Source organism: Corvus moneduloides, chromosome 1, assembly GCF_009650955.1.
Source record: "Corvus moneduloides isolate bCorMon1 chromosome 1, bCorMon1.pri, whole genome shotgun sequence".
Classification (NCBI taxonomy): Eukaryota; Metazoa; Chordata; class Aves; order Passeriformes; family Corvidae; genus Corvus; species Corvus moneduloides.
This window is the reverse complement of record NC_045476.1, coordinates 156,372,031-156,516,209: the sequence shown is the minus strand read 5'-3', so window position 1 is coordinate 156,516,209 and position 144,179 is coordinate 156,372,031. Positions and strand designations below refer to the sequence as shown.

Sequence of the window (144,179 nt, the reverse complement as noted above, 5' to 3'; positions counted from 1 at the left end):
GAAAGAAGTGGACACTGGTGTCACATCCCCTTTTACACAGTGGGGATGTTGCTATGAAGGTTATTTAACCTCAGAAGAGGGTGCAGGGGTTGCAGGGACTGAGTAGTGAGTCGTGAGTTGCAGGGACACTCAGTGGGGATATGCTCCTGGCCATTTGCTGTTGGTGACTCTTAGCAGCACCCTGTCTACACTTCCACACATTCTTCCCTGGCTTCCTGAGATAATCCTTTCTCTCTATTGACAGTCTAAAGAATATAAGCACCTGGCTGAGGTGTTGGGGATGATTGTGCTGGGATTCATCATCTATGTTTTAGGTGCTGCTGTTCTTGACCTCAAAACAAGAAGCAGAAATGTTGTTGTAACTGTTGCAACTTAGAATACTATACACAGAGGAAATGTGTAATAAAAGAGAAGGCCCATATTCAATATTAAAACACTCCACACTAGTCCATTTCATAGATCTAATCCCTTTTTTAGGAATCGGTATTATGAGGAACCCTATCATTCTTTTAAACAAAAAATACATCAGTGAATAACTTTAAACATACTAAAAGCTATTCTTAAATAATCTGTAAACAAAACCAGTTCATGAGATAAATATTATGACAGTGGTCTTTTTAAAAAGCCTCATTAAGCAGTTGTACTTGGTGAGTCAATTGTTTCCTTGCTCACAAACATCACCCACTACTATGCATTGTACATGAAATCTATTTCTCTTGCAGCGACCTGACATAAAACTCTGTATTTTTTGGTTCATGGTAAATTTTTTCACTGTTACAACTGAGGGAATATTTGGGGTTATTTAATATTTGTTTTGAAAATTTCTGACAATTTAGGTTTGAATCACCATAAAAAAAATTACAAGGAATAACTTTGTAAAACAAATTCAGTTCCTTTGTGTGAACTCAATGCAGAACATTTTGTTTCACCACAGTTTGAAACTGCTCGATATTACTAAGTTTATTATTATCAAAATTTTGTTTAAATTAAGTAAGCAAAGCACTGCAATTTTGAAATCAAATCACTTATTTTCAATACACAGGTTTTATTTTTGAGTTTTGAACCAAAACAGTTCCCTAAAATCTATGTACATTTTTCCTGTGTTTTAGCAAGCTAGTCCTCCACTTTTAATGATGAAATTTTACTCACTTGATTTTAACCAAGCTTTATTTAAGCTGCAATGCAGAATCCCTTCACCACAAATCGAGGCAGATTGAAGTCAAGACAATGCTAAAGAGAAAAATATAGACAGATATGTGTACCTGATTGCCTGTTTCAGTTTGTCAATCAGATTACTCAGCAACATGCCATTATTCCACATCATATATCAGAGATGTCAAAGATCGTGCTGGGTCTATTCTGGCATTCCTAAAACTGATATACTGTAAAGAGCCAGCATGGTATGGAGTTATAAATTAATACCTTTCAGGAACTACTGCTAGCAAAAATGTTCAATATTCATCAAAACTGTAAAATATTCACCTGGAATTCATTGAAGGTCAAATACAAAACTCAACTTCTATTCCCTAAACAAGGAACCCTATTCAAGCTACACTGAAATTATAGCCAGTTTGGCATCATACAGACAAACTGTTTTTACAAAAAAAATCAGTATCAGCTTCTTTGATCAGTTTGCACACTCAGAATTGTTTCATGGGGCTTTGTTTGGCCAACACATGAAAGGATAAGGGTGGAACATTTAAAAAGGATTGAAATGTCTGATCTATCTAGCAAACTACCATACAAAATAAATGTAAACTTAAAAGATTTTCTGTAATTTTGGCTCTCAAAGAGATTGGACATTGATTGATTGAAAGTGAGTTGTAAGTTTAGGCTTCCAAAATTCTCTTTTCCTCATTTAGTAGGAATTAAACCATTAGTAGGTCTTTGGCTGTACATCTACAATTTTGACCATTGTGATGACTCCAGGGACCTGTTTATGCTCTGTATTTAAGGGCTGCTGCACATCCCTTTTGAATAAGAGTGAAAACCTGAAGATTGAAAAGTGAGCACTGTGTCCTCCAAAACAAAGAGAGGAAAACTGCAGTCCATACCACTTATTCCAATTGTCCATGGAAGGAAGAGTGGATCTAAAACTCAAGCCACTAAGAATAATTTTTCACTTATTGTAAATGTGTCCATCTTAGAAATTATGTGGAGCTTTAGCAACTCAGAAGACACTTGTGTTAGAAAGACACGGAAGAAACAAGGAGAATTCCTCTTGTTTTTAAGCAATGTTGATAATCCTTTGTCATTATCTTTTGGCTTCCTATGGAAAGAACAGATCCAGATATGATGCTACAGAAACAATTTGTGTTGTGATGAAAGAGAGTGATGACAGAGACTGGTTTGAGTAAGAACACACAGAAACTATTTATACAAAGAATGCAATTCCAACCAGGAATTTCTTGTAGAGAGAAAAATTGGGTCCAAAGAAGCCTTTGTAGAGTCACCTTAAGAGAAACTGGTATTGAACAAATTCAGAAAAAAAATAGTGGATACTTTTGGACAGTACTAGTGCTGAAAAAATATAGTGCCTTAACCACGAAGCAATGATTTCTTCCTGACTCAAAGTTTTCAAATAAAGGGCTCCCCTTCTGAAATACCTGCTTTTATGTAGGGAGATGTAAAGGAAATTAAACAGTACAAAGAAATCAGATTACTAGATCAATAGTCTTATCTCCTGATAGACTTGTAGAGGAGTCAGTGGCCAGATTTTTGATAACATTACATGGGGAATGTATTTTTTGTGTTATTTGGTTTAAAACTAGATATCTAGAGTTTCACCAGCTATGAACCTCTTTAATGCATAGCTTTTATAAACCTTTTCTCCAGGAAGTATACTTCTGGATCTCAGTAGAGGCCTTGTAGGAATCCTGTGCTGTGGACTATTTCTTTGCTTGACTGAACTCAGGAAAGGGCCACTGTGGATCTATAGAGTACTATGTGGGAAACCAAGAACATGGTTTGAAAAACCCTAAATGGCATTTTTGTGATCTTATTGTTATCACACTTGCAGAGTAGATAAACAGTTTGATCTGATAACTGGGTTTGAATTTGCAGTAACACCATGCAAACTTCTCCTGTGTATGTAGCACTAAATATTAAAGAAAAAAAGACATAACAATAGATCAAATTTTGGTGTTCTAAGGTTCCAAGTAAGACTTGTTTTCACTTGCATTTTAAAAAAGTTTTTCAGTTCTTTTGATACCAAACCTCAAAGCAAGAGACTGGTGCACTAATCTGCTGGGATCCATGTGCTTTTTTATTTGTAAATGTCACCATTCATTTCTTTAGAAGTCCCACAAACAGCTACAAGACATCAGGATCAACAGTGGCCTGTGTGGGACCTTTCAGTGCTCAGGTAGAATGTAGATAGTCAATGCTTATACTTATAAGCACTCAGAATAATGAGTGCTAGAAATCCTTGAACCTAAGGAGTTTGCAGTGACTTAATTATAATTTAAATGCATTGTTGATATTAATAACTTGAAGTTAAAAAAAATTAGAAATCTTCATTTACTCTTTCTGGGGGAACAAAAAAATTAAGATTTAAGCATATATCAATATTGGGTAAAAATCTGTAGTTCTTAATCTGCACAGATTTTCTTAGTTCTTGTAATCCTGGTCTTCCAATTCCTGTAGCCATGAATCCCTGTAGCCACAAAACCTCATGGAAAGGAAGGGCCTGAGCTTTTGTGAATTCCATTTTTTACTCTTAGCCAATCAATCATTTCCATGTCCAGCTTTGACACAGTAGGGGCTGAAAACATGTGGTTTATACTTATCAAAATTACCCCCAATCCTTTCTTTATAATCTTCTTTTGCCATACCTATGGTTCTGGGTGCAATGCAGCTCACATCAGAAAATTATACAATTACTCACTTGACCTAGAAGCTGGGAGGTTGCAGAGACTCGGTGTATTTGCTCTTTTCTTACTTTCTTCAATAGTTCCTTGCATGGACATTGCTACCAGGAGGTCACTGCGCTAGATGGACACTGGGTATGACCTAGAGCAGATGCAGAATCATAGAATAATTTAGCTTGTAAAAGACCTCTAAGAACATTAGTAACCCCCGAAACTGAATTACACACAATCCTGCAAAGAGCTGTGAGCCAATTCATTTCACATTTGAGGGAAGAGAGGTGTGAATCGCAAAATTCTGAATATGCCAGGGTCATTCTTTGCAAAGTTATAAGACCAGAATAAGTCACACAGATAGAGAGAATGCAAAACACAGCAATTTAGAAACTCTTGTGGTCATGAAAGACCACCATTGTATTTGTGCATGACCTACAAGCTCCAGGGGCCATGTGTGAAGCGAAACACGCAAGATGTTACTTTAAAAAGAATATTTACTGCAGGTTTGGCAGCTCCTGCTGAATGCTAGAATATGTGGCCTCCTGATAATTCGTAGTACAATTTTTCAAAGAAAGCAGGAAATGGAGGCTTACTGCAGAAAAAAAAAAGGAAAAAGAAAGAAAAACTGACTCTTACTTGAAAGCAGTCTCTATATGTAATGTTGCAGAAAACCTTAACTGAACCACTTACTTTAATCATATTTGTTGTTAATTTAATTATGACGTAGAGTCTTTTGAAAGAGAGAAACATGGAAATAAATACAGGGCTGGAAGACAAAACCTCTGTGCTCTCATTCTAACTCATTCTTCATGTAAGCCTAGTTTTACAATGATGCTGAGGAAGTAATTTAAGAATTCCTACTTCCCTGTCTGTAAACTGGGCATAAAAATATTTTCCTTTTCTACTCACAGTGGTGCTTTGAGGCTTCAGGATCTCCTTAGAAAAACTTTACTGGTGCTAGTGTGATTCCATGGGAAGAAATTGTTCAAGTGTAGAGCAGAAGCATTAAGAAATTTAAATGTATGGTTGGTTACCTGTGTTGGAAGTCAGAAGCCATGGAAAACAGGCCCTGCACTGCAGTGCTGGTGAGAGCAGGACAAGCTGCTAAACAGAAAAATAGGTGGAAACTTTAGCAGTCCCCACCCTCCCCACACCCTGCCCTTCCTGGAATGAACTTGTCTTGCACTGTCCAGCCCAGAAATATAAGGAAATAAAAGGCAGCTGTGGGGTCTTCACATTCAGACTCTAGTTAACAGTGACGTGACATCCTATTGCTGTTTCTTCCAAGAGATGAGTTATAGGTAAGGAGAGAACTACTTGACATCCATGTAGATGTCTACCTTTGAATTAAGCCAGTCTCTGTTGATTGGGACAGGATTATACTTATTTATACTAGAATATTTGGCTTTCATTATAGCCTTCTTTTCTTTTTTTTTTATTTCCACTTTAGCACTGCCAGTTAAAATCAAAACCAAACAGATCTCTGCTAAAATGGGTCACAAGTCTTTGTGCAAAGCCAGGAAGTTGGCCCTTGGCAGCATGTTCCCATTGTGTCCAATTCTACCACAACATTCTGCTCCCTGCTGCACCCACTCTACAGCCTTCACTGACACTGGGATGTCTTTCCTGCAGGACACAGCAATTAGCTGTTTTAAGAACTGCTCATGCCAGCATTTGCTATGTTACTGTGATCCACTGATGAGTACCTCAAGATGAGAGATATATTAAAATGATACTTAGAAGTTATTAAATTCTGTTAATTCTGACTTAGCACCTAAAGCAAGGATGAGCCAATCTGCAAGGTTAGAGCTTTCCCATCTATTCTTAGAAGCTGTGGGAATGAAGCATTCCTGCAGGCACACTCATCAGGTTGCTAGTACAGTGGTCCTATGACTACTTGCAGAGATTTTGGTACACCTCACTGAGACGCCTGCAAATGTCTTGCTCAGTCTTTACTCTCTGCTGTTGCAGGTGTTAGTTTAAAGAGTTGTGCTAAGAACAGCAGTCTGTGGTGTAAAACAAGTACAAGGGGTGGAGTCCAAGTTTCACCGGTGGATAAATCATAGCAGATAGGTTGGGACTGCCTTTTTCACTCCTTTCCACTGCACCATACTGACCACTAGAGTTTGCTGTATTAACGTTCGAGTGAACAAACCCAAAAGATCTGAAACAGCCCTACAAGCAATTACCAAAGAAAGCATGAATTCCCTCACCACAAGCTGTAGAAACTACAATGCCCTTTTCCAGCTGTTGGGATGAACTCAACTAGAAATGTAGGAGAAGCTGCAGGAAGTGTATGATTAAATAAATGGCACTATATTCTCTCTGTTGGTACAGTGCCAATGTTCTAGCAGTATGCTAAGGGACACTGTGCTATTTTCAGATTAAGTGAGAAATCAAGGTCCTGACTACCGGTCATTTTAGCTAATTAAAGATCCCTTGGCATTTATTTGCAGAAGGAGGGATATTAGCTTTGATAAGCTGGCAAAACTCCAGCTAAGAGAAGCAAATGTTTCAGACCAGGTTTTCCTTGAAGTTCTGAAGAGTGGAGAGCCCATTTTCTTCTTCCACTTTTAAGAGAGTAGCATATAAAATTTAAAATGATGGCACAAATTAATTTGGGGATTTTGATTGAAAGTGGACACTGATTTTGGCAAGTAGATTGATTTCTGGACGAATCTTCAATGCAGCTGCAATGTTCTCATGTTTGAGACTTCCTAATGAGATTCATCTCTTCCTCCTGACAGAGGTACTGGACAGTGTGTTCTCACCTCCACTCATACCCTCGGTTCAGCTGGACATAGGTCTAGTGGTGGCATCAGCAGAGGGAACTCTAACAGAAGAGACAATCAATCTTTTTGAATTTTCCATGACTACTGCCACCATGGTCCCAGAGAACAAGATACAAGGAAGACCGGTTCCAAAGAAGTCTTGCTCCACCTTGCAGCTCTGGTAATGGGTGTCCTTGTTCCCAGTTGGGATGAGGCCTGTTCTGTCAATACAGGGAACTGATTCCTCTGATCTTAAACAATGTCTCAGTTTGTGGAAAGCTATTATTTTCAGACACACATGATTTGGCCGTGTTTTTACAAAGACAGCAAAAGACTCTGCATAGCAAGCCCATCCTTTGCCAAATTTCTATTCCCTGCTTCAAAGCCAGTAAGGGCCAAAGCCTCTATCAAAATGGCTTCCCAGCAAAAAAATTCTAGGGTGAAGGAAAAAGTATTACCCCTATCCTTCTTCTTCAATTATCCCCCTTCTCCACATCATAGTTTCAAAGAATCCAAAAGGAAGTAAAAACAGACAGAAATATCCACAAAGAACCTGAAACAGATTAAACAATTTTAGTCCGAGTAACTACACATTAACAAAGTGATAAGAGAGTGAAAAGCACACCAAGCCAACTTATCTCCTATTAGTTATTTGAAACTAATAATATTTACCAGGCTGATGATACAGGAACAAAAGCAGACCCTGAGATAATAGTCATATACAATTATAATATTCCCTCTTTTAACATCCTGTCCATCTGTTTCAATTACTCACTGCTGGTGTCCCCACTGAGGTCATAACCCAGTTCACTCATGGTGAGGTAAACAGAGTTTAATGGGACTACTTGTAATGAGTAGGTTACAAGATGCCTTTTACTGAATCACAGTCAGGAGTAAAATTCCAAATATTCATAAGTTCATTTTCCAAGCCTGAGATCTCAAGTCAAAGGTCTCCTGCTATTCTTGATTTTCATAGAAAATCAGCTTTCTAAGTGCCTAATTATTTTTGGAATAGAGCCAAAGTCATCTAGCAATAGTGTTTTGAAATTGTGACTTTCTGTCTAGTTATCTGTGCAGAGCCATGCACTTGGAGAATTCATAAACAATAAAATCCAGTCTTTGTTTTTCCTGAACTGAGCCCCGACCCAACAGATGCAGCTATTAAGAAATTAGTTAAACTAGAAACAAACACTTTAGGAACTGCCCAAACAAGCTAAAAATAAGAGCACGTGGCATGCTGCAGAAGTAAAATATTCTGCCTCAAAACTTGAACAACAATGATCAAAGGCAGCTTGAGAATTCTAGAGCAAGCCAAAGAAACAACAGATTTTTCAGGACACAATTCATCTTAATCAACTGGTCTCAACTGGGACCCTATGGAAATACACAAGGCTGGCTGAAGAGGCCATGGGGAGAATTAACTAGGTGGTATATTGGGAAAATGAGGAAATGACCAAATGCATTTATCAAAGCAGTTTAGGTGACTGGGAGGATGCAGGAGGATGCTCTGTTATTTCTCCTGGTGTTCCTGAGGCAGCAGAGGAACTCAACTGCTCAGTTATTTTCATCAGCATCACTCTAAGACTTTGCCCAGATATTTGGAATTGTTCTGAGTTTGTAGTCCCTTGCCTTCCCATCCCCACATGCAAATATAGTTTCTTTAACACCTATCTCTTCTAAATTATAACGTTGTAAAGCCAATTAACTTTTAAATATTAGCCTCTTTTTTACCCAGTAAGCAAATTTTAGGTGTGTCCTTTAAAGTCAACAAGCAGTAAGACAATGTCCTTATGTCCAAATTTTGGCAAACATCCTTGAACACTTCCTAAATTCTAAAGCACTTGACATTTTATGTGCAGCTTTAAGGGAAAGACCAAATCAGACAGTGCTCTGCTTTAGAGTTGAGGCCACAGCCTTCCCCAGCTGATGACTACTGCTGTTCCAAATAACAAAACACTCAGTGTTTGCAGATGGCTTTCCTTGGTCTAACTACTCTGCAGAAGTGGTACACTCCTTTAGGGACAGCGATCTTTCTGCTCTTCTCCAGCTCTCACTTGCAGACTGGAAGCAGCACTTTGGTAATTTCCGCATACAAGCTCTTGGACCAATGAGTGATTTGTGTTTGCTGGTGTCAAAGTATAACCCTTAAAAGGAGAGTTTCACTACATTTCAAGATAACACAGATCTCTTCTTTCTAATAAGTCTGCCTGAGCACTTATGTGATGCTTCTGAAATTGCTGCTTCTGCATGCTTTTTAGTTGGAAGTTTCACCTCATATGAAACCCTTCAAGAAAAGTAACTGTTCAGGCTGCTTACACAGATGTCATGGGAATTATTGTAACAATAGGCACAAACAGAAAGGTATTTTAAAGAAATTGTGGCAAGAGGTATGCACAGGTGCCAAATTATGTAGCCAAGAAGGACTGAAAGTATTATTTTAAAAGTTTAGAGTGAAAAGCCTAAATTAGAAATTCTTTTCAGCTGTTTTCCTGTGTTGATTTACAATAAATGACATGCAGACCTCAGCTACAACTTTAAAAGAAGAAGCTTTGCTTTCCAGACACAGTGCACAGATCTTAGATAAATAACCACAGACTGCTAAGTTTCTAAGAAAAATAGCCTATTTATGGACACAGTGTCTCGTGTGATCCCCTAAAGCCATGGCAGCCTGTCTTGCTCAGAGTTTTAACACTATTCTTGTGTGCATTGCATGCACAGTCTTCAATGAGTAAGGCAGAGGCTGTTGAATGACTGGTTTAGGCTACAACTTTTTAGGGGTTTATGGGTAAGCAGCAGCAATAACACTATGACAGCATTTCCGAATCACTTAACCCAGAGCCTAGTGCAGGGGAAGGCACAGAGTGGGAGTTAAATGGCCACTAGTCCATACTACATTTACACCAAAGCCATTTTAAATGGATCCCAAAAGCCATCCTATTGAGTACTCTGAGCACGGGACTGTAGCTGGTGTAAAACTGGTATTTCCTGTGCTTGGGATATATGTCATGAGTTGCAGCCTGTCTCTTGGAGCAGCTTGAGCTGGAAGAGGACCAGGATTTTCCACTGGCACTGCTGCAGGCTCACATTTTCCTGTAGGTAAAAGGCAGTGTAGTCACAACAGAGCAGTACAAGTCCTTCACTGAACTATGAATTAGGGCATAGATGTTTTCCCTGGCAACCAATGGATTATGATGCTTTACAGTGGGTACCAGATCAAAGAAATGGAGGAGTGTGGATCTCACAGCTTTAAATGGGCCACAAACTGACCTGAGTGTAAAGGGCAGTGAGATGATCACACCAATCTACAAAAACAAGCATTGTCTTTTCCTACTCATCATCACATTTTTTGTCTCTCACATAGGTCATAGTCACTTCCCTACAGACTGCACATTGTAGCCATGACTATATCACCTACATATCAAACACCTCCTACAGGAGTATTAAATATTACAGTGGAGGAATAAGATAGGACAGTATCTGTGGATGAGTTCATCTGTCTGTGCTAATATCTGACCTTTATAAACGAATCATTTTCATTTTTTCCAAGAATTTATTGTTAAACACTAGTGACTGTTTCACTTCTGGAACATCAGAGAACAGAAATCTGAGAAAACTCAGAAATATTATTCCTAGTCTTGCCCTGCTAGGCTCAGGAGATGTACGTGCAATTTGCTATATGTAAACATGCATGCATGCATGGATATGTGTGTACCAGGATGTGCTTTAAAATCCTATTCTGGCGTGTGATAGAGACACATAAAATAATTTCCATTTTTTCTGGAGAGTCTTGAGAAATATTTTTCACTGATTACCCTCAAGTTTGGGGAGATATAGTTCTCAATTTGTTCTGCAAAATACCTTTTTCCTTTTTACAAGCTTCTTGGTGGCTGTGGACCCACAGATATATGGTCTAGACCAGTAAATTCCATGGCTGGGTGCAGTTGGCATAGAGGTGCTTTCATTCTTAAGATTCCCAAGCACATCATAAACTGTTCAGAGAGCTCACACCCAGACTATCATTGAAATATAGCCATGGCTTCAGTGGAATTCAGCAGCTGCATAATGGTTCATAGATCACTCTTGTTCCCAATTAGGCCAGTAGCAATCTTTCTGCTGCTTTCAATGAGAAGGTTCTTGTGCGCTAAGCCAGGCATGTGCTTAAGTACCTTGTTAAATCACAGTCCAAAGGCTTAAACTTTCTCATATAACATTCACACTGGCTTCACTGGATGCAAATCTGAGCCTTCAGGGAGGAAATAAGTAGGAAGATCAAATGAAAAGACAGGGTGAATTTTAGGTAGAAGGAAAATAGGGTGAAAGTGGAGTGCACATGACTAGTAAAGCAGATGATCCAGATGTTCCCTGTCTGCCCTAGCTGGGCACTTGAGACATCAAAAAGGGGCCAGTTTCATTCCTAGAGCAGTTGCCAGTCTCATAGAGGGGAATGCTTAGAGAGGTAAATAAAGAATGACTATTAAATATGAGCTAATGAAAGCACCTTGAAAACTCCCTCTAAACTGATGTGAATGTCCATGTCCATTGCAGTAAGAAACATTTCCTAATTTTCTAGTGAAAAGTGTCCCTGCCCATGACAGGGGGTTGGAACAAGATGATTTTTAAGGTCCCTTCCAACCCAAACCATTCCATGATTCCATGATTCTATAGCCTAGTTATCATGGTTTCATGCAATAGCAACTCTCAGTGTCCTCGGTACCAGGCATGAGCACACAGGGAAGTAAGCCTCAGTTACCTTTATAAGCAAGTTTTAGGTATGTTTTCACCTATACAATCTTTCCCTGTTTGATCAGCTGCACACTGTATTTCCTTCTCCCTTATTTGCTGACAGAGAGAGGATACAATTGCAAAGTAGCCATTTATTTCAGCATAATGGAGGCCTTTGATATCTAACTGCCACAGGAAAACCCACAATTTCTAATTTCCTCTGTATTTTCCCCCTCCTCCTCAATGCCTATTTAATTTTTTAAAATTATTTTTAGTGAATGAATTGAGAAGATAGACTGCAGAATCTCACTGATATAGCACTCAGTTCAATAGAGTTTAAAAATACAGGGGATATTTTTGTTCCTGTATGACCACAGAAATTTTTGTAATACCTATCACACAAAATGTACAAGTTCCTGTCAACTGTGAAAAAACAGCTGCTTTTCAAAATAGTTTGATTATTCATCTTTCTCAAAAGCTTTTGCCACATGAATATCTTAAACCAATAATCACAATTAATTGATGTGAAATTAGGATGTTACAGTATAAACTAGTGATTCATACAAACTAATGGGAAATTTACTCATGCTCATCACCAACAGAATATGCCTCAAATTAAAAACTATCTAGTAAGAGACGGGCATTCATTGTAGTTTTTATGTCATCTAGAAGAGGTCTTAAGCTGGTTGCAGACCTTTATATGCAGCTAAAAATAACAAAGTTTAATCAGAAAAGATTGGAAACACTTGTAGATGTTTAATTTATGACCACATCACTGTGAAATTATAAATGTGAAAGCAAAAAACAAAGAAATTGCCTTAGTTAGGAAGTTCACAGTACTTTAAATGAGAGAAATCGTTTGAGTAATATGTTGAAAGTTTTAAGACAAATTATTTTCGTCTGGAAAATTTCTAAAGGATGATTTAAGAAATTATTAACTTCAGATACTGGAGAAGCTGTTAACTTTTGCTGCAATATGATGTAATCTTATTAAACTTGCCCTTCAGAAAAGGACTCAGTTGAAGAAAATACCTCATATTGAGGTGTGTGCATGGCAGATAGGGATGAAATGTATTACAGCTACTGAAGACTTAGGATTTTATTCAATTACTTAATCCAGTTTCCTAGTAAAGTATCCAGTCTGATTTCCAGTTACCACTTTGGAGTCCTGTGCCATCTCAAGAAGGTCATGAACCTGCTTCGGTGGGTCCAGAGGAGGACCATGAAGATGATGAGAGGGCACCTCCTTTGAGCACAGGCTGAGAGAGCTGGGGTCATGCACGCTGCAGAAGTGAAGGTTCCAGAGACCTTATAGTGGCCATCCAGTACTAGGAGGAGGCCTACAAGAAAGATGGGAAGGGACTTTTTATCAGGGAGTGTGGTGGTAGAACTAGGGGTAAGAGTTTTATATTGAAATAGCATAGACAGTAGATTTAGATGAGCTATTAGGAAGAAATTCTTTACTATGAGAGTGGCAAGGCACTAGAGCAGGTTGCCCAGAGAAGTGGTGGATACACCATCCCTGGAGGAGTTTATGGCCAGGTTGGATGGGGCTCTGAGCAGCCTGGTCTAGTGGAAGGTGCCTCTGCTCATGGTTGGAACTAGCTGATCTTTAAGGTTCCTTCCAACACAAACCACTCTACAATTCTCTGTTAGGTTTCCAGTGGCATCAGGGAGGCTGTGTTTTCAGCCACATTGCACTGTACTTAACTGCTATGCAAAGTCTTCCTGCATAACGTTTCCAAAGTGCTGCTCTTACACTTTTCCCTGTGAAAGGGGGTATCCCTGGGGAATGGCAAACATTGCACTTACGAGGAGGACACGGTGAGTCAGATCAGATCAGTCACGAAAGATTTCCAACTGTTCAGTACGAACTCCCTGAACATCACTGATCCTCGTGAATATTTTAAAATAGCATGCAAAGAATAAGTTAAGCAAATGCTTTTAAAATTTAAGAAAGACTAGCAGAAATCTCTAAGATACATTGTCTTTTTCTCATATGTATCAGTCCATTCCAAGCCCTGATTACTTTGAAACATCATTTGTCATCACAAGTCAGATAGGAAATTTACAGCTCTGCCCCATTATTGTGGATATCTTCATTCTTTCTCTCTTGCTCTATCCCTGCCCAGCTACATCGCATGGTCAGGAAGAGCAGGAACAAAAAATTAAGAAATGTATTGACAAACTCGAGAAGATATTTTCCCTGTGTACTGCCAGCAGAATTTTTGAAATTATCTGTAACTTTGGGGAGAAGGAGAAAACATCACAACCAAAGAACAAGTCTCTCTCCTGACTTCATGCTAACAATGTTTGATTTTTATTTTTTTACAAACTTCTGAATCTTAAATTTTCACATGCCTCTTAAAGTTGAAAAAGATAATCTAAAAAGACAGGATGATATGTACTTTAGTAGATATTTTACTATTACCCAAGAAGTGTACATTCACTGTTCTTTCCTGAAATAAACATTCTGCCCACACAGACACAGTCATTCGTCATGAGACTTTTGAGGTGCCTGAACAAGGTGGGAGAAAAAGTCTGCCTGGACAATAGGCCAGTGATCCTAAATTTAGTAGAAACTTCTCACATTACTTATACTATGATAAAGTCAGGCATTATATTCAGCATTACTACCTTAACCAGTTTCATTTTATTCACACCTTCTTTCTTTCTTCTTATAGTATCTCCTGGGTTTCAGATATTTCAGCATTTCAATTCTTTGCCTGTGAAGGTGTGGAAAGACCAGAGGAGGGCAGGCAGAGTCTGGAAAGGAAAAAAACAGAAGCTAGAAAGAGATGCTTAAAATATGTCAAAGAAATCAATAATCCAACTGAAGGAAGAGAGCTTTTGTAGTGAATCAGGGAATTCACCTTTGCTTTCCACACAGAAAGAACCCTTAAGCTGAATGCTGCCTCTTCTTACAGTTGTGTTCAATTAACAAACATGAGGCAAGGTGACAGCCAAGTTCTTCACTTCTCCACTTAATCTTCCTCCTCCTTGGACTCTTATTCTAGAAATATCTAAAAGTTGCTTCTGCGGATTGATTTCTCATCTTAAGGACACAAAGTTTATGGTTATTTATTACACTGCTGTGGCAGATACTTCAAAGAATGAATCAGGCACAGACAGCCCTACTTTCTCATTTTACATATGACAAGAAAAGTAGTGGACAAAGAGATCTCTGCGGAAAAGTAAGTGGGAAGTATCGTTAGGAAACTATGACTGTAAATGCTTCTGGTTTTTGCATAACTTCAAGGAAAACAGGGAGAAGAAATCCTTCTCTCTTTGCTGGCATAATTTGAACAGCCCAGGACAACCAGGGAGAATGCCTTTCTCCTGAGGAACAAAGAGATATTTCTCAGGGTGTGTTTCAGAGGTCACATAGTGAGAGGGGAGAAGAGACGCCTGTTTATCAGCCTCTGGACTTAGAGCTTGCTTAATTGAGATGTAAGGAAGGCAGTCACAGGTCTTTTGTGCTCTGGAGAATGAAAGATGGGTCATAGACTGCAGGAAATTTGGAGGTTGAATCACAAAGACTCTCTCAAGAGGTAGTGCCACTCTTCTTTCTGTCTAAAGGTGCCATAATCCTTCAAAATACAGCTAAACCCAGAGGTCCCAGCTAGGGATCATGACTTTCTTGTGGTAGAAGCTCCTCTGCTATTCAATATTGGGAGAAAATCTAAAAGTGACAATGGAAAGAATAAAAAGTGACTCCTGGGATATAAGGCTGGTATCAACAAGGGAACAGATGCTTAGTCTTTTGATATTCAAAGCCAGAATAGGTTACAGAGGGAGTTGGAAAAGAAGACAAGCTGTAGCATTTCTTGTGTGGTGAGAGCAAAAATGCTTATGATTCTTTACTGTTGACAGGAATTAATGTGTAGAATTAGTTTCCAAAGACTGGAAACAAGCAAAAATAAAGGTCATAGATCAGAATGAGAAGGAATACTCACATATTTACTGTGCTTTGGTTGCTTCACGTGAATATTAAGAAAACAATCAAAGTAGCATTTTACTCTAAAAGGCACACTTTTTACTCACATGTCTTCTCCATATCACTTTCTTTTTCTGGCTGAAGCCACAGATAAAGTCTACAAGCAAGATTTGACAATTTTGTAGAGCTGTGTTAATGTTCGTAGGCAAGTCAGGAATGCCTTGTGATAAAAAGCATAAAATGCTAAAGAGAAGACTCAGAACCAGGGTTCACCTGTATCCTACATAGTTGGAGACCAAGTGTTTATTTTTACATCTGTTCAGAATTTGCTCTTAAGCCAGGATGAAATAAACCTGAGCTACTAATAATTGATGAAATCACTGAGAAGACAACAAAACATTCATGTCTATGTAAGCTTCGTCCCTGCAGGAAGAGGGACAATTATTACAGCCTGAGTCTCATCTCCATTAGGTGTAGCCATCTTGTGTGCCTGGTGTGCACAAATCATTTAGATCGTTCTCTCGGTACATCAAGAGGGAAAAACAAGCAGCTGCACAGGGTGGGTTAATCCTTCCGTGATATAAACCTGTCCCCTGTGGGGACAAGACACCCTCTCCACAGATGGGGAACTGGGTTGGCCTACATGCATTGCTTTTAACCCTACAGGTGAAAGAAATCCCACCGTTTTTCTTAATTAACAGGAGGTACTAAACTTGAATATTATTAGTCATCCTCCAGATACAACAGGAAAATACTGCCCATATACTGCCCAGTTTCTAGACCACCTGGCATGTACAAAAGATCAAACATTGTCTTTAAATCTGGATCGTCCACTTTCCCCTTAAGCCACCTGAATTACATCCTTTTAAAAGAAAGCATAAGCATTCAGCTAGAAGCGGTTGAGTTTATTCCTTCAGAAATGAGAGATTAGCAGCATCAGACTAATAACTATGCACAAAACCAATCATCTGAAAGATGCCATGGCAGAAAACTGTGACAGGAGCTGGATTATGCAGTCATAAAAACTTGAGAGATTTGTCACGGGAATGTATAAACCCAGAGTTGTTCCTATTTCTGTTCAATTTAATTTCTTAAGTATGCCTGTTTTTCTTTCTAACGTATGATTCTGTCTCATTAAAGAAATAGGGAAAGAACCATTTTATTTTCTCTCTTTCTCCATATGCATATTAATAGACCAACACTCTAATACATGAGTCTCATTTTCTGTAGCTAGCTGTTGAATTTTCACATATACTGTTAATAGAGGTGGCAACACTGCCTAAATTTGAAGTTTCCCAACACTCCTAATAAATGTTTATTTTCAGTGGCTTAACATTCTGTCAAACAGTAACCACTCAGGCTAAAATTTTCCAGACTTGTTATCTGTCTTAGACTGAATTTTTAAAGACACTGTCACTCAAAATACCTCACCCATTTCTCAGAAAGACACTCAGGTAACACTCAGTGATCACCCATTTCAAACAAACAAAAATAAAACCTTACACCTGTTTGTTGGGGTAACACTGAATATATTATTTTGTGTGGTAGAGACTCAGAATGTAACAGGTGGAAAGTGAAATATGGACTAAGGATATGTTGCATGCCATTTCTGTCTCTAAGTTGTAGCCTTTCAAAAGGCCCCTGAGTTTGTCCATGCTCAGACAAGAGCTGAGGCAGTTGGCAGCTGCATGCTTAGAAATTCCTTCCGCACTGGTTGTGTTTTCCTGCCTGCTGCCAGTTCTCGAGGCCAGGAAGTGCCTCTTTCTTTCTTTCTCTCTCTTTGTGTGAACTCAGTGTTTCTCCTGCTGATTGCTAAGCTCAGGTTCTCTGAAGGAGGATACAGTCCAGCGTGTACCGGAGAAAATTCAGCTCAGCAAGAGTCTGGAAGTCAGATGTGGCGTCATATACTAGGACAAGTAGCATTTAGAGAAAATGGAACAGATGTATGGAACAGCTTCACAGTTCCTAAATCCCACTTTTACCAGTAAGCATTTTGTGCAACTCCACTGGGAAAAAGTGCATTTTGGTATCTGCTAGTGCCTCTCGGCAGAAAGCATAAGAACATCACCCAGGAGTCACAAAAGCAACTCAAGAGACAAGAGGTTTCTGCAGTGGATGCAAAGGTTGCTATGCCTGAAAGGGTACCTGTGCACGCCATTCAGTTGCTACCTAATGGAACTTATGTCTTGTTTTTCTCATTTTTTCTTTATTAAAAACCTAGGAAATTAGCCTCTTTCTCCTTCATGCACAGACACCCTTTTGAAAGAACCCTGACATTTCAAAGTCATGCACTCAAAACTTAGAAAATAGCAAGTGAGAAATGCAGTGAAGTGCATATCATAAAGCAGGGTTTTAATGTAAAATTTTAACTATCTTGCTTCAAAATAAACATGTTGCAAGGCATGTGCACATATACAATGGACAAGTTAGACTCTTAACTAAGTCTGTCTTAAGTTTATTTTGAATGGTTTCAGGCTCTTCCTTTTCCATGTCCTGCTCAACACCAAAGTTTGGCAAAATGTTTTTCTTCAATCCTGTAGACATGCTTACAGTGAAAATCCTACCTTCTTGCAAAGTGAGCCCAAACTGTGGACAGATTTACAAGAGAGGATAAGCATATTTTGCTATTGTTTGGCTAAAAGCATCCAACAGAATCTCACATAGTGCATAGCACTGGAGAGTTCTTGTTGTATGATATCAATTTCCCCCAGCACCAAAACTGCTGACTTTATCTATTTTGATGGTCCTTTTCCCCATAGCTCAGCCAAGAAGATCCACACCAGTAAATATGGAATGTATTTTAGTCATTATCATGGTCTTAATAAAGTTTCTTCTAACTACTGTACCATACTTTAGCGGAGTTTTGCTGAGGGCATAACAGTGCTTCAGTAACTATTTCCCTTCTTCAGGGCCTTAGGATGGATTATGGGTTGTGTTTCTAAAAAATATACACCATTTTAACTATGACACAAGGCATTGAGATGAACCAAGTCAAAGAAGTAGGTGTGGGGATTGAATCATCTCCTACCTTGCAAATAAATTCTTGGAAGTTAGCTCTGGGGTGAGAAAATTGTCCTAGAGCAGGGCTGGAACCCGTGCAAGAAGCAGCCTTTCTAAAGGAGGGGAAGAAAATGTTGCCTCAATGGAATCAGTGTTTGTTGGTGCAGACTTGAAGACTTCGAAATCATTTATGTTCATGAGAACAATATTTTTCCAGACATTATACACTATAATCCAATAAAAGGCATCACATTCTCTACTTGGTTTTTTTTTCTGCAAGCTTTGGAGAGTGGACACAGCAACACAAAAAATTGTTATTTATATAAATAAAAGGTGGGAATAATCCTTTCAACATGCTGAAAGCGATCTAGCCCAAGTCTACACGATGAACTGCCCATAATACCTGTCTCCAGCCCAGAGAACACACTAAGAATTTGTGGTTCTTCAAGCTGAACAATGTTGAGACATTGGGTATAAACACATACATTATCTCTTGGACATGTTCTTCACTTGATGTCTAATGGGAACACTCTGGCACGCAATTCACAAATAAGGGACTGCAAGGACTGTTTTTCTGTGAGAGAAATATTTTCATAAAATTTTCAAAATTAAATACGACTGCTGTAGACAAGAGACTACTGTAGCTTGTTTGCGTATGTTGCCCTAGACACTGATGCCACAGTTAGTAGATCAAGATCTCATGAGGAAACACAGGCTAAAAAAACCCCCAAAGGTCTATCTATTATTAGCAAAACACACTTATTTCCTCAGAAGCACAATAAAATGGCCAAAGCAAGGCACAGATACAAGAAATTGTATGGACATTTTTTTTACTGGTTTAAAACTCTAATTGGTTCCTCCAAATCTACCCTTTTCTATGAGAATGCCACCTTCCCTTGGCACATCTTCCAAATAAATTATATTATCCTGTTCTACCAGGATCTATCCCACTGTTTCTTGCACACATTGCAGTTTGTTAAAGCATGCAAAACAGTGCTGACATATTTCTACCATTACCTCTATTTTTTTCTCCTTAGTTTTAATTGTTTGTTTATTGCATCTAATAGAGCTGTAGAGATCAATCCTAAAGAAGGTCAGTAATACTTTTGTTGTGTTTTTAACAAATAAAACTAACCAGCACTACTTCATAACAGCATGTTTTTAACCACAGCCTTAAGCATCATTAGAACCAATGTGACTTTAGTTCATCTATTTGCATTTTGCTTTATGCTGTATGCAGATCAGGTGCCTCAGTATTTCAATACCAGAGATCCTTTCTGGTGTTAAAGGGTGTGTTTAACTTCACTTACATTTTCTTCCTTTTCCAGTTAGAGACTATTAATCATCAATTGATAGGAAAATCATTCACCTTGAAAAAGAATTAAATAGATGTGTGTGTCATGGAAGTCAAGGGATAAAATATGCATTTAAGTTACCCAAAAGTTTACAATCTGCAGATCCACCCTCTCCAAGTGCATATCCTCTTGCCTCCTAGTAATGACTGGGACACACAATAAGGGAACTGTGAGTGTACCCACCAGTGATACACATCTAGTATTAGAGAAGTTCTTACTGGCTTGTGGAGTGGTTGGGTTTTATTTTTCTTTTTTCTTTTTCTTTTGTGTTTTGTTTTGTTCAGATGTTTCTTCTAAATGATTTTCCTCTAACCCATTTCACAGGGAAGAATAATAATGCCCTTTTCCTTGGCTAAGCATATCTACTTAGCACTTCATTTGTCACTGTGCTATACACACATCCCAGCAGGAATGGGAACACAACTCACTTCTTGAAATTGGGCTGTGGGACGTTCTGCACTGACTTTTTCACTGTGAGGGGAACATCTTTCTCAGCCTCATACATTCTCACTCCTTTTCTCTCAAGAGAAGTAAAGGCACAACCCAATGATATTAGAAGTATGGAAAGCAGTAAACACGAACAAAATAATGGAATTGCCTTGGCTCTGGTTCTTATACAGATAAAGGTTCTGAACCTGCAAATGCTTCAATGACTCCTGGCACTAGCTGTGATGAAAGCCCAGAGAAGGGTCATTTGGGATTCAGGCAGAAGTAATAGGGATTTTTAGAGAGGTAACAAAAATTATGAATAGTCAGCAACATAGAGGAACTTTTACTTAACTTTTCATAACAAGCATTAAATATCCTGAGAAAAATTTCCAACATTATCTATTTTTTGCCTTCAACTGTCAGGTTTAAAGCCTACCTACGGGATAACTGCTTTTCTCTGCCATATGAACATCTTCCTGCACAACCATCATGGTGTCAATGTCCCTTTGCAACCACCACCACCCTTATTAGTAACCATGTCCTTTTTTTTTTTGGTTGTTGTTATCATTCTACGTGGTCCTAATCATAAAACAGAAATTCAGGAGGGCTTCATCTGCTTAAACATGGATATTTGAAATTTAGGTATCAACATCTGGCTAAACATACTTTGGTCTGTGCCTTTGGTTTTTCAGTACAAATGTGAAACTTGCAAAATCTTTTTGTTGTGATAAAGCTATAAATTCTGTTATTGCTTTCATAAAGTTCCTAAAATTATAATTCAAATGGTGTGTTACTGTAGCAAACAGCACACAAAGAAGGAAAAACGGGACTAATAGGAAAAAACATGTTACAGGATACTGCCTGGAATATATTCTGCCCTCACAACATCCACATTATCTCCCAATAACAGTAATGAAAATTTTGCATACACATGAAGACATAATATATAGCTAAGCCTTTGACTGTTTTGATATATATTTATGAATGTAGCTATACATTTATTCCTTCAGCCAATTTAAATGCCTGTGATTCAGAGTTTAAATTTATTCATTAATACCTGCAAATAGAGAAAACCAGTATGGAGACAACATTAATTTAAAGAAAATCTGATTATACAGTGAAATATGTCAGGCATAAAGAAATAAATTAAGGTTAATATTTTTTATCGCATTGGGATCAATTGTTTGGGAAAAAATTTGCATAATAAAAATTTATGGTTCAATTATAGATATTTTTTGTAAGAAAGGGTACATGTTGTTTTTGCATAAACATTAATAGACATAGATATGTAGAATATAGAATTTTATAGCTACATGTCTGCAGATGTGAAGAGTTTTGATTGAGACACATTATATAAACAAAGCACAAGCAAAAGTATGGACATATCTTTTCATTTATGTGATTGAATCCATTTGGACTAGTTTTCCTAATTGATTTGATATCATGTTGTGAATTGTTGTGAAATTAATATGTTGGAGAATTAGAATACTTTAGATTAATAAACCAATTGAAAATTAAAGGCAGGCTGTAGATCATGCACCCAACTAGCTTCTCTTAAAACTGCAGGTAAAAATTGCTGCATTCCAATATAGTAACTATTATTTTGCTTTTTTTTGAGTATAAATAGACTTCTACCTATGGCCACCAATTTAGAAATAAATAAGAATATAGTAAAAATTGCAGATGGATATCCAAAACAAATCAGAAAGATTCAACATTCAGATGTTGTGGACTTTTTTTAAGTCTTACATCTGTAACTCTGTGTTTGGAATTTTTTTTAGATTTGAGGAATTGCAATATACCTTCTCTGAAGACATAATATTTAAACACAAATGTGAAGCCTTCACTTACAAATGTGATTTTTTTTTTTTTTTAAAGAAGAAGAATTCTTTTCCTGGTATGAACAACCAGTGCAGCCTCCAAAACTCTCTCCCTAGATTAAAACGGCAAGTATTAAGATGTGAATGCTTTGCTTCCCAATCAGAGTTTCTAGAAGGTTAAATGTCATTAGGCCTGGTTCTTTTATTGCAGTGTTAATGATATATCCTCATGTTATGGGCATGCCAAAATGCTGAAACACTCCAAAATCGATCAACTCTGCTATCGTCAAAGAACTCAAATGTGTGTTTTTACTGTCAGGAAATGATATAATCTCTCTTACAGCTCTCTCATGACAAACTGACCCAATTTGAATGTAATAGTAATGTCCCTGAACTTTGAATGAGTTCTGTTGAAAGGGAATTTCCAGATTTGATAGCTCAGATACTGTTTATGCTGGGCTCAATAGCCCTGCCTAGTTCACAGTCCTCCAAATTGCAACAAATCTAAAAATTGCCAAAGCATGACATTGGAACCTGTTCCAAAATATAAATCCCGACTTCCTCAAACGTGAAATGAGATGGTTATTACATCACAAAACTGAATATATTTATTATAAAGATCAGTCTGATTAGACAAGATTTGTCTTAAATCTTTTTCAGGGCCTTGTTTCTTTTAATTCAATGCAAGTTTTATGCATATATCCACTGTGACTTTTCTTCCAGTTCACCTCTGTTTTTTGCCTTCTCATTCCAGTTTGAGTGTGAATAAAACCTCAGGCTGCATCACTTTGTTTCATCTGGTTTCATAATGAAAGGAAATTTTTCACAGAAGTTAATACAATTTTCCAATCAGACTGATTAACCTAAAATAAAAACCAAGCTCATGAAATATTTTTTCAAAAGAAGCTGAAGAAACTTGAAAAAAGAAAAAGCATTGAAAAAAAATGCTTTGAAACAAAAGTTTGGAAGGAATTGAAAAAAAGATCGTTTTGGGTATTTCTTTGCCCAGAAAAAACAATCCCATTCCTAAATAATTTTAAGTTAAAAGAGAGAAACATACTTTTAAACCTGAAATATACAGCCTATGAGGGTTTTGTTGTTAAAATAGGTCAATTTTAAAATGAAGTGTTACAATAAAAATCAGTTTTGTCTTAAAAGTGAGAAATGTTTTGTTTTATTTAGCTTTTTTTTTTTAATTGAAAGCGATGAACTCAGAAAAAATTTGCAAGTCTTGTACCTGATTGGTATTCCTCTGTAAATACATAAATAACTGAAAAATTTCTGTGTAGCACATGGATGGCTTTGAAACATGAACAGAAGTAAATTAGCCAGTTTCAAAAAAGCCCTTAAGTGTAATGTAATTTTTGATATAATCATATATCTCACCTTCACTTCATGATGCTGTGCTAGTTTAAAAACAATCTAGTTTTTGGTGGGCAGGAGCAAGTGGCTCGAAGTTTCTCCAATGTCTGGCACAGAGCCAGTCGCTGAAGGCTCTGACAATGGGCAGGTTACTAGCCCAATTAGACAAGCTGGTAAGGCCTCTGTGATGACATATTTCAGAAAGAAAAAAAAAGCTGGAAGCTCTTTTTTACTTCGCCCGAGGGGTGGTGAGGTGGCTGCCGGGGCCCATCCTGTTGGGGGCCACCAGGGGCCGGACAGCCGAGGCCGTCCCGAGGCCAGAGCCGCCTGTGCGGTGCCAGCAAGGACCACGCGGTCGGGGCCGGCCTTGCGGGGCCGGCAGGGACCACATGGCAGCAGCGAGAGACATGGCGAGCAATTCCCCAATGCGGAGCCCGGACGAGATCAACCTCTCAATTACAACTTACAGACACCGACTTTCTTCCAAGTCAGAGAAAAAGGAAAAGTGAGGACACGTGAGGAGAACCATCATGCTGTCACCAAGGTCAGTGAAAAAAAGGAGAGGGAGGAGGTGCTCCAAGCGTCAGAGCTGAGGTTCTCATGCAAGCCGTGGTGAGGACTGTAATACAACAAACTGTTTCCCTATAATTCGTGAGGTGCATGGGGGGGTGCAGAGATACACACGCAGCCGTGAAGGAGAATACTTACGCTGGAGTACCTGGATACTGAAAAGCTGTTGTCTAGCGAGGAACTCGAACAGAGGGATGACCCTTGCTTTTAGAGATAGAGGAAGAGAGCCTTAGCTTCCAAACTAGAACAGCTCAGCCTTAAAAGACTGAACCCCATGAACTAAAGTGGCCCACGCTGGGCTGTTGTGGGAAGACTGCTTGGCCTGTGGGAGGGATTTCACATTGCAGCAGGTTCAGGTGGGACTGTTGCTTGTGGAAGTTAAAACCACACTAGAAAAGTTCGCAAAGAACTATCTCCCCTGGGAAGGATCCCACAGCACAGCAGAAGAAACTCTTTTCCTTAAGCATACTGTAGAAAAATTTTTAAGAAGTGGCAGACTGACCAAAACCCCATGTTTTGTGTCCTTGCATGGTCGGTGGAAAGAGGAAGGGACTGAGAAATGTGTTCTGGAAGTTTGCTTTGATTCTCATAACCCTTTTTACTTTTAATTCTGTTAATAATATATCTTCTTTATACTGTTTAGGTTTTGAACCTCTTTTGCCTTAAAGTGTGGGGTTTTTTCCAATAATCCTTATCTCAACTCATGAAAATGAAGTTTTCAATTCCCTCTCCTCTGCTCAGCTATAGCAAAGGAAAATAAGTGGATGGTTTTTTTCGTGGGTGCCTGGCACTTAGCCAGTGTCAAACCTCGACAGATAGGGATTCAGATGTAATGTTAGAATAACTAAAATCTAGTCATCAGTCCTTTCTATTTCAACTGGAGAAAGGAGCTTCTCATCAGCAGACTGTTGAAACATAGATTTTTTTGTTTCGTTGACCTGTACCAAAGATGATGGCTTCATTGTTACTCAGTTTCTGTGAAGTGTAACTGACTGCAAAAATCAAAGCACTAAAACATAGTGTTTAACAGTGGTGCTCTCTTGCTGTGCCCCCCACGTATAATGACAATTGCAGAATACACCACTGCCAAAATTGATTAAATACACACTGAACATTTAACTCTGCTTCAGGCAAAATCAACGAGAAAAATACGGGTCTTTTCCTCTACTCCTGAGGTGACCAAAATCAGGTGAGATATCTCAGTCTGCCTCCAGGTCTCCCTGTACAGATTAGACAACAGCTAGGTTACTTGTATGGGACAGCAGCGGAAAATGGTCATCAATGGAAAACTTGGTTTAGGGTTCTTTGCAGACTAACATCTGCAGGATTAATTGTGTAATCTTTTAAGTATGAAATACTACATTGACTTTCTCTACACAAAGTAAAACCTAGTCAGAAGATACATGACAAGATATCAGTTGAAACACCACTAAAATAAAACACTCTCTGTGTGCACAAGACTTTCCTCCTTGTGACTTTCTAAGGAAGAACATAGAACTCCACACACCAGAAGAAAAGGATGCTAAGCCAGATACACATAAGAGAATCGGAATGTCTAAGCTTTTTCCACTGCTAAATATGAGAATTTCTACCAGGAAAGACCTGTAGGATAAAGTATAGAGCATAGGGTCTTTACTCAAAAAGCAAAGAGCATGTAGAGATTTTAACTTGAATGGAGATTCATAATAAATTTCTCAATATATTTTCCCTGAAGGAAGAGATACAATGCAAATGGAAAACTTATTGGTTTCCACTACATTTCCATCAGCAGGGTCGGACAACGGTTCACTTCATGCAAGCTAGTATACTGTTTCTTTTCTGGGGGCTTCTAAGCAATCTTAAAGACAATAACTTCAGTTAACAAGGCCAAATATTTCTTCTTCTTCAGACATCCAGACCCTCCCTTGAAAGTAATGAATTTGGTTAAAAGCTTATAGATTCAGTCTAAAGATTAATAAGAAAGAATAGTGACAAATACTAGCTTTTCAAGCCTAAATTCAAGCTGGGTCCCCAGACTGTTTAGCACCTGAAACTATTTTGTCTGAGTGGTCTTAGTACATTCAGTGACAGTAAGAATAAATTTCTTTTCCTCTTAAAGCTTTAAATTATTTGTATTCCCTCCTTTTCTTATAGTTTTCTTTCACATTCACACTAATGTAATTACTTCAACAGCTGACATGCCCGAGTAGCAAAGATTTGAGTCGGTACTGTGTATAATTAGAAGAGGAATGAGTTTGACCTTGCTGACATAAAGAAAAAGCCGGGAGAGCTATGGGTAGATACATATAAGAGAATAGATAGACAGGTTGAATATAATTCTGTAGTAGAGTAGTAGTTAAAAAATGGAGGTATGTGCTGCTGAATGACATGGCACAGGTCAAGATCAGCCAAAGAACATGAAACTGCAAAAGAAACAGGCGTCAAAATGTCAAGTCAAATTAGTCACTGGAATCAGTTCTGCAGTATGGCTGGCTGTGACAACCAAGCACTTAAAAATGTAAATAGAAAGAAAACTTTCTCCTCTGTAGGTCTTAAGGGCTTAAAACACCTGTTCACCAAGCTTACAAAAGACAAATTACAGCTAATAGGCAAGTTTTAAAATAATTTATAAAGAATTATTCAGAGAAACAAGATGCTTTTGTCCTAGAAATCAGCACTTCTACTGATTCAAGGAATTTGCATGCAAAGCCAGTCTTCTCCATGACTTGCTGCCATGCTTCATTTGTTCTGTTGTGAACTATGAGGTCCTGGTTTGTATTCTCCCAAATCCACTTGCAGAAGTGCAAACATGTTATTGCGCATGCTAAATGGGCAGTTACAAGTGCAATCACTTGTTGGCACAAAATTGGTCACATTGAGCACAAAACAAATCACAGTTCCTGTGTAATTACTTTGAAGCACTCATAAGCACACATATGGCATGCAAAAATTAATTCTAAAAAACTTGAGTATCTTTTCTCTATAGATGTACAAAATGCACTATTAGAGTACATGATGCCTGTTCCCCATCAGTTTCCTGAATAGTTGCATAGGAAAGTTGAGGTCATATTAAGAAATTCATACAGTTCCCGAATAAATCTCTTCTGCTAGACCAGGAGCTTTGCCATGGAGTTTGTCTGGCACGGTTGTGGTAGAGAGAGGTTGCAGAGGTGCCTTCTGCGAGGAACTGGCAGAAGCTTCCCTCACATTTCACAGAGCCAGTGCAGAGCAGGTAGGCACCTAAAGGAGACACTAATCCCATGGGAAGCCAATGCTGGAGCAGGCTCCTTGCAGGACCTCTGGCCCTATGGAGAGAGGAGCCCATGCTGGAGCAGGTTTGCTGGCAGGACCTGTGACCCTGTGGGAGACCCTGGCTGGAACAGTTCTTGAATAACCGCAGCCCATGGGAAGGATACTCATGTTGGAGAAGTTTGTGATGGTCTCCCACAGGAAGGATCCCACACTGGAGCAGGTGTGAGAACCCCTACCCTGAGGAGGAAGGAGTGGCAGACAACGAGTGATGAACTGACCATTGTCCCCATAACCCATTTCTCTGCACCCTTAGAGAGGAGGAGGGAGAGAAAATGGGTAGTGAAGGTGAGCCCAGGAAGAAGGGAGGGATGAGGGGAAGCTGTTTTAAAATTTGTTTTAATTTCTCATTATCCTACTCTGATTCCATTGGTAGTAAATTTGTGTCTCTTTTGCCTGTGGCAGTAACTGATGAATGATTTTCCCCTGTTCGACCCATGAGCTTTCTTTTATATTTTCTCTCCCCCATCCAGCTGTGGAGGGGAGCGATAGAGCAGCTTTGGTGGGCACTTGGTGTCCAGCCTGGGTCAACCCACCACAGCAATGTATCCAAAAGCTGAGAAAAAGTGAAGGTGTTAATGATTTTGAGTTAGAAATAAATCTTTTAGTAAATAGCCTGCAGTAAACAAGGAAATGCAGAAAGGGTAAAATCTTGTTCTCCAACACAGAGGCTAGAAAATATACAACACAATATAAAACAGTTTACTTTCCAAGAAATAATGTGAATATTATCTTGATTTGAAGATTCAAGCAGTTGAAACACTCACTGAGTTCCACTTGAAGAACTGAACTTTCCAATTGAAACTCAGTCAAAACTGACAGTTTATCTGTGGTCTCTCTTCAGGCTACTGTTACAAAATAACCAGCTGCACCCCAAAAATGGATAGCTGAGTAAGTATTTCCAGAAATTATGTTTAAGTGTCTCAATTCTTTGTTACTCAAGCCAAGTGCTAATAAGATCTTAACATCTATTACAAATTTTTATCACTCCTACAATGATGTGTGTACAAAGAGAAAAATTAAAGTAAATACACATAAAATAGGAAACTAATTATAAAGACAGGAAGGAAGCATTTTAGTGGTTCAATCAACATCATAGACAGAATATTTTTTACTGGAAAAGAGAGGGAGAAATAAAGAACAATCTATCAGGGCTTCCTTACATTTCAATTTTTACTTGGCCAGGGTCATGAGCTGCATATTTAAGATTGCATATGCAGCAAGTTACATTCAGAGCTCTTCCCCTTTCTTTCTCCCAAAAGATGTTGAGACACATATTGTCATACATGACCTAGCAGAGCAGTGGTCTGAAAAAGAGGAATAATTAAAATTGGAGAAAGCAAATAATCTCATTCTGACTTTTCTGTATGAGTCAATGCACAACAGAAGTCTCTGTAATGCTGAAGATTGTGGAGCCTCATAGAAAATCTTAATAGAAAAACCTTTGTCCCCAGGCAAGCTTATTTGCAGATGTTACAATCATATGCTCCCACAGAGAAGTGAATAATGTCATGAAAACCCAGATCCTTCTGTTTCTGATGCCACAAGATCATGCAAAGAATTGACTCTAATGGGCAGGAAGAGTCTATGTAAAAATGAGCATGTTTGGCAATGTTGGTAAAGCTGTGTATACAAATAAATCATAGCAGCCACTCAAACACCATTTTTACCACAGCCACATGAACATGTGGATTTGAGAAAAAACAGGAAGAGGACATCATGTGCTCCAATATAGGGGCCCTTCCCTCCTTTCCTGCTGGTTCAAGCAATTAAAACCAGCATTTATCTGACCTTGCTATGTTTGCTTTGAAGGAGCTGAAACTCCCACCTGAATTTGGTCTGATTCTTCTGCCTTGTACATAGAGAAAGCCCATAATTAAAGCTCATCACCTTCTCTTCATCAGTCTTTTAAACTTTCATAGTTTTAGTGCTGGATTTTTGTATGAGCCATGTTTTTCTTTTCCCTCATAATCCCCTTAAGCCACAACCCCAGGAGCCTATTCATTGCCAGCACCATGCAGGACAATGGAAAAAGGAAGCCTTAGTTTTAACCAAATGCTGGTCCATGGAACCAAATGGGGAGTGAAGCCAGCTATGTGACCCCATGCAGGCTCCTATTGTTGGCTCTAACCCTTTGCAAGTTGTCCTGATCCTTTTTCAGTACACCACACCAGCTAACAGAAGAGGTGAAACCTGGTCCAGTTATGCTCATGGTCTCAGATAACCCGAGTATCAGGTGTGTGTCCTGGTTCTCTGACCATCCCTGCCTGTTTCATAAATTTCATAATTTCTATTTATTTTTGGAATTTATTTTGCTGTAAAGAAATGAGTTCCCTTCAGAACAAAGCCTGGGTGTGCCTGTGGCTCTAGACAGTTCGCAGGCGGGACTCTGCTGGAATGGCTCTGAACAAGTGTAGCTTTTTCTTCCCCATGCAGTCCTCCAAATTGTCCCAGAGAACGTTGTGTGCTCATTTCTGCCCTTATGAAGTACCTCAGAGCTATTTCAGTAGTATTTCATAAATACTAGTCAACTCCAGGAACCAGTTAAAATGTTCCTCACAATTTGAATGGAAAATCATCACAAAATATTGTGAGAATATTACAACAAAAGAAAATCCCTACTAGTCATAACAACCTAGTTCAGCATTTTCTCTCTTTCAGGGGCATTAGGAGATGCAATACCAGGAGCACACTTGGACCCTGTGGCTCACTCACCCTGTGCTTCCTCAGTTTCTGCAGCAACCAGTTAGGAATATTAGAGGGCACAGTCTTGATGGTTTCTGTCTGTTAATTGACCTGCTGTCCATGAATTTGCCTAACCTCTTTCGAAGGCTGCCAGTGCTGTCTGTCTCCAGAAGGTCACTACACTATGTAAAATGTACTTTCTTTAACCTGTTTTAAATCAATCGTGCTTATTTTCATGAATTACTCCATAGTCCTAGTATTGTGGAGGGTGGTGAAAAAAGATTCTATATTTACATTATCCAGACCTTCACAATTCCCTCTCCACAGCCTTCTTCTTTCAAACTAAAACATGCCAACCCTTCCAGTCTCACTTTCTAAAGCAGCTGCTCCATCCATTGGTTATTTTAGTTGCCAACACAACTTATCCATAATACTTATCCTGCTAATCGAGACTCAGTGCTGGAACAGATGCACTTAGCAGTGTTGAATTTAACTACTAATTCTATGGCTTTCCATTATCTCATTAAAAGCTCATGTTTTGGCACTAATGCAGCCTATACAATGAAGCACCTGAGCAGGGGTGGCCAGTGTCAGAGAACAGGATGAGAGAATCCTCACGGTTAACATGGATATGAAGAAATACTAAGCAAATGGCCAGGCTGAAATGTATTTGAATACCTCTGAATTCCTTGAAAGACAACCAAAAGCACCTCATCAAACTCTGATCTCATATCACTTTCACTGTTGTGAAACTGTGTTGACTTTGCTGGCTTGATCTTCAAATGTATGCCTGTATAAATAAGAGAAGATTCTGGCCCAGGGATTTTTGCTCCCTGTGGCTTGACAAAATTACTAGAGAGATACTGGAAATGAAGGCCTGAGGAACACTATACCCAGGCTGCATCCTTCTTACTGTCAGGCTCTGCAAGGGACAGAAAAACTCTGAGATTTACAGGAGATATTATAAAAGCAGTAGACCTCAAAAAAACACTTATATTTCCCCTGTACTTTTCTCCTGCATCACTTATCAACAGAAAGTGCTAGACAGGAGCACTACTGTGGTGGAGATTTGCAAGACAACTTCCTGGAAACCCCCAAATAAACTACTAAAATATAAGTGACAGGGCAAAATTGCATACAGGTAAAATCATGTGACCTCATTGAAGGTACAGGCTTTTGTGGGGCGACAGAGGCATACCCAGGGAGTCAATGAGCTGTGATGACTGTAAGCAGAGGAGATGGATATGACAAACACAGCTTTGAGAGAAACACAAAGCTTTTGGAAGCCTTTGGGTGGGATTGGACCTAATCATCCTATAAATCTGATTTCACCTGCGTCTCCTAATATTTTAGTGTTCTTTATTCTGGAGTAATAATTAGAAAAGTACATATACACATAGCCATGTTTTAAAATTACATGTATGGAATTTTAAAACTGTCAGAGAAGGGAAAAAGAAAACCTTACTCTTTCTTCAACTCCTAGAGAAAAGATACAGGATTTTGCTTCAGGTGCTACTCAACCACCACAGAGCCTGGCATTCAGAGAAGTCTTTCTGACTTTGCAATTTTTTGCTTTGACCCACCATAACAACCCTTATCATTGTCTCCACCAGAACAAGAAGTTATGCCATTTTATGTAACCATAGCAGCAGCCACAGGAGTAGGCAATTGAATTTTCAGGATGAAATGTATCCATCATCAGGCACTGCTAAGTGCAAAAATGTTACTGTAAAGAAAAACTTGGGAAAGGAGGACAGATTTAGATTTTTAATGGCTGTCATGTCTTAGCGAGAGGCATCTCTGTCTTCCAAAACCACAGTAATGCAGATAGAAACAATGTACAAGTCTGGTTAACTTTTTACTACCTTGGCCACCTGAGAAGCACGTAAAAATAAGTTTGCTAGATATTTCAGATCAAAAAAGCATCAGGAGTGCTGAGTTCTTAAAGTTTTTGTGGATTTCATTTCAGAATCATATTTTATATTCTTTTTCCCTATCTTTCTGCTATTTAATTGCCTGTAAAACTTAGTTTTACCAAAGATTAAATGTTTTTTTTTTTTATCACAGTGAAGATCTCTTAGTGACTGGTTATAAGAATAGATGCATTCAGCTGAAATATTGCTAAAAATAAGAAATCAAATAGTAATGATCAGCTGGTCACTTTTTTAATGATGTTTTGTTTTCCAGGCAGTGCTTTAAGTAGCCACCTAAGATAAAATGTATATACATTCAACATCTTCTCACAGGTGACCTAAAATATTCACTAATTTTTAAAATTAATTTGTTTAGCATTCTTACCAGCAGTCTATCAACTTCCTCAAGAAATGAGTTATGCAAGGCTTCTCTAAATAGGCAAAAATGATATTATCAAATCACTTTGAAAAAATGTTGTCGATAAAGAAAGTAACAAAAGATTAACCATTTCAATAACCATTAACCAGGATCATAATTTATTAGTCAATATGGCTCTTGTATTGCACTGATAGGCCTTTCTGGAGACACAGAAGGTACATTCCTCTTTAGTCACGCTATACTTACATCAGCAGATCTATCTGAGTAATCTTTTTTTTCCACACCTTTTATATAATTAATATCTCCCCACAGATACAGACATGCAGTCCTTGTTGAATGCAGTTCTTGTATTTTATCATCATGATTTCCCAGAGGCTTTTTAAGTGGCCACAAACCACCTGCTATTAGAGTCATTGCTTTGGTGCAGACCATCAGTGCATACAGACATTGTGTTTCTGTGAGATGAGGAGGAATATCTGAACGAGGAAAGTAAATAGCAACAATACTCACAGAGCAGGTGCATAAAAATGACAGCTAGAGACACATTCTGATTTGGCCTCCAGAACTTCCCACCAGATCTGGCCTACTGTGGATGGTGTACTCAAGGCAGAGGCACAGTTTTGTCCCTGGTTTATGTACTACTAAAAATATATGTAACTGGTTCAGTTAAGACCATTCACAGAATAAAGTCATTCATTTTGAAAATATTTTTGACACTGTCATACTGAATATCCAGAACCCACTTCATAGTGGAACAGAACCATCTTTTCCCAAAACACCATTTTGTAGTTCTCAGAAAGAGGTGGTTTTGACTTTACCCAGCCTTGTTTGCATTTACAGCCTGTGGTCATGTTTCAAATTGAAAACATGTGACACAGCTATACCATGGCTGAGAATACTTGTTTACATTATGTCCCATTCTTCAAAGTTCAAATATTATCTCACAGCTATTCTGACAATCTTTCCACTGTAACAGAGGCATCATTTTATCTACACAGCTCTTCCTGTTCCAACTTGTAAAATGTTGCTATTTACATATGTAAAGCCAAACCTCAGTGCTGAGATTAAAGTTATCTCATAGGCATTAACAAATGAGTAGGACTTCATGTAAATAATAACTGAATTCAGTCTCAAGGAACAGATATTCATCTCAGTCTGGTAAAAGTGCTGACAATCTCCTCCCAAAGTAACTTGGTTAAACCCATGATGGCAAAAGAATACAGAAGATGGGGGGAGAAGGTAGCACTGACCAGCAGATGGTTGACATAGTGTCCTTCTCTGGTCCTCTTCAAATGATGGTAGACTACACTAAAAGCCCAGCTGTCCTTTTGACGAAAGGCTCATCAGACCGAGCAGAATGTTCTTTGGCTTTCTTTTGCCTCTGCTACTGCTGCCCTTTGGAAAAGGAGCTGTCCAGCAAGACCTTGGAATGGCTATAAAATCAGCCAAAAAAAGATCAAAAGCAACCAGGGAAAGCTTTAAGCTACCTGCAGACACTATCAAGAGAAGACAAGTGAACATAAGATTCTTGTTTTTCTAGGTGAGGCACCTGTATCATGCTAAAGGTAGACTGAAGCAATCTGTCTTCTCAGACAGATAGACTGAAAAAGAGAGACTCAAAAAACTCAAATAAGTAATTTCTTTTCACATTCACAACAGATATACAGGAAAAATTTAAGTCATGTCCAGTGTTATTTGCTGTCTGAATTACGATGCAAGGTTAGTGACTCACTGTGGCATATCTGTGGATACAAAACAACAATTATGTTACCCAAAGGATTCTAAGTTCTTCTTCATTGTCTTAAAAAAAGAAATGGAAGACCAGGAACCCCAATATATATGGATATTAAAGGACTGATTGACATTCCATTAAAGTCAGAAGGGAGGAGATATATCTCACTACAGTGTGGACTTCTATATATAAACTTCTGGCCATGAGCTTTCTTCATAATCAATAGAGGAGAAAGATCAGTAAACTCAGAAAACTTTGGTCAGATCAATCACACTCTCAACCCTGCTGTCTCTATTGGATTTGACTACAATAGGATAACTATCTCAGACACAACTTTATAGTGTGGATATCAAAAGATAAATAAGGTAATTTCCACCAGGGGATTTCATGTCATCTACAGTGTGCACTGTCAGAAACTTTGCTTGGGAAAAAGATGGCAAAAAAAGATGAAGGAATGAGTCAAAGCAGAAGAAATATTAAGATAAGAAGCAAGTATCTTAATTGTTATCTGCTGTTGAATTTATTCTTTTATTTGGATTGTCTTCTATTTTACCATCCCTTCTTTGACAAAGCTAAGACTGTGTTCTAAGAGGTAAATCTTATGTCAGGGGAATATTTCTAAGACATGGGATGAAAGGCACAGCGATCCAAGTCATAGAGACCAGTCTGCAAGATCCTAAAGGTTTCCAGAGCATGTTAACACAGCTAAAACAGTACAGGCACTACTAAAAATAAACACTACTATAACCTCCTGTTGCTGGTTGATTTTCTTAATCTTTTTTTTTTCTTAGCATTGGTACTATAATCATTCTCTTCTCTTCATTTGATTAATCACAAAGGGCAATATTTTCATGCCTGGAACCAGGTCATATTTTTAATGTATGTTTTTATGATATTTACACAGCAGTTGGAATTAGAGAAGATTGTCATTAGACCTCCACTCCTGCATTCCATCAGATAAACAAAAAATTATCTGGGTTGATGGTTGATTAGGTTCACCTTGACAAAGAGGTCAGTGTCTGAGGCTTCATCTGACAAATTCATAACCACAGACTTCAAGGGGAATTTTTGCTAGTAATTAACTTGAACTAGCTTCTGGAATAGGAATTTAAGGGCTTTGCTTTGGTATTGTTTATCAGATCAGACATCTAAATTTCACTGACTTCTCAAAGAGGTGAGCATGCAGAATGCACAATGTTACTGCAGTGTATTCCTTGGGATATGAACTGTGGGTTTGTGACTGCTGAACAATCAGCTATATGGATTCCTCGAACCACTCTCACGATCAGTCTGAAATAATACTGACCCACTATTACTGGCAAAAACATAAACAGTCATGAAATTAAAAACATGTATTCATCCATAACATGAAAAAAGTTGGATAATTTCCCTGAATCTTCTTACATTAATTTAACCAGATAGTAACAGAATTTACTCATAGTTTACCAGATGTGAATATGTCAAAAAAATTAGTTAGGTTCCACTTTCACTGGAGAGGCAGAAAGAAAATTCACATACTTAAGCATTTGTATACATATACACCCACTCTTACATACCCTTTTTTCCCCCAGAAGATATTTTGTTTAGACAGAGAGTGAGCATCTGAGCCATCATATGAGAGCATCATCAGCTATTTCCAAGTTCCTGTGAAGGGTCACAATATTTTCTGATTGTCTGCACTAGAGGGAAGATCTATCCTTGGGAGTGAAAGGAAACCAGGAAACAGTTTTGGGGATGGATTAGTCTTAAATTCCAAGCTGCTATAAAAGTGTGTTGGTTATAAAATTGCATAAGCCTGTATGTGTTCTGAGACCAACAAACCTGACTTCCTTTCTGTGCTGATTTTTCAGCCCACAAGCTATTTCCTTAGCAAAACCAGTCTATGACAGAACTCTGTTGTAAATGTCTCTCAGAACAGACCGTGGGACAGCTTTACACTCGGAGCCATCATGTTACCGTACACTGGCAGCTGATGGCTCTCACCTCCTGCATTCAGCACCTTCCCAGACTGGGTTGGTAACAGTTGAGTTTCTGTGTGAGATTCTGATAATCATTTTAAAAAATCAGAAAAAGTGAATATACTTTTTATTATTATTTAAGCTGGAGCCTAGCTGATTTTAAGGCATTTTTATACCTGCCTTCATTGCTGGCCTGAAACTGGTTAAGAAACTCAAGTGAAATGACCAAAATTGGAGGATCATTGGATCAGACAGGATTAGAAAGGCTAGGACCCATTTGACTTTCATTATTGCCTAGTACCTTGACCCACATAGTGTGCCTAGAGGATGGTTTCAAAGCTTTGTAAAAATATGGCTTCTTTATCATTCCTGGATTGTTTCCAGCAACAAATATTAGCAGCTCACCATGATCTTCCCTCTTGGCAATATTCAGCTAAATGAGTGTCTGCTCTCAGCTCTACTGACATAAATCCAAGGTAATGTCACTAAACCAGAGAGGGATATTTAGTTCTGTTCCTTCAACTCCATTGACTTCAGCGATTTGTATCAGTAACTCAGGGCATAGACCAAACACTCCGCCCTCTTTTCAGGTTTACTCTAGGACCACTGAATTCAAATTTGACCCACAGTCATTCATCACTTGAAAAGCCTCCTAGCTGTAGAAACTAGATCAGGTTGTTGGTATTGTTTCAAATAATTGTCCTTTCTTGAGAAATCTTTTCTTCATACTAGTGACAGTAGCATCCTTCTAATGTGTGGGCTGCTGAAGATATTAAATCAAAAGTCAATATAGAGTGCAATTTTGGATAAAATATAAAAAATTGAAAAATAGAAAGTTCTGGGAACAAAAACTGGAAGATGGTTTAATGTAGGTGACATCTAAATAAGTGCATAAGCAAGTGTCTTGTTCAGTCATGATCGCTACATGGAAAACAGTGGCCATAGTGATTTAAATATGTACAGGAGACACACAGAGAAATGTTGGGCAAGGTAACCTGTAGACACTGCATCTGAAAGGAAAATCGGTGTTGAATTATTAGTGTCTCTAATTTTAGTGCCAGATTTCCCACAGACTTCAGGGCAAGCTAGCCTTCTGTCCTATCCTTGATGATCACAGATTGTCCCAAACTTAATTTTTCATTATGTCATCCAACCTGGTAATTACAATATCTAAAAGTTTTTAAAGTTCTTCTTTAAGGCTGCACAAGCAAATAACAACTTGATGGAGTTTGAAGGAGTAACAGTTTTACCACATTCAGGTAACTTTCTTCTGTCACACAGGGAAGTGTCACAAATCAGTTTCTGTATTACAAGTGAGTGAATATGTACACCACACAAGGAGGAAGGCCACGGTATTATTCCCTTTGCTTTGCTCTGAGTGAGCCTCAGGAAGCTATTGACTCTGCTGTAAAGGTTATTGTGAGAACCACACCACTCATCACATCAGAGGGTGCAATGGGTTTTGTTCCTGCAGTTTATCTGCCTGCATGTTTGATCTGCTACTCTGTTTAATTTTCCTGGAATGGTCTTGCCAGGAGTGTACTCACACTTTTCAGAAATTCATTTCTCCTGGCCTTTCAGAAACACGACTCGTTTCCTTTCCACAGTAACATCTCTTGTCAGAAGTATCAGCAGAAATAAAGCAGTTATCTTGGATCATCAGTGATTTGCATATCTCTGTTAATCATTTAACCCTGAAAATCTAGGCAAAATATTCAAAATATTAATCAGCTTCAGTGGGATTTGTTGCTCTTTGTTGCACAACAATGTTTCAATATCTTTGAAAATCAGGCCAATCTGGGGAACTGAACTTCAGACACAAGAGCCCATGTTTGGGTTTCAGTTCTTCAAGTTCTGGCCTTCATTAATTTTAACAGGGAAAAAAAAAACAGGAAACAAAACGTGCATTTTGCCCAGGAACTATTGCAGTATCAGTTCAGTAATGAGAGACATTGTCAGCAGGACGCTAAGCTGATCTAGTACAATTTCAGCTTAGTTGATCGGCATTTAATAGCTTTGATGATAATTTGCTGAAAGTTTGCCATGTTATCTGTGTGCCATGCTATCCTGTACCCAAGGTGCACAAATGTTTCTCAGGCTCACCTTCCAAGAAGGAAAAAAAAAAAGAATCTACAGATTTTCTGTGAGAAGTTTAGTGCAATAAACGCAATCTGTGATACTCTGGTCTCATACTCTGGTACAAGAGGACACAGACCCAATCTGTACCAGAGGAGGTTCAGGCTGGACATCAGGAGGAATTTCTTCATGGGAGGAGATGTTAGGTAATGGAACGGGCTGCCCAGGGAGGTGGTGGAGTCACCATCCCTAGAGGTGTTCAAGAAATAACAGTGCTGTTGATGCCTTAAGAAGCCTCCTAGAAACAGAGACTAGACAGGAGTAAGGGAATAAAAGTAGGTATTTATTTGAAAGGCCTTCAAAGGTACCCCCTGGGGAGCCAGAGGCTACTGCAAAAATGGACCCCAAGATGGACAACAGGTCACAGGTTCTTCACACTTTTATAGGTTTGGTTCATTTGCATAGCAGGGTTAATTCTCCAATTAAAGCTTCAGTTTAATGATGTAATTTCCCCTCAGCCTTCCCCCGTTTCAAAGGCTTTTGGTTTACACATTTTGGGCCTAGGACAGTCTGAGCGTCCTTGAAGAGCAGGCCCAGAGAGGCTTTGTTATGTCTACCTAGCATGAGAGAGCAGAAGTTAACAGGCTACAAGAAACTTCAGAGTTACACACTAGGCAGCACAGGATTTGAAAAATATAAAAGTTAAAACCTAAGGCATCACTGTGGTCTGGTTGACAAGACAGTGATTGGTCAAAGGTTGGCCTCAGTGATCTTTTCTAACCTAAATGGTTCTGTGATTCTGTGGTGTGGCAGCAATGCTGCTGTTAATATCCTGATCAAGAAGTCTTCATGAAATCCTTTAATATCCAAAATTTCTATTATTCTCAAGACCATAATATTTCTTCCAAGCATAAGAAAATCCAGGGAGAAATAAAGTCATGCAAAAACTCTTTGGGCTATTTTTTTCCTATGCACATGAAAGTGGAATGAGTATGGATATCATTGGAGCTGGGCAAGAAAAATACAGACCCAGGGATGCTCCACACCATATATTCCCGTCATATAAGACTTTGATCTGACTACTCTTCATTTGTGTCTACATCACTCTCCACATGCACAGGCAGGTCAGCTTACCTCTCTCTCACTGTGTTCCTGGTAGCTGAGCTGACACGTATGATCTGAGTCTTCCCCAAAGGGACAGAGGAAGGAGTAAAGCTGATCAGAGCTGTGCTCCCTGACTTTGTTTTATTCACAGCTAATGCATGATGCAGCTTTGTGGGACTCTCCTTGTTCTCTCCATCTTTTCCCCTGGAGTCCTTTGGTCATGCCAATCATTTCAAGAGAGGATAAAGGCAGATACATAAAGGCACAGTTAGGAAGGGGTAGTGTGCCCTCCAGCTACTTTGCCCAGACATATTTTCCCCACACAGTTTTGCTCCTCTAGGCATGGTGGAATATGCTTCGATTTCCCATCCTTTCTGAGCTCATTATCGTCTGAAGTCAGTGACATTGGTGCAAATTAACACTTCGTATCCATTTCTAATGAAGAAAAAATATACCAGGTGGACATTTAGAAAAATCAATTCCCATGACAAAGCCAAGGATATTAAAAAGAGAAAGAGAAAGAAACACAAAGATTACCGAGTACAGCTCTCCTACAGCAGCAGACAGAGTGGCAGCCAGCCATTGTTCCAAAAGGCAGCATCAGCACCAAGAATCAGATGACTAAGCTCCTGATGAATGAAATATTTTTACTATGCTGAAAAAATTCTGGCACTGCAGGAAGACTCAGGATAAAGGGAAGCAATTTTGAAGAGCCTTTCTGAAGGACACCATCAGATAACCTTCTGGTACAAGAAATTCAATACCCTGAAGAGAAATGATGGTTCTGGCTTCAGCAGGAATAAAAGGATATAGGCTTAAATTAGGTGGACTTGATGAGAAACACATAAATAGTATTCTCTACTAAATGTGACCAGTATTGCTGTGAGAGACATGATGCAGTGCTGGTCAGGGTTTCAAGCTGGCTCTGAAAAAGCCAGAGAGCCTGGATATCCCTGAGTCTTGCAAGCAAAGAAAATGCTGCAGTATCTTAAATTGTTACTGCTTGCTCAGCTGCTCATTGTTACCCCTCTGCTGAAGGCTGAGGAGCCTGTGCAGAGCTGAGAGGCAACACAGTGCCTACAGCTCAGCTGCTGTCATTCATAGCTCAGCACAAACCCCCTTCATCACAGAGCTGGAGTGGTAAAATCTTAAAAGCAGTTTCACCAGGGCTCATATCCTCACTTATCTGACTATCGCAGCTGCCTTCTGATACCCCATCCAGACATAATGTGGGTATCTGCCTTGCCCTGATGTGTCATGGATGTACCCTTTTTGGGTACCCAATGCATCTCATTGCTGACAGTGGGACCCCATGTCCAGCAAAAAGAAGACAGGGACCAGATGAAGACTGTTGAGGGAGACATTCATAAGCCAATGTCATTCATAAGTCTGATAGTGTCAGCACCATTTGATTAAACTGGAATTATGGAAAGATGCTTCAGCTCACCCTTACAAAAACGAAAGACAGAAACAAAAAGAAATTAAGTTTTTGATGCTCATATATAGTCATACATACATATATATGTCTATGTAATAAAGTTAAGGCTATGTATACACTATGATAAGAAAATGCTAGCAAGGAAGAAGGTTTAATAGTGTGAGCTGAGCTTTAAAATGTTTTGTGGTTTTTTGGTGGTTTTTTTCACTTCTGGAAAATAGCTTCTGACCTAAAGCCCCTTCATTGAAATATACAAAATTTTCCTTTTAATCTTACATATTGCAATTTGTGAGCTAAAGAGTTTGCAATGTTACTGAAAAAAGAGTGCTTTTAAAGCTTACTGTGCAGCATCCTCTGAGAAGAGTTATCAGAAATGTTTTGAAAACAAACCTTCCCTTCAATACAGCCTAACATGTGGATGGGTTAGGTATCAACTTGGTTCTGGAGGAAAAAGCATATTTAGGGCTGAGGACACCGTATAATTCCAACACAGAGGCCTAATTCCATTAGAAAATCAAACTTAGTCACAACCTTGACTCCAACCCAAGGTTTGCTCTCATACCTGAAAACCAGGATATCTGCTCTACTGATTTAATCATTTAATCAACTGATTAAGTTGTAGCATAATAGAATCACAGAATGGTTTGGGTTGGAAGGGAACTTGAAGATCATATAGCTCCGACCCCCCTGCCATGGGCAGGGACACCTTCCACTAGACTAGGCCTTGAACACTGCCAGGGATGGGGCATCCACAGCTTCTCTGGGCAGCCTGTTCAGGGTCTCACCACTCTCACAATAATTTCTTCCTAACCTCCAATCTAAACCTACCCTCTCTTTCAGTCTGAAGTAATTTTAAGTGGTGTAAACAAAGTTGGGAACAGATCTGGAGGTGTAAATTTGTGCTCATTTCCTGGCAATTCTATTCTTTTTTATGAAAACTGGGTAAGTCAAAGCAGCGTTAGATTTCTTGCACTAAATAGCAAACCCAGAATCCAAGGCTTCGGTTGGATCCACGGCATCTACAAAGCCTTCATTAACAGTGCTGTGAAGCTTTGAAGCTCCGCTGTGCAACTATTAACTGATCTTGTTTAACAAACAGTGCTCCAGGCCTGTGTGTTTTTTGTGGCTGAACAGGTGATGATTTTCTCTTTGCTGCCACCAGTCAAGGACTTTCCACTACCAGGACCCAGGCTCTGGTTCTGGGATCAGAGGTCCAGGCTGTAGCAGGGGAAAGGAGAAATGTTATCTCCATTGATTTCTAGTTCAAAGAAAGCTTTTTGCTTTCACACTTTGAAAAACACAGATTATCAGATCATCCCACAGCCAGGTTAATAGTGGGGGGGTTTTATTTCATGGTGAACATGATTTTTAGGTTTTCTGCTTGTAGGAATAGAAACTGTTCAAACGGCAGTTGCCTCTCTGTATATTCTAAATTCCTTTCCAAGTCTGTAGGCTGCTCATACTGATGGGATTGTTTTCACTGTTTCACAGACTTAAAACCAAACTCTGAGGTCCAGTTTTTCCTTAGAAGATGTCATAGGTAAGCTCAGGAAGTGTGTGTTGGGTGAGTGGACAGTGAGGTGGATGGAGAACTGGCACAATGGCAGAGCTCAGAGGGTTGTGATCAGTGGTGCGGAGCCTACTTGGAGGCCTCTAGCTGGAGGTGTCTCCAGGGGTCAGAACTGGGTCCAGTCTCATTCATCTCATTCATCAGTGGCTGGATGAAGTGACAGAGTGGACTGTCAGCAAATCTGCTCTGGTGATGATAGAAAACTGGGAAGAATGGCCTGGAGTGAGACCTGGATAGACTGGAGAGTTGGGCAGAGAGGAACGTAAGAAAGGTCAACAGAGACAAGCACAGAGTCCTGTACCTGGAGAGGAACAATCCCAGGCAAGTAGCACAGGCTGGAAAGCAAGCTCTGTGGAGAAGGACCTGGGGGTCTTGATGGACAACAAGCTGTCCATGAGCCAACAGTGCCCTTTTGGTACTCAGTGGATCCTGGTGTGCATTAGGAGGAGCACTGTCAGCAGGTCAGGGAGGTGATCCTACCCCTCTGCTCAGCCCTGGTGAGGCCTCGAGTGCTGTGTCCAGTTCTGGACTCCATAATTTCAAGGAAAGACAAGACAAGGAACTATTGAAGAGGACCAGTAGAGGACTACAAAGAAAATTAGAGGACTGCAGCACAGTTAGTGGAGTGTAGCACTGTTCTTACCAAAAAGAAAGGCTGAATGAGCTTGGCCTGTTTAGCCTGGAGGGGGACAACTGAGAGGGAACGTCATCCATGCATACAAATATCTTAGGACTGGGTGTCAGGAGGATGGGGCCAGACTCTCCTCAGTGATGCTCAGTGGCAGAAAAAAGAGAGACAGGCTCAAACTGAAACACAGGAAACTCCATCTGACTATGATGAAAAACCTTACTATGAGGGTGACAGAGCACTGGAACAGACCACACAGAGAGGTTATGAATCTTCTCTGGAGATATTCAAAACATACCTGAATGAGATCCTCCTGAACTTGCTCAGGTGAACCTGCTTTAGCATGGAAGGTGCTAAAGGATCCAGAGATCCCTTCCAGCTCCAGCCATTCTGTGATTCTGTATGTTGTATTTTAGAGATCAGCTCTAATGCACCAAATAACACGTGCATCCTTGTTTGGGTCATGAAACTCCATCTTATGGTGATGGTCTTTTGATGAGCAGATGGTAAGAGGTATGTATTCGTGCACAGATAAGGTCAGGTGCCAGGATGTACTAAGCATGGCACTGGTACTGCAGGTACAATTAGTCTCAAGTATGCCTGAAAATGACTTTCCAGAAAGGGCAACAGGAAGACAAACAGGATACAAGCTAGGAAAGGTTAAGGATTATTACTCTGATCATAAGCACTGGATTACTTAAAGCTAGTGTAGTATCTGGTCTAACCTAAAAGAATCCTAAAAGGAACACAAATAATGGCTAGGATACGTCACCACATTGAGAAACTGTTTGGAAAGAGACATGTTTTCTGACTGCTCTGTAAATGGTCCCAAGACTTGCATAAAAGCACTAACTAGCATGACTAACAAACCTTTACTGGCAAAGGCAAACAAGATAAGGATTTTCTGTTCTGCTGCCATTGAGTCTTCAAAGCAGTCATAGTCTTGACAAACCAAGTTTTGCTTAACCTCCTATTACAGATAAAATAAATGTGTCTAGAAGGAGAATAGATAAAGTTACTATATTTTAACTATAGGAGGAAAAACAAAGTAAGAAAAAAACATCACATACAACTCAAAAGGGTTTGTATTTTTCAGAGTCTATCGTCTGGCAGCTTCTTTCAGAGATTATAACTACTGCAAGGAAACAACTGATTTGTCTCGGAAAGGTAAGAAAGTGTAAGAAGCAAATGGGCAATACTTTAAAGTGAATCCAGGCCTTTGGCATTCACGTCAGTGAACTACCAAGTAATACACACCTCTGAAACCATGCCAGCCTGCATTGTAGCTGCTTATCTAGCTGAACTAGAGCACCGTTATTGTGCTTTTTCTCATGGAAAGAATACCTTTTTATACCTAGATGGCACCTCTTAAATTAACCAGGCAGCAAATGTAACAATGCACTGAATGGATTGAAAAGGGATTTGGCAGATACATAAAAGGGAGATCCAGTGTGGGTCATTAAAGATGATTATTGGGAGAGAGATCCCAAGATGCTGACTGTCAAGGAAGGGTCACCTTGCCTAGTAACCAAATTCCTTACATCCTTTCCTAAAATATTCTCTGGTGGTCAACATAAGAGTCACGACACTGAGCTAGTTAAAGTCTGTCTCATGTGCTTCAGCAGTTTTGCTGCTGCCTCATCTGCTGTATCTCTTGCAGTCCATGAAGATGATTTTGAAATGCTATGTTTCAGTTCAGGGCCTGCCTCTTACTCTGCTCCTGAAATATTTTCTAGTTTTGTTTCTGTTGGGATTTTTGTATTTTGCCTAAAGAGGACTGGTTATAGCATAGAACCACACATTTATAGGGGACAAAAACACCTTCAAGCTGGCATTCAACATATGCCTGACAGTAAAGCAGAAGACAGATGGTTTTGACATAGATATGAGGCCAATGAAAAGAAATTACCGAACTCCCAGTTTAGTTTATCTGCAATTGAACTCTCTTCCAGCATGGAGGAAAAGAAAATCCTTATTTTAATAAATATCATAAAACCAGGCAAATACCTGAGGCTGGAACTTGCAGTTTCTAGTTAGCATTTCAGCAGACTCATCTCCTAGGATAGATGGGAATAATAAAAGAGTTCCACCCTTGTGTTTTGCTGCCCTAAAACCAGGTGAAGGTTGGATTTCACCTCCACAGTGAAACTACCTGCAATAGGGGGACCAATCCACATCACTTCATGCTGTGACTTTCTCCCACAGGATCAATCTCAAGTCACCAACTCCTACAAAGGATTTTGTTCAGGACCTCTCTAAGGGGAAAAAACGGCCTCTTTTTTCTTATTCATCTGTTTTTAAAAAAGATAATCCACTACCACTTCCATATTTACACTTTTACAGTTTCAGAGTAAGCCTTGTTTGTTTATGAGTCAGAAGCTAATAAATATCCTGCTTTTTATGTACTCATAAACTTCCTCAGGACCTCCGCATGGCAAAGCTGACAATCTGCTCGTTCAGGGTTGAACTGGGAAGGGAATTAAGCAAGCTGGAATCCTTTCTCAAAAATCCACTGCATCAGGGAAGTGCAAATAAATGATTGCAACCTTATATTTGCTACCAAATATAGAGAAAATTTGCGATACTTTGCATCCTTTTAATGGAGATAGGTAGTCACAGAGGAAACAAACTGGAGCTTTTAGTTCAAGATGCACAGGATCCAAGTTAAATCATAGTACCTGAATTTTTTCCCTGTGCCTTGATCCCAGGTTAAATGGGGATGGCTGTTGAAATGCTTGTTTTATGCCTTAGTCTTGAACTCGAGTTAAATTATATCGCTGTGCAGCAAAAGTCCTTAGTATAAGGCAAAGAGTGTCTCAGCACCAGAGACTTCGTGGCTCTCCTTCATGTTTCCAGATGTGAAATCCCTTCAGCTGGGTCCAAAAGGAATGGGGAAACGGAAGAAATAGAGAAATTGTCCTTATCTTCTTTCTCATTCTCCAGGGGAACAGCTCATCTTGGGCTTTTCTAAGAGCCATTACTCTTCTGAAAGAATAGAAAAGGAGAGTAAAAACTTCCCTTTCCCTCACTGTGAGCTTACCGAGTTTTCTTTTCTCCCTCATGCGAAAAGAACATGGAAATATTAATCCTGAAAGCAACATAACTTCCACTCTTTTTACTACACATTTTCCATTCTACTGTTCACTTTGGGGCTTAGATTAATCCTAGTATCAGAATTATCTTGAGTCTGTGACATAAAAGCTTGAAAAATGTGACGTCATGCTGTATTTGACAAATATTTGTGTCACTGACTTGGTTACCTGCCTTACACGTTTAGGTTTTTTTAATGCTTTTGTGAAGTGGCAACAGCGACTTGGGCAGCTTGACTCAAGTCTCATCTGCTCTGCCTTTCTGTCATCATCTCCCATATATTTTCCCCATTCTGGTGATCTAAAATTCTCTGTGATATGGGATAGCTGACAGCAAGGAAGCACATGCTTAGAAATAATGTGCATTAATGGAACCATAATCTCTTGGTTATATACCTCCATCTTCCTTTTTAGTGATTATCATTCCTTTTCTGAGTCACTTCGTCCATTTTTCCTACATTTCCAATTCCCATTGCTGTGTGGGCTTAGGTCTTTCAGTTTTTCTGCCTGAATATTCTGCCATTCTTATTTCCCTTATATTCTTCACCTGTCGATTCTTTCTGCAGGGGTCCTTGGGCAGAAGATTGATACTCTCAGTTAATTACCACACACACTTGCATACTTGCTCACAGTGCTGTCTCTGATCCATGTCCAAAGCACCTCTTCATACTTCTCCATAGTCTGTCCTCTGCATTATCTCCACTAATCTTTGTCCCTGCAAATTTTTCTTCATAGTTACTATTCTGTTTATTTCTCCTCAGACATTTTCTGGAGGTAACTGTGTGATAGGAATGAGGTGCTTTCATTTCACCCTGTATATTTCTTAGTAAGATGAGTAGAAGTTGTCCCTGACTGAACAGCTCCTATTCTCATAGCTGGATGAGCCACTGTTCACTTCACCTCCTGAGGACTTCAGGCCAAGCTCATCCCTGAGATGCAGGAGAGTGAATTGGGGCTTTGCTTATAGAATCCAAAGCTCCAGATGTGGCTTAGGCAGCTGCTATAACCTACTTGCTGTTAGGAAGTTATTCCTGCTGGGGACTGGAAGCAGGTTAGGTAGGCAGTGAATTTGCTGTTGATGTCAGAGCTCTGATACCTTTATATAATTTCAGAGCTCTCCTCCACTGAGGAGATTCTCCATGTGGGTCTTGCAATCAATTGACAGCTTTGCTTCCTAAAGAAGCAGCTCCAGGTGAGAATCTCCCCTTATAATTATTCTATCCCTGGTCATTTCCCAAATCTAAAATAATTAGGCTAGGCTAATATAAATGCTTTATGCTGCACACGAGGAAATACCATGTCCCACTTCTCCTTCCCTGAAGGTGTTTACCCCACTTCCTCACTCCTCTCCTGCTTTGACCACTTTCCTTTGCATCTAGTCCTGAGATATAGGATCCACTGCTTATTTTGCAGCATCCTGATTTTCTGCCAAAATCTTGGTTTGTATTTTAATTGATCCTACTGTGCCATGGTAAGTTTTTCTTCAGCAGCAGTTTGTGAGCAATGAACCCTTTTTTGCCAAGTGTAGAGTTCATACTTTTGCTTGATTTGCTGGCAGTAAAATATTGTCTGATCAGATGTCTTAGCACAATGCCATTTTATATAAGGATGACATTTTTACCTTTCAAAGAAAAACAGAGCTTCACTTGAAGATAAAAAGGTAGAGAGCTGAAGAATGTAAACAGAGTCTAGATTCTCTTATCACAGTTAAAGAAGAAAAAAATACCCCAAACTATTTAAACAGAGGCCCTATATAAGGAAGTCTGCAAAACCACTTCCCATTTCATAGGACAGGATATGCCAAAGAAATGATACGGCTTGGCACAAATAACAAAGATAATTTCAACTTTATTTAAATACTACAAGGACGTTTAAAGACATCTCAGGGCATAAATCCCATTTTGATTACATTCTTCAGCTTTGCTTTAATGTTCATCATTTTTTCTGGGTAGAAGGGGAAACTAGAAGGATAGTCAAAACTTGTGGTTTGTAAAAATTATGAGCATCCTGTAAGCAGGTCTGGAAATTAAAACCTTAAATTTCTTCCCTCTGCAAGTCTGGAGAAGGAAGCCAGCATGTAATCTTCTCCCCTTTGCTTTACTGGAACTTTTCTATCGCTCATGGCTGACCTGGAAGATGAGAGGTAATTTAAACTCTAATTGTCTCAAAAAGAGCCAAGAAAAGAAAACAAAACTATATTAAAACAAACAGTCTGCAGCCACTGAATCTATCCTCTGTCAGACTTATCACCCTGGGGACACTGAGGGATGGGTCAGAATTCAAATATTGTAGGCAGGGATTGCTGATGAGAACAGCCCATGCTGGCTGCTGAACAGATGGACACTCTCAAACCTCCACATATCCCCAGCTGATGGAAATCAGAACTTCTCTGCAGGAGTCAATAAAGACATATCAATATTATACAGCCAGGAATACAGCCTATATGATTTTCATTTTGGGTTAAGCTCAGGATTCACAAGTGTTGAGGAGAGAGATGCATGAGAGATCCTTCATTTGCCATTTGTAAGTGCCAGTAAAAACCACACAGGGGTCAAGTAAACCTGCACCAATGCAAACCCTCCTCGAAAGGTTCACGAGAGAAAAGACAATTTGAGAGAGCTGTAAGAATTTAATTAGGAGTCCAATCCTATAGGCATCTTCTTCTTCAAGCACTTAGGCTAGACAGATGAGTAATGATATTAAAAGCCAGTAGCTTGTGTCCCACAGGGAACAAAGTGGGAATTCTGTATTGTTGGGGAAAAAAAACCCTTTCTGCTTTCCATTAGGGAATAGTTCTTCAGTGTGCCACAAAGAACCGTGCTTGGTTTAGTTCATCCTTCTATACTGGCTTTAATTCTACTCCTACAATGAAACTCTTTAAAAATAATTGTGTTAAGGGAGTAAGGGGAAGGAGCAACAGAAAACTCAAGGCAAAAAGAATGTATACACAAATCACAGGTTCTGAATAAATCTTATGTTCCCAGTCCACACAGTGGGGAGAATGATTCAAGTCAAGGGAAAAACCCAATTAGGCCTACAGCATACCTGATATATTTTGTTTAAATAAACCAAGGTGCCTCTTCATTTTTCTTCAATGCCAAAACACAAACTGAATGTAAAGCAGAGAATCAATCTTCCATGTTCTAGAAGATGAAAGTAGAAGTTTAGTCAAGCTTTGCCAGCTTCTGAAAGTCAGAGTGGATGGCATCTATCTGGAGAGCCTTCAGACTTCATACAGAACGTTGAGAAATTAAGTCAATTCCAGAAGTTGGAGTTGACATTTTAAACTATTATGCCTTGTTAATATACATATAGAGAGAATTGTTAATATAGATATATAGAATGTAGATGTAATAAATCTCCCAAATATTCCAAAATCTTCCAAAATAATCCACAGAAATATTTGTAAGGCTCAGACAGAGGGAAGCCTTCACTCATTCATCCCTGCTCTCTGGTGTCACTGCACTTTAAAACGGTCCAGTGACTTCCTCCCGAGTGTGCACTGCAACATCTTCAGGGCACAACATGTGCACCATGGCTCATGCAGTGCAGATTCTCGTGACATTTTCAAAGGTATCTAACATGTGAGTTGGAGTTCAGAATCCAGATCCTCTGGGTAAATCACCCGTCTCCAGGTGTGAGATTATTCCAGACTGTGCCCAAGGGCACAAAGGAGGAAAAGCTGCTTGAAAAATATCTTCTCCCACCTTGTGTGTGAGCCTGGGCACAATCTTCTTCCAAATTATCTGAGGAGAGAAAAGATATTTGCCAGAGAAATATTTTCAGGACGTGGTTATACAATAGCAACTAGAAAGGTCACGGTAGGGCACTGTCTGTGTTTGTTCCTGTGCTTTCACTGAGCAAGCTTAAAAAAAGCTTGGTTTCATATAAGTAATAACTCTGCCAATTAAAAAAAGAAAACTGAGAAGAGCCCTGTACACTGCCACCTTATAATGTGAGGGAACTGATGCAGAGATCTTATTGCAGTTGAGTGATAGCATCTATCCTCCTTATGACGCCAGCCAGATAGTAGAAACAACTGCCAAAAGAAAGTCCTGTGTCTCCAGGCAAGGACACAACCCTAACTGGGACAGTGGGGGCAGGCTGGAGTGTCTGAAAAGTGAAAGGAAGAGAGCAATAATCAAAACAAGTTTGTTTTGTTCTCAGCCTGGGTGTGTCCTCATTTTGAGTGAGGAAGTAACTTGGTTTAACATCCCGATCAGCTGAAAAACTTCAGCTGTACCGTAACTGAAGTTCAGTTTTTCACATCCCCTTGCTCTTCCCTTACACCCTGTTGCATTTTCATAATTGACCAGTAGTATCACTTCAGTGCTGTTTAAAGTGGTTCATTTGATGACCAAGGCCACCTTCCTTGTGAAACAACAGCTGAAAAAAAGCTGTTTCTGCACTTGTGCTCACTGTGCCTGTACGCGTCGCCTTCCCGTTACTCCTCAAACACCAAATGTGGACAAACATGAAGTAGAAGCTCTCTGAGGATTTTGAGGCACAAAAGAGCCTTGTAAAGCAAGCCAGGAAAAAGTATTATTACAGAGGACAAGAAAAGAAAAGGTTGCCCAGTCCTCTGTCCTTGTTCCCAGAGCTTTACTATTCAGTCCAAGAACCACTGCACAGGGGACACCAGCACTCTCACAGATGCTATGCTGACCTTTCTTCAAATACTTCTCAACTCATAGACATCAACCCTTCTGCTTTGAATCTGTCAAAAGAAGTTCAGCTCCAGATACACAAGTGTTGATGGAGGCCATGATGGTGATGATTCACCAGAGTCTGTCTAGAATAATAGGAAAGCTGAAGTAAAATGTTTTTTACCCAGTTTTTTCTTCTCAAGGATTTTTTGAAACTGAGTATCAGCATGTAAAAGAAAGAGATAAAATATCATCATGTCACGACAATGTGAAGCTTTGCTCTGTCAGTCTCAGCTCAAGAACAGGAGGGGCAGACTAGAGGAAGATGTTACTTGCTTGCTAATGTAAAGAAAAGATGAGAAATCACCCATGTGAAATTGATAGAGCCAACTCTTGACAAATTAATTTGGCATGTGGGACCTTGTAGAGCCTGCCATTTAATCTGTTGAAAATTTGATTAAATTAAAACTGTCCAAGGGAAACTTCTGGGCACTGTTTAATTGTGGGACCCTGGAGAGTTTTGTGACCAGTCAAAAAAATTGTTTTCTTGGGGCAATGGAAAGTGTATGGAAAATGTATCTAGCAGCTGTAGTTTTCATCTTCTACAGTGCTACAGTGTCTCCTCAGCTTTCAACTATCAACAGCTGCCATAAGGGAGGTGGCATATTATGAAGTTGTACCTAGAGCTACTAAGCTTTTATTTCCCTCTACTTTCCTAGAAGGAAAATCAGACACTGTACTGGGATGTGATGCCTTTGGATGTCCAATGCTCAACTGGGGATACAGAAAGGGCTGCTCCTCAAAACAGGAACACATCATGCAACAACTGTACACGCAACACCAAGGGCAGTACCAAACCCAGAAACCCAACAGATTTGAAGCACCTGACACACAGATACCTGAGGCTTTGCTCACTTCTAGATGCTTTTTTAGGCAACAACCAAGGCACTGCAGGTGGCAGAAGTAATAGCAGTAATAGGTTAATCAGAGTTATCTGGTTAAAAATAACACCACCTATTTTGTACAGGTGCTCTGTCTTAGAACAGGATGTGGGATAAGCTGCAAACATCATCATAAAAGGCTCTTTTTTTGGGTGGAGCCAAGAATATTGACACTTAAGCAACTTTTCTATTAAACCTGTGTGGTTTCCTGAAGCCTGTGCTTTTCTGTGACTTCTGAGAATAGTGTGCAGGTCATAGGATAGTTTGTTGATGAACATTGAGGATTGTCCCCTCTTTAAACTGCACAGATAATGATCAGGGGCTAAACCACATCAAGGCAGAGTCCTTCTCCAATTGCTGTTTCCAGAACTGAGTAGCTTATTTTTCTTGACAGTGGTGCTGATCTGAAGGCTGGATACGCTTCCAAATCCAGTCACCTTTTCTCTCTCAGTTAGGGTTTCAAACTTAAGTTCCTATTTTTTCACTGTGAATTTTGTATTAAACCTAATCTTCCTCCTCCTCCCCACAATTCATGCACTGAAAAATCTCTAACAAGATTGTAGTAGTAATGTAAATGAAAATCCATGATGACCGTTATATTTACAGGGTCGTCCACTGTTACCAGGAAGGAGCAGTCTCTAAACAACAAAGTTTATTATTTTAGTTTACTAGTGGTTTTGGTTTAAAATTATTTGACTGTTGTGCAGCAATCACTGCCATAAAAACACAAGCCACTGAGCTTTTGATAGTCTACAGCAGGAAATGAAGCCAAACATATCAGCCTTGAGCTGCCTCCTTTTCTGTCCTTAACGTGAGCTCAGTGGAACAATGATGTCCCTTCTAGAACATCTGAGCCATCGTGTCTCTGACCTGAAAGGAATACTCAGTAGCAACCTTTATACTGCTTTTACTGAGAACAGATAGACAAGTGGCTAAAAGGGCTATGAAAATTCATCCTTTGTCCCTTCATGCTATCCACCTCCTTTTATATATTCTCTAGAAGATAGAATGAAGATAACTGATACCTGAAACATTTATCAGATTGTATAATGTGATGTTTTTCCCATTCATGTTGGCTAGACATCTCAATTTCTTCACATGCACAGATACAGGAGATACCTACTAAAGATTGTATTGTTACTTCTTATCTTGCCCACATTTTACTCTAATCCCTGGAGCAAATAGGACATATAGTAAGATACGTATTTTTGGTAGCTGAGATTCTCTGGGATGCTCAGGTCTCAATATTTTGCAGTTATGAATAACTGGATAACAATGTTGATTGCATAAGAAGCAGCTTTCTGCCCACGCATGTAAAGGGTGTGGTGCTCAGCAGCTTCTGGGCCATCGATGCAGAAAAAATGCCTGTCTCATTTTTGATCATCACAACCCTGTAATACTATTCACACACAAAAACAAGGAGTTTGTAAACTACTTTACAAACAACCTGGTGTTTGTAACAGCCAAGTGGGTCCCAGAGAATTGTTTCTTTTGTTGTTTGCCCTCAAGGTAAATAGTATTGCTAATAGCAATGCTATGAAAATTCAATACATTGACAGAACAATTTTCCCTGTGAAGTACTTTATGACCTAGAAATTTGGCTGTGGAGGGTCTGATATGTCATTACCCAGGTTTCTACAAGGAGTGTGGGATGTGGCTGGTCTGAAGGGAAAAGTTTCTCTCAGCAACTAATAAGGAGACTTCAGAGCAGCAAGTTTCGTATGTTGCCCAGAGACGTTTCCAGACAGCAGAAATGCCAGATTTTTCTTGCAAACAGTGTTGAGGTACTATTAATGATCATAGCTGTGAAGGCCTTAGGCTTCTATTTCACAGAAGGCACAACACCTTCAAACCAACCCCTCTCTGTGTCCAGATGAGGCCCTGGGTCTGAGGAAGGATGAGATGTGCTTTACTACTGACATTGCTTCCAGCGACACTTGCACACCCTCCACTCCTCGCTGTCACCCAGAAGTGACCTCTGAGTTCAAATGTAGTGCAGTGTCTTGAAGAAGGGCACCAGTTCAGGCAAGGAAGTGTGTGATTTTATGAAAGTTTGCATGAAGAACAGTTAAAGACTGACTCACAATTTGCAGAAATTGTCTTGAAATGTTGTCAGGAATGTTGTCTACCTTGACTTCGCCAAGGCTTTTGACTGTCTCCATAACATGCTTGTATATAAGCTCAGGAAATGTGGATTAGATGAATGGACAGTGAGGTGGATGAAGAACTGGCTGAATGGCAGAGCTCAGAGAGTCCTGATCAGCAGAGTAGAATCCAGCTGGCATCCAGTGGCATTCCCCAGGGATCAATACTGGGTCCTGCACTCAGGGAGGAACAACCCCAAGTATCAGCATAGGCTGGAGACTGACTTACTAGAGAGCAGCTCTGCAAAGAAGGACCTGGCAGCCTTGGTGGGTGACAAGTTGACTATGAGCTGGCAGTGTGCCCTTGCAGGCAGGAGGGCCAATGGTATCCTGGGGTGCATCAGGAAGAGCATGGCCAGCAGGTCAAGGGAGGTGATCCTGCCCCTCTACTCGGCCCTAGTGAAGCCATATGTGGAATGCTGTGTCTTACAATGAGAGACAGTGGGAGCTGGGACCGGTGTTTTGGAGAAGACTGAGAGGGGATCTTGTTAATGCATATAAATATCTCAAAGGCAGGTGCCAAGAGGGTGGTGGCAGATTTTTTTTAGTGGTCCCCAGGGACAGGATGAGGAGCAATAATCATAAACTAAAACACAAGAAGTTCCATCTCAACATGAGAAAGAACTTCTTTACATTGAGGGTGGCAGAGTCCTGGAACAGGCTGCTCACAGAAGTCAAGGAGTCTCCCTCTCTGGAGACATTCAAAACTGACCTGGAGGCATTTCTGTGTAACCTGCTCTAGGTGACCCTGCCTGGGCAGAGGGGTTGGACTGGGTGATCTCCAGAGGTCCCTTCCAACCCTATTGATTCCCTGATTCTGTGAAATCAATGGAGATCTCAGTGGGACCGGACTGAGCCATAAGCAAGGAGAGGCCCTTCATATTGTGGATTTTCTTGACTCTTATTGGCTAGAACTCATTAGGTTTTGAATGGCAATGCCTCTCAACACTTGACTATTTGCACAGCTCTTGTATCAACAAATATTTTCCCCAAAGTGTTGCAGTAATTAACATATAAATAAACCATGTCTTTTCAAAGCTGGTGACATATGTTAGCAAGTGTTTGCCAACACAAAGCTTAGCATAGCAAATACAGGGAGATTCCATTTCTTCATCTTTGCAGGCAGACTGTTGCTAAGACAGTTCATTAGCAAGTTGTAGAACCTCCAGTTGTGATCCATATGGCAGGAACTAGTAGCTATCAGCCACATCCATCCCACCAGCCTAACCAGTGCATTGGCAAGGATTTTCAGGAATGCAGGTTACAAGGTACAAGAAAGCAATACAGAGATGCTTCCACAGCTGATGTAATTTGACATGGCTAAAATCACAGAATCACAGAACCACAGAATCATTTAGGCTGGGAAAAACCCTTAGTGTCATTGAGTCAAACATTTAACCCAGCACTGCCACTGAACCATGTCCCCTAGCGCCACATCTACACGTCTTTTAAACACCTGCAGGCATGGTGTTTCCACCACTTCCCTGGGCAGCCTGTTCCAATTCTTGAAAACCCTTTCCATGAACAAATTTTCCCTAATATAAACCTCTCCTGGTGCAGTTTGAGGCCATTTCCTTTTGTCCTATCACTCATTCCTTGGGAAAAGTGACCAACCCCCACCTGGCTATCTCCTGGCTATACTGACTACCTCCTTGCAGGTAGTTGTAGAAAGCAATAAGGTCTCCCCTGGGCCTTTTTTTCAGACTCTGTTCTTGATATTGATTCTCTGCTTCTCTCCAGTTTTACTGCAGAGGATTTAGTTCTCAATTTTAGCATTGTAACTCTGAAGATCTACATCTGTGTCATGATGGATTAATGCAGATCATGTCACTGAGCTGAGAGCTAGAGGTGTCCTATCTGTCAAACCTAAGCCATTTTTGTAAAGAACTGCTCCATTGTATAAAATATTGCAGACTTCATCCCTTTGCACGGGAAAATATTTGATAAAATAACCTAAGATAGTAGAGTAGCAGCTTACAGTAGATGGATGGATTTCTGCAGTCCTTCTGTGGTAACAGACAAGGGTAGTGAGCTTGATTTCCAGATCTTCTAATGGAGCTATGGACAAAACTAGAGTGGACTTAAATAATTAATTAGTTTTTGGTGGATGCAATTTTCATTGGTAGATAACTGTGGATTTTCCTTTTATCTTAGAGGTCCAGTGCACAACAACTTGTAAACCTCTGGAGTAGCAAAGAAACCTCCCTGAAAGAAAAGTCCTTCATTTTTGCTGCGTTGACCTGACTGAAACCCAACTCAAGTTAATGGAAAGGTATCAGGAGATTTCACAAAAGCAGAGAGTGGGTTGGAGAATGTGACTGCACAAGAAACACTTGCTCTGACTGTTTTTCCCAGTATCCTTCCCAAGCTGATGAGTACTTTGCATCCACCAGTGGCACCCCTGCCTCTCCCAGTATCAAAAATTCCCACCAGTGAAATCCTTAACATTTTTCACATTTAAAAAAAAAAAAAAAAAAGAAGAACCAGCCTTAATTCAGATACAAGCTATAGCTAATTTATTCACCTCATTGTAAACAGAACTGCAGCCAGACTACCTGGTGTGCTCTGCATCTAGATTAGCTTGAAACAAGCCAAGTGATAGCAGAGCATAAGAAAGCTGGGCTGGGTCCTCTCATACTGACCATATCCCATCAGGCATCTAAAATCATTAAATTCTAAAGATCTCACATGGGAATGATAATTTTGGGACCTATCTACAGCCTTTCATCTTGTGTGCCTGATTGACTGCACTCTGTGTCTTGACAGATATCACTATCCTGATCTGTCACAGCTGCTTGCAGAAGCAATAGCTGAATGTACCAGATTATCAGACATTGAAATAAGAATAAGGAACCTAAAGTACATTGTAAATACAATTAGGGTGCTGACACCATAAAACCCTGGCTGATCACTTCTTTGCCTGAGGCATCATGGAATAATATGTTTTTGTCAGTATAACACTTAGGATACCCTCAAATTCTTCTGTCTTGCTCTGGCTGGGTGCTCTATTGCAAGTATAAGTTTTGTTTGTATTCAGGAACTGAGAGGTAATGGGGTCACTAATGAGGCAGGGCTGTTTAGACATATTGAGAAACAGGTGTCTAGACCAAAATATGAGCTTTGATTTTAGAACTACTTGTTTAAAAAAACCAAAACCAATCAGTCCTCCCACCCCAAAAACAAACAAAACCAGAAATAATAGTGAAAAGCACATTTTATGCTTTAGCAGTTAAAAACCCCTTAAGGAAAGGGAGATAATTCAGTTCTGTTTATGAATCGTGTCAAACATCTCTTCCTACACAGCACTTGAGATGTTTAACAACACAGACCAGAATGCACCATTTTTGCCCAACACAAAGCACTCATCTCTAAGTCACAGCGATAGCCTCTGTCATTCTCTCTTTGCTTCTGGCTCTTTGAATCTTGCCCTTTTTTTCTGCACACTGCTACTTTTGCAAGGATGGTGAGTAGGAATATCCTGGTGCTCAGGACCTGACCCTAAAAATGTCAGGCTGAAGTGAGCTGAATGCAGATCTCCCTGTGTCTGAGTACTGAACAATGTAGAAGACAGCCATGACCTCTTCTTCCCCCTATAGGGCAGCTGCTTTTCAAAAGGGGAAAGTGATTCATTTCCTTGGTACTCAGCCTGGTCACTTAATACTGCATGTTTAGGAAACAGCTTTGGACTGTGAATCACAAAGTATTAGAGGTGGAAAGTCTGAGCTGCAAAGGTAACATTTCAGACTCCACTCTCAAACATGTCCTATAGAAACAATTAATTTAGGTGCCCCTCTGCCCTGGGCTGGGATTTCTGCCTTTACAAACACAAATATCCCAGACTGCTGCACACAGGATGGAGACTGGGACTATCTGAGGACCTTCTGGTCATTTTAAAAGTGAAACTTTAATGTCAGTACGAAGCACTGCAGAGGATATACATCCGTTTAGGGTTTGGAAAAAGGGACTCAGAGGAGCATTGTGGCACAGCCAACTGCAAGGAGGAATAAGTGTTACTGACTGACACACTTGTCACGCAGCCAGGTATAATAAGGTTCTAGCTCCATGTGGAAATAATGGCTTGTGAATGTTTATTTACCTTCCATTACTTTCAATTTTGATATTCTAACAATGTTTTGGATGACAAAATGCTTTAGAGTACAGTCTTCCCTGAATAATAGAACGGATTCAATTGACAGAACAAATAAACTTGAATACTGAGAGCAAAAGAAAACATAAATAGGCAAGACAGAAAAGTGGTGGGAGGCAGAACAGAGAGACAAGGGAGGGAAATTGCATGCCAAGGTCACAGAGCAAGACAGTAGCTAAGACAGAAATAGAATTCAAAAGACTGGCTTGCCTAGGTATTTTTTTAAGGCTTAACAAGTTACATCCTGTTTATTAAGCTTAAACAGATTTTTTATTTGTTCAGCTGACTGCAGTAGCAATTGTAAATATGAGTCAGGTTTCTTTTCAGATCCTGAATGTTTCTCTGTGCCAGCTTATTCTAAATTATCAGCTTATTCTAAATATTCCCACTTATAGTGGAAGTATAATAGAAGCTATGCTTCTACAACCAGAAAGCAGCCAGTAAAAAGTCCCATTCTGCTGCCTCTGAGCCATCAAAATGCCCTGGTAGCATGTAGAGATCCACTGACTCCATGGTCTGTAGCATACAGCCTGGTCTGGGAGATGGGGCCTCTGCATCTTCCTGAACTAATTGGGCAAAACCTCTAAAACTTTGGGCTGGGAGCTGGAGCAGCTCCACTCTGTGTTGATCCAACTCCCTTGCAAAGCTCCAGATGGAGCCAGGGCTCCAGGAGCATTCTGAAGGGCCCAAGTCTGGGATACTACTAGGCAGGAATGCTGGAGTCCAGTGAGAAAGCAAAAGACAAATGTCTTCATTTGAGACACATTGGGAGGAACTTTACCCCAGGACAACAAAATAGCAATTAGTTCAAAAATAGTTTATTTCAAACTTTACTTTGATTTCAGATGGTCTGAGTAACACTGTGGTCCATCAGCCAGGTATCTCTCTCACTTGAGCAGGGAACCAGAGCAAAAGAAGGAAGTTGCATCTGTGCATACATCTGATAGAGAGGAAGATGGAGTTCCTAAAGCCTGTTTCTTCAGAGAACAGGATTAAATCTGACTTTGAGAGGGTTGTGTATTACTCATTTAAGGAAATTTATTCTATGTGAAAATAAATAGGCAAAAACTGCTCATCAGTCTTCACTGAAGCTTTTAAAAATACTTCTTAGGTATTACATATGGAGTGAGACCAGAACCTATCCAGTTAATTACTTCTGCTATAAAATATGACAATATGTGACTCACTTTACCGTGCTCACCAGTGTAATTTTTGATTCTTCTTGTAGCAGCTGGTTTGGGTTCATGCTTTGCCTGATAGTACCTGCTGGCTTCACAGTTTTGGCTTTGCCTTTATTATTTTGGGTGTTGCTTTTCTTTTTAAATATCTTCAACTGAAAAAATAAATCCAAATAACCATGAATCATGGGCATATTTGGATTTAGAGCTGAACTTAATGCCATAGGAGCAGCCACTGAAAATGGGCACATAGACTAGCCTTCCTGCACCCCAAAAATCCTTGCAGTTTTCTAAGTATTGTGACACCAAGGTCTCAAAAAATAAATTTTTTGTTTCAGTGGAACATACAGGATTTTCAGTACATGTGAAAAATATCATATTGCTTCCCTTTAATTGCTGAACCATGAATTTTGTGGGTCCAATTTCACATACTCCTACATTAGAAAATTCACTCTATAATCTCTCTTCATCTCAGCTTCTCCATCAATCAACTGGGAATAATAGCAGCTGATTTAGGAGTACTATGGACTTTAATTAATGTGGGTACAGTTTGTTGAGATCCCTGAAGAATAAGATGCTTTAGAACATCAAAGAATAAACAATGGCAATCTTTGTCTTATGTCCTGGAGTCAAGATACTTTAACATTAAGCTTCAGACCTATAAGGGATTCAGAGGGAATCCCTTTGCAGCACTAAGCAAAATCAAAATGTGCAGCTGCCAACAACTTCATATAAAATAAATTCACAAGCACTTATTTCCTATATTCTCAGTCTGAGAAAATATTTCTGCATGTTTTCCCACTCCTTGTCCCATCTGTAATCTTTCTATTGCTGAAATGTTCAGCTCCAGGCTACAGCAGGTGATCCTCCTTAGCTCCCTGATGTTAAGGAGTGATGCTTGAGGTTCTCACATTAACATCACCAACACAGGCAATACCCATCTGATAAATTTCAGCTGATCTCTGGGTGTCCATGAGGCCTGCCCATAGTCAGAATGGGCAGAATATGGTACACAATATACCCTTATAGCAGAGCCAGTGCACCCAGCTTTGGAGCTGAGTGGTCACACTGCAGTGCCCTCCCCAATTACAAGGTAGTCTGTAGTGCTGACCTCCATTCTTGCCCTGCTGGTCCCTCATACAGCAGTGAACTCTTTGCTAGTGGAGCCAAAGTATGGCTTATGACCCTGCTGAAGGTTTGTGAAGGCTTTGGAAGACCCTAAGAATTTTTGATTACTGTATCCTTACTACAAAGTGAAGGAGTAACCCTCTTGGAATTACAGGTAGCCTGAAGTCATGACTTTCTTCTTCCACCCACCCATCCCCAACTCTCTAAAGAGAAGTATAAGATAAAATGTCATTTAACTCTGGAGAACATTTTTTCTTTGAGAAACAGGAGGCAGGCAGAAAGCCCAAGTGAGAATCCCTATTATTTCTGCAATTTAAGTAAAGCCATAGATGAGGTACCATATGCAGAAACAACAACAGAGTGTGTATCTATATATGTTATATAGTTTGTATCTGTATATGCTGCATCCATAGACACAAAGTGCCAGAGTGTTCCAGAACTGTGTATTTCTCCTGTACAAATTCTCAGCTATGGGCACTTAGTGATCATTTAAATTAAGTTAATTTTATTCAGGGGCCAAAGACTCAGAACCTCAAAGTTTTTCCTTGCATCTGCATCATTTATGAACACCATATAATGATAAATATTATTCCTTATTCATAAACAAAACTACATTTCCCAAATCCTGTGAATAATAACTAAGATGCCTTGTAATTTTCAATGCTTCCAGAACTTAATTCAGTCTTTACAACTTTCCAAATGCTTAATAGAAATCACATGTTTTATGATCACTAAAAGTGTCATTACCCTTTGAAGTCTATAGCTGAGACAGCAAGTTTCTGAATTTTATTTTTTTTCTACAGGCATAGGCTTTTCAGTCATACTTCTCCTTAGTTTAGTTTTCCCATCTTTTTGCCTCTTTATTTAGTGCCTGCAGAGGCAGGGAAAGGCATCCACAAAGCCAAAGAGAACACTGGAGGTCACACAGGATTAGCACAGGGCACTTTTGAGTCTCAGGCTAGACTCTGGGCTGGTGCAAGTCAGCAAAGCTTGACTAGCTAAGGATATGCAGCTGGAGTTTGCAAGGCAGAAAAACTCTCCAAACAGAGTACAAAAGTACACCTGGTACCTACATGATGGTATTCTTCAGGGGAATAGATCTTGTCTGTCTGGAGCTGGAATTTCTGAAGAGGGAGGGAAATGCTTTCAGTGTTACACTGGGAGGTTCAGTCACTCACAGGAGATAAAAAAATGCAGAATAACATACAGCAGAGTTAGTTTTCCAATTTTTCACCCAAAGGAGGGATTACAAGTCTGTAGCTTTCCCTTTCCCTTCCCTCCCTCTTTTCACTGCACTGTTGGCTCTTTCCACTCCCAAGTCCTAAAGTGAGTCATCACTTTGCCCTGCCTAGGATGCTGCATTCAGACAGGGCTGTGCTTCTTCCCCATCCCTAAACTGTCTCTCTCACAGTCCCCTTCAGACATATCTTGATTCCATTGGAACATATGAAAACATTAGAGGGAGAGGAGAGCTCCTCTCATTTTCCTGGCTGTAACAATTTGGAATGTGTCGATTTCCAACACTGGGATTGCAACCAGCTGTTATCTGCCCTCTGGCTGTGCCTCCCTGGTGTAAAATCTGCCTCCTGGTGACTGCAGGAAAGGTCTAGGACAGGGCTTGTCCTTGCAGTGAAGATGGAGGACACTAGAGCCTGAGGGCCCTGAGAAGAGTCTGTGGATTAGTCAGATGTCATGACTGAAGGGAAAAAGGAAGGAACAAGACTCTTCTCTAGGCCATCACACACACATGATGACAAAAAATTAATCTAGATTAATCTGTGGCTTTTACTAGCTTTAATCCATATTGTCCTCCAAAACATCTGGGTGCTACCAGTCATAGCGTGAGCACTGGAAGATATGGCCATTGCAGATAATTCTGTCCTGCTGCTCTGTGTAGAAACAGTTCTCTCATATACAAGATATTTTGCTGTATGTGAAGCTGAGGGACAGTCTGATATTGAAGTTTTGCTGGAAGACTTTTAGGACAATTGAATAAAATAGAAGAGACAAGACTCTGGGTCTTGACAGCATTCATTCACTCATTCATTCATTCATGAGTTTTCAGGAATTCCGTTATGAAATTGCTGAGCAGCAGTATCTTTCATTTTGCATAAATAAGCTTTGTTGTCAAAGCTAGAAAAGATAGGAAATGTGACAGTCACCTTTAAAGGGGGTTCAGGGATAAATTTTGTCAGGATTCACAGTCAAATCAGTAGAAACAAGAAGAGTTGAATTAGTAGATGTGGGTTGGACAGAGCCACCAAGCCCATAGTGGAAAAGAGGCTTCAGCTAAAATAATGAAATTTATTTTAGAAAAGCTTTTCATGAGGCCCTTCAGTACAGTCTCAGAAAAAAAGGAAATTTTCACAGGACAAAGGAACAAATCATCATCACAACTTGAATCAACTTAGAAGATGGAAAGGAAAAGTTAGGGATAAATGTTGAATTTATACAACTGAAGGAAGCTCACAGTGGAAATCCACATGCTCTTAAAGAACATAAAAAACAGTAGAAAAAGGGGGTGAAGAGCTATGTGGTAAAGACTGCAAATGAAGTAATGTAATGAAACCTAGAAGCAACTGGGAAGTTACAGGAAAGTCTCGTAAGACTGAATTAGAAGAAAAAACTGGCAAATCCAATACATATGCCAAACAGTATAGATAGAAATCATATATGCACAGCCAAGGATTATACTTCAGCTTTACTCACTCACAGTAAAGATCTGGGAAATGCTGAGTGCAATGCCCAATAAAACATCCCTCCAGTGCTCAAGGGCAGTCAAAATTTAAGCAGAGAGCTACCAGAAGGGTACAGGCAAACATAAAGCATCTATATGCTCTATATAAATTCACGAGATATGAATTGATGAAAAGCCTTTACATCTAGTGTCTAGTCCCGATGACCCCATTCTTTTCTTATTTACAGTCATTGTGAGCAATGGGTTATTAAGGTAAATGGACTTTTGTTTTGACCCTGAGGGGTGGCTCTTGTGTTAAGTAACATGACTAACAGCTGTTAGACATTTGTTTGAAGTCCATATCCCGAGAAAAATTACACTTAAGACAACAATTGGATATTGACAGGCAGGCATGATGACATAAGTTTTGCAGAATGAGTGATTTTTGAGTATTTACAGTAACCTGGTGTACAAAGGGTAGATTTTTCACTGATACTGTAAATTAGACCCCCTATCAGGTCCCTCAGGCTGGACAAGCACGGACACTGACTTTCTGAGCACTTCACTCACTAGATACATTATTACTGACAACGCAATCTTATAAATTGTTTTACAGACCCTTTAATTTTAGGATATTCAGTTTTCTTCCCTATTGCTAAAAGACATTTCTAATCAATATCCAGGTTTGTTGAATTCTTTCCCCGCTCCCATGCTGATTTACTGGCAGCACTTAGAAAATGCAGCTCTTTTCTTCCAATGATTTACACGTATAGGGACCATTCTCACCATTTTGAAAGCAGCTCACTGGCATTCCTAAAATGTAAGTAATTTAGTTTCCATTTTATAATAAGGAAAAGATGGCCCCAGGCTCAGAGTTAACATTTTCTTGAAAGGATGCTGGATGTCAAGCCTGCCTGGGAACTTGGAGAGACATAATACACTGCTGGACCACAGGCCCTCCAAGTGGGAAAATCAGGAGTGACAAGGAGCACAGCATGGGTACATGGACTCTGAAGGCCTTTTATCTTCCCTGTGGGGTGGACACAAAATCCCATACAGACTGAGCTCTGCCTGTTCTTAAACCTCTTCCCCCTCTCTGGCAGGAAGGCACCTGGGTATGGTTGAATTAGGGTCATGGCTGAGGGCTGTGAGAGATGTGATGGAGCTATGCGCAGCAGAGAGTGGAGCCCACATCTCCAGGGTTTAGGTGACATGAAGGACAACTGACAGCAAAGGCAGTGCAGATGCAGGGCAACAAGGATCATGTTAGAGGCAGGGGATGGATGCTCAGGGGCACAGACCTGCTCACGTTGTCATGGCTGCTGAGCTCAGGGCTGCTGTGCCTGCCTTTGGCCAGAGGAGTCTACAGGTCACTTGGGTCAGGTAAGCATGTGTGGATGGACAGCAAGCTGAGCCTCTGGGAGTCTCCCTTCCTGTTTTCCTCCAGGGGAAGCATGGCCATTGAATGACTGTTTCGTGGGAGTCAGACTAAACCCTTTAAGATCTGCCCTCACTTTTTGAAGAACAAAATACTGCTGCTGTTACGGTGAAAAGAGCAGAGACAGCTTGGCTGCTGTTTTTACACAGACTGCAAACAGCAATTCTGCTGTGCAGAGCACTCAGCTCAGCGCATCTTCTTCTGAACACCTTTCCCCTGGGGCTCATTGGCAGGCGTCAGCTCCCTGCCTCCCTGACTGATGCTTAAGACTCCCTGGCATGGTCTGGAGTGCTCTAACTAAAAGGGCAGCTCCTCTTGGCTGTGTCAGCCACAGCCCCCTCACCTCTGGAGCTGAAATTATTTTATAAAAATGCCACTGCAGTAGCTATGGGCAGACAGCTCTGCCCCTCCCTTGTCAGTCACAGCTATCTGCCGGCTGCCTCTGCGCTTTTCATCTCCCTTGCAAGTTGGAGGAAAAGAAATAATACATAGCTCAGCTGTTTCTGTCTGGAGGCATTTAAGCTGGTAAGGCTCAGCTGTATAAATCTTCCCAGCTGTGAGAACCTCAGTGCTTTTATTCCCATGATAAAGCCTTTGGCTCTAAATGTGTTTCAGGGATATTCAAAGTGGAAATCTTTCTCTCCATCTGGGGAATTGCTTGGTGTCGACTGACAAGGAAATGGAAGGTCAGTAGCATTAAAAAAAAAAAAAAGCACCCTGGGTTATAGAATTAACTTTATACTAAACCTCAGTGTGTGTTTTAGGAAGAGAGGAGTGGGAAGGAGGCATGGGGGATGGGAGGTTTGACTTGCACAGAGCCCTTCATTGGAAAACTAATGCAGCCATCCTCAAGGCACTGTGCTGCTAAGATCTGGCATTTTCCTGCTCCAATGGAAAAGGAAGACCGATACTTTCCCTTATAGTAACCTTTGCTGATTAATCAGTGTAGTGACATTGAAGTCAGTTCCAGTGGGAAATAATTGCTGTCGCTCTCAGACACAATATGGAAATAAGATGCCATGGTGACAGCAACTGTTTTGAAGGGCTGGCAAGGAAATACCGATCAAAGATCAATGTCTGGCAGGCAAAGTGTTCAATTAAAGTCAAGGAGAGAATAGTTTGGGTGGAGAGGTTTCTCTTGAAACTGACAGGGTTTGGACAGGGAATGGGCAAACTCAAATAAAAACCTGGATACAAGGAAATTGTAGTGCTGCAGACTGAAACCCAGGGCTCAGACTTGCAGCTGGGCATGAGCAACTCCCAATCTGAAGGGTATTTCAAAGGTCAGCTGCTCACATGGGTAAGGCAGTACCCTTGCTATGGTGCTAGGATTTGACTTCCACTCTGGGTTCTGCTGAACCTCTCCTGTTGGTGACCGTGAACATGATCCCAGTTGCTTTTTCTGCCTCTGTTTTTCACCTACAAAAAGAGCAAAGAGCCCTTTCCTTTCTCCAAGGGTGTTGTTAAGGTATCTAAATACTCCTTACTCAGACACTAAGGTAATGAGCTGAGATGGACTTGTGTGGTGATGCGATACTTTTACTGTATTTGCGTATGTTCTCTGTACCCCGATGGTTCATCCCTACCTTCCCCACTTCTATTCCCAGTTGGTTTGCCCCAGACCCAAGCCGCTCCCCCGGTGTTCCCTATATGGTTCTTTCTTTCCCCTTGTTCTAGACAGTTCCCCATCAATCACCCAAACCCCTCCTGTTGTTCCCGAAAGTTCAATGTCTATCACCTGAGCCCTCCCTAATTACCCTTATATGGTCTCCGTCGATCCCCCAAGATCCTGCCCCCTCAGATACCTCCCCTCTTGGAAATCCCCTAAACCTCAATGCCCCATTGGGGCATGTGACCCCTTTCCCTCCACCCCTCGAGGCTATTGGCCTATGTGAATGTCTATCCCTGTCCATATCCCTCCCCTAAAGATCCCTATTGGTCCCCTGTCACGCCATCCCCGGTGTAACGCCTCCCTTTATAAATTGTTGTTCGGTTGTGTTCTGGGCTTGTTCTCTGTGAATACCTTCCTGTAATGGTGGAGTGCCTGCCGTGGCAAGCCTCCTCGCTCCTTTTTGTCCTCTCCCTCGTCTGGGCTGCTGGCAGCCACTGTGCCTGGAGCTTCAGCCCCCCTGGACAGAGCTGAACTCCAGAGGAGCAGCTTTAAAGCCGAGAGCCTCCGGCTGCTCCCCACTCCTGCTGCACACCACAGGGGCTAGCCGAGCAGAAGAGCAAGCGGTCAGTGCGACAGACTTGAGGTGTTTTTGTTGCTCAAACTTAGGCGATTAAATATGTGCTGTTGGTATATAATTAAAATTTTCTTTCGAATAAGTCACAAAGAGCTCTGTTTGTGGAGCTGATACATACCGGTTTATACCTGGAAGAAATTATGGTCCATCCAGCTAGGTTTTATTCTTGGGTCCCTGAAAACAGTCAATTTTCTACTTCTTCACCACCCCAGTAAGATCATACGCAACAGATGATCCTGGTGTGATCCATGTCCTCAGCAGACAACTGTATGGGCAAGCTAAAGGAGTCTCTGCTTCAGAGATAGGAAGTGCACAACAATATTAACCGACTGACAAATTCAATTTTAAACAAGTAAGAGAGTTTCCCAAGCGTATAACATTCCAAAGGACTGGCTTCTTAAATAATAATAAATAAATAAATCACCTAACTCTAAGGAGCGATATATTGTCAGTATTAGCAATACCTTAATGATATTTCTCCAATGGGAATAAATACATGGATTTGAATAATACACAGAGCTATCAACAAAGCAGAAGCAAATACAGCCCCTACCATTTCCCCTGACTCTCATATTTCTAGGAGGTAAATGAAAGCAAACCAAAGCAAATCACTGTGATCATGAAAACATATGGCATCAAAAGCAAGGGACTGTTCCACATGGCTTACATGGGAAACAGAATCTGACTTCCATCAGCATAATGAGAATTTGTTTCCGTGCTGTTCAGATAAAGCAGGCCTCAGCTAGAAGGATAAATATGTTGGTGTCTAGGGATAAATTTAATTATTTTACATTTTTCATTGGTTCTATATGACCAAGGAATGCAACTTCTTGCCTGCCATTAGCAGGACTTGGATGGCTCATTGCTGCCTGTAGTAAATGACTCCAGATAAGCAAAATCCCACGGGAATGAGCTGAAAGAAGCAACCTATGAGAATCAGCATGCAGTGTGTTGGCAGTAACAGCCTGCAGTAGTACCCTTGGTACTGACAAGTCCCCAGATCCAAGGAAGGATGAACTGAGAAAAAGAGATGAATTTCTCTGGTGTAGTGGCCGGAAGGACTTCTCCCAGGATGCATTGTTCTGTTACGTTAATCGGTCCCAGTTTGAATTCCCTGGTTGGCTGTCAGCCTCTACCCCTCATCACTCCCCCAGAACTTCCCCATTGGTCTCCATTCCCTACTCCCACCTTTTCCCACCCCCAGATAAAACTGTGAGCTTTGGGATCATGTTCATATTTGCCTCTGCACCCTTTGACAGTGTAGCAGCAATAAATGCTCCTGGTGGAGCGCACACAAATGCCCTTCTCGACTCTTTGCTACCGACTGCAACACTGAACCCACCCATGCATCTGTGGGGGCACGCAGGACCCCATGGAGCCGGGCAGGGACAGTATTAGTCTGGGTAGGAAATGGTAACTAATACCTTGACTCAGAGTTTAAGCTTCACCACTGATGTCTCATTCCTAAGACATTTAGAAGGAAAGAGGTGTCTCACGAACTTGTGAGGTGTCCTCTTACAATGCTGGTGTTGTGTCACATGTAGTGCATGGACCTTAAGTCTTGGTGCAAAGTCCAGCCAGGCAGATCAGCTGGGAACCTTAGAGAGGTAATTTTACTCACCAAAGGGATGGCCTGAGAGTCCAGTAAAGATAAGTCTATTTCCCTGTCTCCAAAGGAAAAAAAAAAAGATGTAATTCTGTAGTAGGACTTGGAGAGCTGTTGGCTCTAGCCCAGGAGTTACCTCTGTGAGGAACAAACCAGTCCACTTCTCAGGGCTGCCCACCCAGCCCTTTGCCTGCCTTGATCTTTTAGATCTTTTGCATGGCCCAAATTCTCAAAGTTACCAGTACACATCGCACCTACAGAAGTGATTTTTGAAAATTGATTTTAGTGGGAAATGGCATCCAAATTCTGATGATGATGAAAGCTAAGCTCTTTTTGAGACAAAATATGGTAGTGTAGAACATCTGCCACAATGAGGCTTTGCTGAGGGTTAATGCAATACTGAAGGATAATCCTTTCACTATGATTTTAATTGTCTTTCACTCAGGAATTCCTATAGCATTTCCTATGTCCACATCCTTTTTTTTCTCACCTGTTATGTCAGATGAAAGATGACCATCAATCAATATGAATCATGTGCCAGAGCTTGTTTTTGCCAGCTCTGAAAAGCCTGTGCATTAAAATGGGCAGGAAGAAAATTAATGACCTACCAGGCACAAATCACAATTGCAGCATTTCAGAAGTTGTACAGAGAAAAACTAATTAAACTGACTGCCACGAACCCAGGACAAGAAACTGGGAAATGTGCCAAAACAGCTCCCAAAATAGCTCCTTTCAAAAATGCAAACCTTTTTTTTCTCTTCTTTCTTCAGTTCCCTCCCCTTTATGGCCACCCTGACATTTATTTCTACATAGAACATCCAGACCACACCTTTCTTCCATCTAGTCTCAAAAAAATTCCACAAATTAGGGTTAGTGTTCTATGCACTATGCACAGCTATTCCTTATTAAATCCATCATTTCATAAAAGACCATAGTACATCTGATCCTATTAAAGAGCCTCTCCTCTACCAGCATTCCCAGTGGATGGACCTCAACCTTGTCCCAGTATGGCCATCCTTATGCTCTTGTTAAAGAAATAGGCAGAAAGATGGAGTGTTCCAGAAACAGATGATGAAAAAGGAGATGAGAGAGTCAAAATACATCTACTGAAAATTGGTTGGAGAGAAATGACGCACAAAAGAAATTCCCAAGGAGAAGGACTCTCCCTGAGATTGGGTGCCAGTGTTAGACAGAAGACCTGCATGCGGTGCGTGTCTCTCTCCCAGATTTTTTGTTGGTGACACTGGAAGACTCACATTTTCTGTATGTCACTTCACCATTAAGAAAATTATGTTTTCCTTTCCAGTTAGGCCCTATAGCTCTTCAGGATAAGAAAATATCTCTTATTACCCATATGCCAAACACCATAGACTCTTTAGGAAAATAAATGGTACATTGTCCTTTTCTGGCTCCACTTTTTCTTTATTTGCATTTAAAACCAAAGTATCATGGAAAGAACCATCTTTGGTGCACATTAGAGAAATAGACACATAAAGCCTTCTAAACATGACATAAGTGCTTTTGGTTAATTACAACCCAGAACTAGAGCACAGACAAGCAATGAATGGGAAATTCAGAAGTTACTCTTACATCCCAGCTGTCAGAATGTACCTCATTTCCAAGCTCATGTAGATAGGAATTCCATCTCTAAAAACAACGTAGTATGCTAGTGTGTTAATTTGTTATTTTATGAGATTAATATGGAATAGTAGGAGGCTGCATCCCTTTATCTTCAGCAGTCTTAGCTGATTTATGCTAAAGAAGTCCTACAGAGAGGGAGAGAGATAAAATGCATGTTACACTGTAATCAAGATTTAAAGGAATAAAGTACGTTTGTTTCTGCTATCTAGTTTGGCCAGTGATAAAATATTTTTCAGGAGAGCTTACAGTCCCATACTGCTTTTTCCCAGAGACTGATGATTCTGACATTGGGGAGAAACTTCATTCACCCAAGTGCTGCATCATTCTCATAAAGGCACAATACAGAATTCCCCCATGCACAACCAGAAGTTCCTTGAGTATCATCAAGTTAAGCTGAAAGTGCCAGGTTGGAAGTGAGCAGAAAAGAGATATTGATCACAGAGACAAATTTTCCAATAGCAATTTTAAACCGATCTTGCCAGAGGGCAGCTGGATTCCAGAGATTTTGACACCAGCTACTCCATCCTTCTGTTTATCTTCAGTCAGTTTCAGGCAAAGCTGTACCTGGGTTGCCTAAACCCTCCCCTTGTATAGCTGCTGTGTAACTCATGCTAGCAGATTTGGGGGTCCTTGGTGCAAGTTTTCTATTCACCAGCCAGAAGAGGTGCAGCTCTTTTTTTTCCCTTGTTGAATCAATCTGTCAGTTCTTTTGGTTTTTATGGAAAAAAATATAGTTTAAGTCTGAAACTCTGCCCACTTAAGGATATATGTGCAGACTGACAATTTAGATTAAACTCTGATGTTGTTCATCAGTTCTCAGATAAAATCTTCAGAAGCGACTAAGTGACTTAGGATCCTGCTTCTCAGTTGTAATTAAAATATTTAAGAATTTATATCACAGTGGAAGTGTGAGCCAAACATGAACCTAGACGGCCATTGGGAGGTAATTTGATTCAGGTCTCAGGGTCACCTAGGCTTTTTTTTTTATTTATTTATTTGAATATAACTCTAGTTATTTTTTAATTGGATGAGATCCTGAGAATAGGCTAAGGGAGGACTGAGTAGTACTCCATGCATCTATAGTCTGTGCTAAATATTGTACAATTTGGTCATTTCTCCAGAAAGTAATAAATTTGTTAGACCAAGATAAACTCACCAGTGTTAAAAAAGTTTGCTTATGGGTGAAGAGCAGTAGCAGTTGGGTGGATAAAATCCCTAATCCTTTATGTAATAGATCCAGGGCACACTGAACTAAATGCCATTTCTCCAGGCTTTAAGCATATATGCACTTAAACCATCCTTCTGGGATATAGGAGTGTCTGTGCTGGAAGTTCGCCTGAAGTTTAAAGCACTAAAATAGCATTTCAGCCATAGCAGAAGTCAACTGATTTTAGAGAAATTGTGACCATAGGATTAACTGTTGCCCTCCCAAATTTGCAGCAGCACAGTGTTCTCTTCTCTTTGTCAGAGACGGGAGTGCTGTTAGGGTTGAGGTGTGGTCAAAACAGCATGGTCAAGATAGCAGTGAATTTGAGCTCTGTCCTTTTGCATCCTAGTTTTCAGCATTAAGGAACAACTGCATCAGCAGCTGGGATCAGTAGGAGGCAGGGATGAAAATGTACACCTAATACACATCATGGCCTGCATCTTTAGAGATCTGGCATATACTTGCACAGACTCTTGCATCCCTATTTCCTTCTATCCTCCTCGTATGTGCTGGTTTGGATGGCAGTGGGGGAAACCTCCATTAAGTACAGACCTGCAGGGAGACACTGGGCTGTTGCTGACTGTGATCTGCTAATAGCACGTGCCTAGGAACTGGAATTACTATGGCATGCTTGTCTGCCTACATTTTTGTTCTATTCCTGGACCAGCCTAAAATCCAGAGGGTTGTAAAGTGACTTATAGCTCAGGTCCATTGCTGTCTTGGCTGTATGTTGCTCGGTGCATGTAGTTACTTTCTAACTGATCAATCTTGTCAACAAGAAATTAGCAAGTATTTAGTTTCTCATTTCTCTGGATATAATGATAGATTCATAGACATTAAATGGCTGGTACTTACAGCACCTCATATTAGTCTTAGGCTGTGGCTAAATTCTAGTTGTGGGGCATAGGCTTCAACCTCATAGCTCCAACTGTCATGCCCAACTCAGGTACCTATCTCAAGGGATAAAGACAAAATTAAAACAAATTCTCTTCCTAATATTGTGAAATCTGATTAGTGCAGAAAGGGCAACTCTGAGCTGGTATTTGATATGTTGATGATCACATTTAACCCCATTAGTCATTCCTGATTTGCTTAGCATGTGCATCATGCTGGACAAAAAAATATTCAGAGACCAAATCAATATGTTTCTTTTAACACTGGGTGTGCCCTTGGTTCTTTCAGTACACAATGACCTCAAATGCTGACATCCAGATTTGATCCAAGCTTTTATTCTACTTTACAAAGATAAGCAGAATGGAGAACTCCTGATTCCAGCACTAAGGGAAGCAGGAGTTACAACCACTCTGGCAATATAATAAAAGTTATTTTGTGCATCACAGTGTATCCAGCGGCACCATTAATTGTTCACTGATCCCCTGTACCTAAAAGGTTGCAGCAGGGTTGTTTGCCAGCATCAGTTAAGCAGAACAATGGTTGTGATTGGAAAAATATTGAACACTTTCTACGCTGATGTTATGCCTTGTCACAGTTCTTTTTCTGCTGGGTTACTCTGTTCTGACCTGTCGTGAAACACCTGTTCTTCAAGCAGTGTCTTTGCATGTTTTCTCTGTTAGTCTCTTTTTCTCTCTCTTTCCTCTTTGTGAAAACATAGTTCTGACAGTGACTTTGGAAAACCTCACAGCTGTTTTTCTTATTCTGAAGTCACTCCACCACCCACAAAGAAACCCACTTGGCTTTTCTTTATGACACTGCCATTGTGTGGGTCCGTAAAACACTCTGCTTCTTCAAAACTCTGCAGCCAGACACTGTTGTGTTATTTTGTCTCTTCGTAGCTTTGGTTTTGGGTAAAACTGGATTTCTTCTCTAGGACAATGATGCAGGGGGAGGAAGGGAGCAAAATTTAAGAAAGAGAAAAGCCTGATGGTCAGTAAATAATGAAAAACACTGATGTAGCTGAAAAGACTTCATGAATCAATGAGTCATCTGGACAAAGGCATGTTGTAGAGCTCGGAGTCAGGGAAACATCTAGACATTTGGCAAATCTAATGAGCTCAAATAACAGATATATTTAGCAATGCTGTGTGACATGAAGGATGAATCTCATAGTCAGGTTAACCCTTCAACAATGGCAGGCGTAGTGCCAGTCATCTGAGCACTGACTGAGATACTGGGCAGGAAAAGTCCTGTCTTCCCACGGGGAGAGACTGATGTAGATAGGTGCATAAATAGTCATTTTTCTATTCCACCCTTGTTTTTGTGAGAGTGACATCCACATGAAAAGCTGTGGTAAACTACTCAGTACAAGGTTATCCAACTAGGCTCAGGAAAAAAAAAAGTATTTGTTCTAAGAATGATGATGAGGTTTTTACACCTCTCTGCAGAGCAGATGCAAGGAGCTCCTTTTCTAATGTCATACAGAAAGCCCAATCCCAGACCCGACAGTATGTGTCATGGAAGCAGGCCAGGATCAGTAACTATCTGTGCCACTCAAAGGTGTAGAAGGGCAGACCAGAATTGTCAAAATCAGGCTTTATCATCTCCACAAATGGTGGGGACAGTACAGTTCCAGGGCAGGTCTATCAGGGAGAGTCACTGCAGACAGAAAAGTGAACTGTACTGATGCAGGAGTCAGGAGATTGAGATTAAACCTACCAGTAGCACACCAGAGAGGTGGGAGATTGTATTCAAATATTTTATCTACTTTAAGAGACTTATCTGTGCCTCTTCCACAGTGAAAAAACCTGCTCTCTGAGGTTAGCTGTTAGTAGGGCAGGTACTACTCATTGATGGTATTTCTCAGGTTGGTACCTGGTAACTAGCAGTGTCTGGGTTAGAACAAGGGATTTTTTCAGAATTTAATTTCAGGGAATAGCTTTGGTTTCCACTCAGTTTCAGAAAGAATTAAGAAAATGAGTAAGAAAAATGCCCTTTTTTTTTTTCTATCTGAAAACATTTCTCTGTTTCACCTCTAATTGATATGGCCAGTGTGCCTCAAAGGTCCTCAGAGGGTCACTGAGAATATATCTAACTATACAGCAGCCCCAGACAGTCTGGGGGAGGTGACTCTCTTTTAGGGAGATTAACACAGTGCCATTTTACCACAGAAAAGAGGTTAACTCTGATATTGATACTTGTGCTAACTGCTCAATTATTTTCACCCCAGGATAGGAAAAGTCTATGACACACTACAGAAAGGAGAAAATAGAAAGATTAGGGAACATAAAACTGAATGGCAGCAAAAGCTGGCTCAGTCTCACCAGTATTAATTGAAAGGATATTTCCAATAACCTTTGTTTAAGTTAAAGGAGAGCACAGTTTTCTGATATTGGATTAGAATTCAAGGTTAAGTCCAGCCCTTATCATGACTTTGTTGTAGTCTTGACCACTCGGTCATTGTGCAGTTTGGGTCTTTTTCAGAAAAATGGGGCTCACATTGCTTTCTCAGTGATTATATAGTTTCCCACAAGGCAGAACCCATTGTGGTTCCCTCTCTCCCCAGAGTGTGTAGATGAGCTCCAAGCTGAAATCACCAAGTGTTGCCACCGTGTTGTCTCTACTTGTGAGTGGTCTGTTAGCATAGGATAACCAGGATCCATGGGCTGGTCCAAAAACTCTGACAGTAACATTAATATTGCATTTCAAATAGAGACTTGCTTTTGACTGCTGCAGCTGGCCATCCTATAGCTGTCAGAAAAAACACCTCACGGGTAAGTTGGTAACCAGTCTGTCTAAAATTTCAAGTGTTTGCAGGGCATTATTTGTGAACACTCTTCAGAGTGAGAATGATGCAATTCATTAGAAAATGTGTTTTCAGACAAATCTAAAGAGGAGAAAGAACTGACATCTCTTGAAGAAATCCCTGCAAATGATTTATGCGGTTTAAGTCAAAATTGACTATGAAAGGTGTTCATCCCACGGCTTGTGGAGCAATTTATGGCTGATAAAAATGGTAGCATTCAGGCAGCCAATCTCTATCAAAACCAAACAAATTTATTACAGTGTCTCAAAGCTTAATACTTCCTTCACAGAGCAAAACCACAAAATATGTGTAAGTTATGTTAGTGGCATGTGTCAATGGCCAAAAGAGAGAGGTTTTGAGATGGAAGAAATTCCATACAACATACCTTCTGTGCATTTAGTGAACATCAAAAATCAGCATATTCTAACTGCAGTGTTTCTTGTTGCAGTTTTATGGAACGACAGTTTATCCTGAAATGTCAGCACACAGAAAGATGGAGGTAGGAGTACAGGACTATCCCACCAGTCTCTTTTCATCCCAGTTTTATAATCCAAACAGCTAAGTAAAGCAGATTTGTGAAGGAAAACAGAAACCTTACTGTTAGTATTTGGAAGTGCCAGGCTTTGAAAAGAAATCAAAATACAAGTCACAGCTGAGTTATCAAGTCCCTAACCTTGCCCTGATGATCTATGTATTTTATTAAAAATCTATGAACCCAAAAGTGCAAGTCTTAAAGGCTTGCAAAGTCTCCAGCAGATGGGGTTTTGTTTGTGCATCACTACTGGGCCACATTTGCTCAGCCTGGCATCAATTTACTCCTCTACCCCAAAATATTATTATTATAATTTGTATATCTAAGTGCCAGATTTTCTGGTTTGTCTGAGCTGGTCTCATCACTAGAACAGGCAAAACTGGCTTTAAGCCACTTATATCTTCCCCTGGAGTCTGGAGACAGCCAGATGTCAGTCCAGTACCTTGCATAAATTAGAGCAGCCTCAGGAATGCTCTGCCTGGTTATCCACATACACAAAGGGCTACTCTGGTGCCCAAGAACAATGAAGAAAGCAGAGTGATCCAATTAAGTTTCTTTTTCCCCTTATATCTCCTTTCCATTAGAGGAACACAAAGCACAGTGTGGTTCTTGGAAGTTCCTGCTTTATGTCATGAAGACATTTAATTTTTAGTTGGGATCATAAGAGGCAAGAGGTACCAATTTCATGACTTTGTAGGGCTGGGACACAGAGAATGTAGCATGGCTGAAGTTTTATTACCAAGAGTGGTATTTTTCTTTGTCCTTGGTATCAAACGATACAGGAGAGTAAGTTCTGCTTTCTATAATATATAAAATACACTCTATGACATCAATGAGGTACTTTTTCACCTAACGTATCTTGTATCTCAGTAATTTAAGATGAAGTCTTGCTACCTGTTCCAGGGTCCTAAATTACACCAGCTAAGTGCAGGTGCAAAATTATATCCATCATTTTAAAGGTTTAAAAATCATATTTTGTGTTAAAGACAGCCAGTTGAATATAAAATGTGTATATGCATGCAGATAGAGGATGTAAATTCTGACTGGTTTTCAAGGGAGCATCAGTCAAACATTGCCAAAGGGAGAGAACTGTGTGATACAGTCCATCTCAGACATTGTTTCATGATCAAGGTAATTTTTCTCCCCCTGTAGAAATATTTTACACAAATAATGCTGAAGAAAACTGTCCCTATTTGTTTCATCATGCTTCTGAATGTAAATCTTCATTTGAAATCTTCTGAAACAGAATGCTGAATTGAAGGGCTTGTGTCTGCAAACGTGGTGCGGGAGAGACAGTGCGTGAGTCACTAGGAAACAGCAATTATATCTGCTGTATAACCACCTCCCATGTAGAGAGAATCAAGAAGAGGAGCCAAAGAGATTTTCTGTGCACAGTGGTTTATGTCTTTAGCACAGAATCCCTGCTTTCCCTCTATTTTTATATCTTTCTATTTCTTGAAACATCTACCCCTATCAAGTGGCTAATATTTTGTACATCTCCTCTTTATTCCATGTCCCAGTCCTTTGGCCTGTACCTGTTCTAGGGATTCTTCTTTTGCTATATAGTCCTGAGAGTACACATTTTTTATATAACGAATATGACACAATCTTTGGCATGGAAAAAAATGGGCTGTAAAGACTTCTTTAATTATTGTATCAATATGCATAATAGGGTTGAATTAAGATCACTAAGACAGCCTTAAAACTGAATTTTTATTACGTGCCTTGAAATTGTGTCTATGTTCCCTTTGTGTATTTCCTAGGAATGTAATTTTCCAAGTTTGTAAATCATCAAATCGGGAAAAAGGGTAGACTTTGTAGACTTTCTGTTGCACCAAGAAATGCTGACACCCACAAAAATCATTGGAGGGTTGGAAACTTGAGATCTGCCTCTGCCACTAGGCTTAAAGCAGAAACTGATAGTGGTAGCTGATTGTCATCTTCTCGTGAAGAGCTCTGAAGGAGTACCAGAAGCTTTTTCACAGGGTTTTGAAGAGATTTGCTTTATAGCAGACTGACACATAAACAATTGTATTGAAAGAAAATGTAGACTGCTGTTGTGAGCACTGCCAAAGACTGGCCACAAAACAAGTGTTAAGTGTTTCTAAAATTCAAGATCCTACTCTGAACTATGAAGCATTAGAAATTTCAAGAAACAACTTCTCTACCTATTTTCTTTCTTTTTTTTCTTTAACTTCAGCAAAAACAAACCAAATCACCTCTGGTTTGTTTCTTTTTTTTTTTCCTGACTTCATTCACAAAAATAGTTTCTCTTTAGGAAAAAGCATATAAACATTTGAAACAGGTACACAATGTGGAGTATTAAACACCAGATCATTAAAGATCAGAAAAATTATTGGCAGCTGGAAAACAAGCCTCGCTAATGGGATGTGTCAGACTGATGTTTTCAGCTGGCTTACAGCCTCTGTCTATAGTAGTTGAGGAAGTTAGAGAAATGTTTGGGACTTCAGTAAGACTTCAAAACAGAACTGGAAGCATAGTAACCTATTGCTTTTCTTGAAAATCATACACATGCCCTGCAATATAAAAAAAAATCCCCCACAAATATTAATAAATTAAATGAGGTAAATGTTTATCAGATGTTACTCTTGTTTGAGATACTTTCATCAGAAACTTGAGATAAATTTGTAACAGAGTATAATAAGGATCCTTCACCCTCAACAGGTGTAGTTTTTCAATTAATGGCGTTCTTGATTATTTTGTTTCTTGGGTTTTTCTGGAAGAAGACTCATCTGAATTTATTTTTTGCAAGTTAGGGTTTATTAGAGCTGTTCTTCTTGGCATTGTGATTAAGTCTTGTGAAATTTTAAGCTTTACATATTTTTTCAAAGGAGACATTTTGTATTTGCAACAGTGTATTTAGAGCTCCTCTCTGCAATCAGCTTCAAGACTTTTTTTACTCTTTTTGTGGATATCTGAGACGAGAAAATAAAGAGATTTTAATTAGACATGTTTGTTTTCTAACTGGGGAACAGATGGCAAGATGCTCTAATATTTTAATGGCTGCTGAGGCAGGGTTTAGGGTAATACTTTTGTTTAAGTGCCTGGAAATTGTATAAGCACAGCTCAGTTGCTCCTGTTACGTAGCTGTCTGGGACTGACTGGCTGTCTCAGGACGTAGTCACACATCCTCTTTCAGCTCCAGCTGTTCCAGCTGAGACATTTACTCCCCACAGCTGTTCACTGTTGCATCCAAACTGGAAATCTTTACCACCCATCTGATTTATTGGTGGAGAAGCTCACATAGACAGTCCCCAGCTTGCTCTAACCAGGTTAACTACCATGGTGCAAGTGCTGGGCCTGTTTGTCTGCAGTGGCAGGGAGCAGCAGAGCCTCTGCATGGGAGGGTAAGGACATTCACTGCTCGGGTTCAGAAGAGGAATGAGGTGGGAGAGATAAAGTCACTTTTTTGGGAAGTGCTATTGGACAGGATGAAAGGCATGTCCAGCCTCTGGGAATGACAGCCCACTGCCACTGCTGTGTGCATGCAGAATATCCAGATGCTTCTGTTTCATTTTTGCCTTGGAAAACATCCAAAATCTACCAGCTAGTCTCAAGGTCCTTGCACTGAATGAGTCTGGAGCTGTCTATACCGCTGGCAAGTTAATCACATCTCCAGAGCACTGCAGGGCAAGATCTTGAGAATATTTTTCTTTCTGAAGCAGTCTTTTATTGCCACCACAGTAAGTGGAGAAATAATCAAAAGGTGACATTGGCAAAGAGGCTCATTGTCCCTAAACGATTTGACCAGCTCCACCAAGGAAAGAGAAGGAGAGAGAGATTTCAAGAAAAAATGTATCTCACATTAGAGTATGAGCCTGCTGTATTCCTCTCCTCACTTTTTCCCCACCAAATTTCCCCACAGATATCAAGCTCCACTCCTGTTAATTTTAGAAATATTGAAAAGTCTCCAACACAGAGGCCTGTCATTATTTCTTGGACATGGAAGGGTCCACCTATTGTAAGTGGCAACTGAGCCCAGAAACCGTAGCTGTGCCCTTGGTGACCCATGTCGGAGTCAAAGGTTGTACACTGGAGGCAAATATTTAAAAAACATCATAGAAAAAATCCAATAGCAGATTTTAATTTTGCAGAGTGAATTGTCAGAAAAAAAACCAAAGCCAACAAAAAACCAAACAAAATATATATACAGGTGCAGTTACTTGGCTGGTAAACATGTATAGCATAGTATTGCTATCTTCTGGTCTCCTGTTATCTCATTGCTTTCTCCTCCCCTAATGTGCAGGGATGGATTTGATGACTCCTAATTTCTGTGATTCTATCATAGCATCTCACAGATTTCTAAATAAAGTGCTTGTCCATGTGAAATCAAAGATTTAGAAGAAGAACTGTACTGCACAGAAGTGAAAGTACCAGGGTGAGATCTAACCTAAGCTGAAAGTATATTTCACAGAAATGTTTTCATCAGCTATCAAAGTACAAAATAAAGGATAAAAAATGTGAAAAACTGAAGGTACTGAGCACCAGGAGGACTATCCATGGTTCTGTGCACAGAATTATATTTGCCATTATTAGATTTGGAAAGCTCATGCAAAAGTCTGTCATTCCTGTGGTTCTCAGACCACATTATTTGACTTTCCATATCTCCTTGGATCTGTTGGGGTGATCTGAGGCATGTGTGTGTGGGGAAATGAGAATTTTTCTTGTTTTTGCAAACAAAAAACTGGATACTGCTCGAGTGGGCAGGAAAAGGTCTTGTCCTCAAACATGTTCATAACCTCTTTAGTAGTAGGAGTTTTTTAGTAGTAGGAGAATCAAAAGCAAATTTGTTCATACCAGCTATTGCACTATATTTTCCTACTCTTTTACAATGCTTTGAAAACAATGTCAGTAGAAGGTATGCAAGTTAATACAAATCATATGTCCTTCAAGCTTATCAATATGTACTTGGATCTGTATCATTAAGACTTCGCAGTCTTTATAGTTTTCCTGATAGTGAGTAATGTGTATTTCAGTTAGGGACTGATATAGGTGTTGTTCACATAACTTTTGACACAGCTGGATCAGTGTAACATTATACCTGCTGCAGTGATAAAAGTGTTAATAGATGAATGTGCTCTTCTGAAACTGCCCAAACAACAGAAAATTGTTGATGGCCTTTGATATATTTTTGACTGTGTTCTATTCATGTATCACTCCTCTTTTCAAAAATTCTCATCCACATTTTTTCAGATTAGTTTCCCAAGGGAATTTACTGAGTTTCTGTGGAGCAGACTGGCTGTTAAGGCTAAATCTGGTCACAACCCAGAGGACCATTTTCCAGCCCAAGCCTATTTAAGAAGGGAATGGCAATTTGTTTTCAATGACTTCACTCACTCTTTCTGCAATGTTTCCAGTAAATGCAGGCGTTGCTCTTCTGGTGTGAGTTCAGCACATCATTCCTAATGTGGTCCTAACTGAAATTTTATATTACTTACTGAAATATGTACTTTTCTTTATATGTTCTTCATCTCTCATGTGATTATGCTGAATCATTGTAAAATGAAAAAAAATCTGATGAGCTATCCACAAAAAACCTAAGCGACATTAGATCATCACAACTGGTGCTGTTAAATTAAATGTAAATACACAATTATTAGCCAGCAGATCCAAAACACTGCCAAATAGTTTTTGGTCACTGTGTTTACACAGTGACAGATTCTCATGTTAGTCATATCCTTCTGAACAAATGTTTTGGATGGACTCTTAAATCAGTGTCCACAAGGAAATAGAGGGAGCCAGCCAAACTCTGTTGAATGTCTGCCATTGACAAAGGTTAAGCATTTACAGTCACTCTCTGCCTGAGTATTCTAAGGAAATAGTAAGGAGTGAAAAACAGAAGGCAAGGATGTTCTGTACTCTCGGCAACAATGCAGTCAGGGCGACAGAAGCAATTCCAAAATAGCCAGTTACTGGGCCAGATCCTGTTCCCATTAACGTCACTGGTAAAACTCCCATTAGCTCTAAAGGGACTAGGATGTGGCAACTGGTCCTTCAAGTGACTAAGGAAAAAATAGTGAGGTCTTGACTCTTCTCTTTTTGCTCCTTCTTGTTCATGAAGAATCCCTGTGGGACTGAATAAAACTAAGTCAGGATGTAAAGTATGTGTCTCACTTGGACTGTCAGGAAGGCTAATACATATTGCATCCTCTTAATTTCCCTGAAAACTATACCCATTTTCCCCATTTCTTTTCTAGCCATTCATAATGTTTAAGTCTGTTCTGTCCCAATTAGTTTCACTCACAAAATATCAACTGGATTACAGCAATGGAAGAATTTGTTTGGGTGAAAATAAAACTTAAACCCAGGTGAACTTTTCTATTTCAGTCCTCATATCACACAACTATAAGGCCATATATTTGGGATGACTTTATGGTCACTGCCCTGACATTTAAATCTTAACCCTCACATAGACCTTATGCAGGGCAGATGGATGTACATAATTCACTGACACAATTCTGCTCTGACATCTCTATAGCACTTTGAATATACCTGCAGGTATCCCAAGGAATAGAAACTCATGGACAACTGCTGCAGGCATACAAGACACAGGGGATATGTCCTTCCTCACCAAAGACAATACAATTTGAGGGTTTTTTTTGTTTTTCAGGTTCAAATTAAATCTGAGAGGCAGCACTCCTTCTGTAGATATTAAAAAAAAATAAATGCAAAGTAGGGGAGATATATTTACTTAAAATTTAGACCCCTACCTGCTTTTAGCGTATAGTGTTCCACTTTTGTTATCCCTTAATAAGCAAAGGATGATGATTTGTGCATAAGCTGAAAATACAAATCTTAGTTCTAAGGTCAGACAGTAGCTGAAGAATGAAAAAGTTGTTTTCTGGAACCTCTGATTTGTTGTTCTTAAAGAAAGTATCACTGAGAATATAAAGCCATTGAGCAGGTCCAAAGATGATTTTACATTACTTTAGCCTTTTTAGGTTTGTAAAGATCATTTAGTTTCTGTAAATTAGGATATGCTCCAGTGCACACTGTAGTCAATGGCAAGACCTGTGAACATCAGTGGAAAACAGCTTGGGCTTTTACTCTCTGTGCAGCAAAGCACAGAGGCAGTGGACCCGTGAGGTACCTGCTGCATTGTGGAAGAGGTGAGGGCAGGAACCACCCAGGGAGCTACAGTGAGAGAAGGATCAACTGGCATCATGGAATCAGACTTCTCCTGCTCCTTCTGGTCTGTCAGAGGTGGCACCTTCTTTAAGAAAGAGGTGATGGGATGGAGTGAGTTAAACTTTCATGTCCAGGCCCAATATTGACCCAGACATCATTTAATTCTCATCACATGTTCATACAAAAACCAGCTGATGGGAAACTACGTGGGACCCTCTGACAAAGAAGCCTCTTGCAGTCAGCCAGACCTCCCAAAATCCACCTCTTGCACCATGAGCTTGGAGTCCACTTTTCCCCATTTTTGCCATGATTCTGTTCCAGCAAGAAACAGCTACAAGTGATTCCTCAGAGCATAAAAACCTATTCAAAAGGGAGCGGAAATATTTGCCTGTCCCCCTTTAGCCTTTATAGAGAACTTCAGATGTTTTTAGTGAAGCTCTGAGAAACCTGGTCTAGTGGAAGGTGTCCCAGCCAGCCCATGCCAGGGTTTTGGAACTAAATGTTCTTTAAGGTCCCTTCCAACCTGAGCTGTTCTATGGTTCTATGAATCTGGGCCACAATTTCATCTCTTACATATAAAACCTTCCCTCACCAAGACTGACATGTGGCACTCAAGACTTTTTCTCATATCTTTGTATAACTGGCCAGTTTTTTACCACATTTATAGGTTCTCTTGAATCAGTAGCAACATTCATGAACAGTAGGTTGCACTGATGGGAGGCAAACTTGTCATATTTTGTTCAAAGCATAATCCAATAAAGGATATGCCTGTTAAGACATGCTGAAGTAACCACTAAAGCTTTCCTTAGTTAAGGACCACCAACTAAATCCACAGCTAGCCCAGATGGGGCTACTTTTCATGGTAAACAGTTGAGTTGCTGAAATTTGTATCTCAGCCATACAAACTATCCTGAAAACTAAATTCAGGATAATCTTCTCCTGGCACTAAATCTGAAGTGGATTAAATATATATCTTTAACAACAATGCTTTTGTCAGGTTATTGGTTTAAAAATTTTAGAACAAAGGAACAAAGAACTGGAAATCTTCCAGAGGAAGAGATAGTTTGATGATTCCCTATATAAATCTAACATTTCGTCATCTTTTATAAATGGAATTTTGCAGGTCATTAGTCCCTTAATGTAGTATAGCTATCAGTTGTAGGGGGTTTATGTGTGTGTGTGTGTGTGTGTGTGTGTGTGCAAAAAAAAAAATGCATTAAAATGGTTGAGATACAGAGAAAATTGACTGCTGCATAGTCACCACTTTTCCTAAAGATTTTTACTACACCCTTGGTATTATGGATCTATAATATGCAAGTGTGTAGCATCATTAATATGCATTTGCTGCATACACCCTCCTTAACAGAGTATGTTATGGGAATACAAATTAAAAACAATATACTCGACTCAGCTAAATTTTAATGGCCCATTGTATGAGTGATCCCCAGTTGGGAGGTACCTAAGCCCTTTGTCTTCAATACTTCCCTTCCTTCCCCACATCCATTTTCTTTATTTGCTCTTGTTTTCACTGACTGAATAATGAATTCCACAGCTGAATGCATTAGATCTCAGCATAAAAAGTAAAGTAATATGAAGGTTCTGTGTAACTTCAATGGTGGTAGCTGGTACGAGAACCGAAAGCTGAGTCCTAGAAATGAGTTCAGCCAAGAGTGCCCATGGTGAAATAAGCTGTGCAGCCCAATCTTCTGGGTAAACGTATCCTGAGGTTACTTTGGCTTGTATTTGCTGCAGAAGGGAGCTAAGGCATTACCTAACAGAGGTGAGTCATTTGAGCATATCCCCTGGCACACTTCTCTCCTCATCTTCCCTTCCTGGCTGCCTGTCCAGGGAAAAGAAGCTTCTGATACCCTCCCTTCATCCAACAAAACCTCTCTGGAGGGACCAGATCACTTCATCTGGCAAACCAGACCAAGAGCTGTCTCACTGACTCACATATACCAGTGGCTTAAGTTTTGACAGTGGATATAATTACTAGCCCCAAGTTTTCCTTTCTGATTCTCTACCAGAGTCAGCACTTGTGCAGCAAGGACAGACATAACCATGAAGCATCTTTAAAGCACAGCAAATTATAGCCCAGCATTTTAAAGTCAGCCGGTGTTGATTGAGGCTTGACCTAAGATGAGCCTCAAAGTGAAGCCTTTCAGGAGACAGTTCACAGGGACACTGTTGGCATTAGGGAAAGCAGATGCCACCTGAAATGAAGTTACCCATCCTCATTAGCCAGTGCATGCAGTCAAACCTAATAATGACCTTGCTGTTCTCATCAGTGCTCTTTGCCTGCAGGCTCTAAACTTTGTAGATCAGATGCACCTCCAGCCACACTGTAGGGACAGGGTCATCTGACAGTGGTTGTGAAAAGGATTGGTAGGGAAGGTATTTTTTTCCACTGCCCCTGTTAAATCTACCAAAGAATTGGGTAAAAGTCCTTAGTGGACACTAAGTGTTTAACATACTGCCAGTTTATCCTCAAGTATTAAAGCAAACCCTATATACATTTATATAAACTGAAAAACTTAAAAAACCCACACTTTTACAGTTTCCTTAGTATTATTTATTCAGTAATGGATGCCAATGTTATTTTCTTTTACTTAACAATGACTGTGCCAGAGCTTAATCCTTCCAAAATGCAATAGGGAGAAAAATAACACTGCACTCTGTTAATTGGGCTTCCCAATACGGTGTGAGGACATTTGTCACTCAGCCTGCTTATTCAGTGCTGCATATTCAAGCTGTTTCAGCAGGTTTAGCTACTCTTGTGGGAAACTAAGCTGCAATCAGATTCTGCAGTCATCCAGGTCTAGACTGTGATATTGATCACAGAGCAGACAAACTGAAGGAACAAGGTTGAAATGGCCACAATGTCTCCTTTGTATAGGAGCACAGTTACTTGATAGAAAGTGATCTTTTGCGGATGCAAATCTGCTATGCAAGGTGTAATGTGGTTGGTTCCAAAAGCTATGGAACAGCTAGGAAAGATTCTTTTTATTTTAATTACATCATTCTCATGTCACCTTGTCCATGAATCTGAGTTACACCAAACCTTGGAGTTTGGTGTAACTCAGGATCTCTTTCAGATTTGCAGTCATTAATCACAATGTCTTTCATGGAAATTTCATTACAGATGTGAAAGAAAAAGCACGCTGCCCTGATGCAAGGATTGCAGAATTTTTGATGCAGTTGCTTCATCCACAAATTCTTTGGTAAGTCCCAGCTCCTGCCTACAACAGGAATCTCAAAGCTGAAAACCCCAGGAGACTTATACAGGTTCCCATCATGTGGCAGACTTTCAGCTGAAAGTTCTGTCCATTTTGATTTCTTTATCAATACTTGATAACCACTGAACATGGGTTGTTGAAGTTCTTCATGCTTTGAACTAATTTTACCACAACTATAAATGACATGTTGACCAGTGAAGCAAGAATGGGATGACATAATGGAAACAAACATTTTCATCTGCCAGTTTCAACTAGCTGATGATTAGATGTGAAATGTAATATTGATAATGTTCAAAGTGTTCCTGCCTAAAGATGAGTGGAAGTGGGTATGTAATGCGAAGCAGTCTCTACTGGTGTACAAACAATCCTGGCAAGGATGGGCAAAAGGCTATATAAAAATAAAGATCCTGAACACTGACTTATAAAACATAGATATAAATTCCAGAGGGCAAGTGATGACAGAGATAGAAATGACAGTTGTGAACTAGGATATTATTAGCTCAGAACCATAAGTTCCTAACAAAAACTATAAAATCATTAAAGAAGTTTTTTATTCTTAACTAATATTTAGTTTGCATTATACAGGAAACTCAAAGAAAACTGCCAGTGAATTGGCACAGTCAGTAAACCTAGGCTGTAAAAAGACTATAGTAAGCACTATTACAAATGGAAAGGACTCGTACTGAGGATAATCATAGTTGTGGATTTTAAGAAACCTCAGAAAATGTAACTGTCCAAATAACTTCTAATGCTATCTTACAAACTCTTCTGAGATCACAACATCCTTCACATAATGTTTTCATGAAAAGGATAGCCAGACTTTACATACATGCTTAAATAAAACAAACACATACAAAATAAGCTTCTTTTGAAACTATGATTTCCTTTCCTATCTTATTTTTTATAAACTCCAGAGAATTAACCAAATTATTGATTAATTTGAAAAAGATTCAAAAGGATTTTAAGTGCACTTGCATCCTACTCTTAGAAATATTTGATCCATTACTTCCGTCTCTGTGAAGTAACGTCTGTGAAGAAAACCCTTGGTTAACTCTTGAAACAAAGACTGGAAATTGCTCAGAAGATATTCCCTTTTCCACATCCCCACAGTGCCTGGCAGCAATGAGCACCCTGTTGTCTTCATAGCTGGAACTGCTAAAGGAGAGTCCAAGGATGACAGAGACCTTCTTCACGAAAACCTCACTTCGATGGGCTACAGGAAGTGTTACTGACAACAGCTTCTAGTGTTTGAATTACTTTCTAGCTTACAACAAAATGACTTTGTGCAAAAATTCTTTCCTAGGACCTAACTGGTGCCAAAGATCTTTCCCTCAAAACCAGTAGTTAGTGAGTGTTCTACCAGAGTCCATAAGAGAGGAGAAATGGCTTGCACATCTGAGAGGATGAGTTTCCACATTGTGCCTGAGCAGAAGTTTAAAAGTTCACATGAGCATCACATTCTTCTCAGAATAAAAGAAGCAAAATGAGAAGCATTGAACAGCAAGCCTAAGAGATCAAGAAATTCACTGCAACATCCACCAGAATGTCAGTTCAAGCCCTGCAACTTACAGCAAAATAGACTTTTAGCAGAGAGATATTTCCTTTAAGAGAGTTAAAAAACACAAGCCCAAGCTGAAGGAGGCTGGCTTAGAGCAAATAATTAAAAATCCCCCATGCTCTGGTCTAGAGTTAATTCACCTTATTCCTATAAAATAAAATAAACCATCAGTTTATAGGCTAACCCTGGTTCATCATTCAGTCTTCCACTCATAAGAGGAAGATGGCAGGTCACAGTGCTTCTGGCTAATGGCAAAAATAACTTCTTCAGTGAAAATTCAGTGTCTCTATATAGAATTTTTGTTCAAAAGATGATAAAAGATCATGTGAAAAACAGTGCACAGGGAGGCTCAGTGTGGTCTGACTGAATTGGCTTTGAAGCACTGGTCTCTGAACCACTTGCTACAATTAACACGTCCCTTTCCTCATTGATATTGGACACAGCTGGTTCAGATCCTGTAAGGATGGCTCATCTGGCACCCTGATGAGATCAGTGGAGGAGCATAAATACAACAGAAGCCACTGCTACCAAAATAAGCTGCTTCTTCAGCATAAGAATATAACTAATTTACATCAAAAAAGTGATATTTTCTTTTCTCATTCTATGACCATTAAAATAAGCTGAGCATTTTCTTAATATTCAGGAAAAAAAAAAAAGAACGCCAGAAGGTATGGCACAGCACTACTGAGGATCAAAACAGGACAGAAGAAAAGCTAGTTCAAGCTCAAATTCAATTTCTTTTCTTTTTCTTTTTTTTTCAGGTAGGATATTCAAGATGCAAATATATTGAATCAGAAATCTGTACAGACACAAAATTTCAGAAATTATAGATTCAGTATCTGAATCAGATACTGTTTCCCATCCAAGGATCTCTAGATGTTTTAGAAAAATTGATTAGATTACAGTGCATATGAGAGTGTTATCCTACTTATCTGACAGAGAAAAGAGAATGATATCAATTGCTACTGGCAGAAAACAGGTCTGTACCTCAGAAATCTTGGCCTCTACTTGTAAGAGAATGTTACAGTCCACTCCAATGACTCGAGGTTGTAAATGCTTTCTTTTCATATTCCTAGCACATACACATATCTGTTTAAAAAAAAAAGCAAAAAACTTTTTTAATCAGCTATTGGCTTCTTCAGGAAGCTGATGTTTTGACTGCTTAAAAAAAATTGTCATTAAAACACTTACAATAGGTTTCTTTTATCAACTTACTTATTTTTGAAACAGAAACAGAGATGAGAACAACTCTTTCTCATTAAATTGACAGCCACTGCAACCTCCATGCCTTCAAAACAGCCAAGTTTTCCGTTGCTATAAATTAGTGAAGTGGCACCTGAGTGTGCTCACTCACATTTCACACAGACCTGTTAAAGAGTGATTGTACTTGTGAGTTTATAATACTTGTACTTCCTGTGGATGGTGGTGCCTCTCCTGCCAGAGCCGTGAGAAGTCAAGGATTTCCAAAGCTGTTCAAAACATTTATTATGGGAAGAAAAATTGTTATGCTGAGTGAAATCTTACATGTTGAAAAAGTCCAGTTCTTCACAAGCCTGTGTTCAGCCAGCTTGACAGGCTGTGAGGGCATTTGTCCTGAGGCAAATGATACACTGTCAGCCCAAGGGAGCCCTGCTCTCCTGAAATTTATCTGGAATACCACAGCAGATGAATCACTCTTCTGGTAAAAGCGTCCTTGTGCGTACTATTAAGAAAGAAAACGGGACTCTGAACACATTTAGCAGATCTGTAACTGGAGTTGAGTAATGCAGCCAAGCCCCAGATTTCAGCAACACTGCTACTCTGCCCTCACACTACTCGTAAACAACTTCTTTCCTTGCTGCTTTCCAGCCAGTTCACTTCCCTTTCTAATCCCAGGAAGTCACTGCCCACCTTTAAATGCTGAAAGATACATTTTAATCAAGTGGAGAGCTGAACAGTAGCATAATTTTACTTAAAGCACACACCAAGCCACACTTTAGCGGTATTTGGGGAAGAAACCAACCGCAGCCAGGCAGCCCCCCCTTGCAGAGTTCAGGCTGGGTGGTCACTCGAGCCAGAGACAACACAGTCAATTCAGACAGATGGCCACTAAGTCAGCCCAGTGCATTTGGGGAATATCCAAGATGTTAAAAAGGAGATGCACACCTTCAACTCCCTGCAGCTCGAGTAGCCTAGGAAGAAATTTATCTGTTTTCCTCTCCTGTAGCTCATCTGGGGAAAAAGTGCAGTTCAGGCTGAACAGACTTTTTCCTGCCAAAATGTTTGTGCATGTGTATTGAGAGTGTCAACATTTTAAAAATTTTCTCCCGTTATTTTGACCCAATATCATTTGGTGAGTTCAGTTTATATTCACAAGAAGATTAATAACTCCATTCCATTGCAAATTTATCATCCTTCATTATTCCCTCTACTTGCTCCAGCCCTTGGTCCGTATTTTTTTCAGATTTCACACCTATTCTCTAGGGCTGGTGTGCCAGGTTTCTTGGTATGTTAATTGCTGTCTGATCAGAAGGAGCTGGGACACACTGCTTCTACAGTACTCAACAGCCATTTCAGAAGACGGAGCATAGGGAAAATTGGCTTTGATCTGTTTAAGACATACTGAGACACCCACGATATTTGGTGAAGAGGGCAACAATCACCACATGTTGATGAAGACCCATAAGTCAAAGAAAGATGAGTTCCCATGCTCACAGAAAGCAAGGAGTAGATAAGGGACAGGAAGAAACAACACTGCATTAAAGGCAGAACATCAAAAGCTGGAAAATGCTTTAGCAATTTTTCAGGGCCAATGTTTATCATTAATATTATATCTGGCTTTAGTTCTGTGCTCCCAACAAATTAAGAATTGCAAGAAAACCTTTTACCCTAGTCAGGAGAACATGAAGACATCAGAAGACATGCTGCTTCCTACTTTTCATTTCATCTTATTTCCTTCATCTTCCTCGTTTTCTTCCTCTTGTGTAAGTGACTGAGTATGTTATCCTCTACTGCATCATCTGTGTCCTCCAGATGGTGGTCCACAAGCCAGGGGAGGGAAATGACACAACTGAAAGACTTAAATGTACATTACAGCTACTGTCCAACAAAGACACAGAGAGATGTGACAAAGTCTCCATCACACTTTGTCCCTCCATGCATGTCATCTCAAGGTCAATAACTCCCACTACTTGCTAGCTGCAGCCACTGAAACTAAAATGAGTAGGTTTTGGGTCCCTTTAAATATCACAGAGGGAGGCCCAAACCTCTTTAACCATAAAGATAACATCTGCCTCAAAAATGGAAAGCCAGAAAAAAAAGTCCAGACAAAACCCATTGCATAAAACACGTAAACATTGGGCTAGTCATTAAATACAAAACACGTTCATGTAAGAGAAAAGCCTGTAACAGAAATTTTAAAAGCCCTGAAAATACAGTATTTTTTGTATCTACGTTCTCTATCTTATATTTTTACAGGTCTGTAAAAAATAGTTATTTCTAACACGTGTAGAAATGCCACAGATTTACTGGGGTCACTTGGAAAGTTAGCAAAAAGAGGTCACGCTTCCAATCACATTAATATAATAACGTGCCCAGCAGTAGATTATGTTAATTTTTAGAGTAATTTTTAAGATTTGTAATGCAACACATTACTCGATAGGATTTCTAAGCCTTCTTGGAGCTTATTAGTCTGCCTTTATAAACCAAATGTCAGCTTTATCAAAGTGAAACATTAATTATTAGCAATGGGCGAGCCTCAAAAGGTTCAGAGGTTTGGTCTAGTTTGACTAGACAGGCATGAGACCAGCTGCTTGTGCAGATCATTTTGATGGCAGATTGGAGTCCTGATTCTGCAAGTATTACACAATTATTGAAATGTAAGCACCCAGACAGAGCCTGCTGCCTTCAAGAAGGATTCTGAAATGTCTTGAGCTCGGTAAGCATGGGGCTGCCTGACTCATCAGCGTCAGACTGCACCATCCCAAACTTCCCACAGCATCCACTGCAATGGGTGTGACGGAGTAGTGTACCATAATAGAACATCTACAGGGAGCTGGGACTAGAACTGTAATGAGGAGGGGAGAGAGAGAGGGAGAAGGAGAGGGAAGGAGACATGCTATGATATGCTGAGGTATTCTACTAAGGAGTCAGCAAAGTCTTACAAATATTCCAGGACAGACCTGTATAGATTTGTATGAGCTAAATGACACATTAGGGGCCATAAACCCAAGAGTCTGAACATAAATCAGTATATTTGCAAGGGCTGTGCTTGAGCTGAGGAGCCCAGCCTCTTCTCAGGACTTACTGGCTCAACCAGAGTGACTTATTTCTCTAGCAGAGCATGCCAACATGGCTGTATGACTTTTGGATTGAAGCTTGCAATAAAGAATACTGGGTGTGACAGCCTATGTCAGTGAAGAGAGGCCTGAGGGGGACATGTGTGAGGAGCTGAGCTTTTGGCCTGGAAGTATGATTACTTACAAGAAAGTTCAATATGTTTCTGTAATTCTGTGAGTAAACAGGGGAGTTTTAGTACATGGCAGAGATTTACTGGGAAAACCTGTGAACACATTGAATAACCAGCAATAGGATTTCACCAGCTAATGCTCTTCCTTGTCCTGTAACAGTAGTCCTTCAGAGCAGAGTTACAGCACTAGTTCTTTTCCTCTCTCTCTTTTTTTTTTTTTTTAATCTGAAGCTGTTGTTCTATATAAATATCACCATTACTACTTGTGGGAGCCATAGCAGATGATAAACATCCCAACTCAGATTTCTTCTTCACTGACTAAGAGTGATCCAGCCCTTTCCCCTCTCACCTGTTGAATTTTTAAGCACTGTATGCAGAGCTTGTAGACGAGAAAATTCCCCACACAGACCCACCTCTTTATTGATTTTGAGGCAATCTTCTGGTGGAGGGGGGATGGGAAGACATTATTTCAAACTGACAGCCAAAACCCACTCAATTCTCTTCCTTCTGTTACTTTTTTTCAGTGCTGCCATTGCAACCAGAGGGGAATGTGAGCACTTGCATGTCAGCTGTTTTTTGGGAAAGGACTGAATCCTCTTTAATGTTGGAAAGAAACAGGCACATCCCTCCAGGGGATGGTTTCACCTTCATGAAAGAAGTTGCCCATGTCATTTCCATTTCCTATGGGGAAGTATTTTCTCTGTGCTGCAACTCTCTAGAAAATTACAAATTCTTGTAATTTTCCTCATCATTGCATGGGGAACTTTAGGACAAAGATGCTTAGGTTTCTTTTCATAGTGAAAACCAACCACCAGAAAACAGGCATTGGTGACATGAAATGTAAAACTCCACAACAGAGCTATGCCTAAGTAGTAGAATAAATTGGTTGTGAGGCAGAATCTGAACCTAGTTGTCCCAAATCCCAGCTAACACTATAGTTGCTGCACCAACTGCTGAAGCAAGGAAAGATCAGCATCAATCTTCCCACATCTGCTTATTGAAGAGTGCCTACATCTTCCCTCTTACTGTGTGGAGATGGCCGCTGGTAGAGAAACATGGGTATAGATCAATCTTTGGTTCATATCAGCCCAGCTACCCTTGTGTCCCCAGGTAAGCACAGAAGCAGAGGTTTTAAGCAACTGTGTCAAAACCCGAGTCAGATGCCTGTGACATTATGGCAGTAACAGCAGAAAGCACAAGAGTGTATGACATTGCAGTCACAATGAGAGCAGCAGTCAGTGGAGGAGCAGATGTGATTTCAATCATATCAGTTACAGAGACAGGCAGTGTGGAGGCAGATGGGCCTCTGACTGAGTGAAGGCAGCCAGCTGCAAGATGGAAGATGCTGCTGCAAAGCTGGTGATGCAGATGCTACTGTGATGGGAGTAGGACTGCAGCAAGACCTGCAGCAGCAGCAGATGCTGCAGCTGCCTCAGAGCAGTGGGCAGCCAGCGTTTAAGATGCAGCTGCAGGTGCTCTTTGCTCCTGAATTCCTAGTGGTCACCACTTGCTGAATGGGGACAAGTGCTTTTACACAATAATTTCTGCAAATTATTGGGGTGTGGCAATGCATGCACTAAGATGAGACCAGGATTACATTTCTCAGTGATGATCAGCCTCCACCCCATTTCACAACAGCCTTTACAGACCGTAGGGGGTGGAAAAAGACAATAAAGAATTACTCTGAAAAATCCTACCTGTACCCCTTATGCTATTCTGTAACTGAGAGTATTTTATACCCCAGCCATCTCTGTAAAAGTGAACTCTTCTCAGCTGGAGGAGGCAGTGACTGTGGCACTTGCTGAAACCTTCTCCGTAGATTGGATTGCTCCCAGGTTTTCACCGGCTGAACATCTCCATGCCCAGCCTAGGTCCTCTCTCAGTCTTGTGATAGTCCTCTGCTGAGACCAGGGGTAGACTATTTCATCAGATAAGTAGTAGAAATTATGCAAGCCTTTCCCAAAGATGACAAAACATTCTGATAATTTGGGACATACCAAGCAAAAAAAGACAATATTCAAAGCATGAAATCTTGTCATGAAGTAGTTTTTGTTCAGTGTCCTTTCTCAGAAACTATGCATTCAATAAGAGCATCTGGACTTGCACAATGAACACATATTATTCTGGTAGAAGACCAGCCTGAACACTGAAATACAAAGATTTGTGAAGCTGGAGGTAAACATGCTCTCCATGGGTCTTGAGATCTTGGTGAAGGAAGAGTGGATACTAGTCATGGTCCCTTACAAAGATATGCTTTGTTCATTTAAGATGAAGAATCTCAGTTCTCTTTGAAAAAAAGGTGATGTTTTCATTAGAACATCATCCATTAGAACTATTTGAACATTTCTTAAAGTTATTTATAAGTCATTCTAGGCAAACATTCTGTTACAGTGCAGATACTGCAACACGATGTATCAGACAACGAGGCCAGTGGAAAGAAATATCTATGGACCAATTCTTGATAGATGTTTCAGAGATGTTTATTTCTCCAGCCACATGGCCGGGGCTCTGCCGAGGAACTGAGGCAATCATGGGACCCGAGGGTCCCTGCCCACACAGGGAAACACAAAACAACCAATGGGGAATGAGGCTGACCAGGAGCAGGGAAACCCCGTGTCTCCCCCCCAGGGCCCCTCTCCCAGGACCACATGGCAGGGGAAGGGACCCCGACACTTCACCCATTTATTTTTAACAAAAGAGATTTAAACTTAACATTGAAAACAACTGGATAAACATAACAAGAACAGTTTCAAAATAAAACAAGCCACCCTCCTGAGTCTTTAAATGTCCAAACAGATTCTTTGGAGCATCTTAAGGCTGACAGAAGGGAGACAGGACTCTCTGGGCATGTTTTTTTGGGGAAACTGAGGCAGGAGAGAGTTTAATTTCTTCCCTCCCCCTTTTCATTCCCCCTTTGGCATCAGAGAGGAGTTGTAGGGAAAGGGAATTGTATAGGGAAGCCATGGGGTGAAAAACGGATTTGGAATACACTGGGGGTAATAGGATATAGGGTAAAAGGGAAAGGTGGGATTAGGAAAGGGAGACTGTAGGGGGGGCTTATAATGGAGATATTCTCTAACATGACTACAATTTTTAGCATATATACTGCCTTTTACAGGAACACCATCAGGCCCAGTGACCTCTGCTGCTTGTAACCCTTTTCTACCTTGCACTATTTTAACTCTACCACCTCGCCATCTCCCAAGCTTGGGATGTATTTTTCAGGGTTATTCTTTTTAATAGCAGTTCTGTGAACGAATATGTCTTCTTGGTTGTCACATCTTGTTATAAAACCATAATTTTGTTTAACATTATACCATTTTACTATTCCTAAAACCTTAGCTATGGTGATTTTTTCCTTTTTCCGAGTGGCTGCTGTTTTCTGTCTTGCTGCATTTTTGCTTTCTCTTTTGCTTTCACTCGCTCCCGTGTTGGAATTGCCAGGGCTGCTGGAGCCGTCGGGGCTGCTCGTGCCTGCGTGCTCTTCCCAGGGTCACATTCGGGGCCGCGTGGGCCGGGCTGGGCAGCGCTGCTCAGCTCTCTGCGCTCCACCGCTTCTGCTCTCAGCTGTGCTGCCGCTGCCTGAGGCTGCACTCACGTCTCGGCCAGGGCCCGAGCAATGACCTCCCCACACCCTGCTCCAGCGTGTGTTTTGGCTAGGTGCGGCTCCGCTCCACCGCCGGCGCCGCCAGCCACCGCCCACGCGCTGCCCGTCTTGGTTGGGCATTCACGGGGCTCGCTCCACCACGCGCTGCGCGGGGCCGGGCGGGCACCGCCGGATCACCCCACTCCCGCCGCGCCTCGCTCCATTGCCAACACTGCGGCTCGCGTGGCTCCACCCACACGCGGGAACTGCCTCACTGCTGCTCGCAGAGCGCTCGGTGCACGTGGCCTGGGTCACACGGACTCTGAGGCACGCTTCCCTTCACCAAGACACAGCTGACATTGCTCAGCAGTCTCGGTAATTAAATAATATTCACGAAGATATTCTTCCATCGGCATATATTTTGACTCAAAAATTAACTGTGTCCAAACGGTCTTCCAAAAGTCTTTGGTAAGAATCAAATCCCAAGAAACACAGAAAAAGTTCTTAAACAGCCATGCCAGGAAGTGTTTCAGTTCCTTTTGAGCTTGAATTAAGCTAAAATTTACAAATCACTGTTCAAGAATCTTTTCAAGTTTAAGATAAATGTCCATATGCAGCTTGGAGAGCCAAGAGTCTTTCCACAGTTCCTCCATAATTTATATATGGGATAGCAAAACAAAAACAAGAAGAGTAATCCAGAGTTTACTCACAAATCAGTCCCTGTCCTTAGGGATCGGGGATCGTTCTGCTCACATTAACCACCATTTTTACAGTGGGGATACTGCAACACGCGTATCAGACAACGAGGCCCATGGAAAAGAACTATATATGGACCGGTTCTTGATAGATGTTTCAGAGATGTTTATTTCTCCAGCCGCATGGCCGGAGCTCTGCCGAGGAACTGCTCAATCACGGAACCCAAGGGTCCTTGCCCGCGCAGGGGAACACAAAACAACCAATGGGGAATGAGGCTGACAAGGAGCAGGGAAACCCCGTCTCTCTCCCCTCAGGGCCCCTCTCCCAGGACCCCATGGCAGGGGGGAGGGCCCCAACAACATTCCCAAACTGAGTGTGCAGATGATGAAGACTGAATCTTAGCCCTTGAGAAGTAACTTGATTCCTCTTAGTTACACTGTGATAATTGATATGACAAGCTCCAAATTTCTTCCTTTCCCTCTTTTTTTTCCCCCTTCATTTCTAACTGTAATTTCTATTCAAATGAAATCTTAAATATTCTGCCCTGACCTTTGCTGGAAGGAATTTAATTACCTATGGAGTTTACATAAATTATATGGCCTGTTTGTTTAAGATTAATACTACACAGAGATCAATAGAGCCATGGAACATCAGTATAAAATGGCTTCTTGCAAATGCCACCAAAGGTCACAAAATTCTTTCCAGTAAAAGGGGATGAGAGACATGGTGTGGCACATTCCTGTCGTCAGTCCAGTGTATGTCACTGCTGCTGCCTCTGCAGCCACTCAGGGATGATTTATCAGCTGTTAGAGGACATTTGGTACAAACACACTATAAGAACCAGCTGAGGAAAAATTAATTGGATGCAGTGATGACTACAATTCATCATTCTCAAAAAAATGGCTCAAAAAGTGAGAGAAGGATGATACATTGACCATAGCTCAGATAAACTGCTTTTCATAATACTCTTTGGAAACAACCTCTTGCTTCAACAGATGCAATGCCAGTTTCCCTGTGGAAAAGGCAGCTCCTATTTTTGGTTTATGAGATGGAGAGGACACACAGAGTATGCATAGTCAAAAGATTCATTAGAAATTACATGCGTGTAGCTTAGTAGAGCTGATTTCTGTGTGCCCTAGGTATGTTTACCAGCAAATTTGAGTTTATCCTCATATTAGGTTGACAGAATTAATGCAGTAAAAGTGCAACACAGTCAACATTTCCTGGCTGATCAAGGCTAGATGGAATGCCAAGAAAATTTTTCCCCATGTTAAAAAGAAAAGTTACGATAACAGAGAAGAGAGAAACAGACAGTATCCTACTGATAGAGCAGTGATATGAAATGAGGTATTGGGTTTGAATGGCCAGGTTTTGGTAGTGGGGGCTATGGACGCCACTGCTGTAAGAAGCTGCCAGAAACTTCCTCCGTGTCTGTCAGAGCCAATCCCTGGCAGCTCCAAGACAGACATGCTGCTGGTCAAGGCTGGGCCTTGCTGGTCAAGTTAGAAATGATGGAAACACCTCTGTCATAACATACTTAAGAAGAAAAAAAGGTATTGTGCAAATGTAATTGCAGCCAGAGAAGAGTGAGGTGAGATCATGTGAGAGGAACAACTCTGCAGACACCAGGGTCAGTGGAGAAGGAGGGGCAGGAGATGCTCCAGGCACCAGAGCTGAGATTCCCCTGCAGCCCGTGGTGAAGACCATGGTGAGGCAGCTGTACCCCTGCAGCCCATGGAGATCCCCAGGGATGCAGATATCCACCTGCAGCCCATGGAGGCGTCCCACAGCAGAGCAGGGGGATGCCTGAGAGGAGGCCGTGACCCCATGGGAGGTCCATGGCAGGGACCTGCAGACAAATGGAGAGAGGACCCCACACTAGAGCAGGTTTCCTGGTAGGAATTGTGACCCTGGGGGGACCGACACAGTAGCAGCCTGTTCCTGCAGGACTGCACCCCTTGGAAGAGTGACCCACATTGCAGCAGTTTGTGGAGGACTGTTGCTTGTGGGATGGACTCGTTGCAGCAGTTTGTGGAGGACTGTCTCCCATGGGAGGAACCCCATGCTGGAGCATGGAAAGGACTCTTCTCCCTAAGCACTGGCAGGAACAACCTGTGATGAACTGACTGTAAACCCCATTCCCATCTCCCTGTACTGCTGGGGGAGAAGGTAGGGGTGGGAAGGAGGGAGGGATAGGGTGAAAGTGGTTTTAAGGTCTTATTTTACTTCTCATTATCGTGCTCTGATTTTGCTAGTCATAAATTCAATTAATATCCCCAATTCAAGTCTGTTTTGCCTGTGATGGTATTTAGTGAGTGATCTCTCCTGGTCCTTGTCTTAACCCCTGAACCCTTAGTTATATTTTCTCTCCCCTGTTGCAGAGGGGAGTGATAGAGAGGTTTTGGTGGGTGCCTGGCATCCAGACAGGGTTAACCCACTACAGCCTCCAAAGACTGTACTACACCTGAGTCAAACCATAGAGTTCAGCCTCAGTTTTCCACTGAGAAACCTCTGATTTTGACAAAAAATGGCCATATTCAGGCCCTCACCAGAGCTCAGCACCAGATGCTAAAGCTTTTGCTAATGTTGCTAATGTGAGGAGAGATTTTCACAAGTGTTCACAAACTAGCAGCTCCCACTGTGACAGATTTTGAAAAAGACCGGTAATCAGTGTACACAGTTCTTAGGACTTCTAACCAGTTAGCTCTGTGCCAAAATAGGAACTGAGCTTTTATGAAAATCAGCTCATCACTGTGGTAATTAGCAGTAATCTGAAAGAGGCAGGCAGAAAGATTTTAACTTGACTTTGAGAGCTGCAGGCTGTAGTAGCTGTCTCTGAAAGAGGGGAAAAAGCAGAGTGGTACCCTCGTTTGTAGAATGTGATGGAATTCTCTGGCGACAACCATATTTTGGGTCCTGGTGTGAATGTCTTTCTCAGCTCTACTTGGGACAAACTTCTACTGGGAAGTGAGACTTACCAGTTTTATCCCCAGGGTATGAAGTTTTGGGGCTATAATAAACATAGATTTTAAAGCAACTGGAAAAGTTGGTTTTATTGCATTTCTTCATGATAGAGCACAAAAGCACTTGACCAAGGACTTCTGTTCTACAAAGCAGTACTGCACACAATTTCATACATAGGAAGATGACTTGAAGCTATACAAGTCTGGAGCTTCATTCAGAGTATGGTTGGATTCAGGCCCTTGGTTTGATCCACTGTGGAGAAGAGGCTCAGAAGATGAATTGAAGTGGGATAAAACTTGGATGTTTAAAAGGCCCCAAAAGCCAAGCAGAGTTTTGATGTGGAATTATGCTCTGAACAACATTAGCAGTATTAGCAATTTTTAATTACTATGTGAGCGTCTTTCGGCAAGCCCATAGTCAGAACACCATGCTGAGGGTGCATTCAAACAGAAATGATACATTCAGGGTAATAAAACTCCCATTGTTTCTATGTACTATAATAAAGCCTGTAAACCACAGATGTGATCAAGACCATATTTTGCAGAGCAGTGCACATACAAGCAGGATGAGACAGGATTTCCTCTGCTCACAGACCACAAGAGAGGGAGGGAGAAGGTGAAGATGAGGGAAAGGGACTTCTCCCCATGCCCAGCTTGGCAGTAGCAGAGCCCAACTCTGCCTTCTTGCTCACAGCCCTGCAGAGTGGGAAGTACTTCCCACAAGTACCAACTGCAGCTCAGATGGATGTTTTACATTCCAGTTATAAAAGGAGGCCTTAATGGGCAGCCCTCTTTGCTGGCTTGGAGCCTAGAGGTGTCAGAAGAGGTCTGTCCACTTACACGAGCAGATGTGCACACTTACAGTGTGTTTGGGATTGTACCAACCAGGATAGGCTGCACCTGGTCCCTTGTACAGGGACAACAGGAAATGATCTACCAATGTCTGTCAAGCAACAGGGGACACTGATTTCTGGTGTAAAACTGCAGTTCATATAATTAACTAATGAGAACATCTTTGAGTTTTTCACCTATTTCCCATTTGGCATTGTTGATGGTGTAGGTTAAGCTGAACATGAAACCTTCCATGTACCTTCTGTGCCACTGCCAAACTTTTACTGGTATTACCAGCCCTGAGGCGGGCTGCTAACACTTGGGCTTCACAACAGATCTGTGTGAATTTCTACCTTTTTGTTATCAACTGACAAGTGACAATTGTACTAATACCAGCCCATTTGGACACAGACAGAGGCGAAATCTCCCAGAAGCCTGGAGATAAGTGCCATTTGGTGAGTGGACTTGTGTTAGAGCATCCCACTCACTTGCCAGGAGGCATGTCCATACCTTCAGTCTCATCTCTGAAGGCCTCATGGCCAACACTGAATTTTGAGCGAGTCTTTGGCTGGTTTTGTGCTTTAAGGGAGAGGATGGGGGTATAGGATAAGAAACATCATCCTTGGTGTAACAGCAGAGCATTGTAGCTCAGCAGCTCAGCCCTGAGCTTCTGCACTTCTTTCTTTTTTTTCTTTTTTCTTTTTTTTTTTTTTTCTTCCTAGGACAAGACCATGATGGGGAACAAAAGGTCTTATCAAGAGATTGCAGTGGTAGCAACACAGGACTTTAATTCAGGAGGGTGTATCTACATCCCTTTTATTCCCTTAGGGACTATGCTACTGTGAAAGATCCAGAAAAGGTCCACACAACTATGTCAAACACTGCTTCCAGTACAACTTTAAATTAAAAGTTTGAGTATACAATTACATGATGACCTATAAGAGAGGGGTAAGAGGGGGTTACTGGTTCATTTCTCTTATGGGTCAGGATACCACCACCAGAGATATTAAAGCAGTTTATAGGATGTATGATTCATTCTACAGAGGAAGGAACACACTTGAAAATCAAACTAAAATGATGATGCAAACAGCGTTACAACAAGTTTTTATCTGTGCATGTGACATCAGTGCAAATCTATGCAAAAAAAAATCAACATCTCAGCTTGGCCCCTTTAGGCATTTCTAAATATTCTCGATTAATACCCAATAATTGAAAATCTTAAATACTTGAAAATGTATTAAAGACATTATCATTTTTAGCATAGTAAAAATTAAAACCAGCTTTGAACATAAAGCATATTTTACCACATCTATCCTTAGCTATGATTACAAATTCTCCTCATTCCTTCACCAATAATTTCAAGTATTAGCCTGAGGCAAAACCTTTTTGGCATTCTCCTTATATTACCCATCACAGGATATGTCAATTTTAGTACCTAGGTCCTTTCATGTGCCTTTCCTTGAGGTGAAATCCTTAGCTATGAAGGGGCTGTGGCACTTCACCCTGTTTTCCAATGATCTTCATGCGATTCCAGCCTGTAACCAAGCAGAGCAAATGTTTACGCACAGAGCCGAAACAAATCAGCCCTGATGCCACCACTGAGAACTGAGTGACCTTTGGCAGAGGAATCCGGCTTCCAAGGTTCAGCAGGCAATGAGGATTAATTTTATGGTCTGGACAGAGTCCTGAATTCCAAGCATAGAAATTGGATGTTTGTAATAAGCTATTTACAGTTGCAGTTCTATTATTTTTATTGGTCCTCAAGGACCCACAAACAATGCTGCACATTTTGGTCACCGTCTCCTAACTCATTGTGTATTCACTGTCTCCATAAATAGATATTGCTTGTTGGACAGCATCCTCCATATCTCTCTCTCTCAAAGCAAGGAGCCATTGGGCTAAGAATTGCAAAGGCTGAGAGTGAAAGAAGATAAGTAGTAGAAATTTTTTCTCAGCTCCCACATGGAGTGGCTATAACTCTGTCACAAGAGGAAAATTTGGGAACTATAGGAACAACCACAGCATTTTTAGTAACACATATTTTCAGAACGTCCAAAAGAGGAAAATTCTGTCAGAGTTTAGAGGATAAAACACCGTGATGAAATCTTTTCATAGTGTTGCTATCAAAGCCTTTCCTCTCTTCTCCCTGGTACCTGAATACCACAGACAGGATATTCAGCACATTTTATCTTTGCTTGCAGTTTCCATCTAATGTATGAAGCCCAGGCAAAGCTGTATGGACAACTCGTTCTAGATAGATATAAAAGGTATGTTGGTGTATGAAGTAAGAGTAATTTTTCCTGTACACCCTAAAAGCTGCAGAGTGAGGGCCTGCAGAGGCACAGTTCTGGAGTCTTGGCTGAAGTTGACATAATAAACCTGAACTCTGCCAGGCACCATTCTAGGATCATTCAGCTTTTCTTCCTCCATGAATCTGTAGAATCTTCCAAATGCTCAGTACAGGCAGTACAGATTTATCAAGCATGAGGTTGGGAAGCTTCATATACAAGGAGTGTCTTGGGTCCACTGCAGTTTGAGCAGCAAATATGGTCCATATACTGGTCTTTGAAACTCTTTTCATGAACTGGTCTCACAAAGTGACTGATAGATGTATTTTACTGTAATAATGTTAACTAAACGTTAAAGCAAAAATGGACAAGGACTGCAGCAAAAACCAGCAGAGAAATCACACATTAAATTAGAAAGGGAATTTTTTTTTAAATTTTTTTTTTTCCCCCCCCACAATTTCCTATTAAATCACCAGGGACACTAAGCAAGAACTGGGACGGGTGGAGGAGTTGCTGTATACTCCGGTCCAAACTTGTGTCATCATTAAACTGATATTATCAGTATAACATCTTCTTGGAAAAATACAGGAGTGAAGGGAAAGAAACAGCATGGGAAGGGAAGAGTCCAGACCCTCAGTCAGTAGTGTTCAGAGGAGAAGACATAGAATCCCACAGTCAGTTATTAACCAAGATCAATATTTATGGAACAGAGAATCATTTTAAGTGTACATTATTCATGTAGAGACTTGTAATGAGCACTTCATGCTTGAATAGAGAATGTATATACTGGGATAATTTTAATAAGAAAGCTCATAGGAAACAGGATATATCTCCTCGGAAATGGTCTGTGTGTCTGTCTCTCACTCTTGCTCCCATTGAATCAGTCAATATTTTCCACCATTACAATTCATAATCAGAAATATCCTTCAGCTGGAAGTTGGTAAGAATGGAATGAGATGTTTTAGACTTTGGTTTTGAAGCTCATATTTATGCAAACTGAATCCAGATTGTGGATTTTTCTTGAAAAATGGTAATGTAACCTAAATTATGTGAGGAACTCCAGCTATCCATTCCACATACCCAAACAGACAGAGGCCACTGCTGGGAGCATTCTCATTGCTCAGTTTGATGAAGTTGATTCCTTCATGAATCCTTCCTCCACTTGCTTCGTGAATCCTTCCTCCTCCCGGAGTGTGTATCAAGGATAAGGATGTGATAAACACTCTTAAACTAGGAAATGACAGCTTTGCTGTGACAACTGCTGAAGACACAAGTGGCTGGGTTATATGACTGCAACATATGAGCCCTTGCATTTGGGATTTGGCTTGTATTCCACACATTCATACAGCATCAGTCATTCACTGAGAGCCTGCTCTTTATGCTGTTGCTCTCACACACACAGAAGAGTATCACAGTATGCTGAGTCAGGCTTTAAAGGAATTTAGGCATATAAAGATGCTGAATGGCTTCTAATAGGATTTCCAAATATGCCTAAGCACACAACTTCTGAAAGGCACCTCTGAAAACCCCATAAAGCAACTATGTGCCCCTTAAAAGTGCTTGAAAACCTTATAATTGAAAGCAAGTAAATTTCTTGCACTCTTTACCTGTGATTTTCAACAGGGGCTGAAGAGCTTTAAGTGTTCTGGACTCTTTAGTTTTGTGTCCTTTGAAAATCCCAGCCTAAGACCTTATCCATTGCCAACAACATCAAAGAGAGGAAGCTCAGCAAAGTGATTTAGAAGTTTAGAAGTACTCTAAATCAATCCAAAACATGTCACATGCTGGGTGACGTCTGCTATTGATCAAAGGGACAGGACAAGTCAAGTCAAGGAAACATGATTGGGAAAATAATAAAACGGGCCCAGTGAATGTTTCAAGGTTTTTCTTAGCTTGAACGATGCCACTAAAGTGCACTGCTGGCCAAGAGGTGATCATCTGTGGGATAGTCCCTGGACAAAGAGGAGACATGGTACATTAGAGAGACAGTAAAAATGAATTTCCCTCCTCATGACCTTTTTTTCAATCTACAGTTTATTTATGTTCTTAACATTAAGACTACACACAACTAATTCCTTTCTGACAGATGATACATTGCTTACATAGCACAGTAGATTGGTACTGTGTAAGGACCTGGCAAAGAAGTTGGTGTTTCTGTGAAAAAGCTGTGGGAGATACTGTCAGCTCGCAGACCTGCTTATGAGATTAGGTAGCCTGGAAAGTGCAGAGAAGTTGGGAGATTTGCTTCCAGGACAGGGCTCTTCTCAAAAAGAACCATCTATAGGGATATCCATCTTACCTAGAGGAAGCTTTTTCCCTGGTGCTACTGAAGACACCGTCTGTCTCGAAGGTCAACTATTGTTTTATGCATGCTGGGTAGAGTTGTGTTGCTTTTTCTTTTTCTGTCAGAACTGAAAATCTGGTTGAGAAACATCTTACTGGCACAATTTGTGAAGGCCACCCACACATCCCTGTAACTTAAACCTCTGTACTTAACATAGGGGTAACGTGTCTCCCCAGGAAACAGGAGGGAAGGATTATGTTGCAGAGTTACAGACATCTGCAGAGAAGGATGCATATGAAGCGTGTATGTTTTACAGAAGGAGCTCAGGAGAGGGGGAGAGAAAAGCTCTTTTTTGCCTGGAAGGATGGATGTTCATGCTCCAGGGTCAGATGAGGAAGGGGATGATGCGAGTTCGTGACTGAGAAAGGTGAGATGAATAAGGGCCGAAAGTCTCTTGGTATGATGTGACTGCAGGCTGTGCTGGAGATTCCTCCCCTCATAAAGGGCTGTGGGCTGAACAACATTATCCTGCACTGCAAGTGAGGCCAAACCAACAGCCCCCCTGCCTCAAGTCAATGTCTTCTCCTTGGATGCAGATTGTAGCCAAACTGATCAGTTTGCACAATTGCTTCCTTTTTTTTTTTTTTTCTTTTTTTTAATAACATGAAGCAGTTAATGAATTTAAAAATAACAGCCTTAAAGCTGATCCAAGCTACTCCACTGCAGCTGTAAGAAAAACTACACTGGTCCAGCTGGCCTACTGCAGAATAACTCAAGACAGCTGGAGACATGGTTAAAGGAACCTAGTCCTCCACAGCTGGGATGCCTAATGAAAAAGTATCGTGTGACGATCTCAGAGAATTGCTACTACAGAGGAAAGAAACCCTGGAGACAAGGGAAAGATAGTCTTAGAGAGGTGTAAAATTCTCACAGTCAGCCAGAGAAAGTAGTTGTATGTGCTGGAGAGCCAGCTCAGCCTGGCTTGCTATGGATTTGTGCCTGTGGTGGATTCGTGGCTGTCTGATCTGAAACAGATGCCAAGCGACGCTTTTATCAAAGTCAGGGAATTAAAAATCTTTCTCTCCCAGAAGGATTCTCTTCTGAGTCTTTCCCCCAGTGAATGGATTAATAGTCTCCATCTCTCTCCTACCTGCCTGTCTGAGACTTGCAGGAATTTGCTACTGCTTTGTGTGACTGAAATGAAAAGAGCCAGTGGGTTAAAAATGCATCAGATTGAGGAAGAATACACACAAAGACAGAACGTGATCCACTTCTTTAGGAAAACATGCTGAAAATGTAGCTGAAGTGGAACATGCCATCTCCACAATGTATAATGTCTTCAGCCCCTGAATTTTCTTCCTGGTCTGGAAGTTTTTTTTGTTATATAAGGAGTGGAAGGACAGATCTATGCATTAAGGGCACTGAGGGCTTACAGCTGTCAAAAACAAACCCGTTATTTTCAGCTACTCTAAAGAGCTCTGGATAAGTGCAATCCTGCAATTACTTAGGGCCTGCCTGCCCTAAGTAATAGGAGTTTCACTGGCTTGCATCAGCCAGCCTCTGGCTCTTCTTATGCTAACCAGGCCAGCATTATTGTATTACATTTAATGGATCTCCTTATGTCATTCCATCCTTGCTTCCTTTTTCTGATCCATGTGCTTTCCCTCCCTCCCATCACCTCTTCCTCATCTCAGCTGGAGTATGCATACGTGTTCCTCTCCCCCTGTACCAGACACCACTGCAGTGCAGTGCTTATGATTACAAATCATCTCATTAAAGCCAGACAGCCACTCAGCTGGATGCAAATTACTGACCTCCTCCATTTATGAATGTCAGATTTTTCAGGGTGGGAAGGGAGGGAGGAGCAGGGTGGAAAGTGCTCCATTAAATGGTATCCATCAACCCTATCACATTTATAAGCTAATAAAAAGGCTAAAATGAAGTTCATTGGGACTGGCTGGATCTAGTAGTACCAGCTGGTTCTATGAAATATTAGTAGAAACTAGACATGTCTCTGTGTTGGAGTCAGTTAGGTGCAAGGATGATACTCTTATTGATAAGTTACTGCCCTGTCCATTCTTCTGAGTGACATCTTCAATTTTCCTTCTGGTAGTGTTAATCCTCCTCTGTATGTGACAAGACAAGTCTAAAACACAGGAGATTCTACTACTGAAGAATAAAGACACATATTTTACAGGGGATCAAAAAGCCTCAGCTTGTGGGTCACACCTACCATTTTGACCTTGTCCCAGCATCTGTGAACTTTGCTGCCTTTGTGAAATTCAAAGGCAGAGCTTTGGCTTTAACTGGTGGAGGGAGACATGTCAGGGAAGGTGTGGAATCTGAACCCTGAGAAAAAAAATGCAAACTGTAATGAAGAGTTCAGACAATGCAAATGCTGCTTAGCAGCATGGCAGAAGAGCTTGATTCAGGCAGTCTGGATGATGAAGGTTTTCCCATTTTGGTGGCTTCTCAGTTCAGTAGGTTCCTGAAATTACTTTGAATTAGGAATAAATGTGTGCTAAAAAAATCTGCTGTTTGCTGGGATACCGAGGTACCCTGGACATTCATATATCAAGGCAATTAGCTCAGCAGATCCAGACAGATAGGAAACCAACAGAAAAGCCAAATAATAAACAGGCCTGCACTAATCTCAAAGATCTACAGATGGTCCTTTCAGGTTGCATGAGCACTACAGCATTAGAGGGAAGGAAAGTGTACCAAATGATGTCTGTCCTAGAGCTGAGCAGATCATTTCCCTCCACGTTAATATCAATTAAGCACTTCTCACCAACACTGAGAAACATTCTCATCTAGCCTGGGCCAACCAGTCAGGGTGCTGGGGGTCTCTGCAATTACTGGGAAGTACAAACTGTAAAAGAGAACAAAAACAACTAAAGGAGGAGATCTCTTTGAGATGCCGCAAACAAAGAGTTTCAGAAAGACAGAAATATACACCATGAAATTTTTGTTCTTCTACGAATGTCTCCTCCAAAGATAATGGCCAGTCACAAGCTTTTAGAGACAAGAATAAATGCACTAGAACATATCCCTTGGCAGAGCCAGGCAGATGCAATGATAAATTAGCTGGCGGGTGGAAGACTACCTACTGTGCAGAGAACAGGTTGTCAAACAGATTCATTTATGGCTGTGAGAGTGATCAGTTGGGTTCTGAGCGGTTAGTGGAAATAATTATATCACATATAAACAGCATGTTTCTTACAAAGAACAGATATGCCATTGACTAGGTAGCAGAAGCACAACTTGTCATTGAGCAAACATACACGCAATAAATTTGAAGCTTAAAATCAAATCCTTTAGATTTCCCCAAAAGAAATCGGTTCAGAGGAGAGCTCAAGCATAAGCAATGTCAGTCAAAAAGGTAGCAGTTGCAATGAAAGGCTGGCAAGTGGTTTCTAGCAATATATTTGTTTGTTTCACCCAGAGGGGACAAGAGCCAAATGAGTCTTCAAAAAACAGTAGCTATTGCACACACAGACATCCATTCGCCAAGTGTCATGCTGCATAACTGCTTACAGCCAAAAAATATCCATTACTACAGTGAACAGATGTGAGCAAGAATAACAGGAAAGGAGAGCTGCTAAGAGAAGTTCTGCAGTGATATTCAGAATAATTCAAAGTACAGTAACACAGGCAGGGAATCTCTCCAGGCAACAGTAAACTAGCCGTATCCTCACAAAGCATTTATATTATTCCCACTTTTTTTGACAACTGCTGGCATTTAAAACCATCTTTCAGGAGCAGATTGATGGAGTTGGTACCCCTGCAAAGATGAACAGAGGCGGAGAAGGAGATAAACATCCCTTGAGCTGTAGAAGGGTAGACAGCAGATAACATGGCAATCTGCACTGCCTTATGGTTCTGTCCTGGCTTGGTGTGCTGGCCTCAAGGCAAACAGTCAGTTTGAGAAGAAGCAAAAAATGGATAGGGAAGCATAGAACTGGTAGATCATAAACATTTTGGTGTTTGGCAGTGATGGAACACCTGACTTTTTGGAGAAGATAGAGGATCTATTTGTCTAGGTTAGGCACAGGAATCCCACAACCCTTTTTGGTCCTCAAAATCTCTCATCTAAGAAAAAGATGGTTATTAAGTACTTTGAAAATTAGACATGTGCAAAAAAGATTTATGTGAAGAACGGCTGGTTTGAGGCAGCCTGTAGAAGAGGTTGAAGAGTTTTACTCCTCTTCTGACTTAGCAAGCTAATTTTCACAACAGAAAATTACGGTTAAAATGTAATGCCAATAATCATATGAATAAGCCTGTAGTCTAGCAAGTGTTCACTCTCTGCTTTATTTTTTTCTCCAAGGACAGCCAAAGAAGTCAGACTCTACCTAAGCTACTAGCTGGCCCCATCAGCAGAGTATGTGTGCTACATCCAGTGACTGTGTCAAGGAAAATCTATTAAACTGACAGTAACAAATACCCAACTCTCCCCCTTCCAAGGAGACTATAGTCAGCCTTGCTGGTGTTCTCTTTTGTCCCAGGAATTCTTGAATCCTATGCTACAGCTGCACAGCTTCAGTGAGAGCTCTGGAGGATAGCCCAAATCCAGCTTGGTAATTGGGGATAATTAACAGCATTTCCCCAGTCAGAGGAGGGACTTTGAACCTGGACCACTGACATCCTGCCTTAGTGTTTCAGCCACTGACTACTGTGCAAAGCGTGGCTGAGGAAAAAAGGTTGTGGAGTGACAATAAGAAATTAGCCACCATTTCAGAGGAAACAAGCAGGACTTGTTAGGGTCTCAAAAAAATGAATGCAAGCATTTACCTTTGGGGTAGTGTCCCAGCTTTGGATTGGGAGTGAGGACCCTGGAGATATGCATCTTGCCTCTGCCCACCCAGGCCCTGCAGTTCTCTCTCTCCTGGTTATCTCTCAGCTACACACTGTAGTTCCCTGCTTAGGCTACAACCTGCTTTGAATCCCACTCTAAGCACATAATCTCCCTGTGAGCTGTGTACTGAGCTGCAGTGATTGCCTTATGGTACAACACTGGGCACACAAGGTGGTCACTGGACCTTACCAGGCTACTGAAAGTGGTCTCTGATGACAAAGCAAATTGAGCTATGTCCCACACAGGTCAAGAGCTTGAACCACTGGTCTCCACATGTGCATACAGATGCATATTTTTATGAGACAAAACTTTTCTGTTTTAACTCTTCTTCAACAAATGCCTCTAGGTAAAAGGGAGCATTCCCACCAAATGCTGACCTAATAAAAGATGTGGTCCCTGACTGAATAATTTTGTAGAAAGAAGAAACTCATAAAATCACATAGTGCTCACTTTGGCCCAAATTTTTTCATGCTGTATCAGTCATTTACTATTCATTACCAGGGCAATTCTCCCACTGAAGTCAGTGAACTAGAAAAGAACATGCTCTCCGTGAGCATCTAGAATACATTTAACCAAGAACAGACAAAGTAAAAGAGGGGGGAATCTACATATTTTCCAAATGGTTTGAATGAACATACACCTGAAAAGGCTGGGATAGATGCATTTATGTGGATACTGACCCACCAGGCTTATCCAGACTATATCGGTTGCCAGAATTTTGAGCCAGCAGAGGAGAAATGTATTGATCTGAAGAGTGGCTGCAGCCAGTGTATCATGCTGAATATCTACACATGGAATCATAGTCTAATTTGGGTCTGAGCCCAGCTCCAGGATGCTTTTCAGGTGCATTTCATCCAAGAAGGGCTTGTACAAATATACACCTGGGAGGGTACTCTATTTTTGTCTCTGCCTTTGCTTAGCTGTACAGAATGTGCTTGGCTGATGCAAAACCTGCTGAAAACTCTGCCCAGAGTAAAGTAATGTTCCTGCAGCAGACTTTTCCCCTCCTCCCTTTACTTTCCCTATCCTCTCCATTTTCATTTGGATTATACCCATCTCCCCTCTTTCTCCTCAATGAGGTAATGTTTATCTGAATTTGTTTGTATTTTAGTATCAGATGATGACCCTCACTCCACATCATCAGCTGACTCTGCCCATGATGCCAAGTGACACAATGGGTGACAGCAGAGCAGTTACCAGCAGTTGCATCAGAAAAGGCATGTGACTGACACCTGCTCTCAGGAGTGAAAAAAGACTGAGCTCACACTGAAGGTGACTCAGCAACGCTTCTTTGCTGCTTGTTACAAAACAGACAGGCACACTTTTATCAGTCCTACAGCCCTTTACTGTAAGAGGATTTGAAGAATCTTTACATGAGCCAAATGGCAGAAGCAACCTCAGCTTATACAGACTCAGGGTATTTCTGTCTGCACATTTTTATAACCCCATGCTTGATGAGACTTGCAGTTTCACTCCCTGATGAGTAAGAATCTGAAAGAGCATGAAACAGCTGAATCATTTTTCATCTTCCCAGTTAAACAATATACAGAACAGGTGGGCAGGAGGAGGCTACTGAAGGCCAGCTACACATTCCTATTCCAAACAACACGTTGTTACTCAGTTGCTTGAGATCTGAGATTTAAACATAGACAGTGGATAATTTTTTTTACATTTCTTCTTATCTTGATACAACAAAATGAAGAAATCATCTCAGTGGTTGCTTCATGTACAGCACTTCTGCACTTCACAAAGTTTGCATAAATGAAAATATGAGCTGACACTGTACTTTATCCTATCTAGACCCTTATATTATATAAATTCTGCCCTGAACAGAAGAAATTGGGAAAATTGGTGGATGGAAATTGGACATGAGCCAGAAATGGGCACCTGCAGCCCAGAAAGACAACCCTATCTCGGGCTGCTTCTTCATCAGCATGGGCAGCAGGTCGAGGAAGGTGATTCTGCCCCTCTGCTCCTCTCTGGTGAGACACCACCTGCAGCATCGCATCCAGCTCTGGGGCCCCCAAGGTAAGAAGGACATGGACCTGCTGGAGCAAGTCCAGAAGACGATCAAGAAGATGATCAAAGAGCTGGAGCATCTCTCCTATGAGGACAGGCTGAGAAAGTTGGAGTTCAGTCTGGAGAAGAAAAGGTTCTGGGGAGACCTCAGAGCACCTTCCAGTAGGTACTATAAGGTGGCTTATGAGAAAGATGGGGGCAGACATTTTAGTGGGGCCTGTAGTGATAGGACAAGGGGCAACAGTTTTAAACTGAGAGGGTAGATTTAGATTATATATAAGGAAGAAATTATTTACAATGAGGGTGGTCAGGCACTGGAAAAGTTGCCCAAAGAAGCAGCGGATGCCCTAGCCCAGGAAGTGTTTAAGGCCAGTGTCATGGTTTGACACTGGCCCAACTCCAGGCACCCACGAGAGCTGCTCACACACCCTCCCCTGCCACAGCTGAGCAGAGGAGGGGAAAGGAAAAAAAAATTAATGAACGCTTCATGAGTGAGATAAGGACCAGGAGAAACACTTCAAGGGTGAAACAGGTTCAACTTCAGTTGCGAAGTGAATTTATTACTAACAGATAATGAGAACCAAAATAAGCCCTTAGAACACCTTCTTCCCCGCAGCCCCTCCCTCCTTCCCACCAACAGCGCAGGGAGACAGGGCATGGGGATCTGGTCAGTTCATCACTGAGATTTCCTTCCACTGCTCCGGGAGGAGTCTTCCCCTGTGAGGCTGTGGGGTCCCTCCCACGGGACACAGCTCTCCCTGAACTTCCCCGGCGTGGGTCCACCCTCAGGAGCAGCAGCCACACCACCCCTGCTGCAGCGTGAGCCCCTCCCATGGGCACACAGCCCTCCCAAAACTGCTGCACCGTGGGTCTCTCTTTCCATGGGGTGCAGTGCTCCAAGGACAGGCTGCTCCAGCCTGGGAGCAGGGCCCTCTCTCTCCACCGAGTCTCCCACTGGATCACAGCCTCCTCCAGGCATCCACCCGCTCTGGCACGGACACCTCCCCCACGGGCTGTGGGTGGATCTCTGCATCCCCCGTGGATCCCCAGGGGCTGTGGGTGGATCTCTGCATCCCCCGTGGATCCCCAGGGGCTGTGGGTGGATCTCTGCATCCCCCGTGGATCCCCAGGGGCTGTGGGTGGATCTCTGCATCCCCCATGGACCCAGGGGCTGCAGGGGCACAGCTGCTTCACCATGGGCTGCACCACGGCCTGCAGAGGCACCTCGGCTCCGGCGCCTGGAGCACCTCCTGCCCCTCCTTCTCCACTGACCTTGGTGCCGTCAGGTTGTTTCCCTCACATGTTCTCACCTCCTCCTCTTCTCTGACTAGAATCCAAAATCTTGTGACTTTGTTTTGATTTTCTTCTTAAATGTGTCATCACAAAGGCGTTACCAACCTCTCTCATTGGCCCAGTTTTGGCCAGCAGCATTTCCATCTTCAGAGCCATCAGACATTGGCTCTGCCGGACACGGTGGGAAGCTTCCAGCAGCTTCCTCACAGGAGCCGTCTTTGTGGCCCCCTGCTACCTAAAACCAGGCTGTGCCAAACCAACACAGCCAGGTTGGATGGGGCTTTGAGCAACCTGGTCTAGTAGAAGGTGTCACTGTCCGTGGCAAGAGAGGAGAACTAGATGATCTTTAAAGATCTCTTCCAACACAATCCATTTTTTTGATCCAAAGTTTCTATGATTGTTATCCTTTATCTGAGCTCAGTGGGGACTGTTCTACCATTGGTGCAACAGAGTCCAGACCAAAGTGTCTCTTCTGATCACAGTGCTTGTCACCCTCACTCCCACCTCTTACAGAGTGGGGAAGACCATGGCATGTTGTTTAATCACAGTAGTTGAAGGTTGACATCTTAACGGGGTGAAAAGTGTGGGAAGTCTGCCTCATACACTGTCTCCAAGTACTATCTACCTTCATAAGGATGAGATAGCACTAATTTTGCCTCATTTTAGTCTTCATGCACAAGAAATGGATGTTACCCTCCTACCTTATTCTTTACTATGGCTCACACCTTTTTATGCTTCATTGTCCAACTTAGTAAAACAAGGATGAATTAGAGCTAATTGAAGTCTCAACTTCTGCAGCTGTAGCCTAGTGCTATAGGTTAATAATAGCTGATCTCTCAGAAAAGCCCTTAAAGCTTCTAAAATACCCCCACCCTTACACATTAACCAGACAAAAGTGGAATGACAAGGCAAGACAAAAAATTTCTAAGCCTCCTCATATCTCCATGAATAATATTGCTGCTCTTGTGAAAAGATCAGGGGGAAAGTGAATAAAAATATAAATGATATTTACGCCTTTCATCCATGTCTTGTTTGTTTTCTCTTTATCATGCATTGTATTAATGAGGAGGATAATTGTTATTTAATATCCTCTTCCAAAAAAGGCACTCAACCAAGGCATATGAGGGCTTGAAATAATTAGGACGATATAATTGGGTACATTATAGAGGCCATGAAATTAACTGTAGTTAAATTAACTCTTCTTTCTCACATGAGCATAAAGGAGAAATTGCCAAGAACACATCTTTTTCATACTAATTGGAAGCAGAGTCATGTAGCATTTTATCTGCCTGAGTTTTAACTCTGAACCACAGTTGTGCTTTTACATTCTTCTGTTGAACACTACCTCTAATTGTGGTCAGCCTTTGTTTAAATCTCCTGGACTCTCTTCTGCCTATAGGCAATACTGAAATTAAATCTTGCTGCATAGTGCTATAATCCCATTTAGGTCAACAACTGGATCAGAGTCTTCCAAGAACATTTAAATATGTCAATGATTCATTAGACCAGAACTAGAGCAACGTTCCTGTTTTGTGAGAGAGAGTATTAGTAACCTTTTTCCACAGTAGAAACACTGGTATTTGATCTGTTAATTCGCTCCCCATGGACCTGCCCAGCCATCCTGGGGTGTGTCTGAGCCTGATTCTGACCCCAGCATCAGGTTGATGCTCAGGTGTGAGCTCAGCCTGTCTCCAATCCCTTGAAAATGCCCAGTGCCTAGGGCTGCCCCTTGCCTGCCCTGCTCCCTGGCCAGGGGTATTGGGGTGGGCCCTGGCTGAGACCCCTGTGCTGCCAGTCCCCAGCTGGTACCACAGCCCCCAAGGAGGACTCGGCTCCTCTGAGCCCTTGACAACCACACTGCACCTTGACAACTTCCATCTGCCAAAGCAGAAGTCTTCTTTGAAGGGCAAATACAAACATGCTTACAACAGTTCTGTTCCTTCCAGAAGCCACATTTTAATATCTCATTGTTAAGAGCCTCATTCCATCCAAAAAAGTAGAGATGCAGTGGATGCAAAAAATTACAAATTTAGGTTGAATTGTTTTCAGCCAGAAAAGAAAATGGAAAAACAGTGAAAATAGTTAAAAACTTCTGTCAAATTTTCATGAAATGTTTTAATTTTTTATTTCAATTAAAAATTGAATATCTTATTTGAAAGAGACATTTCTTACTAAAAAAAATTCTTATTTTATCATCACTTTTTATTTTTAAAACTTTTCCTTTCAAAACTTGACTAATTGATGTCCCTTCTCCCTAAAAGTAACAGGGATGTTTCTCAGAGATGCCTGTGCCCAGATGCACGTGGAGATGTGGCTCTACAACTTCTTTTTTGGACAGGAAAGCAGAGCATGCTGAGCTCGTAGCAGTCCCACAGAGGCCTGAAAGACCTCTAGGAGTTTGGGAAAGCCCTGCTTGTGGAACTAATGCTCACAAAATTACAACTTCAACTGTTCTTTTGTACTCTTTTACACTGTGAAATTTCAAACCATTGAAACATTATTTTTATTAATGTAAAGGGATACAGCTGATCTAAACATAGGTTAACATCAGAAGTGACAATTTAAAATGTAAAAGTGAAGGCTTATTTGCTGTGCAGATAGGGAGCTGGAAGCAGCTGTTTTGTATGAAAGCACTTATTACCTCATTTGTAATTAGTATCATTGAGAACAACATGCTGTGGTTGTCCAGGAAGGCTCAAAACATAAACCAGAGCAAGTACTTGAAATCCAGCCATGCTGGACCCATCCCTATCCCAAGAGGAATTTAACACTAAGAGATAGAGTGGTGATTTGTAAACAGAAATGCCTTCAGTGAGGAAACAGTCAACATGGGGAAAGCCCAGAGTATTCCACCCTGATATGATGACAATTTTTAGCTTATTAAGTGAAACAGTGTTGTTGTTGGATATGAGGATGAGAACCAGAGAACCTAGTCTCGTACTCTTCACCAGCCCAGATGTTTTAGTCATACATAGTTCAGAAAAGAAGGGTAAAGGTGACATTGACTCTTTCCACCCTCTATCACCCTCCTTCCTCCCGGTAGCACCAGCATCCTACAAGATATGGTAATGTGCAGGCTTTCTCCCTCTCTCATGCAAAGTCAAATTGTTTTCTCATTCTCTGAACTTTTCTTCCTCCTATTTCTTCTTACTGAAGGTATATGTTCCCGGAGATCTTAGTCATGGTACTGCAGAGGTGTCTGAAAACTATATTCAAGGTCCTTCCTCCAAAGTGTCACTACTGAAAGTGGTCTAAAGTCAACCAACAGCAGTAGTAGCCAAAATAACTCAGACGAGAAGAAAAAATTAAAGAAATCTGGACCAGATGTTCAAATAACATGAAGTCTAGATTACAAGAGAAGGGCCCACACAGAAAGTAAAAGACAGCAGTAAAACACATGCATTTCCAAAGGTGACACCTCAGTGGGTCAGTCTGTATTCTAAGTCATTCAAATGTTGAGGGTTTCACTGTGATTTGTTTCCAGTGAATAATGCAGGATGTAACAACAGATCTTCAGCTGGTGTAAATTGGTGTCAGTCTCCCCAAGACAATGGAGAAACAATGACTGTCATCGACTCAAAACCTGCTGCTCATTTTGAAAGGGGCTGCAACTGTATGTGCCTAGAGGTCACTGAGGTTTTCAGGCAGGCTGGCTGAAGTCTGTCTCCCATGCTCAGGCTTTGGGATGTGGAAAAAGGGAGCTGACTTTTAAAAGTCCTTGGCCAAGTCAGAAAAGAGGAAAATGAGAAGTAGAATCAATGGGAAGCATTAGCAAAAGAGATCAGGAGTAGGAGTTAAAGGTGGAGCATAGCAATGGTTGGAGTTAACACAACAATGTAAAGAAACACAGAGGAAATCCTGTAAGGGGAAGAAATGAAGGGATGGATTTAGAAACTTGGGCATCCATCAAAAGTAGCTGTACTGAATGCAGGAGGAGGGGAGAAAGGAGGGAGGGAAACATGAGCAATTTTTCAGCTTCAGTTTGCTTTTCAAAGTTGTAATTGTGCAAAGGTGTCTTAATTGTGCAAAAGTATCCCGTACTGCAAAGGGATGACAACAGGTTATCCTGCTACTTTTCTTCCCTGGCTTTTAAGAAGATACACTGTACCTTACCTCACACAAATGACATTAAAAGTGTTTCCTTTATATGTTGGGTTTTTTTTTTTAAAGGGTAAGTTGAGAGGAAAAGAGGGTATATTATTATAACTCAGCCTCAGATGCTGAGGAAGATGATATCAAGCATCTCCCCCCAGTCCTTGTTAGCTAGCTGCAGTATGAATGCCATAAATATTTCAGGTCTCCTCCCCTCTGGAATGAAGCTCTGATTCCTTCACATCTTGAAGGTGCTCCCCATTTCCTATTTCTAAGCCAAAAACATCAACATGCATGGAAGTGTCTGGCAGTGGTAAATCTGAGATGTACATGGCAGCATTACAGTTTGCAGTCAACTGGGGACACAGAAATCAAAATAAAATTTCAGTCCCTCCCAAGACATAAGACTGGGGATATATTAGGCAACTGAAAATAACCTACATCATCACAAATACACATGCACATATCTATTTTACAATGTCTGAGCACAAAATCGCTTGAAAGCTTTTAAACTCTCCCCCAAGACTGCACAATGTTTGATTTGATGATCCATAGGTTATCTAAATACAGTCATCTCTTCTAAAAGTCAGAAATTTACAGTATGCAAACAGAAAGCTGCAGAGTGTCTCCAACAATAAGATTGATGCCATGCTGACTTTTGTTTCTGCAGAACCCTGGCCTGGCTGTGCAGATCATCACCTCTTGTGATTCCCTTTGCATTCACTTGGTTTAGGCAAGAGCCCCTGAAAATCGAAAGGTATTTGAGTCTGGAGATTAAAATGTTTTTCTCTTTAATGTACTTGAACTTTTTCTTAGAATAATTTTTATCATGCTCAGAGATGGCACAAAAGCTTTTTCTTTATCCTGCTCTGTGACCATTTATAGTGAATCTAAATGGAAAGCAAAATGATGAATTGCAATGTGAAGAGGTAAGTAATCCCAGTATATGCTCCCTGCTTTAACATGTTTAATTTGCCTGTAAGAAAACTACCCATCACTCCTAGTAGATCTAAATTCTTCAGCAGAAGTCACTGCTAAACTATCCCATCTCCTTCTTTTCATATTTAAATCTCAGAATGTGTTACAGCCTTTTTTTGTTATCAGCATTTTCCAGGAAGAGAACATCAAGCACTGGGCTATGAAAGGAGAAAGGTAAAGTTACCTGGAGAAGGCAGAACAACTAAAAAAGAGGTATTTGAATCTTGGTTCAGCATCGGTACGGTAATATTTGGCCTTGTGGAAAGAGGCTACAGCCAGACAACATGATACAATACGTTGAATATAATCACTCATATTGCAACACCAAACCTGAGAATGAAATTATGCTTTGCTGGAAAACTATCGCAGTTGACAAACAAAACTATTACATGTCACAAATAATTTAATTGCTAGAAAATGAATGGACACAAACTGTTCATGGGCTAGAGAAGCTCCATGGCTTTGCAATGAAGTAGGGAAAACAGCACTGGCAGATTGGAGTCCTCACCTCACCCATAGTGAGCAGGCACATTGATGTCTCATTGAAAGGCCAAACCCTTCTCTTTTCACCCAGGATGATTGTTAAAATAGTCAGTTACAAGTTGTAGTAACTTTTTGCAATTGAAACGACAACAACAATTTTGAAAGTTTATAGAGCAGATGTAGAGGCAGCAGTTACATCTCCACAGGCAGTGTCTTGCCCTTCCAAACGTCCTTATCCTGTTCCAGCCAGGACAGTGTTAATTTTTGCAGCAGGCAGGAGGGGCATGGCCAGAACCTGGAGGTTATTCCACACCACCTCACCTCATTTTCTGGGAATGGGGAAAGGGGTCCATTCCAGGTCATTCGAGCATGGCGGCAGTGAGGTATTATTGGGCTTGTTTTGGTAGAGTGGTGAGCATACGAATCCCTTACCTCTCTTGCACAGTCTTGTTATTAATATTGTTGCTGTCAGATTAATATTGTTGCTAACAGAAAACTGTTTCTTATCTCTTCGCTGTTTCCAGCAAGTTGTTCTTATCACAACCCACTATCTTTACCTTTTGTGCCTCCAATTCTCTTCTCCATCCCACCACAGGCGAGGGGGAGGAGGGAGCGAGCAAGCAGGGCATGGTTTGGAGTGGTTTCAGTGGGAATTCTAAATTGGAGAACACCATTCCTAAACCACGGCACCTATAAAGATATCTAACTGAGTTTTTTGCTGAGCCCATGGGCTGAAATCATCCACTCTGGAAAAACAAGGCCAGTTCTCAAGATTAAAAACCACACAAAGCACGTGATCCAGTACATAGGCACTAAGTAACCAAGAACAACCAAAACACAAATCAACTCATAATAATTATAATATAATCCTGGGGAAAACCTCTGTTAATTTATACTAATCCTATTAAATTCACTATTAACTAACTGCATAAGACTTTATGGGACATACATATCTTAAGCACCTTTCATGACACTGAAATGGGTCAATTAATTTTCAGAGCCCCACCACATCCCAAAGACATTCCAAACTCAAAGTGCAAATAAAAGATCCAAGAGAGAGAGAAAGAAACTCAAATATTTTGATTTATATTTTGATTATTGCTTAAGGTTCCCAGGCTTCATGACATTGCAAGAGGAAGTCATGTTTCCATGGAAGTAAAAGCATCCATGGACAGCTTTCCATAGATGGTGGAGTAATGTGTTACATACACATTTTTTTTCATGGAAGTTGAAAGTGCATTCATCTAAGTCATTTCTGTTACATTCTCCGACAGCTTTTGAAAATTACCAGGCTAGTTTTTTGTTTGATCTTCCAAGATTATTGGAGGTTGTATAAACAGGAAGCAATGTATAGCTTCAGCATCAATTAAGACGATTCTAAACAAACACACTGTCACAGTGCTGTCAGTTCCCTGTGGTGGGCATGTCCATGGACTAAGATCACATTGCAAATCCACTTCTAGTGGAAATGGCAGTCCTGGTGTTCCTCCACTCATCTGCGGCTCTGGCTGTGTTAGTAACCCAAGCACATCCGTACCACAGACTCGAATACTGCACAGTGTGGTTCACACAGATTAATAGTTGTTACATTACCTGGGGATAGTGGGAAGAGGGGTTTAGCCATGTGGGTGCTGTTCTGCTTGCCCTTGGGGCCAGAGAACACGACTTGACCTGCTTTATTTAACAGTAGCCTGCAGCTTTTACTCTACTACCAATCACCACAGGACAGACCACATAAAGCAGATGGACAGAGGCCAAACCATGCCGAGCTTCAGGAGTTCTCTGGGCCTTCCTGGGTTTATCAGTGTGTATTAAATAATGAACAGGAAAGGGAAATCAGGTTGGGATGGAAGTTGGTGGTCATTAGTCCAACATCATAAAGTGGCAGATTTGTTAAAAAATGCATTTTTTTAAACTCCCTTAGAAAAGTAAGTTGCATAGACACTCTGATGATTGATCTCCCAAATAAAAATGTATAAATTGGGTATCAAAAGACATTGGGAGGCAGACTCTATTACATTTCTGTGCAGAGGCTACAAACCCTTCTCTAGTCATTAATTCTTTCCATTGTTTTAGATGAGAAATATATTCAATATTTCAACTCTGAAGCTGGTAGGAAGTTTCCCACAGCATTCAACAAGCTTTTGATTAGACTATTTTTTTAGCTGTTCAGGTCCTGTACATTTACTATGACTGCAAGTGCGTAACATTGGCTTCTCACATATCTCCGGAGGAGAGATGTCTTTCCTGGCATTAATTCTAAATGTCAGACTAAGGCTCTTTATGCCCTCCCCCACTAGGCCTTTACAAATTGGTTGAATATGATTATATCAATAATTTCCACAGCCTAGGTCTCAACAACATTCTGCAGGGGGACTTCATAAGTGATTGCTTTCCAAGAAAACCCTGAGGCCTTCCAATCTAAATAGATGACCGGAAAAGAGCTCCACTTACTCTGTGTGGCTGCTTCCCGAAAGACTTGGGTGGACAGGAAGAGACAGAGATTTCTCCCAGCCATAAATCTTGTGCAGACAGGATTCTTCTTTCGTACCTCTTGCAACGAGCAAGGAAAGGCACAAAGGACTGTCCTGTAAGCAAGAGACTGCAGAGTTGCTCAGACTGCCCAGATTTGCATTCACATGTCTTCTTCAATCAGGGGCCATTCACTAAGGGTATATATGTGTCATAAATGTGCATTGTACACAGCACTGTACACAGGCACAGATGAGTAAAGATATTTCCTGCAATGCTTTTATCCAGTGAGACAAAGGTGATACTTCAGCCTACCTTAGGACAGAAACTTGAAAGCAGAAAGATTTTTCTAAGCAGTTTCTATTGTCTATTTTCCCTTCTTCTCAACCTGCTAAGTCAACCTCGAACAGCAAGAGAGGAACATAGTGTGCAACCAGGTCATAGTGAAAGAGACCCTGAAAATATTGTCCAGAAGGAAATATTTGATTTTCATTTCTTCCCTAGAAGTACTTTTATAGCTACAGATTCATGGTACTTGATGATTAAAAATGATGCAACGTGTCATATGTGGATATGTCTGCATAGTGTGTTACTCAAGAGATACACAAAAGGTATGCCCACACTCTGAGCCAACCAGAAGCAGTACAAACCTGGTTATCCCAGCTCTGGGCCTTACTTAATGCACTCAACTTTTCAGGAGAACAAATTATCTCAGGTCCAGCACTGAGATAATCGTGTGTGTCCAGCTTTTGGTTGCTCTGCTTAGAGCACAGGCAAAACTAGCTTACCTCTGCCCACTGTCTACCATGTAGACCTGCCCACAACAGGGCCATTTGTTGAGCACAGAAGATGTTTGGACCAGGATAAGGGATGTTTTTACTTATAGGGGATATGAAAAAGACTGTTTCATACTCTCGCTGAATTTTCTTCTAGTAGTGACGCATTCTTCAGGAAAAACAATATGGTGAAAAAACCCTCCTTTTTTTTCTGTGTTCCTTACACCATAAAGCATATCAGTAATTGAAAATGGAAATTAAAGAAGGTGATTAAATTTCTAATGTCTTTAACCTAGCTTTGGGAACAGGATTTCAAGAGCAATTGCTTTGAAGGTTGCCCTTAGAGTGTGGTTTAAGACTTCTCAAATAAGTGTGTGTGGGCATGCATGAGCAGCTTTCTGAGTAACTGTTTAGCAGGATGTAGAATACAGATATGTCAGGAGTTAATTTGGCAAGTAGAAACTGCGCACTAAGTGTCCCAATGGGTGAAGGGTGGAATAGAAAGTTAATACTCCATTGCAGCCTCATATATTCCTTCCGAAAGCCGCATACATCATCTGAAAAAGAGTCTGTATACACCTGTGATCAAATATGAACTTGTTGCAAATATGAACTTGAAACTTATGGGGACTTCAGACCTCATCTGCTCTGTCTAATTTCTCATCACTGGTTCCTTCTTAAGAGTTTCATGATGATCTCATAGTAGAAGTATATATTACTGGACTTGAAGAGTGCTTCAGTACTGTGCCAGTTTGGCCAAATTTAGAAATATATCCTCTGAGAGAAGGCAGGTTACAAACCACCCCTCCCCCACCAGGTTCAGGGAAAAAAACTTTTTCCTCGAAGGAAAGTGAAAGAGATAAAAACTATTTATTTAACAAACACACGGGAAAAGGATAATAATGCTAAATAATACAATCTCTCACTGTGGAGAGGAAAAACCTGGGAAAATGTTAGAAGACCTCCCTTTGGTCCTCCTCCTTCGAGCTGGGACAGGGTGGGACCCCCTCCTCCAGGGGCCAGGGCCCTCGGTAGAGAACAGTCCTGATGTGTTCTGATGTTGAAAACAATCCAGCAGAGAAAGGGAAAAATCCGAAATTCCAGGAAAAACAAAGTTCGACTCTCCAGAGGAGAAAAAACCGAAAGCTTGCTGAATAAGCAAGCAGGGTGCTTCTGCTTCTCTCCCACAGCAGCAGAACACAGAAGAAAGAAACAAATGCAGAGAATGAGAGTGTGTTATCTCTGTCTGTGTCCTTGACGTTGGTTTTTTTTTGGGTTTTTTTTTTTTTTTTCCTTCTCTCTCCACTCAGGCTCAGTTTAAAAGCATAGAAAGGCATGTATACTAATTTCTGGGCATAGTGGAGTGATAGGGAATACAATGTCAAGTCACCCCAAGACAAGTACAAATATAGCTTTCATTTAAATTTGATATTTCTGTTTGTTTTTTAGCTCCTGGAAAACAGCATCAAAATGTAGAACTGTTAGAAATTGAAGGGAAAAGGCTCTGGTATGAATGACCTAGATATAAAATGATAGATTGACAAGTCCAGCCTGGGATGAGAGAGTTCACCTCTGTTTGAAGCACTGGACTAAACACCAGGCAATCTGTGTTTGTTTTTCCTGGCTCCCAGTGAAAACTTAAGCAGCAGTCACTTGAATCAAGAACTTACCAACACAAACATGTTTGCATACATACTTACATGATTACTATCTTTGAATTCAATAGACAGCCTGGGGAATTAACTATTTGCTGGATCAGCACCTTCCCTACTACAGTTTACACCTTACCCATGTTTCACTAATACTGTAGAAACAAGGGCAGCAGCCATCTGAGGTGTCATATTGCCCTACAGACACAAAACAAAAATATGTCATCTGTGACAAAGACATTAAGCACAGACTGTAGTTAAATTGCTGATTTGCTAGTTTCTGCCATTTAAATTAACATGCAGCATTTTCCAAACTTTTCTCACTGATTATATGCTATCTGTGTTTTGCTCTGTGTGAAGAACAGAAACCCACACTGTTTACCTTGTGCAGCTTCTTCATGAACACATGATCTTGGTTTTGTAGGCAGCATCACAGCAGTTCCCAAGGGAATGTTTGTATGCATAATAATATTTATCTGTAATCCCTACAGCATTGTTTTATCAGATCAATGCTGAGCATTTCCATGAGATCTCTAGTATAACACGATATGTATCATTACATAGTTCTATGTAAGGAAGACTTTTTCTTCTTTAGATTAAATGAAAAAGCATTTTTGCATTCTGAACCATGTAATCTTGTTACAATGAGAAGAAATTTATGCATCAAAATCCCATTAATGTGACTGAGAGGAACACAAATAAATGCTCATGTATCAATCATTACTATAATTGTTATTATTATTCAGGCTGATTTATAGAGGACTATTGCTTTTGTGTTGGAATTTAATAATCAATCAGATTTGCCAGCTAAATAAAAGGACTCCAGCCTTGGTGAAAATAGAGGTTAGTGGGCAAATTCTCCTACCATGGACATGAAAAGATATGGTACAGGAATGTGTTTGCACAAGCGGTTGATATGTTGTTTTAACCATGGACCAAATCCTATGGTGTCTGTTTATTATTTATGAATATCTTAAAGCTGCCAGCCCCACATAGATTTGGGTTGCCAGAGACAAAACAGTGTTAAGAATGCTTAGCAGCTGAGATATGAAAAGCTTCAACAAATATAAAGATCACAAAAAAAATCATTTATCATTTATCTCTTTTAGCAAATGGTAAAAAACTCAAGGTTTCTGAGGTAAGACAAGAAATTCAGCCCACTTCAGTCATTACCTTAACTTAATCAATTCCCAATTTCAATTTCTGTAAAAAGGAGATTAGCAGAATTTCATCTGGTACATTAAAATGTGCTGAAGATGAACAGAATTGTCAGAGATGAGGATATATGCCTATGAAGAGTAGAAGTGAATGCATGATGCTGTCTGTACTCACCAGCATCATTGTAATTACTGCAATGAACTTGACACAAAATGGACTTGTGTGAGTATGAAGGATAAAAAAAAATGTACTATGATCTATAACCAGAAAAAAAAATTAAATAGCATCTGCTCCAAATGCTGGTATTGATTTTCTAGTAGTTCCATTAACATGATATTTCACATAAACACTCTACCACTCTGAACATTTTGGGAGTGTAAATAATTTTACCACTGTAATCCTGGTTGACAAATCTCACATGTTTCCTATATGGCCATGAGTCAGTACATATCAATCAAAGTTGTTGTGTATTTTGACATGGAAGGCTCTTAGACACAGCACATTTTCCTTCTGTTTACTGCCATCACATTCTGAAACATGATAATGGCCATTTGAATCAATCCTGGGTGCAGGCGTGGGGCATGAACCACCACGTTCCTTCATGCTGCCACACAGTTCCTGATATACATCAACAATCCATATTTGAACATGGGCAGAGTTGTTTTGAAGAACACACAATTGATTGCCTTCTTCTATCATGGTTGTAAAACCTTGTAAATTTTTTTTTTTTACGCTCTAGATTTCTTTCACCTGGTGACACAATAAAATTGATACAATCTGCATTTGAGAGTTATAAAGGCCTGGAGAATATGAAAAGGAAAAGGAAAGGCAAAGCTCAGGAACAGGAATCAGGTAAGACATGTTCTCTTAACACTACCAGTGATTTCACACCTGACTGCAAAGAAAGCTTGGTCTGGTGAAATGAGAACAGAAGCTGTCTGCTTCACCTGCATATCAGAGGTTTTCAGGTAAAGATGATCTCGGCACCACTGAATGCAGTTGGTAGTCTGAAAAGTCTAAAGGATGGTCTTTTTGTCTACTAAATAGGTCTCAAGAGGTATCTGAACAAAACCATTCTTCCAAAGCAGTAAAATTCTTTGCTTTAAACCAATTAAACTGCATGGGATCATTCCAAGTGAAATAGCCTCTTCCTCTATCTTCCAGATAGGCAGTTGTAAATAAATGGTAGGTAATTTCTGAATGAACAAGCACCAAAAAAACTTGGAGAGTAAGGCCTGGATTTATAGATAAACTCATGCCTTGTCACGAGCAAAGGCATCACTCCCAGTAGCTGGTGTTGTCCCATAACAGGTTGCCCACAGATGTTGTGGCTGCCCCATTCCTGCAAGTGTTCAGGGCCGGGTTGGATGGGGCCCTGAGCAACCTGGTCTAGTGGAAGGTGTCCCTGCCCGTGGCAGGGGGGTTGGAAATGAGTGATCTTTAAAATCTCTGCCAACCCACCCCTTCTGGGATTCTGTGATAACATCACAAGGTGTGGCTTTGACCATTCCTAGGCATAGGTCCTTTTGGGTCAAGTGGTACAAATTTGAAGCTGCCTTTCATGTTTACACATTTACTGAGATTATTTTCTCGCTACCAAAGTCATTGAATCTGCTCTGTTTTCTGTGAAATGGATGAATCTTTCTCTTCCAAAGCTGAACAAGAAATGTCCATTTATCCTGGTGATTAGGATAGCTGCAGGAAACTTCAGATAGGTCAAACTGAGCAGAGGAAGGATTTAAAAATCGAGCCTATATCTCAGACAGGCAGTCTTACAACTGGGCACTGGACCTGGGCTACAATTCCAATGCCACTTATCAAATTAATGAACTTGGGAAAATGAGGGATCAGGACTTGGGACTCCTTCACCGATAGGTTCCCCTTCTGTAGCCTTGTCCTTTTTTGTAGAGCTCTAACAGGAGGGATACAAAACGACCCTATTCCAGTACTCACCAGCAAGTGAATACAACCAATTTGAGCCCTGGCAAGGTGATGATGCCCACACCATCTGCCACAACCTGGATGGATTTCCCATGAGGAAAATAGTCAAAGGGCAGAGGACAACAGCATCCCTGCCTCTCCATCCAATTGTTCTTCTCAAAGGGGCACAACAGCTGCTGGGCTTCACACTGTGGCTGCAGGTGGGCCTCTGATGGGTTCCTCATCTCCAGGGATTGGGAAGGAGTCTGAGTTTCAGTCTTCACAACTCTGAATTGACAGCTGAGTTCAGGAAGAAATAGGAAACTCCATTGTTCGGCCCATGATGCTACCAGTGAACTTAGGTTTTGGCAGCTGGGGAACTAAGAAAAAAAAAAAGGAAACACTGATTGATTTTAGGTGTTTCAGAGGTTAGCTCTAACTGGAAAGAAGGCTGTCAGAATCATTCTCCTGGATTTAAGGATTTAATCCTGCAGTGTGAATCGCAGTCTGTAACCTCCTTTTTGTTTCTTTTCTTTTTTTAACTATAAAAATTCACAAAATTACTGGTTACAAGTAAAGTAACACCACAGTAGATTTTTGGTTTTAGTTGTCAGAAAATCTTTACCTGAAATACAGTTGAATCCACTTAAATCAATACATGTGAATGGAATACACCTATTAAAAAATAGAAGTTAAATTACAAGTATGACTCAACTTTATAAAAAGAATAAAATCTCTGGAAGAATTTTAGTTTAAGTCAATGATGATGATGATGATTACAGCCATATCAAACTCTTCTGAGCTAATAATTCTTAATAGCAAAAAAGTATTAAAATATACTTTCTGTGAGCAAAGGTTAAGTACTCAGCCAGTTTTAAATGTGTTCTTGATTGTTGGAAATCAATGTGTACCTTCGGGCAGATATTGTGTATAAACATACATAAAAGCAATGACTAACACAATATTATAACTTGAAAGTGCCCAGTAGGTGTGTCTTATCTACAATGTTATCCTACTGCAAAATCACAGGCACAATTTGTTGACTAGGCATTGACTGTTGAGCAGCAGAATTTCTCAACAGAGCGGTGTTAAACAAGGTTCAAACCCTGAAGGCTTTGAACAAAAAAATTGCCACTGAAGTCAGCATGAAAAGATGCTGGGGGCAGGGATTGTTCTCTGTGTACACATATAAAAGCTCTGTGTACACATATAAAAATACTGAACTTTCACCACTGTCTCCCAGTAACACTTGACTCAATGACATTTTTCCTTCCCTACTTGCAAAGCTTTTTATAGTATTACTCTCCATTTCAGCAGTACACACAGTCAGCTTCCTGAGAGGGAAAATTTCTGAAGGACATGAAAGGTAAACGTTCTCTTAGGAACTCCTTGAGGCAGGAGAATTGCCTAGACACTGGGAGATCCCAGGGCTTCTCTCTTCTCAAATGCAGTCTGGACTTGCAGTTCTCTCTGACATGAATCAAATCTTAGGGGAACTGTCCTGAGTTACTTCAACTATATAGTCTCAATGAGAACCATCCTAGGAAGGCAGAATATCAGACATTTTCATCTCTTCTCTCTAACTGCTTACTATTCCTTCCATGAATAGAAAGCAAAATTTCCCTTCTTGTCTTCAGTCACACTCATTTGGAGTTGAGGCGGCAAGAGCCCACGGATGGCTGGTAGACCTGCTAAGTTGAACTGGGTTGTAGTGCTGGGACAAATGGTTTCAGAACAGGAAGGCAGGGTAGGGAAGAAACAAAATGTCTGATACTATGAAGAAATTCCCATTTTATTTAAGTAAGGAGGACTTTTCTGTGGTGGAAGTGGAGGCTTGAGAGCAGCTGTGCTGTTTCTGAAGTGGAGGACCTGCTAGTGGTGCTTAACTCTCTCACTTGACTGACTCATGAGCATGGGTCATTTCTTACATCAGTGAATAAATTGGACTCTAAAGCTCCTAGTGCCTCTGGGAAAAGAATTATCATGGGAGCTTCTGCTACTACTCCCGAGGCCACCTCTAACAAGTTTTTTAAATGGTGATGGCTCTTTCATACAGAAAATGGATTTAAGCGTTAATCTTCTTGTTTTCTTGTCCTTTAAAATAATTTTTAAAAATCACCCAAAAAAATTAATCACCAAAAAAATCTCAAAATACCTCTTCTGGCCTTAATTGTCTATCATTAAATCCATTTTTATAGGCAAAAAGATGTTATTCAACTAAGTACTTAAAATACTTAGGCAATCAAATAAGGCAAGTTCTTCATTAGTAGCACTGAGACCAGCTATAAAATTTTATTGTATATGTGCAGTTGCTGGCATGTGATTTTATAAATGTGCAATGAACACATCCTCAAGACTACTACTGTAGTAGTTGAGTGGGTTAAGAAGTTGCAACTACTAAAAAACATCACAGCAGTGAAATGTACCTATCACTAGGCCATATGAAGAAGCCTGTCTAGCAGTAGAAAGGTAGGAAGCAAAGAAGTAAATGCCCATTATACTGGCATCTGCTAGTCAGGTAGGTCCACAAGACACAGAAAATATACAAGATATGGTGGTTGACAGCAATACTCCCACTCAGAAACAGCTGGACAAAAATTCTCTCAGAGAGTGATGCCTTATGTGTCTTTCAATGGGATAAGCTAGCAAGAGCATCTGACAAACTTGTCAGGTGCCAAATTCACAAGTGGTGTGAAAGTGGAGAAAATTACATTCCCTTCTTCTGCCTTGTACCTCTGTATCACCAGTCAATCTCCTGTAGGCCTGCTGACACCTACTCCATCACTGCATAAGGGAGCATAAATGGGTGCAATTTAAATATCAAGGCTTTAAGAAGGGGTGTAGGCAGAAGCAGGCTGGAAACATCTCATCTGTGGTCTCACAAATTATCTGCTGTCTTCTCAAGATAGAAGTTATGTTTATTTTGCACTTCCTTGTGCAGTGATAGAGTAAGGGTGAGGGAATTTTAAGAGCTAGACCATTAGGAAGTCAGAAGTCAGATGAAATACATCAAACTTACACTTACCTCTCTTTCTTTGCATGGAGAGGATCTAACTTTCCACACTTTCAGCACTGTGAACTTGGAAAGCATACAGCTAACTAGGCACTGGGGAGAGCAGAGGTATTTTGATTTGTTTATAAAAACTGTCAAGCACCACCCACACTCTGTCCTCAAGTGACCCAAATATATTCTTCTGCCTAAAGATGAAGCATTGAGATATCTACCAGCACACAGAGTGCAAAGTGTGTTTTATGCTCCAGCAGGATAGATGAGCAACCAGCACAGAGTAACAATAATAAACACACTATCCATAATGAAACTCTTGAAGTCCTTTTCTCCTGAATAGGATTAAGCCTTGTTTAACATTCTAAAATATTTGCACAATGGAGCTTGGGTTTCAAGTTTTTTTATTTTTTTTTCCCAGGCTTATTTTGGCTAAGATTCAAAGCAGAAGAGCCAAAATTATACAACACACAAATACAAAAGGGTAACAGTGAGCTAAATATAGATCAGAACATGAAACAGACAGATGGACTGTTCTTTAGGCTTTTCTAGATAGCTAGATATTTCCAGATATTCCTATTCAGAGTATTTGTAGCACTACAATAGGCTGTGTGCCTATTGTAGTGAAAATATTTAAAGCATCAGTTCTATGTCATTGTTTTTAAAAAAAATGTGGTGGAAATTCTAATTTTTTTTGCTGGTTTTTGCATCTCTGATTGGCACTTCTTTTTTTTTCCCCATTGTTGCATGAGAGCAACCTTGTCTTCTGTCTGATTGAAAGCAGTACAAGAGTTAAATGAGCCTCCTGAGAACTAAAAGATATATGGTAGGAAACAAAAAAAAAAAAAAAAAAAACAAAGAGGCAGGAGCTGGAAACCATGTTCAGGCCTGTGTGACAGTTGTTTCCATTCTACAGTCACAACAGAGGCAAGGTGAGACCAGGTGATAACAGCATTAAAAGAGCTGCCTGAAACAGCGAACAAGGGAAAACATATGTAGGCATCAAATTCCATGTAAGAAAAGTCTATTGCATTTGTTGGCCAACAGTCAGTTGGGAACAATTGGGAACATTTGTTGGAGCTTGCCAAAATGCTGAGTGAATGCTGCACCAGAAAAGTAAACAGTTTACAGAGCACTGGCAGACCAGAACTGAGGAAGGGAGCATAGCGAGTACGGAGTAAAGCAGTCACAGAGCAGTGATTAATGGGTGCAGGAATTTCAAATACAATCATACACCTGCACAGCATGGTCTGGAAAGATGGATTGCCAAATGGCCTGTGAAAAATTAGAGCAGGGGAAATATGTTTCAGTGTGACGTATTTGTTACAATGAAAGAGAAGGTGAATTCTGAATTTCACGTAATCTGGACTTCAGAGAGGGTGAAGGAAGGGGACTGTTATTTAAGGGGGGGAAAAAAGACCTATCAGCAATTTACAAATGCTCTCATTCATCCCTGGGATACTGGCTTGGGTCTTACTTCTCTTCCAATGGTAAATTCTTCCCAAATGTCTACTTTGTGAATGATGAAAAATCCCTAATTTAAATTCTTGGTAACAATAATTTAATAATAAGAATGGGTAAAGCTTAAGTTGCACAAGGAAGAGTGATGGATTTTTCTTCTGGTTTGGCTGGAAAACTCATTTTTAAAGCTACTGAAGGCATAGGTTGCATATAGCCCTATGAATAGCTTTGCCCTTATTCAAATTGTAAGGCAACTTAAGCTAATAAACCTTACAGTTAATTAGAACTCTGCAGTGATAGACATGACATTTCAGATGGTCTTCTTACCAAATTTAACAGCTTATTCCATGGCATCAGCAAAGAGATTTGAAATAGGATATCCACATCCTAATCTTATTTCTCCAAGAGCACTAAGACAATTAAAAATAGTCCACAAGGTTTTGGGAAAATGCAGTATTACCTGTATTTTTTGGTCATATAGAAGGTCTGTGCTCTTGGACAACAGTACACCCCATGCTCATCCTATTCAAAGGCAATTGGACTAAAGCCAGAGCACATCAAACCCAACTCGTGGTGTCAAGCAATTAATTCAGAATCTCAACCTTTATTTTTTTTTTGCCTAACGAAAACCTCTCCATCATCATATTTGTAGCCATTATAGTCACAAAGAAAATTAATGAAGTTGTAATTGAAAAAATTATGCCTGCAAAGATCAGGAGGCATCTAAAATTATGCTCCTGGGAGGTATGAACATCTGCTTTTAATTCTGCAACCTGTCGATCTTGTGAGCAACAATAATACAAAAGCACTTTGTGTTTCTATGTGTGTGCACACAGAAGGTAAAGGCTGAAATCTTTTGTTGCTAAAGGAAGCCCTTACCTCTGAAGACAAAGTAGAATGGAAAAAATAGTCTCAGTGGCTAAGGGAAGGTGATTAGACCCACTTTCACACAAGGCAAAGTAGAGCACATAAGAAGCATTTGGGCTTGAACAAGAAGGAGCCAGCTATGGACTTACCCAGAGCCCTGGGTTGCCTTTGTGTGATTCTGTGCACGCAAAGTATTTGGCCTATATTTGAAGGGGTTTAAGTGATTTGTAAGCCTCTATGAGCTCCCTGCACCTGCCTAGATGTCTCCTGATGAGAACACAAAAATCACAGATTTTTTTTCTCATACAGAAATCTTATACAGGTTCTCTCAAAGCTGAGAAAGCTGACAAGTGTATGGACCACATTTTCCCAACAAGACCACCACTGTGTAACACAGTGTAACCAGTAGCTTTCCCTGTTCCCCCACAAGCCAGCAGAAAAGGGATGTGAGACAACTCTTTTTCTTGGTCCCAGCACCATTGTAGGCAGGACCCTGATGGTACTTTTTGGGCTGTTGCTTCCCCTTGTCACATACCTGCTCATGGCAGCCTTGGAGACTCCTGATCTTTTTCTGCCTCTAGTCAGTATGACTCACGTTATCAACAGCAGTACTCATGTTCCTTCCTTTCCAACAAGTTCAAGTAATAAGGCATCAATTTTCAGCTTTCCTTTCCAGAGCAGGGACCCAGACCAAAGATGTATGAAGTTTGTAGCCAAAGGACTTTTCTGTGCTCTGTGTTTAGGGCAAACAGATGCTGCATAAAAGAAGGGTAAGGAGAACAGACAAATGGAGCTGAAGGAGCTCAACAACTTAGAAAATTTGATTTCCCTCCACATTTAAATTGTTAAATGTGGGCAGCCAAGACTGAAAAATTTGCTTTGTGCAAGTAGAAGAATTTAATGTTCCATTTTGCCAGTTGCACAGACAGAGACACATGCAATATTTCCGGCAGGGTTTGTTTGGCTCTTTTTTTTGCCTTATTTAACAATCCATTTTACAGGGCGATTTCAAGAAATGCCTGTGAGCATGCCAGAGAGGTGCTATATCAAAACAAAGTACACCTGATTAATTATCTAACAAGGGAGATGTTTGCACAGCCAGTACCATTCATTTTTCATGTGACAATGCAGGCTTTAAGTGTTGGCAATCACCAAACCAAAACTGCCAGAAGGATGTGGTTGCCATCCACACAATCTTTCCTTTGTGTCTCATACATGTCAGTGTGCTGTCAGGGATGTCCCAAGTTCCACCCCTAATATCTCCTTTGTACCTCTTTCAGTGGCTTGTGAGCCATTTCAAATAAGGATACAGATTTTTAAAATGTCATTAAATTGTGGTTCAAGAAGATTTAGTAAAAACATTTTTAAATATTGCTAAATTATTACATTAGGGAACAAATTCCCTTTTCTCTCATGTTCATCAGATTCACTCTCCACTAATGAATACAAAGAATGAATCTCCAAGGAATTTATATTTGAGGTTTAAAGGAGGTTCAACATTTGGATTTGGCTATAACTTCAATTTCCTTTCATGAATATTTTATTTATATCCTGTATTAATCACAGAGTCACAAAGATAGCCTGCCTCCTGCTTCTGCTTGCTCTCATTGTCTGTCACAGAAGCACTTTCTCTCAACCTTAAATATCGCTAATTAAAAATTTCCCTGAAGCCAACTGATACCTGTGTGATTAATGGGCTGGCTAATAAATAAAAGGCACCATGCTACTTTAAGACCATTGTACCATAAAAGCATAGAAAGTGTGCCAGTGGCACATCTTGAAATATGCTTATTAAAGCAACAACACAGAAGTCCTAAGGGTCCTGAAGTGCTCCACATCATTAATAACCAGATAAACCATACACTGAGAAACCTACTTCAGTTCATTATTCTAAGCAAGGAAACTATGAAAACAAGGGGAGAAAATCCAGAAGAGTGAAGAGAAGCACAGAGCTTGTTTCTCAGATGGATGAACTGCCATCTCATCCTTGGTGTGAGTGTGAACAACAGTGAATGACTGGATGTTGCTGGGACAAAGCCTTTCACTCCGAGATTTCAGTTTCAAATGCACAGTAGGTTGCTGAACACTGTGCCCATCTGATGGGTCTTGTTTGGGTTAAACAGTCTAGGTAGTTGTTTGAGACTGCTTGAGGGTCATATCCAAAACCAGGGCAGCTTCTTTAGAGAGGGGCATGGGGAATCAATTACAGCTTCATCTGTGCTTAGGGAAAATCTTTTTGAGTGACAGGAGCTCAGACCAAGTAACTGAACCAATATCAGCTTAGTCTAAAGTGGTACACAGATGCTTCCCTGCACGAAAGTAGTATCCACCTTATGGTAATAAATATGGCAACCCTGACAGCTCACCTTGGCTTAGTCTATAACGTCAATAAGATCTACTCAGGAGCAGATCAGAGAGAAGAGATGCAACCCTTAACAATCCCTCTGCCACTCTACTGTGATAAGCCCAGTGTAATGTAACTCTCGGGCAAGCTGACCCAACCACCTTGCAGGGCAGGCAGAGGTGGCAGAACCAGGCTCACATCTCCTGCCTAGAATCTTCCATGCATTTCAGTATAGAGAGAAGCAGCTGAGTGAAACCAGATGGAAACACACACTCATGTTCTGAAAGAAAGGAGAACTCAGCATTGAACTAAAGTTTGGTATAGCTGACCCATGCTGTACCAGTGTAAGGTCAACAGTTTGTAAGAAATAATGTGCATCAACCCTTGCATCTCACCAGTCTCCAAGACAAGCAGTCAGGCCTTGCTTCTATCACATTCAAGAGTACCTTCCCTGGTCAACCTGATATGAGTCTGCCTCCATAACCCAGGTGGTTAGCACTCTGAACCCAGTGCTGAAATTACATTTATTCATGTCTAATTTTCCTTTCCTCTCCCCTATTGCTTTCACAACAAGAACTGATTAATAAGTAGGTTCCTCACTCTTTGTTTAGCCTAGGCCTCTTACACAAGTTGCTTAACTCACTGACATACACCACAAAAACATACCTGTGTTACAGATCCATAGGAAAACCACCAAAATCCTCTACATCTTTCACACCAAGCATATATTCAACTTTTTTCCTTCACTTTTGGTTAGGAAGGTCGTTAGGCAAGGAACAGTCTCAAACTCACACACTGCTCTGTGGTTTGGCACTGATTAGTACACAAAAAGAAGAGAATCTGGAGCTGACTCTGCTCTTTAAATAGAATTCTCTCTCTCTGCCATGGTTTCAAGTGAGCATAACAACCAAGTATCTATCGAAACAATTCAGCATCTCAGAACCCAAACCACAAAAGCAGTTTCCATCATAATTGCTACTTTTGACAAAAAAAAACCTTGGGGATGTCATCAGTAGCAAGAGATCAGGTAGTATCAGTAGTCATTCCTGGTTTTCTGTAGCCATTGAAGTGAAGGTCAATTTCTTCAAAAGAGCAAAATGAGGGTCATCAATCCATACATGCACATCTGTATGACATGCTGGCCTACTATCAGCACCAAAACCAGACATTGTCCCTGCTGGAGGCAATGAAATGGACCCTATGACCACTCTTCATTGAATACAATTCACTCTCTTACCCCTGGCTCCCTCTGCTCACTTGAAATACTTTTGTTTTCAAACCTTAAGACTCACAGTGAGTAGCCAAATTCATCCACAGCTACTTAAACTCACAGTGAGCTGGCTTAAGTCCTGCACAACAAATAAAATTGGCCTTAAATTAGATCCAGCCATCCAAGGCCTGGGGTATTGCTCCCAAGGTCCCCATAGTGTAAACATCTGTATCTGAGGCAGCTGTCTGGGCGCCTCTTGTAGCCAGTGGAAACCAGACCAGCAGAGCCAATAGTGTTGGGGAGAAATACTTCATACTGAATGGAAATGTCATCTTTTGGCTAAAACAAATGCAGTACTCCACTGGCTGACTCTGACTCTCCTCTAGATACAAAGAGAGACTGAGGTGAGCTGTTCAGCTGTGGATGCCTGTGTTCTCAAAATGCACAACCACATCAAAAAATCCTGCCCCAGAGTATTTACTTATTTAATTTACGTAGATGTTCCACCAAAATGACTAGCAATAATCACAGTCAAGCTCATGGCACATAGATCATCAAGTTATTTAAAATCTAGCATGTTTACTCCATCAAAAGCTGATCAAAGCGATAATAAAAATAACTCCCACCTGTTTGCACTTGTGTAGGAGGCCTCTGGTTGCATATAAACTGCATGCATTTTTACTGACCTCATCTTGGTTACGTCACCAAGACTCCCAACATTGGCCACATTTCACCAGCCTGACACTTGTAATTGTATGAGAGCATCTGTAAATACTAGTCATTTATTCTGCATAAACATAAGTTTCAGCTGAAGCCCATTTGATATTCATGCAGCAGATTTATGACCTCTTGGTGGTTCCTGTGGAGCTAATAATATAATGATATAATACACCTGCATGTTGGGACAGCTGTAGTTAAACGAGGCAGAGGTTTCCCTCAGCTCCTCAGAGTGGTTGAGGTGATATCAGCTTCACAAGAGGGAAAAGAGGTAATGTATGCATGGCTATCTGGGATGTCCTCTGAGGATTTGAAGTTTTCAGTGGAAAAATACATTTAAAAAATTGTGTAGTAAAAAAGCAGTAACAATTTATTTTTACCTGCTTTAAAAATAAATAAATAAATAACCAGCTGTATGAAACTCAGAGTGTTAAGTCAGAGGAGACTTGGTCAAAAAACTGAAGTTATGAAAGCAGCTATAGGAAGCTTCAAAGTCCCTTCAGCATTTTCATTGCAAGTGTAGAAAGTGATCTGGAGCAGCAACAGAGACATTTCAGAAACGCTTTAAATCATCCTCACAAAAATAGTTTACTACATATCTGCTTGTTTTCATCTACATGCTAGCAACATAAATTTCCAGCTACTGCAGAGGATTGCATAAAAAAGGAATACAGTGGCCAGGATAAAATCATGTAGTTTGCATGATTCTGTCGTCTTATGCATTTTTGGTTGCTCTTTTGAACGGCAAAATATTAGGAAACTTATTCTAAAACTATTTTAAAACGTTAAAAAAATAGGGCAGCAACTTCAGGGATCAGGTTGCACATACATTCCTCTAACAGTCAGTATTTATACATGTGGAATTACATCAATTTTAAGCTTCACCTTTGCCAGAAAATTTAGCTCCAGGACAACTGAAATACTGCAGAAAATCTCATCAAATTTTGATGTTTAGTTTGCAGAACAGGAAAAAGTTTTTAATAAAACAAGCTTTATGATACTTGAAAACAACATTTTTTAATGTCATAATTGATATTATATATTTTTAATAAGCCAAAACCTAAAGAAATTAATTTGGATTTTTTGAACCCATCTCAATACATTTGGAATTTGTATAGGATTTACTGCTGGAGACAATGCTGATTTTATTTTGTTCTCCAAATCAAAAGGTATCCAGAGCTCACCACCTCAGACATATCTCTGCTGTTTTCTCATCTCAATTCCCAATACTCAAATATCAGAATCTGTTCCACTTTGCAGCATGTAATGGCAAACACTTTCATCTTCACAGTTGCGCAAGACAACTGCTGCTACCTTGCCTAAATTTCAAAATCCTCTACAAGGTGAAAATCATCAGTCATCAGTGATACATCTATAAAATATCAGAAGCCTCAATAGTGCGTGGTTTCAGAATGTGCATGACTTAGCTCATCCAGATGATAGAATAAGAATAGATATGAGACATGAGTAACATTTACATGTTTAAGATTTATTCTGAGAATCAACGTTGGCAAATCCAACTCTTTATGTTGATGCTCCATTGCTTATAGGAATTACAGAGGGAAAATGCATTTTTGATGCTGCCAAGAGAAGTGCTCACTTCACTTTCTGACACGCAATGGTTGCACAGAATACCTAAGATTGCATTTAACAAATGAATGACATCATAAACTTGAGTCAGACACTGCCGGGAGCACAGCAGAGTTTTTTCTTACGATCCCTCAGTAGCAATTGCTAAATAGAAACATTTGTATTGGAGTCACATTGTGGCTTTTGTAATACTCAAGACTTTGGAGCAAGGCAGTGAAAAGCTATTCATACACATTGTGTCTGGCTCACTATTCCACAAAGTATTTTAGCTATAATCCACAGACTAATGTTCCTGCAGTTTCTGAAATAGAAATCTCCTAATCCTGGCATCTGAGGCAGTACTGCATTCAGATGATAAAACTGGGTTTGTTTTCATTTTCCTCTGTTTACAAGTGTAAATTCCTTTGTGAATTTCTCAAGATGTTTCTTGTAGATCATGGCGGGAATTAATTTTCTGCAAAAATATTAGTGATTTTAATTCCTTATCTTTTTCTCTCTCCAAATTTTACTTCAGATGAAATAAAGACCTTTTAAGAATACTATATATAAATCCCAAGGAACCACCCTCAGACATGAGAGGAAACAAAATTTTTCACACCATTTTTGCTCACTATAAAACACTTTTGGATGAGCTGGGTTCAATCTTTGTTGAAAGTGTAAGGATTCATTCATTTAATAATTGCAATAATACAATTGCAATAATTAAAATGGGTTTCTAGCTTTGTGTTGATCTCCTCTCATGGAACCATGGGATTCTCCAGCACAGAGGTGATATAAACAGCAGGCACAGAGGAGAAAACTAAATAACATGTCTTAGTAGTGGATTGTCTGTATAATCCAGGGGCTCTAGTACAACCACAAGTAAGGAAAACCTTAGTTAAAATCCTTAATCTAATATATAGGGACACAAAGGGAAACAATTTTAAGTAAAAAGGCAGAAAGACCAAATTCAGAGTAGCTAGGATTTGAAATCTGAATCCCAACCACCTAGACCCCTAAAGAATATGTACTGAACTAACGATTTTTCAGGGCAAGATCATATCTTCAGCCCATATCTCCCACTTGCCTTTCTTTAATTCCCGAAATATTATCATGAACCTGAGGCGCTTTCCCTAATAAATGGATATTAAGACATTTCCCAGTAGAAGCCTAATTTGTCAGATAATATCCAGCAAACTCTAGTTAGCTGCAAATGTGTCACATGTGGCTGGATTCAGCAGCTGCCATTCATGATATGGTGCCAACAGCACTCAAATGGGTAAATGAGTGGAGGATTGCAGGTCTGATTGACCATTTTCTCTGGCCAGCATCATAAGCCCATTTTCTCACTGCACAGCTACTCAGACATGATATGAGTGACCAGAGTTGACCACTAACCACTCCTGCTACTTTTTCCATCCCTGTGCAGCATATTGTAATGCAAGGGAGGAGCCTTGCACAGGAAGACTGTAAAACAACGATGTTGTGGATAATTCTTTAGTCTTCTCCACACCCAGACAATCCATAGATGAATGCAGAGCAAATGACCAAGTGACCTACATTTATTGCTCTTACAGTTGAAGTTAATTGAAGGTTTTCAATCAGATATCTCTGTCTGGAAATTCTTTACATTCCTGTATACAACGTTACCCCTTCCCTGAACAGCAGGATATGATGCTGTGTCTGGTCTCTGGAGTATGTGTAGGCTCCACATTTTCCCCCGAATGTTCACACTGAGGAGCCGACTGGACTGTACCAAAGCTATTTTCTGACCTGCAAGGCCACATTCATTCACATCATATCCAGAGAACAAATTCAGGAGAAATACACACATACACCTCTGTGCACTTGTATCTTTTTCTAATAGGGCATCAGACCCACAATATATATAAAATATTTCAATATGGCTATTTCTTCTGTTAGTACCAGCACTTATATTGTTATTTGATGTAATTGCCAGTACAACTGTCTGTGCTCTTCAACCTGATTAACAGCAGACAATTAGGAAGCTGACAACAGAGGAGATGCTGAGTTACTACAGCAGGATGTCAGAGCAGAGAGCTATCAAAGCTATCTCTCAGAGATAAAGCTAAAGGAATCAGCTGGTACTGGAAAACTCTTGCCTTGTGTTGCATTTTGAAAAAAAAGTTTAAAAAATAGAAAAAAATAATTCTTTTCTTCCCCAGAATGTTTATAATCTATAGAGACAAACACATTATCCAAATTTATGGATCAGGAAACTTGAGTTATAATTGCCATGAAATTAATTCACTATCTTTAGCAAAGGAAGGAGGGAAAAAGAAAACTAAAAGCAATGTATTTCAAGAGGGCAGACTTCAATAAACACTGTAAATTGGTGGGTGAGATCTCCTCGGAAACAAGTTGAAGTGACAAAAGAGTCCAGAAGAGTTGGCAATTCTTTAAAGAAATGACAGTGAGAGCACAATCAGAAGCCATGCCAACATGAAGGAAGGATAGGAAGTGTAATCAGAAAACAATTTGGCTAAACCATGAGCTCTTCAATGACCTGGAGCTAAATAAAATGTACAGGAAGTGAAAACTACATTGAAATACTAAAGACAAGTGTGAATGAATGACATAAATATGTGGGGAAAAATTCAGAAAGGCAAAGGTACAAAAAGAGAGGAAATCTGCAAAGGAAGCAAAAAGCTTTCTGTAAGCACATTTGCAGTAAAAAGAACTCTGAGGGAAAACAGTGGTTCACTGCTCAAAGGAGAGAACAAATTCCTGCCAGATGAGTCCCAGAAAAGTTAAATGTTTGGCACCTTTTCTATTTCAGCCCTCACTGGAAAGGTTAACTATGACTAGACAGTTGATAAAACCAAGGGGCAACAACTCGGGTTGCAACAGGGGAAGATCAGATTAAAGAATACTTAGGGTTCCAGTTGCCAGTTCAGTGAGACTTTAGGACATTTATCCCAAGATACATAAAGAACTTAAAGAACAGGCAGAAACAATCTCACAGGCATTAGCAAATCTCTTAGAGAACTCATACAAGATCTGTAGGGTCAGAAAACTGAAGAAGAGCCAGCAGACCACCTATCTGTATGAAGGAATAAAGGAGGAGATGGGGAATTACCAGACTGACAGTCTAACTTGCTTCCTGGAAAAGCACCGGAACAAATAATCCAACTACTTCTAAGTACCTAGGTAGCAACAAGGAGAGAAGTAGCAGCCAACATGTATGTGTCAAGAAGAAATCATGTCAAACCAATCTAATTCCACTCTACAACAGAGTAACAAGCCTCGTGGGTAGAGGAGGATAAGAAAATGTCATGCGTCTTGACTTTAGTGAGGCTTTTGACACAGTCTCACATAATATTCTCAGAAGTAAGCTAAAAAAACTGGTCAAGATTAAACTACAGAGAAAAGACATACTAAGATAGCTGGAAATCTGAATTTGAAGAGTAATTTATCGATGATTTGGTGTCAAAATGGTAGGATTGTACCAGGTGGAAATCACAGAGTTCTGTTCTGTGTCTGGTTCAGTATTTTTATGAATGATTAAGAAGAAGAGATAATAATGTGTTTATTACATTTACAGATAAAATCAAGCTCAGGCAGACAGTCTGTAAACACACTGAATGATAGAACAGGAATCAGAAAAATTGTGGCAAATTTTGTGGTGTGGAAATATGAGGCCCAATTCAACAGGAATAAATGAAATGTATTCACGTAGGTGAGAATAACAATTGGTTCAAACACAGGACAAAGAACTGTTGTAGAGACAAAGAAAGTGATTTGGTAATCACAAACTGAACATAAATCAACAATGTTGCATTGTTTTTGAAAAGACAAATATGACACTGATTTTACAAGTAAAAAGGTCACCTGTAAGTCCTCTGAAACATCCTCCTGCTCTGCTCAGCCCTGCAGGGCTGCATCCAGCTTCAGGAAGGACTGACCAGGCAGCAAGAATGCAATGCAGAGAAAAATGTGACCCAGGAGGAAAGAACTGGGATTCCCTTGGAACAGGGCAAGGCTGAGGGGACACATGAAAACATTCTTGAATTGCTTGAGGGGAAAAGGAATAAGCTCTTCTTAAATGCTTAGGCTAGGAGGAAACATGGATTTTAATTGTAGCAAGAAATCCAACATTAAAAAATTAATTTGACAAACATTTGCCAGAAGTAGTTTAGGTAGAGGTGATCCTAACACAGAATAGACATATGGCCTAAAAGGTTTCAAAATGTTCCTTTTATCCATCTTTTCTTTCCATGACACACTGTGGATTTCAGGGACACAGGTCACGGATGATTAACCAAAGTTCACAGGGGGCATCTAAAATCAAGCAGAAAATTGAAGGCTGACCTTAACAACACCAGTTCAAGAGTCTTTACCTCAGAATATCTTTCCTCTCACTTCCTCTGCCTCAATAAATAGATTGTACATGTAAAGTACGCAATAAATGGCACATTAAATTTTTTTTCACATTGCAAAGAAAATAGCATCCTGTTTGATTTTTTCATTCTAGTTTTGCTGCCTCTCTTATCATAAAATGAGTAAAAAGAAGATGATACTAAAGCACAGTTGGCTGATGGAAAATACATTTCAGATACACAAATATGCCATTAGACTTCTGCATAATTGGATACTAGCTGATTAAAGGTCACCAACAAAAGCCTTTTGACACAGCCCCGAAAAAAGCTCAACTCCCTCATATTGCACGTCAGTACAGAACAGAGAAATGACACATCCAGTTTATTATATTGCATTTACAATTTAGAATGGATTATTAGTGACAATATTTCTTTTACAGAAATAGCAGATGCCATCTTTTTTTATTAGAAATGCTGTGAATAATAATTAATAGCCTCCTTTGCTGTGTTAATAATACACTCATACCCAGTAAATATTGGCTAAATAATTAAGTGAAGGTTGGTTTTTTTTCTTTCCAATCCCCAAGCAATTTGCTTAATTTGATAAATTTTAATTGGAACAGTGAAGACTTGGTTAATATTTAAAAAACAAACAGCTAATCATGTTCTTTTGCACTGCCTGTGTGTATCAGCTCCATCAGAAGCACCATGCTGTTCTAGGGGGACAGAAAACCAGAACTGAGGCACCAGAGATATCAAATGCTATCTTTGAAAAATGGACTTTTAAAAAACATGTAAGTGCTTTCCTCTTTCTGGAATGAATTGGGGCCTAAAATACTCTCAAATCCCAGCCCATTCCTTGAGTGTATTCTTGGCACATATATTCTCTGAAAGTTGTGGGAATTGAATATCCAACTGTTTAGATGCCTTTGTCAGTTCCACTGTGTATTAAAATAACTTTAATAACTGCTGATTATGCCTCAAGTGGATAAAGGAAATCAGACACAGAATGCCATACATATACATAATATCCTTACATGTTTCCTGCACAGTTTAGTATTCTCCTACACTTTTAATCTAAAGTAGTTCAGTTTTAATCTGAAATAGGAGTTATCAGTAGCACACATAAATCATTTTCTAAAAACAATGGTGGCAGGAAAAGGTGTTTTTGGTCCTCTGCAGGTCTGTCAAAATATTTGTAGAAGTAATTCACACTTGTAGTAACCAAACCTATGAACATTCTGCAGTTCACTTCAAATAAAATCTCTATAAGTGAAAGACCAATTTCTACCTTCATTTAATTTTTTGTCTTGATGAGGGTGAATGCAGACAATACAGTAGGTTTGCTTTACAGAAGAGACAGTAAGACTAAACCTAGTTCGTTATTATGAACTCCATGGTTTTTAACGATTACCTGAGCTTTGAACACTTCCTTCCCATTAAAGGTAAGAAAAACTGGCTGTTTAAAACCGTTGATGACTTTGAAATTTCTAGCCAGCTCGTCTGAATTCTGCCGAGGGACTGACTCCGTGTATGTTCATGCAAATCCTATTAAAGTCGGTGAAAGTCGCAAGCATGTCTCTGGGGCAGAGTGGGACCCCCTGCTATCTAGTCAGTGCAAATTAACAGCTGGGAGTGGAAGGAATGTAAAAAAGCAAAATCTCTTCACAGGGCCACATTGATATGCAAGGGATTTGCTTGTCAGGGAGAGATGTGTGATATGAAGTGAATGTTTATTGCACGCTGCAGGGAGCTTCCAATAGTAGCCAAAAGGAGATATCTATAGTAGATCTGGATCGGAAGCTGTCTAAAAGCCAAGGCAGAATGAAAAGCCTTTTGATACAGAATACCTTTGTGATCCTACTTATTCCTTGTTATAGGAAGAAACAATTGCTAGAATTTGCAAATTGAGGAAATCAGGAATCCTGATATCTTGCCATCACTTGTAACAACTATTTTGCAGTAATTTAAAGCATGCTTATCTATAGGTGTGGGTGGATGCACAAAACTCCATAAATTCCAGCTATGTTCCCACAGGAACTCAGGGAGAGGGGAGAAAATTTTCAGAAGTGATGTAGACTTTAGTCTGATAAGTCAGGTAAACTGCTGTGGCCCCTGGCCACAAACACCAGCTTGGCTGATACAGACATTCCCCTCCTCTTACTGAGGGACTAAAATTCTTTTGTTCACCTGATTCCTGAAAGAACATATTAAGGATTTTTTTATCTGTGTTGTGTTTAGGGTGACCTACTAGTGTCTCTATTCTAGAAATATGGAGCAGGACATCACTTCCAACAAGAACCACAGGTATCTACGCCAAGTACGGACTACCTAAGGATACTTTTCTCTGCCACAGTTCTTTTCTTCAGACCAAGCAACCATTCAGATGACCAACACTGCTCCAATAGATTATCCTGGAATCAGCTATAGTACTTGGTTGGAATTCAAATGCTTTGAGTCATTAAGTTAGTTACATATGTTGGTAAGTTACACACGTTACTGCACACATCACGTCTGCAATAGTAACACGAATGATAATTTGAATGATCCCTTGCAGATCAAGAGTTACTGTCCAAAAGAAATCTGCAAATTATTTTTGCTAATGGCCACATCAGGGAATTTTGCACTCTGTTTATGAACCATTTGTGAACAGAAAATGGGGAGCTTCATGAAACAAAGCACTCATTTTGAGTCATTGCCATGCTCTTGCTAGTAGCAGTACTAAATCCAAAAGCAGCACCCACACACTTGCTGGCTGGCCCAATAGACAACGCAAATCAAAGCCAGTGGGAAAAGGGCAAACAAACACAACTGAGACAAAATAAACCGTCACATGCAGCAGAGATGATGGATATAGAAGCTGACCATTTCTGTAGAGTTAGACCATGGGATGAGGTTGACCATCAAGTCCTGCTATGGTGCAGGACCTCAAGCTCCAACTGAGAAGTGGGAATGGCTCCACGCTGTCCAGCAGCAGAGGTGACACAGCCAGCTGTTCTCACTGCCCAGAC

General features: G+C 40.5%; 3 long non-coding RNA genes across 3 annotated transcripts in view; 1 reads left to right on the top strand and 2 right to left on the bottom strand.

Moving 5' to 3' along the window:
* Window positions 1–4,995, bottom strand: part of LOC116455413 — an 8,015-nt gene extending 3,020 nt beyond the window's left edge. The window contains exons 1-2 of the long non-coding RNA XR_004244379.1: window positions 4,898–4,995; window positions 3,887–4,011 (exon numbers count right to left, since the gene is read on the bottom strand). This is a non-coding gene — a long non-coding RNA (uncharacterized LOC116455413). The remainder of the gene's footprint in view (window positions 1–3,886; window positions 4,012–4,897) is intronic.
* Window positions 4,996–47,517: 42,522 nt separating this feature from the next.
* On the bottom strand, window positions 47,518–108,855 carry LOC116455418. The gene is made up of 3 exons (XR_004244381.1): window positions 108,753–108,855; window positions 48,735–48,832; window positions 47,518–47,818 (listed from the first exon to the last, which is right to left on the bottom strand). It is a non-coding gene; the product is annotated as an uncharacterized LOC116455418 (long non-coding RNA).
* LOC116455417 lies at window positions 92,426–111,509 on the top strand. Its single transcript, XR_004244380.1, has 3 exons — window positions 92,426–92,438; window positions 100,182–100,185; window positions 111,406–111,509. It is a non-coding gene; the product is annotated as an uncharacterized LOC116455417 (long non-coding RNA).
* The last annotated feature ends 32,670 nt before the right edge of the window (window positions 111,510–144,179 follow it).